Raw genomic sequence first — 144,179 nt, 5'->3', positions numbered from 1 at the left:
TCTACTTCACTCATGCAATCCCCTCTCCCAACTTCCCATGGTAGGATTGTGGCAGGCCTGGATCCTTAAGGCACAAAGGTAATATGGCTTCCAGGCATGACATTGTATTTATGATGATGCAGAGTTTTTGCTATCGTGTAATTGCAATTTGGAACCTTCTTGAACGACTTCCAAAAAGCAAAATCAATGGGGGAATCTATTTTCTTAATAACTGCAGTAAAAAATGGTTGTAAAATTAGGTCCAATTATGACATGACTTGCTTAATGATTACAGGGTTGTAAATTGAAGATTACCTCTGTTGGTTTGACATTTTACCCAATTCTAAATTAGGAAACTGTTTTCACTTGAAGCTGGTGTTTCATCAAAACAAAATCTATTGCAGAAATCCATACGTTAATTAAACTTAATTAAAATTTGAAATGTCCAAAGAAATAATTGAATTTTTATTATACTGTATATCCATGTTTTCTCTGCAAACAATTCATATGGACAACCAAATGTTCTTCTTCAAAAAGATGGGACTCTTCTTCTCATTGTGGACATTATATTCCAATTCCAATTTTGAGTTATAAAAATGCAAAATTTGATTTCATCAGTCATTATAAATTTCTTCCATTTTCTCCAGATCTCTTATGCTTTCATTTCTGATGATATGAACGATAAAACCCAGTTTTCTTTTTTCTATTGAATGCTCCCAAAAGAAGAAATCCAATATACAGGAATTGTTAAGGTGATCCATTATTTTAGATGGACCTCAGTGGCTCTTGTTGCTCCAGAAACTGATAATGGAGAAAGGTTCTTGAAAACTCTCGCAACTTTACTCTTGCAAAATAATATCTGTGCTGTTTTCTCACACAGTATATCAGGGTTCCATAGGAATACATTTGAAATACCCTCTAATTTATACGTGCAATGGAAACAAGTCAATGTATTTATTTACTATGCAGAGTCGACTTTGCAAAGTATTTATTTCTATGGGATGGAATTTATAGACCAAATATTGCAATTTTTGTTAAAACCCACCACTGGAAAAATTTGGATTGTCACAGCTATGTGGGATCTCACAATGGCTTTAAGAGACAACACTTTACAACACATTGTCAGCATTTTCTCCTTCTCTATCCAAGCAAAGAAAAAGATGAATTATGAAAATCTAGATCACCTTTTGTCTTCAATCACTGGCTTCGTTGACAATGCTTTTGTGTGTTCACTCAAAAAGCATCCCTTTCCTGTAAAACACTGGTTGAAATGCAAGGAAAAGGAACAGATGAGAACTCTAGCACAGGAGGAAATTGAAGGCACCCTTTCTCTTGACAGCCATCACATTTACAACACCATTTGGGCTGTGGTACGAGCTTTAAGTGAAGCCTGCACGTCCAGATCCAAGAGAAGGATTCTGAAAGAAGGTGGAAAGGTCTTTGAATTGGAAACGCTTTCACCTTGGCAGGTACTTCTTTCTCCATCAAGAACCTCTCCGCGGAATAGAACATTCACCTTATAATGTCACTTACAAAAATTCGTAAGAAAATACACAGCTTATAATGAAGGAAAAGTCAAGATCCTCTTGAGAAAAGGTTCCAAGCATCCAGAACAGATTATGAATTTTTCTCTTTTGCCTACCTTTACACATTTATATAGTAGGCCAAACAGTGGTATGGGGACTAGGCTCATAAAGGTTGAATGGAAAATGTTATCATTTGGATCTTCCAGATCTGGAATCTCAGGATAGGATTGTGTTTTGTGCTAGTTCTCCTCCTTCCTGTGACTGATTCCAGAATGTTGACAGAGAGAAAGAGATCTAGCCTGCAGCCCCTACTTTGTGGGATTCCTTAGGGCTCTGTTCTCTCTCCCCTTCTATTTAACATTTACATGAGCCCATTGGGTGAGCTGACCCATCAGTTTGGGGTGAGATATCATCAATACGCAGATGATACCCAGCTCTATATCTCTATCCCAGGCCCCTTGAGTGATGCCATTTATGTCCTATCCCAGTGTCTGGGGGCTGTTGGGGATTGAATGGGGTGAAATGGATTTTGATTCAACCCTTGCAAGATGAGGTGGTTGTGGGTATTTGGACTTCCTGCAGACAAGGATTTTCCATCTTTGGTCCTGGATAGGGTGGCACTGCCCCAAACAAATCCATTGCACAATGAGCCTCATAGGCTCAAGCTCCTGCTCAAAGAGCAGGTGGCAGCTGTTGCCAGGAGGGCCTTCACACACCTTTGGCTGGTGTGGCAGTTGCATCCCTATCTGGACTGGGAAGCTCTGCTCACAGTAACTGATGCCCTTATAACCTTCAGATTAGATTATTGTAATACATTCTACATGGGGCTGCCCTTGAAGATTATGTGGAAACTTCAACAACTAGTGGCAGAATGCAGCCATGTAGATAGTAAGTGGTGCCAGATGTATGGTACATATAACACTACCTCTGGTTGAGCTGCACTAGTTACCATTGTGTTTCCAGGTATAATTCAAGGTAATGTTGGTTCCTATAAAGCCCTACATAGCTTGGGATCAGGGTCCCTGAGAGATTGCCTTTTTTCTAGACTTTCTACCCTTCCAACAAGATCAAATAGAATGGCATGCTGCAAATTTCATCAGGCAAAGAATGTCAGCTGACAGGGACTAGGAAGTGAGATTTTTGCAGTACCCTTGCTCTGTGAAACTCTTCCCTTTATAGATTAGATTGGCTTCAATCTGTTAACCTTCCATAAAGCTTTAAAAATCTGGCTATGATCTCAAGCCTGGGGTGCTACCTGTGCCAAGCGCCCCACCTTCTGGCTATATTGCAAATGGCAGATATCTTGCTTTGTATATACTTCAAATAAATGTTTTATTTTATTTATTTATTTATTTATTGGTTCGATTTATATGCCGCCCTTCTCCGGAGACTCAGGGCGGCTTACAATGCATTAAGCAATAGCCTTCATACTTTTGTATATACCTGCTTAGTAGGGCTTTCGGCTTTCGAACACCCCCTAAGCGGTGTTCTTTTTTATACAAAGTCAGTTTATTGCCCCCACAACCTGGGTCCTCATTTTACCTACCTTGGAAGGATGGAAGGCTGAGTCAACCTTGAGCCTGGTGAGATTTGAACTCACAGTAATTGCAGGCAACTGGCAGCTAAGTGCTACTTAACAGACTTTAGTCCGCTGCGCCACCAAGGCTTTTAATGCTTTTTACTGTTTTAAAATATTTTTATGATTTTAATTCTAATATATGTTTTGAATTGTGAGCCGTCCAGAGTCCTTTGCTGAGATGGGTGGCTATGGAAATCAAATCATAAATCAATCAATATTGTGTAACAGAAGCAGCATTTTCAGCACCAATTAAGTTGAAGGACAAAATTAGTGAATCAAATATAAAAATCTTAAGAAAAAGCATATGGTCATAGTCCCATGTGAAAGAGAAAGAATTATGGAGCTATTGAGCTAATACAGTATCTAATTTGATCAAAAGCATACTACATTCCTAAAGCTAATTTTCACTGTTGTATATGGGACCCTCTATCAATAAAACCCATAGCCATAAAAATAAATTCATAAATTCATTGGATTCTTAGATTTCTGAGAATATTTACTTATTTAATGTATATATGCCACCTTTCTCACCCTCAATTGTCAGAAAAGTTATTAGTAATGAATTTTACCCAGTCCGATAATGGTTAAATGATTTTACTATGGAATTCTGTTTTAGGAAAATAAATAAATTGATAAAGATGCTTGACAAAAAGATAAACTATTAATTTGGAGGACAAAATTGTATTTTCTCAGGTTTTTTGCATATAAATGTAACTGCCAGTGCCTGAGGCAATAAGGGAGTTTTGGATTATTAACTAAAGATAAAATTAGAATGAGTATGAAAGGTAAATTCATGCTATACCAACTCCAATTCACCTCAATGGATTGAACATGGGTGGGTTAATTAATTTTCTGTTCACTCTGGCTTTTATACACTTGTCACCTACGTTAGACTTTAGTACTTTTGCCAAAAGAGAAAGCCCAGAGTGTATCATAATACATAAGACAGCCTTTCCTGGATTATGTTTTATATTCTACTCATATAATATGGATGCATGGCAGGAGTTACTCTTTCCATTTCTAATTAAATATCCAGGTCTAAATCTTACCTCTAACCATTTCTTTCAGGTCAGTCTGATTCAACTTCCCTGGAAGTTGCTCAGTGTCAACCCTTTGTTTTTAGAATAAAATGCTATCTATCTTAAAGTAGCTCTTAGGCAGGGGTGAAATCTAAAAATTTTCCCTACCAGTTCTCTGGGCGTGGCTTAATTGGTGGTGGTGGGGGGCCGGGACGGCCCAGCTCCCGAACAAAGAGAACGGGTTCGGTGATGTCATATCGTCACCGCTATCGGCTCAGCTGAACCAGGCCGAACCGGGAGGAACCCACCACTGGTGGGTGGGAGGGCCAGGGATTTTTCCTCCCAGTTCTCCAAACTACCCACCTCCATTGCTAACTGATCGGCCGATCCGGTCTGAACCGAAAGCATTTCACCCCTGCTCTTAGGTATTCCTTGTCTGGATGGGGAGGAACAGGCTCAAGCTCAACCCTTCCAAGACTGAGTGGCTGTGGCTCCCGGCATCCCGATATAGTCAGTCATCACTGACTATTGGGGGCGAGTCCTTGGCCCCCACAGAAAGGGCTCGCAATCTGGGAGTCCTCCTGGATATGCAGCTGTCCTTGGAGGAACATCTGACGGCTGTAACCAGGGGGACCTTTTATCAAGTTCGCCTGATTCGCCAGTTGCGGCCCTTTCTTGATTGGGATTCCCTGTGCACAGTCACTCATGCCCTCGTCACCCCTCGCCTTGACTACTGCAATGCTCTCTACATGGGGCTCCCCTTGAGGGGCACCCGGAGGCTCCAGCTGGTCCAGAACACAGCAGCGCGGGTAGTGATGGGAGCAGCATGGCGCTCCCATGTAACACCGCTCCTGCGCGAGCTGCACTGGCTCCCGGTGGTCTTCTGGGTGCGCTTCAAGGTGTTGGTTATCACCTTTAAAGCGCTCCATGGCATAGGGCCTAGCTATCTTCGAGACCGCCTGCTGCTACCGACGACCTCCCAGCGACCTGTGCGCTCCCACAGAGAGGGCCTCCTCAGGGTGCCATCAGCCAAACAATGTAGGCTGGTGACCCCCAGGGGGAGAGCCTTCTCTGTGGGGGCACCTACCCTCTGGAATCAGCTGCCCCCAGAGATAAGGAGAATCCAAGACCTCAGTGCCTTCCGCCGTGCCCTTAAAACCCACTTTTTCCAGCAAGCCGGGCTGGCTTAGGAAGAAATTTTTTAAAATTTTTAAATGTTTAATTGGTTTGTGGTTTTTTAAATTTTGGGCCAAATTTATATAGATTTTAATTGTTTTTAATATTTGTATTTCATGTTTTTAATTCTGGCTATGCACCGCCCTGAGTCCTCAGGGAGAAGGGCGGTATATAAATTGAAAAATAAATAAATAAATAAAATAAATTAAGTTGATTACCCATTTTAGCTGTAGTTCTTTACTTAGCTGACAATTTCTGCATTGGCATTATGTCTATATATATTTTATTGTTCTTCAACACCTTCCTTGAAACTGGGACAATTACTTTAATACTGTATTCTGTACCAGCCTTTTCCACTTGGTCCCCTTTAGATCTGTCCACTGGCAATTGAAGGAATCCCACAGAGAAAAACCAGTGCAAACCATTTCAATCTTCTGAGCAAGAAAATTGCAGAGATATCCAGGAATAGAACTAAACTTCAAAATATTAATTTCAATTTCAAATTTCAAATCTTTATTGTCTGTGCACCACATATGTACAATGAGATTGGTTGAGCTCCCTCAGTGCACGCCCCCAACACAATACAACTCAGTGAAGACAGAAAATACCTAACCCAATAAATCATATTAACAACCCCCAGTCCTAATGAACCAGTGTGAACATGTTACACGTTGCACCGGCCCTGCAAGTCCATTGTACTACGTAATTATGTTATTTCGCATTCAGCAGTTTGACAGCCCACGGATAAAAACTGTTTTTCAGGTGGAAACTAATCAAGGAGAGAAGCAATTTAGAACTAAGGAGAAATTTCCTGACAGTTAGAACAATTAATAAGTGGAACAATTCGCCTGCAGAAGTTGTGAATGCTCCAATACTGGAAGTTTTTAAGAAGATGTTGGATAACCATTTGTCTGAAGTGGTGTAGGGTTTCCTGCCTGGGCAGGGGGTTGGACTAGAAGACCTCCAAGGTCCCTTCCAACTCTGTTATTCTATTCTATTCTATTCTATTCTATTCTATTCTATTCTATTCTATTCTATTCTATTCTATTCTATTCTATTCTATTCGTGTGGCTGGCTATGCTTCTATATCTCCTTCCTGATGGTAGGAGGATGAAGAAGTGGTGACCAGTGTGAGAGTCATCCCTGAGGATTTTCCTCTCTTAATGTCTTAAGATCAGAAATCCTAAAATTTGAAAAATGGATGACTTGAGTCAAGCATTTTCATTTTAAAAACAACACCACTGTATTTTTCCCATCATGCTAGATTCATCCTTTCCTGCAAAGCCCCCATTTTTACAACAATTCCATGGATGGGGTATATTTGGACAATAACCAAGAGCTTGCAGCTGACTTCGATATTGTGAACTGGTTGAATTCTCCTAACATGTCTCTTGTCAGAGTGAAATTTGGGAGTTTTGCAAGAGGGAATTCCCAGGAACCCAAATTTGTTATCGACCAGAATGCAATTACTTGGCCCAAATGGTTTAATAAGGTATGAAAACCATTTGATTAATTTTAGTTCTGTTTTTTGTTCTAAGAAGTGCAACACATGCTCAGTGGAGCACTTGCAAAGAATCTAGGAAGTGTTGCAAAAATTCAGAATAGTTGCAAAGAATTTCTCTTAACCTATTTGCCTTACATGTTCTTCTGCTTGACTAAATCCTAAGATTCAAATGAAACTGATTATGAAGAGTAAAAAAAGGTGCACAGAGAGTTCATAGGAACACATAATTTGCTGTTTTGTTTATGTATTCAATTTTAGACCCCCACAATCATTCAATTCTTGATGGTTCATAAGTATAAACAATGCCAGATTAAAATAATAAAATCATAAAAATGTTTATAATTGTCTTCAAACAAGAATAAACAATTCCTAAGAAGCTACACTATGTAAAAATAATAGATAATAAAAAAGGGATTGTAGAGGAACTCTTTTTAGATAGCCAATAGGCTCAAAGAAATATGATTTCCCATATTCTATAGCATGGAGACAATAACAATGAAGAATCTCCTTCTGGGCTTGATCTCGTTGATCTCATAGCAAGAGATAAGTTCAAGCATATGTAGTTGTTGCAGTTAAATTGACTTAGTCTTGTTTACAGGCTCTAGGTTAAACCAAGACCAGCCTAAGGCCTTTCCCCCTTTTTTTCTTTGAGAAGTTAGCCCTAAGTTATATTCTTTTATGTTCCTCTTTTTTTGTGCTCAGAATCTGCCTTCCTCCAGGTGTGTGGAAAGTTGTCAGTCTGGATTTTTCAAGGTGCATCAGGAAGGGAAGCCCATTTGCTGCTATGACTGTGTTTTCTGTGCAAAGGGGACTTTCTCTAATCAGGAAGGTGGGTAACTCCAGAAGAAATGGGCAGCTCTTCAATAAGAACATTAATGCTTCTTTACAAATCTTGGCCTTGTGTCTAAGGTAAGTGTAGTATCTGTTCTTATCGGTAGCTTGTGTGAAGATTCCACTTCTGCCATCTACTCTTCTTGGTCAGTTTTTCAAACAAGCCAAACATTTTAAGATAAAGTATATAGAGGAGAAAGATCATGGTGGATGAACTAAGTCAATAAAACCTTCATTAGCCTATGTTCCTCGCTACTGTTTATAAGCATAAAAATGTCCTTGGTGTTTAATAAAAATGGACACAGTCTCAAACATCGTATCTTCTTTTGGCTTTTCTATAACTTTTGTGTATGGTTGTCAATCATTCCACTGCATTAAGCAGCAAAAAATCCCTCCTGGGACATTTTTTCTCCAAGAGTATAACTTTAATGAAAAGCCATATGAGTATAGAAGTAGAAAAGCCAGTTCTGACATTTTCGCGTGCAAACAGCATAGGAAAACTTTTCCTTTTTCCTACTGGACCTCCCATTGTCTATTGTCCACCATTCAGTTGCACTTGCTTTATTTTGGAAATGGCCTGTCTGCCTTGGATGCTCTCAGGTGATGTCCTTGGGGTTTGGGTCTCTCTCACACTTCCAGGAGGCACACTTGCATTACAGGATTCCCTTCCGAACCTCCCTTACATTTCAATGCTTTCCTCCCCCCACCCCCACTCCTGTTACTGTTGTCTGGTTGCGAGCAGGGTTGCAAAGTGAGTCAACCATGACACTGGTTTTATCTTGGGAAGTATAGCAAAAGATAATAGACATTACTATTTTAAATAATATCAAACCTTTGTTGTCAGTGTACATGTGTACAATGAAATTGAATGAGCCTCCCTTGATGCAGCCCCCCCCCAAGAACACAGAATATATCTCAATTAATGAATAATTAAAAAATCCCTAAACCCAAATAAGTAATAATTAGCACACATTCTCATATACGTATATGTTTATAACATTATATTGCACCATATATACATGTCGCATGTTACACTGGCCCTGCAAGTCTATCACATTAAGCCTGATTGTTATGTTGCATTTAGAAGCCTGACGGCCATGGATAAAATTTTTCAGCCTATTCGTTCGGCTGGCTATATCGCCTGCCCGATGGTAGGAGAGTAAACAAGTGCTGACCAGGGTGTGAATCATCCCTGTGGATTTTCCTCACTTTGCTGAGACAGCGAGTCCTGGCAATTTCATCCAGTAGGGTTAGGGGGCAACCCATGAATTTTTGTGCTGTGCTGATCATCCTCTGTAATGCCTTTCTGTCTGCGGCTGTCAAGCTAGCGTACCATACCGTGACACAATATGTGAGGATGCTTTCTATCATAGACCAATAGAAGGAAGTCACCAACTGTTGTTCCACTTGATTTTTCAGCAAGACCCTAAGGAAATGGAGTCTCTGTTGAGCCTTTCTGACCACCTGGAACATGCTATTTTTCCAGATGAGATCTTGGCTAAGGTGCATTCCCGGGAATTTGAAAGAGGAGACCCTCTCCACATAGCCCCCCTTGATGTAGTGGGGCATGTTCCTCTCTCTGCTTCCAGAAGTCCAGCACCATCTCCTTTGCCTTGCTGATGTTTAGATACAAGTTGTTTTCTGAGCACCATGTAAATAACTTCTGGACTTCTTCCCTGTATGCCAATTCAACTCCTCCTTTTTTCTCCTCAGATGCAGATCATTGCAAGAAATGTCCAGAAGATCAACATCCAAATAACTTGCGAAATAAATGTTGTCCTAAGGAAATAACTTTCCTGGCCTACAATGAATATCTGGGAACCATCTTGGCTTCAATTGCACTCTTCTTCTCTTTAATTACAGCCTTTGTGTTAGCAATCTTTGTGAAGCACACAAATACTCCCATTGTCAAAGCCAACAACCAGGCCCTGTCGTACATCCTCCTGGTTTCCCTCCTTCTTTCCTTCTTGACCTCTTTTCTGTTTATTGGCCAGCCAAGGAGAGCCACTTGCCTTCTCCAACAAACAGCCTTCAACATCATCTTCTCAATTGCTGTCTCTTCTGTTTTGGCCAAAACAATCACAGTTGTACTTGCTTTTCTGGCCACAAAGCCAGGGAACAGCATAAGGAGATGGCTAGGGAAAAGATTGCCCAATACTATAGTACTGTGTTCTTCCAGTATCCAGGTGGTAATCTGCAGCATCTGGCTGGGAGTCTCTCCCCCATTCCTTGAGTCTGACATGCACTCCCAGACAGAAGAGATTGTGCTTCAGTGTAATGAAGGGTCTGTTTCCATGTTTTATGGTGCCCTTGCCTATATGGCTTTCATGGCTGCCATTTCCCTGATGCTGGCTTATCTGGCCCGAAATCTCCCTGGGGCCTTCAATGAAGCTAAGCTGATCACCTTCAGCATGCTGGTCTTCTGCAGTGTCTGGGTGTCCTTTGTGCCCACCTACCTGAGCACCAAAGGGAAGTATATGGTGGCCGTACAGGTCTTTTCTATTTTGACTTCTAGTGCCAGTCTGCTGATCTGCATATTTATTCCCAAGTGTTATATTATTTTACTAAGACCAAACCTGAATGCAAAGGAACAGCTAATTGGAAAAACATAAATCAACTGACTTCTTTCCTTGTTTATTTTTAAAGATCATATTTTCATGTATATTCTCCTTGATCTCTAAAAACATATGTAAGACATCACACATTTGTAGATTCCATCTTCAAAACTTTTTCTGGTTATGCTTTAACTAATCAAGGAGAGAAGCAACCTAGAACTAAGGAGAAATTCCTGACAGGCCAATTAATCAGTGGAACAACTTGCCTTCAGAAGTTGTAAATGCTCCAACACTGGAAATTTTTAAGAAGATGTTGGATAACCATTTGTCTGAAGTGGTATAGGGTTTCCTGACTAAGCAGGGGGTTGGAGTAGAAGACCTCCAAGGTCCCTTCCAACTCTGTTATTCTATTCTTTTACCTTGGTTATTCTTCCAGCAGGACTGTGGATTCTATAGTTCACTATCTGGTTGAAACTGACTCTGGCTGAAAGCCCGTGTTGTATTTTCTTATCTGGGCAAATTGTGCTTCACAAATAACCTTTGTTGAGTTCAACAATTTAAAATTACATTACAAATGAGGAATACACCTAGGCCTGAGATAGATATGTTAGAAAGAATTCTCCTCTATGGGGAATGGAGGAAGTTTTTAAATATATGTCAACATTTTAATTTTTTTCATTTATATTAATTGTATGAGAAAGAATGATAATAGTAAGGGCCAAAATTAAGAAGTGACAAATAGTCCTTGTTTAGCAACCACAACTGGCTCCAGCAACTTGGTTATTAAATGAAGTGAAACTATGACTGTGCTTCGGTTCTTACTTCAGTTTTCCATGGTACATACTGCCTAATAAACACTGCAATGAACCTTGATTATTTGCTTTGGATCCTGAATTTGGATTCTGCAGAAATGGTATTAAAAGTGGGATTCATAATTTTTTAGCTGTGACCCAGGATGACAATAGGCCATCCTACTGTCCAGAAAGCAAGGTGGAATTTGGTTTTAGAGGGAGGGGAAGAGTATGATCCTTCTGTTTCAAACAGAAACTGATCCTAAGGTTCTGCTCAAACTCCCTTTCCTCTTGTTTCATTGAATTCTTTGAATGCTGCCCAGAATCACTGTTGTCAGACAGATGGCTTTACAAATTATTTAAACACACACACCACTCTGCAACTTTGGAATAGCTTTTCATCCATTATGTATTTCAATTGAGTCTTTTTTCCTGTTTTTTTTTTCTTTTAATTATAACAAATTTTCTCTCTCTTGATTTCACTCTCACCCCAAATTCAGTCTTTTCAACCCATGGAATGTTTTCTGTTTTCCAAAACTTTTATTTTTCTTTTTCTCTTGCGGCAGTTCATTTTCATTAAGATCTCAAGGTAGTTAGGCTGTCTTAGATTTCAGGGGATCCTTTAGTCTTATTACTACCATGGCTGATATTCTTCCTGTTGTTGGACAGAACTCCTATCTCTTTTGTTTAGGAATAATTGAATTTTTGGTTTAGGCATTATGTTGTTATCTGGACTCCCATTGTGTTATTTCCCTTACTTTATTTTTCTTTATTCTTTATTTATAAACACAGATTTGGCTCTGGAGTCAAGCAATGATAAAATCAAATAATAACTAAATACAATTCTATACAGTTACCGTTTCATAAATAGAAATATTATAATGCAATTTACAATAAAAACAGCAGCAAAACACACAATTAAACAATGCATCCTTTGCTATTTATATTTTTGAGACAAATTAAAATACTTCATTTAATTCATTTTCTTTTGTTAGCATTGCTTCATTAAATGAACTCTTACTTTAATCTTTCACTGTCACTTTTTTTGTCCTTTTTGCTCCTTTACAAAGTTTCCATTTTCCTGTCATTGTTCACTTAGAGATGACTATTGTAGCTTTAATTTTTCATATATCTATCTCATTTACACGCCCATCTCACAGGTAACTAAGTAATAATTTATTATTTAAGAGGTGGTCTGACTCTGGGAGGCATGTTACAAAGCAATAAAAAAATCAACTGATACAAGAACCATAACAAAACAAAACCCAGAAAATATTGCCACCATTGCACAATTCTGAGGTATTTTTTTTTAGAACTGTATTTCTGTAACGAATTTTGCCATTTATGGACATTATCTGACCTTCTCTTGCCCAGGGAATGTGAATTTATGTATTTCTTAAATCCCTACATCAGTGAATCTGTGCTAATTTAAGTGGAAGGGGTTGTATGACAGAGGCATACAATAAGTAAGTAGAATAAAGATTAGACCAAGTAAGCAGCTGATATCCATCCTCCAAAGTAAAATTAAAAAAAATCTAATTAAAATTACTGATAATTGGTAGGGGCCCTTCTGGAGAAATCCCCTCCTCAGGGTTTCTTTCAAGTCCCACCTAGTGCTTTACTCTTAAGGAGCACTTTCTTCCCACTCTCGTCATGTTTGACACTCCAAGCAATTAAAAAAAATCAACTAATTAAAATAACTGTTGGTGGGGGCACTTTGGGAGAAATCTTCTCCTCATGACCCCCTTCCTTTCCCCTCAAGGGGCGCTTTGCGAGAAATTTCCTCAAGATTTGCTTCCTTTCCCCTCATGAGGTGCTTTCTTCTCACTCCCATCATCCTTGACACTCCATAGAAAATTAAAAATATAAAAATTATAACTAATTAAAATAACTGATTGTTGGTGGGGGCACTTTGAGAGAAATCTTCTCCTCAGGATTTGCTTCCTCATAGGGTGTTTTCTTCCCACTCCCATCTTTACATTTACTTATTTATTTATTTTATTTATTTATTAAATTTATATACCGCCCTATTCCTAAGGGACTCAGGGCGGTGAACAGCGAACGATAAAAATACATGTAATACAAACGTTAATAATAAAAAACCAATTAAAATATACTAAACATTCTGGTCCTAGATAATTCAAGACATCCCAGTTTAAAATAAAATCAAAAAGCAATATAAAGGGAAAGTTAGGCCAGGCCGGCCTGCTGAAACAGGAATGTTTTGAGGGCACGGCGGAAAGTGCGCAGATCCGGAATCTTCTGTATCTCTGGGGGGAGCTCGTTCCAGATGGTGGGTGCCCTCACAGAAAAGGCTCTCCCCCTGGGGGCCGCCAGTCGACATTGTTTGGCTGACAGCACCCTGAGAAGCCCCTCTCTATGGGAGCGTACTGGGCGGTGAGAGGCTATTGGTGGCAGAAGGCGGTCTCGTAAGTACCCCGGTCCTAAGCCATGGAGCGCTCTAAAGGTGGTAACTAAGACCTTGAAGCGCACCCGGAAGACCACAGGGAGCCAGTGCAGCTCGCGCAGGAGGGGAGCCACATGGGAGCGCCATGCTGCTCCCATAACTACCCGCGCGGCCGCATTCTGGACCAGCTGGAGCCTCCGGGTGCTCCTCAAGGGGAGCCCCATGTAGAGAGCATTACAGTAGTCCAGGCGTGAAGTGACGAGGGCACTTCACTTTACTTTACTTTTACTTTTATTAGACTTCTATACCGCCCTTCTCCCAAAGGACTCAGGGCGGTGTACAGCCATATTAAAACACATAAAATTTACAAAATTTAAAAACCATTAAAATCAAATATACAAAAATCCCTGACACTCCGTGGAAAATAAGGGGAAAAAAATCCAACTAATTAAAATAATTTATTGTTGATGAGGACACTTTAGAGAAATCCCCTCCTCAGGGTTTGCTTCCTTTCTCCTCATGAGGTGTTTTCTTCCCACTCCCATCATCCTCGATACTCTATGCATTTAAAAAAAAACCCAACTAATTAAAATAACTGATTGAAGGTGGAGGCAGTTCAAGAGAAATCCCCTCCTCAGGGTTTGCTTCCTTTCCCCTCATGAGGTGCTTTCTTCTCACTCCCATCTTTCCTGACACTCCATCGAAAATAAGAATTAAAAAAAATCCAACTCATTAAAATAATTGGATTTTTGTTAGGGGCACTTTGGAAGAAATCCTCTCCTCAGGATTTGCTTCCTTTCCCCTCCTTTCCCCTCATGAGGTGCCATCTTTCCTGGCACTCCGTGGAAAATAATAAATAAATAAATAAAAGAGAGGTGTTTTCTTCCTTCACCCATCATTCTTGACGCTCCAGAGAAAATATTAAATAGAATAAAATACAACTAATTAAAATAACTGATTGTTGGTGAGGGCACTTAAGGAGAAATCTCCCCCTCAGTCCGCACATGCGGAATCCTGCTTGAGGATTCTGTCTCTGTTTTTCCCTCAAGAGGTGCTTTCTTCCCACTCCCGTCATCCCTGCCACTTCGATGGAAAATTCACCTCGTCTTCCATCCCATGCAAGGTCTCCTGACGTCGTGAGGAAGACTCCGGGCTTCTTCCAGAAAGAACTTCAACCGTCAAACTCAGGTGGGAAATGAAGCGAGCGCGCGCAAAATCCAAAATGTAAACTCATCAGAACACTCGGGAGGCCAACGGTCAGAGAAGTGAGCATGCGCAGAATCTTCAGCGTTCGCTCCTCCAGCAATATTGGCGGTCTCCGGACTTCAGGAGGGAAGTGAGCATGCGCGACATCCGCCAGGTAGGCTTCCTATGTAAAACATAGCAGGACTGACAGCCTCTGAGCCTCAGGAGAGAAATGCGTGGAATCCGCCAGGTAGTTCTCTTTGTAAAAATAGCAGGATTGGCAGCCTCCGAACCTCAGGAGAGAAGTGAGCATTCTCTACGGGGCTTCCTGTGTAAAAATAGCAGGACTGGCAACCTTTCAACTTCAGGAGAGAATGAGCACACCCAGAATCCGCCAGGGGGCTCCCTATGCAAAAATACCAGGGCTGGCAGCCTTCCAACTTCAGGAGAGAATGAGCACATGCAGAATCCACCAGGGGGCTCCCTATGCAAAAATATCAGGATTGGCAATCTCTGAACTTCAGGAGAGAATGAGCATATGCAAAATCTGCCAGGGGGCTCCCTATGCAGAAATACCAGGATTGGCAATCTCTGAACTTCAGGAGAGAAGTGAGCATGCGAAGAATCCTCCAGGGGACTCTCAATGCAAAAATACCAGAACTGGCAGCCTTTGAGTGTATAGTATCTTAATTTGGGATCTTTGGAGGGTAGAAGGAAGTGGCTGTCACTGCTGAAATTGCTGCCTTTTTGAAGGCTTTGCACTTGGTCCTTTTAACTCTTTGTTGGAATCTCCAAGAAGTCGAAGAGGCTGCATGAAACCCTTGCAAGATCGTGGTTCAGATATGACATAGGCTCTATGACCACGAAGCTCTGCTTGTGGAAAGCCCCAAGTGGTTTCATGTTGTGGAAGGAATGAAAAACATAATAATAAAAGCCCCAGGTTCAGTGTTTTGAGTCATGGGAAGGGGAGAGCCTGCGACATCTTTTGTCCCAGATGCCTTTTTTTTTTCATTACATGGGTCAGGCAAGTGGGAGAAGGAAAAACCCAACATTAATTATGTTGATTAGGAGGAGAAAGTGGAAAGAGGGGCACATAACTAGGGCAGAATATCAACAAATAGCCTGAGCCTGCAAAGATGAAGTGAGGAAAGCTAAGGCTTTAACGAGCCTTGGTGGCTCAGCAGACTAAAGCACTGTTAAATAACACCAGCTGCCTGCAATTACTGCAAGTTCAAATCTCACCAGGCTCAAGGTTGACTCAGCCTTCCATCCTTTCGAGGTAGGTAAAATGAGGACCCAGTTTGTGGGGGCAATAAGCTGACTTTGTATAAAAAAGAACACCGCTTGGGGGGGGCGAAAGCCCTACTAAGCAGGTATATACAAAAGTATGAAGGCTATTGCTTAATGCATTGTAAGCTGCCCTGAGTCTCCGGAAAAGGGCGGCATATAAATCGAACCAATAAATAAATAAATAAATAAGGCTCAAACTGAACTAAGGCTTGTGACAAAAGTCAAAAATAACAACAACAACAAAAAAAGCTTCTTTCAACATGTTAAAAATAAGAAAAAAGTCAAGGAAATGATTGGTTCACTGGTGGGAGAAAGTGGCAAGAAGATGACAAGCAACAGGGAGAAAGCAGAACTGTTTAAGTCATTTGTTTTGCATCTGTCTTTACACAAAGAGAAAAAACAGTCCAACCTATCAAAAACAGCACTGCAAAACACAGATTAGGAACATAAGTTAAAATAGGGAAGAAACTGGTACGTGAGCACCTGTCCACCCTAGATAAATTCAAATCACCAGGACTGGATGGACTACATTTATTTATTTATTTATTTATTTATTTATTTATTTATTTATTTATTTATTTATTTATTTATTTTTATTTATTTATTTATTTATTTATTTATTTATTTATTTATTTATTTATTTTTGCGATTTATATGCTGCCATTCTCCCGAAGGACTCAGGGTGGTTTACAACAACAATCAATAATACAAATCACAAATCACAAAATAAGTTAAAAACCCCTTAAAAACCATATTTAAAATTATTACAGTTTGTGCAACCCCTAGCAGATCAAGTTATTTGACGGAAGAACCACGTCTTCAATTCGCGGCGAAAGGAGAGGAGGTCCGAGGCTATCCTGAGCTTGGTGGGCAAATCATTCCAGAGGGTCGGCACTCCAACAGAGAATGCTCTCCCCCTGGGGGCCACCAGTCGACATTGTTTGGCCGACAGCACCCTGAGGAGGCCTGCTCTGTGGGAGCGCATGGAATGGTGGGAGGAAGGCAGAAGATGATCCTGCAAGTACCCTGGGCCTAAGCCATGTAGGGCTTTATAGGTAAGCACCAGCACCTTGAAACGGACCCGGAGAGCAACCGGCAGCCAGTGCAGCTCGCACAGGAGAGGTGTTGCACGGGAGTAACGAGGAATTCCCGTAACTACCCACACGGCCGCATTCTGGACCAGCTGGAGCCTCCGGATACATCCCAAGGGCAGCCCCATGTAGAGGGCATTGCAGTAATCCAACTGAGAAGTAACAACCGTTACTTGGTGACCATGACCGTGACCGTGGCGAGGGCATCTCGGTCTAGGAAAGGGCGTAACTGGCGCACAAGATTCTGAAAGAACCGGCAGATGTGATCTCAGAACCACTGAACTATATCTTTCAAAGAACCTAGAGCAGCAGGGAACTGCCAGAGGACTGGAAAAGAGCTGATGTAGTTCCCATCTTCAAAAAAGGGGGAAAAAATAGATCCAGGAAACTACAGACCTATCAACCTGACCACAATACCTAGGAAAATTCTGGAAAATTCATCAAGCAATGAATTAGTGGATACCTAGAACAGGGGTGTCACTCAATTTCATTGAAGACCACATCAGGGTCGTGTTTGACCTCGGAGGGCCGGGGTGGTTGTGGTTGGAGTGGTCGTCATGGTGGGCTCAAGATGCATTTTTCCCCTTTGCATTCAAAACAGCTATCCCAGACAAAGGAAGATTTACTTTCTGGCACAAATAGTCTCAATTCCATAATGTAGAGATTAAAGACATGTAGAATCCCCAGCTGCTATGGGGCTTGACTCTTCTGTATAGGAGCAGATCTGAATATGTGCATAATATTGTCAGAACAGAGATGTTCAAAAGTCTAATGTGAGTTCAGACAACCTAACAACATCCAGGCAGAGGTGAAATGCTCCCAGTTTGGACCGGATTGCCCGATCCGGTAGTGATGCAGAGACGGGTGGTTCAGAGAACCGGTAGCAAAAATCCCTGCCCCCCCCCCCACCCATGCCCAGCTGAGCCACACAATCATCAGAGGCTTTTTTTAAAAAAAAAAAACTTTTAAAAGCATTTTTTTTTGGCTGAAGAGGTTGTAGAAAAAATGCTTTTAAAAGTTTTTTTTTTAAAAAAAGCCTCTGATGATTGTGCTGCTCAGCTGGGATCGTCAAAGGCTTTTGAAGGAAAAAAAAACCTTTCTTTCTTTTAAATGCCTCTGACGATCCAAGCTGAGTTGCCTGATCGTCAGAGGTTTTTTAAAAAAGCCTCTGCTGATCAGGCAACTCAGCTTGGATCATCAGAGGCATTTAAAAGAAAAAAACCCTTTTTTCTTTTAAATGCCTCTGACGATCCAAGCTGAGTTGCCTGATCGTCAGAGGCTTTTTAAAAAAGCATCTGCTGAAAAAATGGTTTTAAAAGTAAAAAAAAAAAAATGGCCACGCCCACCCAGACACATTAACCCCCCCACCAAACCACGCCCACAGAACCGGTAGTAACAAATTTTAGATTTCACCACTGCATCCAGGGTATTATATTTATACTTACTGGGTTGAATGATAAATTAACATTTAGAACCTTAAAATACTTTTAAAGAAAACAATTCATTTCTCTTTAATTAATCCATATCTCCTTTTTTGTCTTCTTCATGTATTAATCCATCTGCCTTATTTAAGGCATTTCTCCATCCCCAAATAACAACATTGTATACTCTTTGTTATTGCTTGGGAAATATCAACTCAGGTTTTCCTTTTCCCTGTTGAATCTGTCCTTTGAAATATTAACTAACTCTACGTAGAATTCTTTAGCTGACCCTCCCATTTTTCATTTTTAATAGAGTTCTTTGAAAATATTAAAATTTTATTCCAGATATCCATTGTAACGAGGAACACTGTACAACACAACAAAATCATCACAATATATTGCTAAATGTCTAGAAAGATTCAGAAAATATGCATGCTGCGTGGAAACATTTTCAGGTCCATTTGGACTACAACTGGATACACAATTAAATCTCACTGACTTCTCTGAGTTTTATGCATACCTGACAAAAGCTGCCTTCTATCTGCCAGATTTGCACACTATCCAGTCATAATATGATTTGATTTTGTGTTCTGTAAATTCAGTCATTTGTGCTTTACACAGTAAATCACAATTTAGAAATAATCACTGGACGTTTTCACTTGACGTACTGCATTAAAAAAAAAATCTTATAGCTTGTCCATACTACCGTATCCTACATCCAATCATGTTCTGTATTTTAAGGTTTTAGACTCACTATATTGTTTACAAACCATTATAGGGGAGATAACACAATCCAGTTGTAAGTCAAAACCAAGCAAATTACATTACAGCCACACATAAGTGAGCAAACTCTTTGGATTGGGCCTGTTCCATATTTTTAAATGGGATGAAACCAGGAATCATGTGTAAACCAACACATGTGCAGCCAACAGGAAGGAAGATAGAGTGCATGGGTCTGAGAAACAAATATATAAAATGTGTGCGCCCCCCCCCCCCCCATTTTTGGCTGCCAGACCACTCTAGGAGGCTGTGGGGACCAAAAATGGGCTGAAAATGGGCTGAAAATTGATCGCCATGGCCTGTTTTCAGACACCGGACTGCTGTAGGAGGCTGTGGGGGCCAAAAATGGCCTATGCACACCTCCTCATGGCCCATTTTGGCCAGCAGAGGCACCTTGGACCAGTCCTTTGTTCTAGGCTGGCCCCATGGACCAGATTTAAGCACCCCCTGGGCCGCATCTGGCCCCCTGGCCTTGAGTTTGACACCCCTGACCTAGAGGCAAGCAAAGTAATAACCAAGAGCAACATGGGTTTGTCAAAAACAGATCATGCCAGACAAATCTTATTGCATGCTTTGAAAAAGTGACAAAATTAGTGGACCGGAGGAATGCTGTGGATATAATTTACTTGGACTTCAGTAAGGCATTTGATAAAGTAGACCATAACCTACTACTTGATAAGATAGAAAAATGTGGATTAGACAGCATCACCACCAGATGGATTCATAACTGGCTGACCGATCGCACTCAATGTGTAGTCTCCAATGGAACTGCATCTATAGGGAGGGAAGTATGCAGTGTGGTGCCCCAAGGCTCTATTTTAGAGCCAGTACTCTTCATCAATGATTTGGACAAGGGGATAGATGGGGAACTCATCAAATATGCAGATCACACCAAGACCTCGGTGCCTTCCGCCGTCCCCTTAAAACCTTCTTTTTCCTGCAAGCCGGGCTGGCTTAACACTTTTTAAAATGTTTTTAATTGTTTGTTATTGTTTTTAATCATGGGGCCAAATTTATATATATCTTTTTAATTGTATTTTAATGTTTGTAGTTTATGTTTTTATTTGGCTGTTCACCGCCCTGAGTCCTCAGGGAGAAGGGTGGTATACAAATTTAAAAATAAATAAATAGATAGATAGATAGATAGATAGATAGGTAGATAGATAGATAGCCAGCAGTGGAACAACTTGTCTCCAAATTGTAAATGCTCCAACACTGGAAGTTTTTAAGAAGAGATTGGTATAGGATTTCCTACCTAAGCAAGGATTTGGACTAGAAGACCTCCAAGATCCTTTCCAACTCTGTTGTTGTGTTGTGTTGTGTTGTGTTGTGTTGTGTTGTACTCTACATTACTCTATTCTACTCTACTCTACTCTACTTTCTATTCTTCCAAGAACGTGTCCTACACCAAGCTAGAGTTTGGAGTAGTTCATCACTGAGTTCCCATCCAACTCATCACTATGAGGTTCCTCCAATTGCAGCTTCTGGATAGTCTCCCAAAGCAGCTTCATATAGAATGCAATATAGTAGTTATTTCTACTGCATGTTGCATGAATTGGCTATGGTGAACTCTAAACCATAACCAGGAGCATGATCTGTGGGATGAACTCAGCCAATTGTGGTTCATTCAATCAGAGTTAGATGAGACCATGGGTTAGGGGTGTGCCATGTGTTAGGGATGTGCTTAGCTGTGGATGGGGATCACAAAACAGTGGCATCCATGTCTGTGTGTTTGTGGGGGAAGTGGGAATTTCAATATGGCAGACAGTGATATGATGCAAGTGTACCCACTTTGAATATGCATCAAGATATACTTTCAAAAGGGATGGGGCTCTCCCTTTGGAACCAACTTCCTTTGGAGCTTCGGATGGCCCCTGACCTTTGCTCGTTTCACCGTGATTTGAAGACCTGGTTATTTCGTAGCCTGGACTGATGGGGGGGGGGGGTTTCTTAATAGTTTTTAAACTGATTTTAAACTGTTTTAATTTGGACTTTTAATTTTATATTGCATTAATGTCATTGTGTATTTTACTGTTGTGAGCCGCCCTGAGTCCATTGGAGATAGGGCGGCATATAAATCGCATTAAACTTAAACTTAAACTATTATCACAGTACTCTCTCTGCCATCCTGACCCTCTGGCGGACACCACTGACATAAAACATAGTAGCTAAAATTCTGGTTGGCTAAATTTTGGTTGGATTATGGGTACTATAATCCAACTATGGATTATAAAAGTACCCATAGTTGAACCATTAAGTGATATCGTTCAAAGTACTAGTGAATGCATTTAGTGGTCATTCAAGAAACACTGTATCAAAAAAAGTTTCCCACTATTTTCAGGGAATATTTTTATTAGGAATACAGAGAATGGCAGCATTTATTAAAAGGCCTACAAAACTCTGAATCTGGCAAGCTTCCAAGAAAGCAGAAAAGAAGCAATGTATTTGGAAGCTAAATTTCTAAGTTCCTCCATAGCAACAAGACCAGTGGGACGTCTGAGACATTAAAATAATCATTTGATTGCTTTTTACGATGCTGCAAAACTTTTCATGTTCTTGTGAAACTTTGTCTTACAAAAACTCCACTGTCTCTTTACTGACTTGTTGCTAGCCTATTAAACCTCTTTAGGGAATTGGCATAAACATGTTTTTCTCTAGCTCTGCACCTGCCTTAGCAAGTAGGTTGAATTCTGCGCATTACAGACTTCGCCTCTTCTCCTGTAATTACCCAATTACAGTCATTTGTTTTGCTCGTTTCCAAAGGTCAAGCTGTTTTCCGCTCCTAACCCATGAGGATTGTAACCGAGGCCCATAAACAATAGGAAGCAACAAACGCAGAAAATATTTTGAATGTAGCTTGAAGAAGTTGGTGCAAAGTTATTACCAAAGTGTCTTCTGGGCTGCTGAGGCCCCCAGCTGGGACTTAGAGCAACTGGGGAGCTGAGATGAGAGTGAAACTCTGCTAACTTCTGAAACTTTACCTACAAGTGTAACTTCATGTGGAACACAGAGTCTATGGGATGAAGTTGATTCATGTTACACATTCCCAGAATCATATTTTTGAAAGATTGCGGCACTGATAGGCCCTGTGCAGTTTTGGCTGACCCCCTACAGCCCTCTTTAAGGTTCATCACAGAAAGTCAAGATCTACCTGAATGGTTTATGTACAGGTAGTCCTCGACTTATAACAGTTCATTTTAGTGACTGTTCAAAGTTACAACAGCCCCCCAAAAAGTGACTTATCTGTTCTGTCCCCGTCCCACACATGCACCCCCACAGATGGCCCGGAGTTAATAAGCCACACAACAAAATCTTTGAAGATAAAGCTGGCAGCAACCCAGTGGCTAGCTGCCAATTCAGACTTTACTCACACAAAACAAAGATTAGACTGCAAGCATTCCGATAAAGCAGGCAAAGTTTCCGCAATACATGGATTAGTCCAAATGCAGTCCGACAAGGCAGGCAGAAGTCCAGTAACGCAGAGATCATGGATTATTTCTAGTTTTTGCTCATCACAAACTGAACTGGCCACCACACCCACATTTATACCATGTGGGGTGTGGTCCAGTGACTCAGCTAATCTCTGGCACACCTTCCCCTCTGCTGTGCACGCTTCTCCCTGCGCCTCTGCTGAGGGTCCAGCCAGCACTTATCTCCTTTGTCGCTGTCCACCTGTGGCTGTGGGGACGTGCTTGGCTCTGAGCCTATCTTTTGGCCTTTGGTGTCCTCCAGAGGCATTGCCGGAGAGGAGGGTCCTGGAGAGGGAGGCCTTGCCAACTCCTCTCCCTCACTCTCAGAGTCTGCATCTGTCGATAGCCCAGGCTCAGGCAACAGAGCCACATCATTATCACCATTTTCACCCTTACAACCATTGCAGCATTCCCATGGTCACATGATTAAATTTCAGATGCTTGGCCACTAGTTCATGTTTATGACTGTTGCAGGATACTGGGGTCATGCGATCCTCTTTTGTGACCTTCTGACAAGCAGAGTTAATGGGGAACCCAGATTCACTTAACAAATGCAATGATTCACTTAACAAGTGTGGCAAGAAAAGTCGTAAAATGGAGCAAACTCACTTAACAAATGTTTCGCTTAGCAACATAAATTTGGTGGTATAACTCAATTGTGGTCGTAACTCAAGGACTGCCTGTAGTTGTCAGCTTTGGAAGCCATATTAGGCCGGAAGCTTTAATGCTGCCACCTTCTCATGTGTGGGAAAGTAGGAGGGGGGATTTAGGAGAGGGGGTTAGTAGACATAATAGCATTCTTCCTATCGGTCAAGGTCAGTGCGATCCAGCATCTGGAGAAGGAGCGGTCAGGGGACTGGATCGAGATGGAACGGACGTTGATTGGAGCATGTGATCGACTGGGGGAAAAGGGGATGGTTTTGGGAGCTTTGACTTACTGAAGGAAAACCCGGGCTTTTCAGATTCGAGTTTTCCCAGATGTGCCAGTTTGCCTATTCTAGTAAAGAGGACTTTGGAAAAATGTTTGCTTCCGCGTCTTTACTTGGAGTTGGGGTTTTTCTGGAACGCTGACAGTAGTCCTGTTGGAACACAAGTTAGAATGTATTTTGTATTGCAACAACTACAGAATTATTCAGCTAGTAGACAGCAGTGTTTAGTGTGCATCTATGATTGTAATCCATGGTTTCTTTATGTTCTGAGGAGAGTTTCTTATGACAGTTGAGGCAGTTGAAAAACCCATTAAACAGCAAGGCACAGGGTGACCCTTCACTGTACATTTTACAGAAATACAGGAGCTGAAGAAGCTTCTTGGATGAGAAGCAAAATGTCTTCAAAGAAAAACCAGAATGTCCAGTTGCCTCTTGAAAAAGCATCTTTGGGACAACCATGACGTCTCCATAGACAATATTTTTCATTTCATTTTCATTTTATTTAATTTGTATAACGCCCTACTCCCGAAGGACTCAGGGCGGTGAACAGGCATAGAATAAAACACATAGAATACAAAAATTAAGAGCAAAAGTAAAATTGAATTATTTAGCCCAAGACAAATTTAAAACCCCAGGTTAAGAATAAATTAAAATTTACGTTAAAATTTACATTAAAAAAAGAATGGGAAAGGTTAGGCCAGACCAGCCTGGTGAAATAAAAAGTCTTAAGAGCGCGGCGGAAGGTGCGTAGATCCAGGATCCTCCGTAATAGAAGAAATAGCATCCTCTGTAGAGCAATTTAGACAGTAAGCAAACTGAAGCAAGTCAAATGCTAGAGGGAGGCTAGATACAATAATGTCCTTTATCAGCCTCTCAAAACATTTTATAATGATGGATGTAAGTGCAACTGGATGGTAATCACTGAGACCTATGTTGGCAACTCTAGATAGATTTGGGCACATCTTCTCTCTTCCAGTCTTTTGACCGTTCCCCTTTCTCTATATTTAATCATCATCCTCATCCTCATCCTCCTCCTCCTCCTCCTCCTCACCTTTTTGGACTGTTGCCTTCTGGCAGAAGATACACAACAATTAAAACTCAGACCACACAGTTTCTGAATAGTGTTTAATCCTAGAGTTATAATTGCACTCAACAATGAACTAAAGGGCCACCATCAATGAGCTGTTGGACAGCATTACTTAGTCTGTTGTGTGGATGTTTCGGTGGTTTGGGGTGGGGAATTTGTGGTGGGTGGGTGTTTGGGGATTGTTATATGTGTTGGACCTGGTCTTTGGGTATTAAGTGAATTCCGTTGTATCGGTATACTGTGTATATACATACAATGACAATAAAGTTATTGTTGTTATTATTATTCTCTTTTATTCATTAAAAATGAAACTCAGTCAACTGGATAGTTAAAAATGTGTCACAGATACCATTGACTGGTGCTAATGGTTGATAAGGGTTGCTGCCAATGTCCTTGGTATCAACTAAGTACCTTCTTAAAATATATGATGTTCCGAGTAGCACAGTTTTTTGCAGTTCCGCTGGTGTTATTGCGGGAAGCTGCAATTTCTTGAAGTGTTTTGTGAAATTCTTGGACATGGAACCAAGTGCCCCCAGTTGGAAGGGATCCTGGAGGCCTTCCACTCCAACCCCCTGCTCAAGCAGGAAACTCTATACCATTTTAGCAGTGGTGAAATGTAAAATCTGTTACTACTGGTTCTGTGGGCGTGGCTTGGTGGTGGGGGAATATGACTGAGTGGGCGTGGCCAACCTTTTTTTTTAACTTTTAAAACCATTTTTTCTACAACCTCTTCGGCTGAAGAGGTTGTAAAAAAAATGCTTTAAAAGCCTCTGACGATCCCAGCTGACTTGCCTGATCGGCAGAGGCTTTCTTTTCTTTTTTAAAGCCTCTGACGATCCCAGCTGACTTGCCTGATCGGCAGAGGCTTTCTTTCTTTTTTGTAAAGCCTCTGACGATCCCAGCTGACTTGCCTGATCGGCAGAGGCTTTTTTTCCTTTTAAAAGCATTTTTTCTATAACCTCTTCAGTTGAAGAGGTTGTAGAAAAAAATGCTTTTAAAAGCCTCTGATGATCCCAGCTGAGCTGCGTGATCATCAAAGACTTTTTTTTTAACTTTTAAAAGCATTTTTTCAGCCAAAGAGATTGTAGAAAAAATGTTTTTAAAAATAAAAAAAAGCCTCTGATGATTGCATGGCTCAGCCGGGCAATGGGGAGGGGGGCAGGGATTTTTGCTACCGGTTCTCACATGCATGCATATATGTTGTGGTTTGCCAGCAGCCTGCGGAGCTGGCAGAGGAGTTGGACAGTGAGGAGGCTGGGGAGGAACATGGCCAGTCCTGGAGTCTGGGGAAGGCTCAGACGAGGGCTCTGTGTCAGAGGCACAGATGGGGCCAGGGCCATCTGGGAGTTATGCGTGGACTCCAGAGCCTCCAGAGTCGGACATCAGAGAGGCAAAGGAACAGGAGGAGCCTGTTCCTAGTACACGCATGTGCAGAGCTGCCAAAAGGCAAGAACAGTTAAAACAAAAGGGATAACTCGGGAGTAAGGCCTGGAGATGATTGGCCCCTCCCATAAGGCTTAAAAGAGGAGCAAAGGCATGTGGGCCCTTTGCAGGAAAGCAACGTTGTTAATTCTGTTCCCAGTCGGCATCTCTGTTTGATTCTGGACTCCGTGTGGCTTTGCCAAGTAGGCCTTTGGCAGCGTGTCAAGGGAGATCAAAGTGGGTGATTATTCCAAAGGACTTCTCCTGAAGCACTTTTTGCAACTAATTGGGACTCAGCTGTGAATGAACGTAATTCACAGCTGTTGCAATAAGAGGTTTTGGGGACTACTTGTGTGTTTTAATGACTCAGTAAGCCTAGGTCACAACAATATAGAATGAAGAAGGTGACAGAGTGAATCAGAACAAAGGAAAGTTTGCTGAGACTCAAACTAAATTTATAGATGACGTAATATTACATGACCATATAGAGCTATGAACTTAGCATGGGTTTAAGTAGCTGAGGTCTTTCATTGAAAAAATGGCTATGGTAGGTGGCTACAAAGCTCCAGCCCCTTTATGAACCTCCAACCTCTGTCCCTTTTGTTTGGAGTCATGCACAAACACAGGCCTTTGGGAAATTGAGGGTAGGCTTGCTTAAAAGGCTACTTCTGCAAAACCCACATGTTGAGATTTTTAAACCTCCCTTCAGAATCCAGAATCCAGAATTTCCTCCTTCCCATGACAGAGCATCAGGACTTCTTGTTTTTCATAATATCACGGAGTCTAGGGAGGATTTAAACAGAGAAACCAAAGTTTAATGCAGATGTTGAACTTAACTGTGATGGTTTCAGTTTAATAATAATAATAATAATAATAATAATAATAATAATAATAATAATAATAATAATAATAATAATTATTATTATTATTATTATTATTATTATTATTTTATTTCTATACCACCCTTCTCCCGAAGGACTCAGGGCGGTGTACAGCCAGTTTAAAAACACAAGACACAACAATGATTAAAAATTAAAATAATTAAATAAATTTGGCCGGATTAAAACCCCAAAAATTTAAAATGCCCCAATTAAAATTATTATGTTGATAGCCCGGCCTGGCGGAACAACAGGGTCTTCAATGCGCAACGAAACACCCGGAGGTCAGAGATCTTACGTATTTCTGGGGGCAGTTCATTCCACAGGGCTGGGGCTCCCACAGAGAAGGCCCTCCCCCTGGGTGTCGCCAGCCGACATAACTTGGCTGATGGCACCCTGAGGAGACCCTCTCTGTGGGAGCGGACTGGTCGGTGGGAGGCTATTGGTGGCAGAAGACGGTCTCGAAGGTACCCGGGTCCTATGCCATGGAGCGCTTTAAAGGTGGTAACCAACACCTTGAATCGCACCCGGAAGACCACTGGGAGCCAGTGAAGCTCGCGCAGGAGGGGTGTCACGCGGGCACAACGGGTTGCGCCCATAACCACCCGCGCGGCCACATTCTGGACCAGTTGGAGCCTCTGAGTGCTCTTCAAGGGGAGCCCCATGTAGAGAGCTTTACAATAGTCCAGCCGGGAGGTGACAGGGGCATGAGTGACTGTGCGCAAGGCGTCCCGGTCCAGAAAGGGCTGCAACTGGTGGATCAGGCGAACCTGATAAAAGGCCCCCCTGGCCACGGCCGTCATGTGCTCTTCTAAAGACAGCCGTGCGTCCAGGAGGACACCCAGATTACGAGCCCTCTCTGTGGGGGGCAAAGATTCACCCCCAATAGTCAGCGATGGCACCTGCTGACTATATCGGGACGGCGGCAGCCACTCGGTATTGGACAGGTTGAGTCTGAGCCTGTTCCTCCCCATCCAGACCCGCACGGCCTCCAGGCAGCGAAACATCACATCAAGGGCATCGTTGGGGTGGTCTGGGGTGGAGATGTACAGCTGAGTATCATCAGTGAGGGGGGACAGCACCCCCTCCCATTTCAGCAGAAGTGGTAGAACTGTAGCTTTGCATCAAACCTTAGCCTCTATAGGAACAAGAGCAGTAAATATTTATACAGGTCCAAGCTTGAGGAATTGCCTAAGATTGGCCAGCTATGAAAAAGGCAAACAAACAAACAAAGGATTCCTGACAAACAGGGTAGAGAATAAACATGGCCCATTAATCCATGCTACTTTAGATCTCATTCAGACTCCCAAAGTCTTGACAATAGTCAAGGTCAAAGAACATTCAGAAGCTAAAGTAAATGCACAGGTATATAATAGGTGGTACCTGGCTCAATAGTAATAACTGTGAGAGGGATCTTATAGTGGACAATCACTTAAATATGAGCCAGCAGTGGACTGCAGTTGCCAAAAAAGCCAACACAGTCATAAGCGGCATTAATAGAGCAGTGTGTTGATACCACTCTATAATTTTTTATTTATTTTTTATTTTATTTAAATTTGTATACCGCCCTTCTCCTGGTGGACTCAGGGTGCACAGCCAAGTAAAAAAACATCCAATACAAAAGTTAAAAATTTAAAAGAATTATATCCTTTGGCCGAAAAATTAAGAACCTTACGACTAAAACCCATTAAACAATTAAAAATCTAATATCTCAAAAACGGGCGGGGGGGGGTTCACGCCAGCCCTGCCTGATGGAAGAGAAAAGTTTTTAGGGCGCGGCGAAAAGCCCGGAGATCTGATATCCTCCGTATCTCCGGGGGCAAATCGTTCCAGAGGGCAGGTGCTGCCACAGAGAAGGCCCTCCCCCAAGGGGTCGCCAGCCGACACTGCCTAGCTGACGGCATCCTGAGGAGTCCCTCTCTGTGGGAGCGTACTGGCCGGTGGGAGGCTATTGGTGGCAGAAGGTGGTCCCGCAAATACCCAGGTCCGGGTATGCTTAGGTAAGGCCACACTTGCGGAATACTGCATCCAGTTTTGGTCACCATGATGTAAAAAAGATATTGAGACTCTAGAAAGAGTACAGAGAAGAGCCACAAAGAACCTGCTTCACCCCTGGGTCTGGTCTATTCCCAGGCCATTCCAGCAGTGAAATATGATTATCTTGAAACCCCCCCCCAAAAAAAATGGTGTTATTAGCCATCAAATCTCAAAAATATACTTTTCCCAAAAGGTTTCCACATTTTTGGCCACTACTGTACATGTTCATAAGCAATAATGTAAGAGATCCCAGGTTACTTCCTGCCCTCCTGCTATCTACAGAGAACAATGGTTGTAGTTAGAAGAAACATTTGTACCATGAGGTTCAGGGGTCACAGGGGAACGTTCTGATAAAACTTACTACCAGGCCTATGAGCTTACATCTCAATTTGCTTGTTAAACAGTCCCATTCAACTGAAACCGGATTTTAGCAACATTTCAGAAGTTCAGTTGCTGCAAAATGGACTGTCCAGTTGCATGGACAGTTATGTCTGCTCCTAAATCAATGTAATATGGGATGAACAGCACAAGAGTTTTTCAAAAACAGATAGAAGGATTTCCCTAGCTTTTACTGATAGATCAAAGGGACAACCAACATTTTGGAGGGGGAGGGAAAGGGGGAGAGAGGGGGAGATTCCTAAAACAGTTTTCTACATACTTAAGAACAAACAAAAAAGGTAAAATATATTTATTAACAACTAGTGGCTTGTTTCTATATTGTGGTATAAAACACAAATGGGGGCATATGGACACATGTGCGGGCATGCACGCATTAGAAACATTAAATAATATCTCTGAATGATTAACTGGCATTTTGGGGAAAGTAGTACCAAAAGTTAATTTCTACGTTGTTTTGACATCAGATATTCTTTTGTATTCAGGTCTGGTCTTAAAAAGATGATGTAACACTTGGGGATGAAGATACAGCATAGCAGACCAGTACTTGAAGCCAACATGGAGAAGATCTGCACAGCCACCATATACTTCCCTTTGGTGCTCAGGTAGGTTGGAACGAAGGATATCCAGACACTGCAGAAGACCAGCATGCTAAAGGTGATGAGCTTGGCTTCATTGAAGGCCCCAGGGAGATTCCTGGCTAGAAAAGCCACTGTGAAGCAGATGAGAGCCAGGAAACCCATGTAACCAAGGGCTAGGTAGAACATGGCAACAGAGCCTTGATTACATTGGAGGATGATCTCTGCTGATTGTGAGTACATGTCTGACTCTGGGAATGGGGGAGAAGTGCCCAGCCAGATACAGCAGAGGATAATTTGAAAACAAGAACATGAAAGGATGATAGAATTGGCCAAGGTCTTTCCTAGCCATCTCTGTACTTTATTCCCGGGTTTTGTGGCCAGGAACGCTAATACCACAGTGATTGTTTTGGCCAAGACTGTGGAAATGGCAACTGAGAAGATGTTGCTGAATGCTACTTGTTGGAGAAGGCAAGTGAAAGTCCTTGGCCGGCCAATGAATAGGAATGAAGTTGAGAAGGAAAGCAAGAGGGTGATGAGGAGGATGTAGGAGAGATCCCGATTGTTGGCTTTGACTATGGGAGTTTCTTGGAATTTAATGAAGCTTCCCAAGACGAAGCCTGTTATCAAAGACAGAAACAGGGCAAGTGAAGCTAGAATGATCCCCAAATTTTCTTGATAGGATAAGAAAGTATAAATCTTAGGTATACAGTCATCTCGGTTGATGTTTGGATGCTGATCTGCTGGACATTTGGTGCATTTTTCAGCATCTGAAAGAGAAAAAATAATATCTACTTTAAAGCATGCTTATATATCTTAAGCAGGGTAGCATTTAAGGACAGGGAAGAGTAGAAGCTTGAAGTCAAGGTCTCAGTGGCCCTTTCCTGCTCTTACTCATTTAAGAAGGAAGATATTTTTCTGATAAGCTCAGCTGCTGGTCTTCCTGTGTAAACTGACTGTTCGGGAAGCTCCTTTGTTAAATTCTCTTTTTCAAACATCAATACCTTCCTCCACCTAGACCCAGAAGATGGACAGGTTCTATGTCTGGGCAGTAGTTGCCCTATCTGGTTGGTTCCCTAATTCTTTCTTTTCTCGCCCATTCCTGGGAAGCAAGAACCAAGAACTTCCATCTCTTTGGGCATCTTTCTTGTTGACAGATTAAAAAAATAGCCTCAGTTTTACCTTTCTTCCTGTGACTTCAGCTAGCAGTGGAAACTCAGTTTCGCTCAACAAAAGCTATATGTCTCAGCCTGTGGTGAATGAAGCAATGTTGTGAACTCCCTCTTGCAGTGCCTGGAAGTTGTTAGGAGCTGGATGAGGAGCAATGGGTTGAAACTGAACCCTGGCAAAACTGAGTGGCTCTGGGTTTGGGGCAGGGATGAAATTCAGCCAGTTCTATCTGGCTCGGGCGAACCGGTAGTGGCGGATGCAGGAGGCTCTGCCCACCCATGCAGACATCATGACATCACTTTTTTGCAACATTTTAAGCCTCTCTGCATGCGCAGAAGGCTTTGCGCATGTCCAGATGACATTTGTGAACCAGTAGGGAAGGTCAGTGAATTTCACCCCTGGTTTGGGGGTTCTTTGGTCCCTGGAGAATTGCCATCTTTGGTTTTGGATGGGGTGGCACTGCCCCAAATAGACCCAGCATGTAATCAGAAGGTTCTCCTGGAGGAGGACCTTGACGCAACTGCGGGTTTTGTGCCAGTTGCCCCCTTTCCTGGACCAACAATCCCCATTCACGGTTACTCATGCCCTACTTATCTCTTGTCTTGACTATTGCAATGTTCTCTACATGGAGCTGCCCTTGAGAAGCATCCAGAAGCTCCAGTTGGTTCAAAATGCAGAGGCCCTCATGGTTTTGTGCAGACCTTGGTGTGCAGATATGTCATTTCTCCTGCAGGAGTTGCTTTGGTTACCAATTTGTTTCCAGGTTCAATTCCAGGTTCTGGTTGTCACCTTTAAAGCCATTCATAGCTTGGGACCATGTTTATCGGAGGGACCAATCTTGCTGGTCACATCCATCTGACCCCCTAGAGTGCAGAGGCAAGGCATCTTGCAGATCCCATTCCCTAAGTAGGTACATATGGTGGGACCTAGAAGAAGGGCCTTCGCTGTGATGGCTCCCTCCTTCTGGGACATCATCCCTGAAGAAATTAGACTGGGCCCGACTTTGACAATCTTTCATAGGTCCCTGAAGACTTGATTTTGCCAGTGGGCCTGGTCAACCCAGAGTGCGATGGAGCCATTAAATGGTTATTTAACTGTGTGTTGTTTGGAAGCTGGCTAGAGTTGCTGTGAGTGCGTAGGCAGCTATATAAATTTTCTAAAGAAATAGTATAAAACAGACAGTTTCTCTTTTCTTCATCAAGGAACTTGTGAAAGGGAAGGAAGGAGGGCAGGTGAGAGGGCAGAAGGAGGGAGGGACGGAGGGAGGAAGAAAGGACCTGTAGATGGTCATGCTAAACAAACAGGATTAAGCTTTCACTCAGGCATTAGTGAATCAAAGAAAGGAGAAAGGGGAAAGGAGAGGAGGAGAGGGGAGGGGAGGAGAGGAGAAGAGAGGAGAGGAGAGGGGAGGGGAGGGGAGGAGAGGAGAGGCTGAGATGTTTTCCATTTGTCCAGAGATGTCAAAAAAAAGAGGGGGGGAGATACTGGCTAGTAAAAATGCAGAGTTGCCCTCTCCCTTCTAATACCAAATCTGCATTAATCCCCTGTCTTTTAATGTGCTCCGGGATAAAGCCCAATATTATTTTTCTATCATGTAATAAATATTCAAAGAAATTGATTTGTTGAAAGCAAGTCTTTAATATGCCTATCAAAATGTCCTTTCCTGAAAAATGTCAGTGTCTAGGTAAATAGTTAAGGAAGGTATTTAAGAAGCACATCATAACAACTAATGGAAGACTTTTAACTATCCTGACATCACCTGGGAGAGAAACTCTGCTCCTGGTGGAAGATCAAATAGTTTCCTGACATTAAGCCATACTGGACTTAATTCTCACTAAAAGAGACCAAAAAGAATAGACGGAAGGCATTGAAATTACAGGAAACTGGGTGGGGAGGGGACCATCCAATATTGGTATTCAACATTATGCAAGCACAGCTGGCATCTTAGACTTTAAGTGAGATGATTTCAATACATTTAGGGCTTGGAAAGAATTCCATGGGTGAAAATCCTCCAGGGGAAAACAACCCAAGGAGTTTGGGAAACTTTGAAAGGTGAGATTACAAAAAACCCAGGCGAACATAATTCCAGTGAAGAAGAAAAATGAGAGATTTCAAAGGAAACCAGCATGGCTGCACAAAGGGCACTCTGATAAACAGGAACACAGAAAGGACATGTATAAAAAGTGGAAAGAGAGGAACACAACTAAAGCAGAATATCAACAAGTATGTCAGCATTCCAGAAAAAAACCCAACTTCAAGTAAAAACTCTGATGCGAGCAGAGTGAATAGAACTTTTCAAAGTTCTATTTACTAGAATAGGTAAACTGGCACATCTGGGAAAACCCGAATCTGAGAGGTCCAGGTTTTCCCTCAGTAATTCAAAACCCCCAAAACCATCCTCTCACTCATCAGTCGATCACATACTCCAATCACAATCCATCCCATCTCGAGACATCACTCTGACCACTCCTTCTCCAGATCCAGGATCATCCTGACCTTGACCGACAGGAAGAATGCTATTATGTCTAAAGACAACTCCTCTACTAAATCCCCCCTCCTACTTTCCCACACATGAGAAAGTGGCAGCATGGAAGCTTACGGCCTAATATGGCTTCCAAAGTTGACAAAGTAGCCTAAACTTGCAAAGACGAAGTCATGAAAGCTAAAGTTCAAAATGGATAAAGGCTTGCGACTAAAGGCAAAAATAACAAAAAGGTTTCTTTTAAAATCTTTCTCTAACGAAGAAGACAAACAACCTAGAACTAAGGAGAAATTTCCTGACAGTTAGAACAAATAATAAGTGGAACAGCTTGCCTTCAGAAGTCATACGTGCTCCAACAATGGAGGTCTTTAAGATGAGATTGGACAACCATTTGTCTGAAATGGTATAGGATTTTCTGCTTGAGCTGGGGGTTGAACACCTTCAAGCTCCCTTCCAACTCTGTCATTCTGTTATTCTATGACTTCCCCCCAAATGTGTCCTTTTTCTCTCGTGTCACCTACCTTCCACGGTGGAGATGGTTCCTTCTGCACAGCGACGACAATCGTAGCAGCAGATGATTTCCTCTTTCCGAGCTACCTTTGTGAATCCAGGATGGCAACTTTCCACACACCTGGAAGAAGGCAGGGGCTGAGGAGAGAAAGGAAAAGACCCAGAAAATGAATTTATTTTGAGAAAAATGGCAAAGGAAAAAAGGCAGGGGTGAAATGCTCCTGGTTCAGACCGGCTCGGATGAGTAGGTAGCGGAGATTGAGGCTAGTTCGCCAAACCGGGAGCAATGGCTGGCTGGTCACGCCCCTGAACCGATCCATGGCGCGCAGTCCTACTATGCTTGCCTGCCTTCCATGCTGCCTTCCTGGCGTCCTGGTGGCCAGCTTGCGAAGGTAGGCAAGCAGAAGTCCATGTGGAAGGCAGACAAGCATGGCAGGGCTGCGGGGAAGGAGCTAGCAGCTTACTTCCCCCCCCCTCTCAAGCAGTGGCTTCCCTGCTCAGCCCCGACAAGCTATGCATCCATAGCAATGAGGTTGTTTTGTTCGCCACGGTGGTGCATTGGGAGGGGCAGGTGGACATATTCATTATAGTTGTCAGCTGCAGACGTCTGCTTGCCCTCCCGAAGTACCACCTTGGGATGCTGGTGCGGGCACCATGGATGCATAGCTTGTTGGGGCCGAGCAGGGAAGCCGCTGTCAGCATTCTGATGCTGCCATAAAAAGGAGGGGACGAGGCTTGACTTTTCACCTACTTATTTTCTCTGTAGATAATATCCCCTAGGAGATGGGATGGGAGGGGGACATTCCTGTGGGCTGAGGTCAGAAGCTGGGGAGACTGACTTGGAAGATGGCCAATGAGAAGATGAGAATTGGGGAACAGAAAGGGAAGGGTTTGGGGGTCAGAGGGTTACTATTGGCTTCGACAAAGTCGGGGCCAGATCTGTCATACTCAATAAATGGAATATTTCAGCAAAGATTAATTGTTTGGGAGTGCAATTTATTTGAGATGACATTGAAACCTGACAGCCGCTGCTTGAGCTGTGGTGGGGGTTGGGCAGGAGAATGGCGAGACTCAGAGAGTAGGTCAGGTGGAGCTGGCTGCTCAGAAGCTGCCCCACCGCTGCCAGAAGTTTGGGTGCCTCGGCTTCAGATCACTCCCTCCCTCCCTCCCTCCCTCCTACACACAGACACACACACACACACACACAAACAGAGGTTGGAAAACTAGTTTGCTCGCTCTCTTTCCAAGCACCCCATGCACAGCAGAGTGACGTGAATGACGTCAAACTGTCCACGCCCACCCAGTCACATGACCACCAACCATGCCACACCAAGCCACGCCCACAGAACCGGTAGCAAAAAAATTTAGATTTCACCCCAAAGAAAGGGTTAGTGATGTCCAATTTAAGATTTAATTAGAAGCCAATAAGAAATGTGAGCTTCATCAAACAAACTTTATTTTCTGTTTTTTCCTTCCCTGTTAATGCTTAAGAAACAGTACATATTTAGGCTTTCATTTAAACTTTAGATATTAAATTGATCAGGGAAGTGATCGGTGGATTCTTTCCTTTGACTATGTATATGATGTTACCTGCTTAACTGATTCAATCTTCGTCCATACTCAATAAATTGTTTGGGTGAATTTTGAAGAGAATATTTTTTGAGGCCACCTAAATAACTGAAATCTGTATTCTTGAGAACCTGATCAACTGATATGAAAACTCAGGCATTGAAAGCAATTCCCCCCCACCCCCACAAAACCCCCTTTTTGTGCCACCTTCAGTGGAATAAAATAATTATTAATCCCACCCTGTTCAGCATTTCCACCTGTGCGATACTCTTCTGGTCAATGGTCAATTTCAAATCCTGGGATGCCTGTTTTTTTAGACCCCCAGATTTCACTCTCTTGATGGATCTGTTGGGGAAAACGATCCAATTCACAATATCCAGGTCAGCGGTCAGATCTCCTTTCTGATCCAAATACACTCCTTCGATGGAATTATTGTGAAACTGAGAGCTTTGAAGGAAGGGGTGAAGCTGGAAAGGACAGGAAAAGAAGGAGATTCAGTAGTTCTTTGAAAAGAGCCTTTGGACTATGCTGGGAAGGGTATGAAAATCTCTCTCTCTTCAACACCCAGCTCTATTTTGAGTTTCCAACTTGGTTAGGGGTTTTTGAATAGGAAAGGAACAATAATAGCTGTAAGCCTTGTATTTAAAAACAAACATTTCACTGTATTCCGTGTATTTCCGTGTATTTCGCTGTGCCCTCAAAACCTTGTTGTTCCGCCAGGCTGGGCTATCAATGTAAAGATTTTAATTGGTTTTAAATGGGATTTTAAATTTGGGGTTTTATAAATTGGGCCTATCATTTAATAATTTTAATTATTTTTAAATTTTGTCTGTCTTTGTGCTTTTAATCAGGCTGTACACCGCCCTGAGTCCTTCGGGAGAAGGGCGGTATAGAAATAAAATAAAATAAAATAAAATAAAATAAAATAAAAAATAAAATAAAATAAAATAAAATAAAATAAAATAAAATAAAATAAAATAAAATAATAAATAAAATAAAATAAAATAAAATAAAATAAAAAAATAAAATAAAATAAAATAATAAAATAATAAAATAAAATAAAATAAAATAATAAAATAAAATAAAATAAAATAAAATAAAATAAAATAAAATAAAATAAAATAAACAAACAAACATTTTCCTGTTCACATCTCTTTATCACACCAGGGCTGATAAACAATTCCTCTAATGGAAACATCCAATGATTTTTTTTCCTTAATAGAATAATTTTATTAACTTTAGAATAGAATAAAATATCTTTATTGTCATTTTGAATGTAAAGGGGTGATGCTGGAAAGAACAGGAAGAGAAGAGATTAGAAAGGGCACAGAAGAGTCCCCCTTGGTCCAGGGGTGTCAAACTTGATTTCATTGAGGGTCGCATCAGGGTTTGACCTTGGGGGCATGGGTGGTGCGGCCAGGGTGGGCCTAGCCAGCTCATCAGTTGTGTTGGGGGCGCCTGTGGCGGCTTGAGCGTTCTGCCAGCGAAAACAGGTTCCCGAGCTCCGTTTTCAGCTGTGATGGCCTCCTGCAACCGTCTACACATACAGCCCTCCCAAGCTCCGTTTTCGCTGGCAGGGGCCGGATCCAGCCTGCGGGCCAGATCTAAACACGCCGCAGACTGTATCTGGCCCCCGGGCCTTGAGTTTGACACCCTTGCCTTGGTCTATGCTGGAAGAGATATGAACATTTCTTGTTCTTCAAAAACCCAGTTCTATTTTGAGTTTCCAACTTGGTTAGGGATTTATGAATAAGAGTGGAATTTATTTATTTATTTATTTATTTATTTATTAGTTAGACTTCTATACCGCTTCGAAGTGCTTTACAGCCCTCTCTAAGCGGTTTACAAAGTTAGCATATAGCATATTGCATATTAACATTTTTTTTTTAATTTGATTTATATGCCGCCCTTCTCCGGAGACTCAGGGCGGCTTACAGTGCGTTAAGCAATAGCCTTCATACTATTGTATATTTTATACAAAGTCAGCTTATTGCCCCCACAAACTGGGTCCTCAATTTACCTACCTTAGAAAGGATGGAAGGCTGAGTCAACCTTGAGCCTGGCAAGATTCGAACTTACTTTAATTGCAGACAGCTGGTGCTAAATTACAGTGCTTTTGTCTGCAGAGCTATCCAATACACATTAGCATATTGCATTAGCATATTGCCCCCAACAATCTGGGTCCTCATTTTACCCACCTCAGAAGGATGGAAGGCTGAGTCAACCTTGAGCCGGTGAGATTTGATCTGCTGATCTGCTGAACTAGTAGTCAGCTGAAGTAGCTGCAGTACTGCATTCTAACCACTGTGCCACCTCGGCTCTTTATAATAACTGCTGCAATAAACCTTATATTTAAAAATGAAGATTAGAACCATGTTTGTAAAGAACAGGGATTTTGACATCTGATCATTTTGCTGCTCACATCCCTTTATCACAGCCGTATTGATAAATAATTTCTTTTAAGGAAACTGTCAGAATATTCATGACTGGGAAGACATAGTAACAAAGTCAGCCAATTGAGAGCTGAGAGAGACTGGAGCCAAGGCATGTCGTAGTCTGGAGCTCCTGAGTCTGTGCAGAACTAAGGTGAAAATAGTTCCCTCTACTGTACTCTGTGTGTGTGAACATGTCTGCTGATCTGAGCTGAAGGATCAACTGTTGGTATTGTAAATATACTTTATGTGTTACTATGAATATAAAGAAGTTAATGAATCCAGCTGATTCAGTTTATCTGTGTGTGCTTCTGGATTTGATTTTAGCAACAAACTCTGACAGAAACAACCAATTATTTTTCCTTAATATTTTATTAAACCACTTACAAAACTAAATGCCCATATTCAAGGAAAGATGTCTAATGGAAAAGAAATACCTGCCAAGCTTTCAGCCTCGGAGCTTCAAACTTGACGCCCCCGTTCCTCACGGATCTCTTAGATGTGGAGATATAAGCTGAATTTAAAGTCTTTCCCAAAGCCCAGATGGTATCATAAACAAGATAGCTGTCCAGAGCCAGGATTTGATCGATCACCTCTTTCCTCAGAGCCTCCACTTCTTCGGTCTGTCTGCACCGTCTCCAGACTTTCACAGAAAAGGCATCCTTAGTGGATGAACATCTAAAGGTTTTCTTTAAAAACTTAGACATGATTTCATTCAAGGTAACAAAGACATCATAGTTTCCCCATTTCTTTTTCTGTATCAGAAAAGAAAAAATGCCACCAACCTGTTTCAGGTACATCGTAATAAACTCCAAATCGAGACTGAGATCCCATTGAGCTGTGGTGATCCACACTTTAGCTGTAAAATCTAGAAAGTATTTAAGTACTGCGTGTATAATTTTCATTCCAACTGAGAACGAACTAGTCTCTGAGCCATAAACAAAGACATTGACTTTTGTGAATTTGTAATAGTGTTTTAGGTTGACCATCGTTTTAACAACATTTAGTGGAAATCTTTGATGTGCAATTGCACAAATGCCATTCCTTAACATCAAAGAAGACATTGTCCTGATGAACCTCTCTCCCTGGTCAGTTTCTGGAGCAACAAGAGCAACCAAGGTCCACCTGAAATGGAGGAGAAGCTTGATCATCCCTGGGTATTGGACACCTTCAGCAGGCAGCATCGGGTAGAAGAAAGGAAAATGAGTTTTATCCCCCAGAATCTTGGAAACAAAACTATAACTGATCTGAAAGGAATGGAAGATGGTTTTTTTAAATGTAACAAGCTACATGGGGCTCCCCCTGGGGTGCACCCGGAGGCTCCAGCTGGTCCAGAACGCGGCCGCGCGGGGGATCATGGGGGCGACGAGGCGCTCCCACGTGACACCTCTCCTGCGCGAGCTGCACTGGCTCCCGGTGGTCTTCCGGGTGCGCTTCAAGGTGTTGGTGACCACCTTTAAAGCGCTCCATGGCTTAGGGCCGGGGTACTTACGAGACCGCCTTCTGCCACCAATAGCCTCCCACCGGCCAGTACGCTCACACAGAGTGGGCCTCCTCAGGGTGCCGTCCGCCAGGCAATGTCGGCTGGCGACCCCCAGGGGGAGAGCCTTCTCTGTGGTGGCGCCTACCCTCTGGAACACCCTCCCCCCAGAATTACGCATAATAACAGACCTCCGGATTTTTCGTCGGGCCCTAAAAACCTATTTGTTCCAACAAGCTGGGCTGGCTTGACCAAATTTTTTAATTTTTAAATTGATTTTAAATTGGAAATGGTTTTAATTCGGCCAAAACATTTAATTATTTTAAATAGTTTTTTAGATTCACTATGTTTGTATATATGTCTTGTTTTTACCTTGGCTGTGCACCGCCCTGAGTCCTATTTTGGAGAAGGGCGGTATAAAAATTTAATTAAATAAATAAAATAAATAAATAAAATGCAAATGCTATCATTTACATTACAAAGCTTTGCTTTTCACTTACATAGGACCTCTGATTCAAACTTCAGTGAGTGAAAACTGTCTCCACAAGAAAGACACACCTGTGGGATTTTGTAGGTGCCCAACATGGTCGAAATCTGAATGGAGCTGCCAGTCTCGGCCTCTTCCAGAATAGCTACTGTGTTTCTCTGCCTTCCACACCTGTAGTTGGGCACATTGGCCTCCCCATCTGAAAGCAGGTCCAGCAAAGGATCTGTAGTCATCTCTACCTTGAAGAAATTTTCATAGATATCATAACCCAGGGTGATGTTGGGTAAGAGCTGGTCATTCCGGTTGATGTCCTCAATAGCAAAAAGGAAGGGTATAAATTTCCAAAAAAAATTGGATGATTTTCTGCAGGTGTGAAGATATAAATAAAAAATAAAATTTAACTTTTCTTTCACAATACAATTTTTAATCCTCATGATAACAATTATTCTTTGAAGCACTTTGTAACATTTCCAATTGTTACCATAGAAAAAGAATGACAACAATAGAACATTCTTAAATCATTGTGTGCTTCCAAGGCATTCTCCCAATTGGTTTACAGTAATACAACTTCAATTTCCTGTGTTGATCTTCAAATAACTTTTTTGAGGGGCTGCCACAGAGAGGAAGGGGTCAAGCTATTTTCCAAAGCACCCGAAGGCTGGAAAAGGAATAATGGATGGAAACTGAACAAGGAGAGATTCAGCCTAGAACTAAGGAGAAATTTTCTGACAGTGAGAACAATCAATCAATGGAACAGAAGTTGCTTTCAGAAATTGTGGGAGCTTCATCACTGAAAGCTTTCCAGAAGAGACTGGACTGCCATTTGTCAGAAATGGTGCAGGGTCTCCTGCTTAAGTGGGGGTTGGACTACATCCCAACTCTGTTAAATCCCATATTTGATTGTTTGTTTCCTCTCTCTTAATAATACCCAGATGGCTAAAAAGACCCTATTTATTATTACTTCTTTTATATTCTAGATATTTTTGGAGTAGGAGTTCAGAATGACTGAAAATGGTTCCCACTGAGATGACATTGAAAAGAAGTTAAAGACCTTTGAGTGACGGTTCAACCACTGTTGGATGGACCATTGCTGGATTTTTTGTTTGTTCTTGTTTCTTTTCCTGTTTTCTTCTTTCCTTTAACTTGTAATTGGAAGCCACCCAGTGTCAAAAAGCCAATGAATTACACAAATAAATAAACAAATAAGCAATCAACTGCTATAGTAAAAACAATATTTTATTTAAAAATATCTGTTAAAAATGTCCGTTAATGTCCTGGCATGGATTTGTGAATAAGAATTAGAGAAAATTTCAAACTTCAGAATGTTTTGCTCTTAACTGTGGCTTTCTCATCCCAGAAGTAAATATGGTGTGCGGGGGAGAAAATGGTAGAATTATCTCATCTCCAATGCAGAGTGAAAATAGCAGAAAATAACAGAATAGCATAGTTAGAAAGGATCTGATAGGTTATCTAGTCCAACCCCTTACTCAAGCAGGAGACCGTATACCATTTCAGACAAATGGTTGCCCAATCTCTTCCTAAAATCTTCCAGTGATGGAACATCATAACTTCTGAAGGCTAGTCATTCAACTGATTAATTGTTCTAACTGTCAGGAAATTTCTCCTTAGTTCTAGCTTGGATCTCTCCTTGATTAGTTTCCGTCCATTGCTTCCTGTTCTACATTTAGAGGCTTTGGAGAACAAGTTGACTCCCTCCTCTTTGTGGCAGCCCCTTAAATATGCGACCATTGTATCATGTCACCCGTAGTCCTTCTTTTCACTAGACTAGACATCACAATTCCTGCAACTATTCCTCATGTTTCAGCCTCCAGTCCTCTAATCACTTTTGTTGCTCTTCTCTGCACTCTTACACCATCCCTCTTTGCTTGGATCAGGAATCTCCCAGAATCCAGCTCAGCTCAGAGATGAGGTGGACGGAAGAGGTCATTTTGTTCTTCTGTTTCTGCACCCTAGCTCTGCTCATAGGATGGGAAGGAAAGTGGCTGGGGAAAATATTTGATTTGATTTTTATACTTTCAAGCTCAAATGAGCTTTGTTACCTGCAGGGTCCGAGAGACTGCAAAGCCAAATCAGGTAATAAGTTGGGAAAAGGAGCAGATTAAGAGGAGAGCACCTTATATTCTCAGAGGGCTGGAATAGTAAACATACATTGGAAATGCAGTGGCAGAAATGAACAGATCAATGCTAAGAATAAAAGATAAAGAGGAATCGGTGTATTTCAAGGCATGGGAAAGATTTTATGTATGAATAGAAAAGAAATATGAATAAAAGTTGATAGATAAATGATATAGATAATAGAAAGTTAAACGAGGGATAAGACAAAAAAGAAATAGAAGCTCAAATGACACCAGAGTAAATGGAAAAGGGGGAGGGGGGGGAAAGAAGGAAGATTATAAATATAAATGTACAATTATGAAATGATTGATTGGGTAAAATAAGAAAAAAAATGAAAAGAAAGTATACATTATTAGAAAATTGGAGCTGCTCGGATACCAAATAAGGGAAGTATTGCACAACAAAGGAGAAAGAAAGGAGAGAGGAGGAGAGGGAGAGAGGAGGAGAGGAAGAGAGGAATGGAAGAAAGGGGAAGTAGAGGAAGAAAGGATAGGGGACAAGAGCAGGAGAGAAGATGAGAAAGGGGGAAAAGAGGGGAGGAGTGGGGGAGAGGAAGGGGAAGTAGGGAAGAGGAGAGGAGGAGGAAGAAAGTAGAAGAGAAGAGGAGGGAGGGAGGGGAAAGAAAGAAGGAGAAGAAAGCTTGTTGTGAAAAGAAGGAAAAGAGAGGGTAGAACAGCAGCCCCAAATATAATTAAAATGTCTTATTTTTCTGCTTTCACTAGAAAAAATATGTATATATATATATATATATATATATACATATAGTCTATACATAGTCTCCCAAATTGCAGCACAGAGTTGTTGCTTTTCAGCAGGATACAAAAAGCCCAGAAACTTGTGAATGAGATTTCACAGAACTAGGGCTGTGGAATAACTTAGCTTACGTAGGTGGAACCTGGCTAGAAAGAATATGCATATATATATATGTTTTCGCGGGTGTGCATATGCAAAAAATTAAAATCTTGGGTGTTTTCCCGCGTCATTATAAATAAGTTGGTTAAAATATTTAAAATCCTGGTTAAAATCCCAGCTTAAAATCTTCTAAAAATCCTTACAGAGCACTCTGCAAGGTCCTTTAAAACCTCAGCTAAAATCCTACCAGTGACTTTAAAAGTTTTTCTTAAAGCAGCGTTTCGACAGGCTCACAACCCTGTCATCTTCAGGCTCTGTTTCATGTAGAAGGTAAGGGTTCTCTGTTGCGGGGCCAGAGCTGTCGCTTATCTATATTTGATGCTGCTGACGTATGCTGATTTTAGCTGAGGTTTTAAAGGACCTTGCAGAGTGCTCTGTAAGGATTTTAATTTTTTGCATAGATAGATAGATAGATAGATAGATAGATAGATAGATAGATAGATAGATAGATAGATAGATAGATATAGATATATATACACACATGTGATCAATTATGGATAAGAGAATGAACATTTACAATCTGTGTATAAGAAATAAAACTAAAAAACTTTTTTCAAAAAAAAAAAAAGGAAATGCAGTGGCTCTAATAAAGTGCAGGATGACTGACATACGTGAAGAACTTTGCTGAAGGACTTTGGTTGAAGGTTAACAATTGAAACCAAGCAATCCTTGCAGAGACGATGCCACTAACGAAATAATCTCCTGACTTGTAATGATGCTCTGGGTCCACTTCACCCTGCTCCAGAGTCAGAAGACATTTGGCTTTGCATATCCCACAAGTTCCTGGTGGCCACGTAAGCAGGACTAGAAGCATCAGCAACATGTCTGAGTTGCTGATTGAGACTTCTCTGTGGCACCTTCATTTTAACGACGAATGAGATGAAGAGGTGGATAAAAACCAAAACCTCTTCCCGGACAGAGGCTACAGATCCAGTCTGAGTCCACCCAAGGGACAGAAACACAGTCCCTGCTTTTCATGAAACCTCCCCCAAATCCTCTTTCAGTCTCCAGAGCCACCGATGCACTCAGCATTTCTGAAATAGACTCCACCCTATTGTGCTTTTGAGTTTGATATTCACCTCAAAGCATCCTCTGACATGCTTTCATCTTCAGAAAGATTGCAAAAAGCTCTCTGGGTACCGTTTATAATGTCAGGAAATAAATGAGTATGATTTTGATAATTGGAAGGATGAAAACTACGTAACCTCTTAACGTATCTACAGGCTGGTGTCTAAAGGGAGAACTCACAGATGTGGCTCCAAGCTTTGACGATGGGGCAGTGATGGAAACTAGAGAATTTGGCACCCTAACTCTAACCAATAAAACACTTTTAGAGAACCATACCCTCTTTGATTTCTGATGGGGTAGTATTGCCCCTGAAAATCCAATACATATAATCTGAGGTTCTTATTTATTTTATTTTATTTTTTATTTTTATTTTATTTCCAATTTCTATACCGCCCTTCTCCCTGAGGACTCAGGGCGGTGTACAGCCAAAATTAAGAACATAAAATACAAATATTAAAAACAATTAAAATATATATAAATTTGGCTCAAAAATTAAAAATCACAAAATCTTGCCGGAGTAGTAGTCATGGCTAGGAAGGTCTTTGCTCAATTTATGTATGTATGTATGTATGTATGTATTTATGTATTTTATTTATTTATTTATTTATTTATTTATTTATTTATTTATTTATTTATTATTTCAATTTATATGCCGTCCTCCGAAGACTCAGGGCGGTTTACAATGCAGGTTGTAATTCCAGGTTGTGTATCAGTTATACCTTTTCCTGGATCGAGAAGATGTTCTTTTAGTCACATACCCCTTGATCATCTCCTAGTTGTAACTACTACAATATGCTTTATACCAGGGCTGTCAAACTCCCGGCCCATGGGCTGGATCATCATGTGCTGGCCATGCCCACGCCTGGTTTAGCGAAGGGGGGAAAAGTCCCAATATATCCCAATCGTGTTGCCGCTATGAGAATGTGAGTTTGATATCCCTGCTTTATACCGAGCTGCCCTTGAAGAATACCCAGAAACTATAACTGGCACAGAATGCAGATCTGCATGCCTTTTTGGGTGCTCCTAGGGTGATGAATGTAATACCTATGTGAGCTGCATTGGGTGCCAGTTTTCTTCTGGGTCCAATTTAAGGTGTTGCTTTAAAATCCTTCATGGCGTGAAACCAGGATACCTGAGGAACAATCTCATTCCAATTACATCAATGCATCCCACCTGGTCAAAGCACGGAGAATGTATGGGACTAGGAAAACTCACTGCACTCAACTCGCCATGGCCAATTTACTATGGGACAACTTGCTGTGGCCAGTTTGCCACAGGACAGCCCCTCATGGGACAATTCAACATGGGATTAGTTCAGTGGTGAAATCTGGCCGGATGTACCCACCTCACACGAACCAATAGGGCTGGTGACGGGAGGCTCCGCCCACCCACCAGAACATCATTACGTCCCATTTTTGGCCCTCTGTGCATGCGCAGAAGACTCTGCGCATGCACAGAAGAGGCGTGCATGCTCACATTTCCGAACCAGTAGCGAAGGTAAGTGCATTTCACCTCTGGATTAGTTCCTTTTATTATTCCCCAAAGTATTACAAAAGTTGGTAGTCATAGGAATGATTTCCTTTGATACAAGAGATAAAATAATTTTAATGAAAACGTGGTCAACAAAAATAAAAGAAGCTCAGTTAATCTTCCCTGTGCACAGTCACTCACGCCCTCGTCACCTCTCGCCTTGACTACTGCAATGCTCTCTACATGGGGCACCCGGAGGCTCCAGCTGGTCCAGAACGCAGCAGCGCGGGTAGTGATGGGAGCAGCATGGCGCTCCCATGTAACACCACTCCTGCGCGAGCTGCACTGGCTCCCGGTGGTCTTCCAGGTGCGCTTCAAGGAGTTGGTTATCACCTTTAAAGCGCTCCATGGCATAGGGCCTAGCTATTTTCGAGACTGCCTGCTGCTACCGACGACCTCCCAGCGATCCGTGCGCTCCCACAGAGAGGGCCTCCTCAGGGTGCCATCAGCCAAACAATGTAGGCTGGTGACCCCCAGGGGGAGAGCCTTCTCTGTGGGGGCACCTACCCTCTGGAATCAGTTGCCCCCAGAGATAAGGAGAATCCAAGACCTCAGTGCCTTCCGTCGTGCCCTTAAAACCCACTTTTTCCAGCAAGCCGGGCTGGCTTAGGAAGAAATTTTTCAATGTTTTAATTGGTTTGTGATTTTTAATTTTTGGGCCAAATTTATATATATATTAATTGTTTTTAATATTTGTATTTCATGTTTTTAATTCTGGCTGTGCACCGCCCTGAGTCCTCAGGGAGAAGGGCGGTATATAAATTGAAAAATAAATAAATAAATCTTGTGGCGAACTGTTCCACAGCGAGTTGTCCTGCAGCGAGTGTGGAGAGTGTTGGCTGCAGGGAATTGGTCATGGCAAGTTGTCCTGTTCTGGGATATATTGGAATAGCAATAGCACTTAGGCTTACCATATTTTTCGGAGAATAAGACGCACCTTAATTTTTGGGGAGGAAAACAAGAAAACAAGAATTCTGCCTCTGCCTACCAGCAAGATCAGCTGCGCCCTCACTTCCACTTATCACTCGATTTTGATAACGAGCAGCACAGATCTTTTTATCCGTTTAAAACAAACCCTATGACTCTATGAGCATTTAACTGGAAAGAGCGGGGTGGGGGATGATTTTCATGGGGGCAGAAGAAGGACTTGGCACCGAAGACTCCGCTTCCGAAATGCCCCCGTCTTCCTACCTATAGCCGTAGGTATTGAAGCCTGGCTTTCTTCCTTCTTTGGCCTGGATTATGGTACCTTTCTATTTTGTAGGAAGCACAGTTTTCTTTCCCAGTTACTCTGAGGCTTTGGTTTAAGGTGGCACTGCTTTACGCTGTCCTCCTCCTCCTCCTCCTGCAAGCGATAGGTGCTTCAGAGACTCAGCTGGGGAAAGAGGGCATTGGTTACTGGTACTGAGAAGTTCTTTTCCAGAAAACTTATCGGGGTGCTCCTACGATCCGCAGGGACTACTCGCTTTCCCCCAAAGAGACCCCTCGCATGCCCTGGGGGAAGGGTTGGAGCACAGCCTGAGGAACAAACCTCTTTGGGACAGTCTTATTTTATTTTATTTATTTATTTTATTTCCAGTTTATATACCGCCCTTCTCCCTGAGGACTCAGGGCGGTGTACAGCCAGAATTAAAAACATGAAATACAAATATTAAAAAACAATTAATATATATATAAATTTGGCCCAAAAATTAAAAATCACAAACCAACTAAAACATTTAAAAATTTCTTCTTAAGCCAGCTCGGCTTGCTGGAAAAAGTGGGTTTTAAGGGCACGGCGGAAGGCACTGAGGTCTTGGATTCTCCTTATCTCTGGGGGCAGCTGATTACATAGGTAGGTGCCCCCACAGAGAAAGCCCTCCCCCTGGGGGTCACCAGCCTACATTGTTTGGCTGATGGCATCCTGAGGAGGCCCTCTCTGTGGGAGTGCACGGGTTGATGGGAGGTCATCGGTAGCAGCAGGCGGTCTCGAAGATAGCTAGGTCTGGGGGGGAATCTGCCCAATGGCTTCAGCGAACAAGGCGGGCCCCACGGTTTGTGGCTGGTTACCCCTCTGGCCGCCCAGCGGGCATCTCAGGACAGACAATGGTCATGATGACTTCATTCCCCAGCAATGTGAGGAGCCGCTGCTGCCACCACTGCTGCCTAAGCCCTCTCCATGCCCAGGAGCTGAGCCGAGTGGGAGCCCCTAAAGTGAAACGTCCCTCCTTTCCATCCACCACTGCCCATTGGCTGGATTCCCCAATGCAATTCTCAGAGCCGCATTTCAGGCTGCGGCTAGTTCCCCTGCAATGTGCAGCGAGGAACCGGGAACCTTTTGGATTTGGGGAGGGGATTTCAGCGCTGCCACCTGAAAATGCTGTCCTTCCCGTTGCACATTGCAGAGCCGTGCGCCCTCATCCTCCTTCTCAGCAGACTCACCTTCTCTTTCCTCCTGGCCAGATCCGCCGCCTGAAATGCGATGCACTTTTTTAGCCTCTGCACACCCCATTTTTGGAATAGGAAAGGGGATTGCAGGTCTGCCACCCGAAAACGCTTTCCTTTGGAATCGGGAAGGAAAGCTGTCTTTGGAATCTATCCTCCTGGTGGCAGATCTGGCCAGGAGGAAAGAGAAGGTGAGTCTTCTGAGAAGGAAGACGAGGGCATGCGGCTCTGCATTGTGCAATGGGAAGGAAAACATTTTCAGGTGGCAGCACTGCGATCCCCTCCCCAAATCCAAAACGGTTCCCGGTTCCCTGCTGCGAGAAGAATTGCTCTGAGAATTGCATTGGGGAATCCAGCCAACAGGCAGTGGTGGCTGGAAAGGAGGGACATTTCACTTTAGGGGCTCCCACTCAGCTCGGCTCCTGGGCGTGGAGAGGGCTTAGGTGGTGGCGGCAGCAGCGGCTTCTCACATTGCTGGGGAGTGAAGTCATTGTGAACGTTGTCTGCCCTGAGCTGCCCGCTGGGCAGCCAGAGGAGTGACAAGCCGTGAACCATGGGGCCTGCCTTGTTCACCAAAGCCGCTGGGCAGATTCCCTGCCCCAGACTGTCCCGAAGAGGTTTGTTCCTCAGGCTGTGCCCCAACCCAGATCCCCGCCTCCTGGAATTGCCCAAAAATCTCCAAAGGGTGGGGGCCAGAGGGTGGGCGGGGCTATATTCAGACTATAAAACGCACCCAGATTTTCATCCTCTTTTTTGGGGTAAAAAGATGCATCTTGTACTCTGAAAAATACGGTATATACAGCTTCACAGTACTTTACAGCCCTCTCTAAGCAGTTTTACAGAGTCAGCATATTGCCCCCAACAATCTGGATCCTCATTTTACTGATCTTGGAAGGATGGAAAGATGAGTCAGCATTGAGCTGGTGAGACTCGAACTGCCAAATTGCTGGTAGTCAGCAGATTGTATCTCAGCAGAATTTGGAGCAGGTTATTCTATAAAGTATCCATTCTTAACATCAACAAACAACATTTGACACTTAAAAAGACCTCACTTCAAATCCATCATTTATTTTTGTTTGTCTTTTCCCCTTTCTTTTATCTGTTATTATTTTATTATAAGACCTAGGTAATAGATTATATAATTTTGATACATTGGTAATTATATAGTATTTACTAGGTACAATAGGTGCTCTCTTTAGATGACTTAAACCTTTAAACATAGAGAAAAAGAAGACATTTATATCAACATTTCACTATGTTTCCCAATGTGATGGCTCCCTTGGATGCTGGCTTGGATGAAGAGAAGGAGCCAGTTTTGGGATTATCCAAAGGGAACAATGTTGGAGCCAGGGGTGAAATTCAGAAGGTTCTGACAGATTCTGGAGAACCGGTAGAGGAAATTTTGAGTAGTTCAGAGAACCGGCACATATCACCTCTGGCTGGCCCCAGAGTGGGGTGGGAATGGAGATTTTGCAATATCCTTCCCCTGCCATGCCCACCAAGCCACGCCGTCCAAGATACACCACGCCCACCAAGCCACGCCCACAGAACTGGTAGTAAAAATAATTGAATTTCACCATTGCTTGGAGCCCGATATTCGCTTCTGTGGACAATTTGGGGGAAGCCAAGTTTAGAAATAGTTGAAAGGGGCATTCAAGGAAAAGCAGCTCAGGAGGCACAAGGACAACCAGGTTAGAGCCACCAGACAAATGGCAGGCTGTGCAGACTGGGCAGGAGGCACAGTTGCAACCAGTCAATTCCAACAAAGAGGAGTTGCCACCACTGCCTGATACAAGGACATGGAGGGTTGAGCTGAGAGAGACTCAACAGAGATCAGCAAAGTACTCAGGAGGAGGCAGACTCAACCTTGCATAACATTCTCAAGATACACACCTGAGAATGTGTGGTGCCTATTGAACCAGGCATTAAAACTTGGTTTTAATTAAAGACAACTGTCTTTAAAGACAACCAAAACCAAGACAACAACCATTAAAGACAACTGTCCGGAATCCAACTTGTTGTGTGTATCTTGAAGACCTCGTTCTGATTTGTTGTGTCCTGAATCTTGTGATATGGCTATTGTCTTTGCCATGTCATTGTCATGCCTTCATCTTGCCTGACTGTGGCTCTGTATCTAGCCCTGATGTCTTGTCTCCCCTCCTCTCTTGCCATGCAACTCTTGGACCAGAAGGAACGGCACCTGGCCTTGCTTGAACTTCGCTATGGTTGGCCTGAGGCTCTTGATGAATTTTTGCCACGCTGCCTTGAAACTGATCTTTTAAAATCAGATTTGATCCTTTCAGAAATTGGTCCATACATCAGGTGTCTTCTGGCCTTCTCTAAGTGGTTGTTGCATGTCTTAAATTTGTTCATTAAATCTGAGAATGATCATTAAATCTTGAGCAGGGGGTTGGACCAGGAGACCTCTAAGTCCCTTCCAACCTTTTCTCTTCTCTTCTCTTCTCTTCTCTTCTCTTCTCTTCTCTTCTCTTCTCTTCTCTTCTCTTCTCTTCTCTTCTCTTCTCTTCTCTTCTCTTCTCCTCTCCTCTCCTCTCCTCTCCTCTCCTATTCTTCTCTTCTCTTCTCTTCTCTTCTCTTCTCTTCTCTTCTCTTCTCTTCTCTTCTCTTCTCTTCTCTTCTCTTCTCTTCTCGTACTTTTACTCTATATGCTAGCCCTTCAGATTAAAGGAAGACACACTGTTTTGAAGTTCATCTATGGATACAGAGTTGGCAATGCAGCAGGTCTGGAGACACAATGAGGACACTGAAAATGCATAGTTGTAGTAGATGTGCGGATTATTCCGTGACACCACTTACAGTTTTCTATCAGTTTTTGTTGACCCCTGTCTTCAAAGCACATGGAGGCTGCCCAGCACAGGGTGTCAACTTGCAAAGCTTTCAAGTTGCCATGAGCAGGAGGGAGGGAGAACTGAAGTGAATTCCATACATTCTTCCTGACCGCAATCAGAAGGAGGGTGTTAGGTTTCACAGCCAGCCAAAGTGGTTAATTGGAGAATGTGATTTATGACATGGCCAGAGAGGAGGGGAGAGACAGGGTCATAGGGGAACGTAAATCTACGTGGGATCAGTCCTAACTGCATCCGAGTATTGCCGGAATGTTGCTCCTAATAAATGACTGTATTTCCTTTGAAGTTTGGATCATGGCTCATGAATTAATTAGGGCATCTTTTGGAAACTTGACACAGGGTTTACCAGAGGTTCAGTCAGCATCTGCAACTTCTCATTCTCTTGCCTGGATGTCGCAGCATCTTCATAACCCTTGTGTGATCAACTCTGAGGGTTGTTCCCAGGCTACAGTACAGTCAGTACCTGTTCCTACACAGACTGGTGAACCTCAGAATTGAAGGAATTCAGATGAGGGGCAGGTTCGAACCTGAGGGCATCTTTTCCTTCTTACATATATAAAGTTTATTGTCATTGTACATATATACACAGTATACCTATACAACGAAATTCACATAACACCCAGAGACCAAGCCCAACACATATGACAATCCCCTGACACATATGACAATCCCCTGACACACCCCCACCCACCAAACTTCCCCACCTCTAAACTACCCAAACATCCACACAACAGACCACGTAATACTGTCCAACAGCTCACTGATGGTGGCCCTTTAGTTCATTGCTGAGTGCAATTATAGCTCTGGGATAAAAACTATTCAGAAGATGTGTGGTCTGAGTTTTAATTGTTCTGTATCTTCTGCCAGAAGGCAACAGTCCAAAAAGATGGGAGGAGGAGGATGGGAAGAGTCTCTGAGAATGTTGTGCAACTTCCTCAAACAGCGAGATTCGAAGATGTCATCCAGGGCTGGTAGCTGGAGCCCGATGATATTCTGGGCAGTTTTAATAATTCTCTGTAGAGCTTTTATGTCTGCTGCAGAGCTGCTCCCATACCATGCAAGAATGCCGTATGTCAGGACACTCCCAATGGTGCTGTGATAGTAGGACAGAAATAGATGCTGAGATAGATTTATCTTCCTGAGCATTCTCAGGAAGTACAGCCTCTTCTGTGCCTTCTTCACAAGCATGTTAGCATTCATAGTCCATGAGAGGTCCTCCGAGATACAAATGCCCAGAAATTTAAAACTACCCACCCTCTCCACCTCCTCACCATTTATGTACAATGATAAATGTACATCTTTCTTCCTCCTGAAGTGAATTATAAGTTCTTTAGTTTTTTTTTTTTTGGTGTTAAGTGTAAGTTACATGGTGGTAGTACTGTAATATTGAACATTAGGGGACACCAGGGAGTCAAGGGATTTTCTCTCTCCTTAAAAACAAAAATCCTTTCCTCTATGAAACTACCCAGAAGACACACACCCGCCACTAGAAACTAGCGGTTTACCTAGAAATTAGGAACACAGATAGGGTAGGTCAGGGGTCTCCAACCTTGGCAACTTTAAGACTTGTGGACTTCAACTCCCAGAATTCCTCAGCCAAGCATTGAAAAGATCAATCAATCAGAATAGAGTTCAAAGGTAACCTTGGAGTCCAACCCATTGCTCAAGCAGGAGACCTTATACCAGTGGTTCTCAACCTTCCTAATGTCGCGACCCATTAATACAGTTCCTCATGTTGTGACCCCCCAACCAGGGGGGTCTGTGGGCGTGGCTTATTTTGTGGGCGTGGCTTGGAGGTCATGTGACTGGGTGGGCATGGCTAGCTGGTCATGTGACCGGGTGGCCATGGCTATGTGTATAGGGACTACTCAGAGGGCTGAAAAAAGTCACTTCTGACAGATCCTTGCACTTTTGACTGGTCCTCACACTTATGACCATCTTCACATTTATGCCCATGCAGCATTCTTAACAACCGTGTCACTCATTTCACAACTGCTTCTCTTCACCATGGTGACAAGCTAGGGCAAAAACGTAAAATGTGAGGACAGTCGTAAGTTCGAGGACTGGTCAAAAGTGCGAGGACCAGTCAGAAATAACTTTTTCAGCCCTCTGAGTAGTCCATATGCATAAAAGGATACAGCAATAGAGAGGGATGAAGGAAGGGAAGGGAAATTAGAATAGGAGTGAAGGTAAGAGAGGGAGGAAGAGAGGAGGAGAAGGAGAAAGAGGAAGTAGGGAGAAGAAGAAGAGGGGGGGAAGAGAAAGTAAGTAAGAAAGAAAAGACAAAGGTGGTAGGTTTGAGGAGAAAGATTGCTGTACAATAAAAAAGATGAAAGGGAAGAAAGCCAACCCCAAACAAATATAAAGATATTAAGATAAAGAATGAATTGTTAAACTTTAAAGAATAAAAGAGAACAAATATGAATAAATAACAATAATTAGAAACACACATACAAACATACAATGTATTTTCTTTGAACAGAGTATTTGGCCGGTTCACAAATTTAAACAGTGTTTAGTCATTTCAATTAAATTTACAATTTCTATATTTCCTTTTTGCCATATTTATTCCTCATCTATTTTTGTAAAAAACCAATATTACCCTTCGTCCTCATCTCTAATCTTAATCAAATTCAATTTTTCCCTTCTATTCTATATTATACCCCTTCCCATTGTCATCTATTTTTATATCCATCCTCACATTGGTTAATTATGTAATATTACAGTTGTTTAATATAAATTCAACATTTTAATATAAATCAATTAGTTATATAACTACCTTTTTTGTATATTAATCAATATGAACATGAATATTCCAATTATTTCCATGCAATCCAATTTCTTACAAATCAATTAATTATATTTACCAATAATAATAAACCAAATAATTTCCCCCATATATTCCTCCAAACCACAACTTAACCATTTCTGCTTTCAGAAATATACAATTAATAGTATCTCAATTATTACAATTCCCTAGTTAAATAGAGCTTTTTTTCTTTTGTGTTTTAAAATCTTGAACTCTCCTCTTTTTCCCTAAATTTCCCATTGTTTGCACCTACCTTTTTTGGTGAGGAAAAAGAAAAGAAATCTGCCTGCCTAATTTTCCAACCTTGCAGCAACAGCAAAGCAGTTTCAGTTTTGTTTTTCAGCATAGCTAGGGGAAAAAAATCTGCTCCAGGACTCTTTCCAAGGAAGCAGCAGAGCCCTGAGCAAAACAGCTGAGACAAATCATCTGAGAGTTGGGAGCCGATCTAATCAAGGGCTAATTAGCCTATGCTGAAGCTCTGCGGGCCAATAAAATTACAAAAAAACACCGAACCATTTGTTAAATTGCTGGCTCGCCCGCCCCTCGCCCACCACTATTTATTGGCAATAAATAGTGGTGCGGAGGGGCGGGGCAAGCCAGCAATTTAACAAATGGTTCCGGCAGAATCCCACCACTGGCTATAGGGTGGCCCTTTGAAGCCCCGCGGCAAGAATTTAAACAGTTTTTTTTCCTCTAGTCATCAGCTGGGACTCAGGAAGCAGCAATAGATTGGGGGTGGGCGGGGTAAGCGAATGGCCGGCGATCCAACAGAGCAGAGAGTGAGGGTGAGTGAAGGCGTGGGGGGGGGCGAGAGAGGGCTTTGGCGACCCCTGTGAAATGGCCATTCGACCCCCAAAGGGGTCGCGACCCCCAGGTTGAGAACCGCTGCCTTATACCATTTCAGACAAGTGACTGTCCAGTCTCTTCTTTTTTTTTTTGAATTTTATTTTTATTTATTTTTTTTTAGACAAAAACAACATAAAAACATCATCCTTCCCAACAATTACAGACAGTGTTTTGATCGGTTAAAATCATTTCGTGCTCTCAAAAATTTTCAAAGTCTCATCATATGACAAATGTTCTTTCCTCTAACAAAAAATAAATATTTAAACATTTTATCCAAATTTCATTTCATATATAATATCTCATCTCCATACTTTATTATCTATCCACTGATATAATATCTCCCATATCAAATAATATGGTTTATCTTCCTGTTCTCTTATTTCAAATGTCAGTCTACTCATTTCAGTACAGTCCAACATTTTCTTAATAATTTCTTCATCAGTAATTATCTTCTCTCCTTTCCAATTTTTTGCAAATACAATTCTAGCCTCTGTTAAAATATTCACAATTAAATATTGCAATTCTTTATTAAACATCTCTGGTAAGATCCCTAATAAAAATATCTCTGGTTTAAAGTCAATATGTCTCTTTGTCATTTTTTCCAACCACGTGTGTATCTTAGTCCAATATCTCTTAGCTTCTACGCATGTCCACCACATATGGTAGTATGATCTTGGAGTCTGATGACACTTCCAACATTTTTCCGATTTATTCTTGAACATTCTGGCTATCCTCGTCGGGGGTAGATGCCACCTGTAAAACATCTTATACAAATTCTCCTTATATGCTGTAGACATTGTCATTTTATAATTATGTGACCACAATTTTTGCCATTTCTCTAACTTAATACCATAACCAAAATTTTTCCGAATGCTATCATTAATTCTTCTGGTCCAACTCACTGCTCAAGCAGGAGATCCTATACCATTTCAGACAAGTGACTGTCTAGTCTCTTCTTAAAAACCTCCAGTGATGGAGCACCTACAACTTCTGAAGGCAAGCTGTTCCACTGATTAATTGTTCTCACTGTTAGGAAGTTTCTCCTTAATTCCAGGTTGCTTCTCTCCTTCATTAGTTTCCATCCATTGTTTCTTGTCCTGCCTTCTGATGCTTTGGAAAATAAGTTGACCGCCTCTTCTTTATAGCAGCCCCTCAAATAGTCTTACACTCTTCATAGTTTTATTTGTTTTTGTTTTAAGTAACCTGAATTTTCAAATGGACGCAAGGGAAGCATACAAACAAAATGATAATGAATAATTAAATGTTATGAGCCTGAAACAATTTCACTATCACTGCTCTACTTTCATCATGAGATGTTCCTTAGTGTTTAGATGTGGTCTCAGGAGGATAATGTAGCACTTGGGGAAGAAGATGCAGCCCAGAAGCCCAGCACCAGAGGCCAAGATGGAAAAAATCTGCACAGCCACCATGGACTTCCCCTTGGTACTGAGATAGGTGGGCAGAAAGGAGACCCAGACACTGCAGAAGACCAGCATGCTAAAGGTGATCAGCTTAGCTTCATTGAAGGCCCCAGGCAGATTCCTGGCCAGGAAAGCCACTGTGAAGCAGATGGTAGCCAAGAAACCCATGTAACTGAGAGTGATGTAGAACATGGTAACAGAGCCTTCATTACATTGAAGGATGATCTCCCCAGGCTGGGAGTGCAGGTCAGACTCAGGGAATGGGGGAGATACTCCCAGCCACGTGGCACAGATGAAAATTTGGCCAGCAGAACCAGAAAGGATGATGGAGTTGGCCAAGCTCTTCCTCAACCATCTTCTCACCCTGCTCCCTGGTTTTGAGGCTAGGAAGGCCAGCACCACCATGACTGTTTTGGCCAAAACAGAAGACACAGCTACTGAAAAGACAATACTGAAAACTGTTTGTCGGAGAAGACAGGTGACTTTCCTTGGTTGTCCAATGAAGAAAAAGGAGGACAGAAAGCAAAGCAGGAGGGAAACGAGGAGGATATAGGAAAGGTCCCTGTTGTTGGCTTTGACAATGGGAGTTTCTAAGTATTTAAGGAATGTGATTAAAATGAAGCCCGTAGTTAAGAATAAAAGTAAGGTAAAGGAGACTATCAAGATACCCAGATGTTCCTCATAGGATATGAAAGTTATTCTTTTGGAGATACATTGGACTCGGTTCTCCATTGGATATTGATCATCTGGGCATTTGATGCATTTTTCAGTATCTGAGAAAACAGAAAAGAATATTCTTTTATATCTCTTTTCACATTTCAAGAAATATTTTCTTTGTTGTTATTGTTAGTTGCGAAGTCATGTCCGACCCATCACAACTCCATGGACAACATTCCTCCAGGCCTTCCTGTCCTCTACCATCCTCTGGAGTAAAAATCAGGGGTGGGCTTCAAAAATTTTAGTAAGGGGTTCTCTGTCTGATTGCTGAGTGGACATAGCCATGGTGGGTGTGTCCTAGTCGGTGTCCTGCACCATGGGGGGAGGGGTATTTTTGCCCTTCCTGGGCCCCGGAGAATTTCCTTGAGACTCCGGGAGGATGAAAATGGCTCAGGCTCTGGAGGCTCTCTGGAGGCCGTAAACAGGCCCATTTCCGGCCTTCCTGAACTTCTGGTAGGCCTGTTTTTCACCCTCCCAGAGCCTCCATGTACACCCTGCACTTACCTGCATCCAAAACGGGCTGCATGGGGACTCCTGGGAGGGGTGGGGCAGGGTGGACGGGGCCAGCCAGGAGTGGGATTTGGGGGTTCTCTGAACTGCACAAAATCTTAGCTAGAGGTTCTCCTGAACCCTTGCGAACCCTCAGTAGCCCACATCTGGTAAAAATATATGTGGGTAGTCTTAGAGATTCTTTGGTTAGGATTAGGGTAGTTAGGGAATGAAACATCTACAAGAAAACAAGCAAGCTCAGGGAGCACCAAGAACCCCTCATTTCAACCCTGAGCTACAAATATTCTCCTTGGTTGATATTTTTTTTATTAGACAAATTTGTTATAGAAGTAGCTAGAATTCTAAGTATGCAAAAGTAAAAACTTGAGGCTGCGATGTTATATTCCCATTGTTGAAAATAAAGAACAATAAAATAATCAATCATAGATGTATCTTTAACATGCACCTTGATCAAGATCTCTGCCCTCCAGAGTCACCCACCTTCCTGAGTGGAGATGGTCCCCTCTGGACAAGGAATGCAGTCATAGCAACAAACTGGTTCTCCTTCTCGAGCCCGCTTGACAAATCCAGGACGACAATTTGCCACACATTTGGACTGAGGCAGAGCCTACAAAAAAAACAAGGGATGCCAAAGAAAATAAGTTAGGACCAAACATCCAGGGGAAGTTAAGGTTAACATGAACTTTAGTGAAGTAATTTCTTGGTTTCTTATTTAAATATGAAATATCTAAGTAGTTCCAAATCATTACAAGAGATGCAACTACTTGCATGTTCTTCATTTAGTTCCTCATGTTTGCTTCTGGCAGATCACATTGCAATACTTTTCTACTTAATAAAGACTGGAAGGATTTAAACTGAGAGAAGGTTTAAGCCCTGTGTTGGTAAGAGATATTTACTGAATAAGGCCCAGGTATGTATCCAAGACATGGTCCTTTCTGTTGAAGAACCACAATTAGGTGATACCACCTGGCATGGAAAGATAGAATCACATTTATTATTAGTTGGATTTGGAGCCTCCTTTTTTGCCCAGAGAGGTTCAAAGTAGGTAATAATCAAGATGTCTAATGTCTATGTATAGCGGGGAGATTGCTTGACAAAGAACGGGGAAAAAACCCAAGATGCCGTTGCTTTAAATTGACAAGCCAAGAAGCAGCTACTGGAAGGAGGTTTTTACTTGCAGAAGCGAAGTGACATTCAGCAGTTCATTTTTGGGTCAGCTGAACAACAAACTAGATAAGAGGAGGAATTCTTATATGATTCTATGTTTTTGAAGTTTTGGGTTTGTGCGACATGGGCTTTGTGTTTCTAAAAAGGTTTGGGCGATTCCCATTGTGAAATATCCTGTCTTGAATGAGTTTTCTGCCTGCCTGTAAATGGAACCGAACTTCTGGCTTCCACTTTCTATTTATCTCTAAGTACCGGTAGCTGTTTTCTTCTTACAAAGTTTCTTTTATGCAGCTGGCAGGAATGTGGAATGAGCCTCAGGCAGGTTCCTTTGTTAGCAGCTTGATTTTTCCTTGCTTTTCTGGAAGCCTTTTCTTATGAGTAATATTTTATTTGGGTGAAATGAAGGGGGGGGGTTGATTCCTTCCCAGAGCAGGTTAGTGGGATGGGGAGGGAATAGAGACTTTGAAGTAACCTTCCCCAGGAGTGGGGAGGGAATGGGGATTTTGCAGTATCCTTCCCCTGTCACGCCCACCAAGCCATATCCACCAAGCCATGCAATGCCCACCAAGCCATGCCCACAGAACAGGTAGTAAAATTTTTTTGAATCCCACCACTGGACAAATTCCTAGTGTGTCTAATCACACTTGGCCAAATAATGTATTCAGCTTCAGATAGCAATAATTCATTCAGCGGGTTTTCAGATGAAGTACCCTCTTACCAGCCAAAGGGCAAATTGTTTCATGAAGGACTTTTCTTTGGGTCAAAGTCATGCTTCAGTGTTTCAGCTTTCTGGATCAGGGCATCGTAACATTCACATTCACATCGGATCAGCCACTATGATTTTATGTGAACTGAAAGCCTTCCTTCCTTCCTTCCTTCCTTCCTTCCTTCCTTCCTTCCTTCCTTCCTTCCTTCCTTCCTTCCTTCCTTCCTTCCTTCCTTCCTAGGGAGCATATTGTACTATCCCAGCAGGCTAAATCTGATTAGGTCTGGGCTGCTTACAACATCACAGTCTATGGTTCTTCCAGGTCCCCAATCAGATCAAGCTGCATCCTAATTCCAAAACTTATTTTATTTATTTAAAAATAAATAAATGATTTTATTATTTATTTTTAGAAGACCTCCCAAGATCCATTCCAACTCTATTATTCTATGTTTTATGTTTCCACTGGAACTAACAGGCATTCCATTTGGTCTTGATTCAGTTTTGTCACATGTAGTCCAACATCAAATTGAGGAATTGCTTAACAAAATTGCTTTCTCCTTTGCCTATTTGAGAACAAGGAAGATGCGAGGCTATCAGCACCACAATATCAACCCCGGAGGGTGAAATGCTCCCGGTTCGGACTGGATCACCCGATCCGGTAGTAATGGCAGTGGGTGGTTCGGAGAACCGGTAGCAAAAATCCCTGTCCCCCCCCCCACAACTCCCAGCTGAGCCACACGATCATCAGAGGCTTTTCTTTTTTTTTAACTTTTAAAAGCATTTTTTCTTTGGCCGAAAAAATACTTTTAAAAGTTTTTTAAAAAAAGCCTCTGATGATTGCGCGGCTCATCTGGGATCGTCAGAGCCTTTTAAAAGCATTTTTTCTACAACCTCTTCGGCTGAAGAGGTTGTTTTAAAAAATGCTTTTAAAAGGCTCTGATGATCCCAGCAGAGCTGCCTGATCATCAGAGGCTTTTTTTTCTTTTAAAAGCAAAAAGAAAATATGCTTTTAAAAGAAAATAAAAGCCTCTGATGATCAGGCAACTCAGCTGGGATCATCAGAGCATTTTAAAAGCACTTTTTTACAATCTCTTCAGCCGAAGAGGTTGTAGAAAAAATGCTTTTAAAAGTAAAAATGCTTTTAAAAGTAAAACAAACAAACAACTGGCCACGCCCACCCAGTCACATTACCCCCCCAAGCCACGCCCACAGAACCGGTAGTAACAAATTTTACATTTCACCACTGCCTGGATGGTTTCCCTCACCAGTTTCCCAGGGCTTCACAACTTCAACATTAAATAATGATGACCATACTTAGCTTACTTGAAATGGGTCTCATGGCTTAGGACAACCGAGAAAGAGGCAACAATATTTCTCCTACCTTGTTGAGCAGCTTCAGTCGTGAAAGAGCATCTTGGTTGATAACAATATTTTGTTTTTTAAAAATGCCCAGTCGCTGTTTGATGGAATGCTCCATGGGAAGAACCACCCAGCTTATGATGTCCAGATCAGCTGTTACATCTCCATTTTGGTCCAAGTAGAGTTTTTTCTGAGAAAGATTGTAAAACTCATTCTTCTCCAGAAAGGGATGAAACTAGAATGGAAACATCCAGGAATTTTAAAATTAAAATTTTAAAATTAAAAAATTTATATGGTCTCTGCACATTTTAATCTTTTTTCTACAGGTGTCTAACTTGAAGATAAGCTTAGTTGGGAGAACAAGTGTCATCACTATCTGGAAAAGTGAAAAACAAAATTTCAGTAAAATGTATCAATCATAAATCGGTAAAATATAATTGACAAAACGGAACATTCTAGAACAGGTCATTCTAGAGCAGGATTTAGTTAAGTGAGGTGGTGTGAAAATTAAGTGGATAAAAGCTGCCTTAAAAATTGTTCTTAAATAAGTTTCAATATTTCTCAGAAAACTGGGGAGTTGTGAATAATAATTAGCCCTTTCCCCTGTATTCTTTTGTATTTTTATTAATATAGGAAGGAAATGTTTATGAGTCACAATTTTGTGATGCAAGATTTATACCAACTATTTTGATCTCTTTGCAAAAAATACCCAGTTTCCAGAAAATTATTTATAATTTCCTGATAGTCCATATGTAAAATCCAATTTAAAAAAATCTTAGCAACTAGGCCTTGACAAAGTATGGTATCATATAGTAGCAAACAAATTGTGAGCAGTGTAACGCTAAAATTTCATTACATATTAAATATGTACACTGGTCATTGATTATAATAAATTAGTAATAGGACTATTTTAATGATTTTGATAATATTATTAATGATTTGGATGAAAGGGAATTCAATAGCTATCAATTGGCAGATGATATAAAATTGGAAGACTAAATGTATAACTCAATTCAAAGAGAGATGCTAAAATAAATCTAATGAATAAATTAGATAAATTAGATAAATAAATAAATAAATACATTAGAATCAGATACAAAATTCAAAGCATATCTTGAGGTTTTAACAAAATGGGCTGAAAAAAAAGAGCTTTATATGGAATTCCTGCAGAGACATGTTGGGCTAGATGTTCTCAGAGTCTCCTTCATATTAAGTAATGTAAGATTCTACATGCTAATCAAAAATCCATATATAGAGGACATAATTAAAAGTGCACATCTCCTTTAAAAAAAAACAGCAATGTGCAATATCAAACTATATTTCCATAAAGCCCAATCTTTGAAATATTAGGCCATGAGTGGTCAAACTGACGTTTTGTAGTACAGATAGATTGAGAGGGTTCTCCTCAGGTGGGATTCAAAAATTTTAGCAACTGGTTCTCTTCCCAGTTGCTGGGTGGGTGTGGCCATGGTGGGTGTGGCCTACTCGGCATCCTGCACATGGTGGGGGGGGCATTTATGCCCTCCTCAAGCTTCGGAGGCTTTGTTCGAGCCTCCGGGAGGGCAAAAACAGGCTCCCTGAGCTCCAGAGGCCCTCCGGAGACCAGAAATGGGCCCGTTTCCGGACTTCCGGAACTTCCAGGAGGCCCGTTTTTCATCCTCCCCAAGCTTTGGAGGCTTTCCTCGAGCCTCCAGGAGGGTGAAAACAGCCTCCCTGGGCCCCGGAGGCCCTCCGAAGGCAAGAAACGGATCCATTTCCAGGCTTCCAGAACTTCCTGGAGGCTTGTTTTTCACCCTCCCAAGGCCTCTGCATGGGCGCTGCACTTACCTGGCATCCAAAATGGGCCAAGTGGAGACTTCTGGGAGGGGTGGGGTAGGGTGGGGTGGGTGGGGCCAGCCAGTCCTTGCAACTACTGGTTCGGTGAACCAGATTTAAAGTTAGCATCCGATTTGCCCGAACCGGTACTAACTGGCTGAATCCCACCCCTGGTTCTCCTCCTTCTCCTTTGGATTCCTCCTCAAAAGGAGCTAAGATTAATGTATTGTTGGGACACCATACCTGCCATGGCTGTAGCTTTGGAGTCTCCAACTTATCTTCGCCCACCTTCCTTCTCCTTCTGGTTCTGGAGGAATATGCAGAGTTCAAGACCCTAGCAAGAGTCTTAATGACACTGTAAATACGGTGCTTATTTGAAATCCGTGTCCTGCGTCTTTTTGCTTGGATCTCCACTGCTGCTGTCTGGTAGCATCTTCTCTGGCCATTGACAGAAAAGACATGCTTCGAAAAAGAACAGTGAAAACACTTCTCTTTAAACTGGGGGTCTACAAATATATCAATTTCAAAGGCATCATCCTCTGACTGTTCTTTTTCCTGAAAGGCAAGGGTCCAAACACTATGAATATATCTGAAAAGTCTGTGCTTTCCCATGAAATATTCCCCCAAAACTGTGATGATCCAGACTTTCCCTTCAATAGGTTCTGGCAAACGTATAAGCGTTACATGGAAAGGGAAAATTCTCTCCAAAAGGGGAACATGTTCTATGAAGTGAACAAAGACGTTGACTTGTCTCCACTTTGTGAAGGCCTCCCTGAGGGGTCTTACATGCCCAGTCCTTGAGAATCGTTGTGATATAACAACACAGATTCCATTCCTGAGAAGCATAGGAGTAAAAGTCCGCAAGAAATGTTCTCCATTCTCTGTGTTGGAAACGAAGAGGCCAATCAAGGTCCATCTGAAATGAAGGAGCACTTGGATAATTTGTGGGTAGTGGAAGCCTTCTTTTGGGAGCATCGGATGGAAAAAAGGGAATTGACTTTTATCACTCAGAGCCTCTGAAGCAATTTTATCACTGATCTGAAAAAGCAACAAGAATGCTGTGTTATCTTTAGGGTCAAATTACTATGCTTTTCAAAGTATAAGATGCACTCCCCCCCCCCCCTAAAAGAGGGTGGAAATGTTGGTGCGTCTTATACACCGAATACGGCTATTTTTTGCCTCCTGAAACACCGCCCTGCATGTCCCGTTTTTGCAAAAAAATGGGCCTGTTTTTTACAAAAACGGGACATGCAGAGGGTTTGAGAGGCCTGAAGAGTTCTCCTGGGGGCTGGGGAGGGCAAAAACTGGATGTCCGGAGGCCCAAAACAATTTTTTTTCTTGTTTTCCTCTTCGAAACCTTGGTGCGTCTTATACTCCAGTGCTTCTTATAGTCTGAAAAATACGGTAAGTCCAAAATACGAGATTGTAATAAATCCAATTTGGTTCTCATTCACATCTTAGAATAGTTTATTGTTGATTATTTTTGAGGCCATAACAAGACACAGAATATAAAACACAGGACATTAATAAGACCTTGTATAATATAAACTATACCAGTAAATTAAGCAAGCAAAGAATAAGAATAAAGAATGCAAATCATTTCTGTATCACCCCTACAATTTATAGAAATCATACCCAGATATGGAGATATGAACTGAACTGCTTTGTTCAAATAACGAGCCACATCATGTGCACATTTCGATTTCTCATCACACAGGAAATACGTTGTTTTAATCTTAAAATATCAATAGGTCATCACATTAATGTGTGATCCAAGATACTGATCTCTCTTATATAATTGAAATTTAAATAATAGATGTATTATGTCTTCTATTTATGGAGTTTTGCATATAAAAGCAATTGTAAGGACTTGGTTATATCTTCCATACTTAAACCATTGTGCCCAGCTGCTGAGATTTTGCTCAAACATAAGTTTTATCAGTTGTAGATGCGCTAATCCATTTGGGATTTTTTTCACAAATCTATGCTTTATTCACTTTTGAAAATATCATTATTTTGGCCAAGATTGTAAATTTTAATCTGTTTTTAAATTATTGGGGTATTTTAATTTGTCTGGGCCAAAAAGTTTAATTTGATTTTATCGGGTTTTTAAATTTTGTGTATTTATGTATTTTATTGTTGGCTGTTCACCGCCCTGAGTCCTTCGGGAGTAGGGCGGTATACAAATCAAATAAATAAAATAAAATAAAATAAAATAAAGATCATGTACAAAATGTAAACTTCCATCACTGATTCATCTGCCTTTTGTACAGAACAGTTTTTTTTTTATTGAACACAGAGTCTTTCTTCACCTTCATTGTTTCCAGATGCTAGCTTTTCTCGCACGCACATACACTCTTCTGTGCCTGGGCAGAAGCGTTCTGATGATGTTGGGGTCGGTGGGCGGAGTCTCCCACCAGTTTTACTACTGGTTCTATAGAACCAGTGCAAACTGAGGGCAACCCACCACTGATGGAAACTAATCAACAAGAGAAACAACCTGGAATTAAGGAGAAACTTCCTAACAGCGAGAACAATTAACCAGTGGAACATGTTGCCTTCAAAATTTTAGGTGCCTCATCAATGGAGGTTTTTAAGAAGACTGGGTAGCCACCTGTCTGAAATGGCATAGGTTCTCCTGCTTGAGCAGGGGGCTAGACTAGAAGACCTCCAAGGTCCCTCCCAGCTCTATTCTTTTTTTTTCATATTTTTTTATTATTAACATATAAAAAAGAAATTAACATACATAACATACATGAATCATAATATATAACATATAACAATATACACAATACAAACAATCAACGAGTGCTCCCCCACCCCTCGGGATCATTCCTGCTTCCAAAATCTTAAAGCTTCTTCTGGTGGTGGTATCCCCCTTCCTCCAGACAACACATATATTAGGAACGGTTTCCAGATTCCATTGAATTCATTTACTTTCATTACGCCCCTCCTTACTTTAATATTATCATTTATGGCAATATCCCATTCTTCCTTATACCATTCTTCCAAACAATAATCACCTTGTGTTTTCCAGTTCCTAGAAATCATTAACCTTGCTGCGGTCAACAAATTTATTATCAATTCTTTAGTCTCTTTTTTACATTTTATATCTTCCAATAGTGAGAGTACTCCAATAAAGCTGGGAGTAATAGAGCATTACTCCCAGCTCTATTCTGATTGATTGTTTGACCTTCAAAAATGGGCATCAGAATCCCCCAAAGCGGGTATGAGGGTATGTCTGCTTTGATCCTGGCCCCCTCCCCACTGTGGATCCCAATCCTCAACAATGACACCTACAGTGACCACTGTTAATAGTAGCTCTTGAATTCCATAGCAACAATATGATTGGATCTATCACTCACTCACGCCCACCACTCACTTTACAAGATAGAGAAGCACACACACAAACCTGTGGGACTTTGTAGGTGCCAAGTAACACTGACATCTGCATGGAGATATCTCTGAGAGCACCATCGAGAGTAGCCAAAAGGTTGTCCTCCCTTCCACAGCTGTAGTTGGGGACGTTGGCTTCTCCGGTGGAGAGCATGTCCAGCAAGGCATGTGAAGTGCCAAGGGTGTTCAAATAGTTGTCATGGATGTCGTAGCCCAGTGTGAGGTTGTCAAGGAGTTGGGGATTCTCGTTGACCAATTGAATGGCGAAGATGTAGCGGAAGAGATTTGATTGTTCCAAAGGTAAACGTCTGGAAAAAACATTCATGTTATTCGCATCATCAAAAGCACCAATAACAAAATACTTTTGCCCCCTAATTTTATCTGCACAGGTCTATTGCCTCTTATGTTTACAGTGTATAACACTGATCCAAAATCCATGACCAGGATTCAAAATATTTCAATCATTCAAAGAGAACCATCATAAAAGGATGAGAATGTTTCAAAAGTGGCCCAGAAAAACAATTCTACAATTGTAGGATTATTCTCTATCCTCTATTTTCTATTCCTACAAATATCAGGAACGGAATATCAATGAGGAGTTATACAAATATGGAAAAGGGATGGGAGAGGCAACTACAATCCTTTCACTCACTAACAGAATAACAGAGTTGGAAGGGACATGGGGGGGTCTTCTAGTCCAACCTCCCACTCAAGCAGGAGACTCTATACCATTCCAGACAAGTGGCTGTCCAGTCTCTTCTTAAATGCCTCCAGTTATGGAGCGTCCACAACTTCTAGAGCAGTGTTTCTCAACCTTGGAAGCTTGAAGATGGGTGGACTTCAACTCCCAGAATCCCCCAGCCAGCAGCACCAAGGACCCCTCAAGTCAACCCTGAGTAACAAATATTCTCCTTTATTAGTAAGAAGGAATAAGGTAAAGGTTCCCCTTGCACATACGTGCTAGTCGTTCCCGACTCTAGAGGGCGGTGCTCATCTCCGTTTCAAAGCCGAAGAGCCAGCGCTGTCCAAAGACATCTCTGTGGTCATGTGGCCAGCATGACTAAACGCCAAAGGCGCATGGAACGCTGTTACATTCCCACCAAAGGTGGTCCCTATTTTTCTTCTTGCATTTTTTATGTGCTTTCGAGCTGCTAGGTTGGCAGAAGCTGGGACAAGTAACGGGAGCTCACCCCATTACATGGTACTAGGAATTCGAACTGCTGAACTGCTGACCTTTCGATCGACAAGCTCAGCATCTTAGTCACTGAGCTACCGTGTCCCCTCCTTTATTAGTACCATGGGTTAATTGTTTTAACTGTCAGGAAGTTTTTCTTTCCATCCGTTGTTGCTTGTCCTGCCTTCTGGTGCTTTGGAGAAGAAGTTGACCCCCTCTTCTTTGTGACAGCTCCTTAGATATTGGAACACTGCTATCATGTCTCCCCTAGTCCTTCTTTTCACTGGATTAGACAAATCCAATTCCTGCAACCATTCTACATATGTTTTCACCTCCAGTCTCCTAATCATCTTTGTTGCTCTTCTCTGCACCCTTTCTGAGATATTGGAACACTGTCATGTCACCCCAGTCCTTCTCTTCACTACTTTTAACAAAAGTCAGTATTCACATAATGAAGTCAGGATTGGATGGGGGGAGGAAAATAATATGAACTTTTTTCAGGATTTTTTTTTCTGCCCCATCTTTGGATTTGAGTCCCTTCCGCAAAATAAGACAAAAGAGAGAAGCCATGAAAATCAAAGCAATTCAAGGAACCAGGGAGACACTGCAGAATAAGGATTGAGTGAATTAATAAGAACAGTGTTATATCTGCTAATGGAGGGAATGCAATTCCATCACAATGAATGACTTACGAGTGAGACTGACTAGAAGGAACCATATTGAAAGACAATGTTGCGTGTGGTATTTTTGTTTCAGTGACAACTATACTAATAAGATGGTCTCCTGGCGTGTAATAGCTCCATGGCTTTTTTTCATCTCGGTTCTCTAAATTCAGAGGACACTTCATTCTAAGCTTCCCAGAGAGTGGCTGGAATATCAACAGCATCAGAATCAGAAGCAGGAGGTCCATAATTCAGAGGGCTGAATCCATCCAATTCCTGTTTCTAAGCACGGAGAAGGTGAATCGGAAGACTTCAAAGCAATCGCACAAGATGGTAATGCCAATGGCTTTCCTGATTCGGTTATAGGCAAACCTGGCAAGAAGAGAAATGCACATTCAAGAGCACAGACCCTTCCTATCCCAAAATTTGTGCCACACAGAGCGTAGCCTGGGGCATTTATCCTTTTCTGATGTAAGATACCTTCCATGTTGCTTCAGTCTAATGTTTACATCCAAGACAGTCACTGTAGAAGTAGTAAATGACATCTCAAAGACCAGGATAATGATAATTACAGTGAGAAACAACCTCTCCTCTGGGGATCCTAAAGTTCTTCCTGGGCTCCATGTGCAGAGGGATAGTTGGAGAAGTGCATGTTAATGAAAATGTGGCTGTGGTCCTTCCTGTTGGGACATGTCCAGAAAGTTATGCTGGAGGAAGATCCTTAAACACCCAGCAAATTGAGTCCTTCAGTCCTTCAGTGTGGTATCTTCCCTCCAGAGATTGGTGGGAATGTAACCCAGAGCTATGGAGTTTGGTGACCCTCTAGGCTGGTGACACTTAACTTTATTTATTTATTTATTTATTTATTTATTTATTTATTTATTTATTTATTGTTTATATTTATATACTGCCCTTCTCCCGAAGGACTCAGGGCGGTGAACAGCCAACAGATAAAACACAGAAGTACAAAATTTAAAAAACAATATTAAAATCCGATTAAATTAATTTGGCCCACCTCCCACCGGCCAACACGCTCCCACAGAGAGGGTCTCCTCAGGGTGCCGTCTGTCAGGCAATGTCGGCTGGCGACCCCCCGGGGAAGAGCCTTCTCTGTGGGGGCACCCGCCCTCTGGAATGAGCTGCCCCCAGGGATACGACTAATCCCGGATCTCCGGACCTTCCGCCGGGCCCTGAAGACGTTTTTATTTCAGCAAGCCGGGCTGGGTTAAAAAATTTTTTAATTGGTGAATTTTATGGGTAATGGGGTTTTAAATTGGAGAAGCCTAAGATAATTTAATTCTGTTTTAATGTATTTTAATATTTGTATTGTGTGTTTTTAATTTTGGCTGTTCACCGCCCCGAGTCCTTCGGGAGAGGGGGCGGTATAAAAATTTAATAAATAAATAAATAAATAAATAAATTAAAAACATCCCTGTATTAAAACCCATAATTAAACAGTTTAAAGATTAAAACAATTTAAAAGAGTTAGGCCAGCCCGGCTTGTTGGAATAAAAACGTCTTTAGGGCATGACAAAAGGTGCGTAGATCTGGGATCCGCCGTATCTCCAGGGGCAGCACATTCCAGAGGGTAGGTGCCTCCACAGAGAAGGCTCTCCCCCTGGGGGCCGCCAGTCAGCATTGTTTGACTGACGGCACCCTGAGGAGCCCCTCTCTGTGGGAGCGTACTGGTCGGTGGGAGGCTATCAGTGGCAGAAGGCGGTCTCGTAAATACCCGGATCCTAAGCCATGGAGCGCTCTAAAGGTGGTAACCAATACCTTGAAGCGCACCCAGAAGACCACTGGGAGCCGGTGCAGCTCGCACAGGAGAGGTGTTACATGGGAGCGCCGAGTCGCCCCCATAACCACCTGCACGGCCGCATTCTGGACTAGTTGGAGCCACCGGGTGCTCTTCAAAGGGAGCCCCATGTAGAGAGCATTGCAGTAGTCCAAGCGGGACGTGACGAGAGCATGAGTGACTGTGTGTAAGGCATCCCGATCCAGAAAGGGACGCAACTGGCAGATCAGGCGAACCTGATAAAAAGCCCCCCTGGCCACAGCCATCATATGCTCTTCTAAAGACAGCTGTGTATCCAGTAAGATGCCCAAGTTGTGAGCCCTCTCTGTGGGGGCCAACGACTCGCCCCCAATAGTCAGCGATGGCACCAACTGACTATATCGGGATGGCGGAAGCCACAGCCATTCAGTCTTGGACGGGTTGAGCCCGAGCCTGTTTCTCCCAATCCAGATCTGCATGGCCTCTGGGAAGAACTCTAATTCTTCCTGACTTCTAAGACCAATGGAAGAAATCAGTATCCTTGAATTTTGAAGAGGGCCTGTTCATTATCCCTCCATGCATCAGTCCTAATTTGGAACTGATTTTATAGTTGCTCATTTCAACCCTGAAGCTGATCTGGTTAAAGCCATCTTGGAGCTTCAGTGCCGCCATACTGGAGTGAGGGATAGGGAGAGGGGATTAGCGATAGCTGGGGTTGTGTAGTCAAAATAAAATTCTTTCTCCTGGGAACCAAGGACGTTCTCACACCTGGCCAGAGGAAGGAGGAGTGATATCACCACACCAGCAGATGCTGCATTGACTGAGCCATGTGACTGTTTGGGGTTGGGGGGAAAAACTTTTACTTTTAATTAGGTGAAAACCAAGGGGCCCCTCAGAGTTGGTTTTCACCAGATATGTGCCAATTTGATATTTCCAATAAAGCTATTCTTTGAGAAATCCACCTTCCTCGGAGTTTTTGCTTGCGATGGATCTATTACTTGGAACCTGACAGCTCAACTTGAAATGAAAATTCATTTCCCATTAATTCTAGCGATATCAATTTTTGGATTAGAGTTGACTAGAGATAGGAAAGTGACAGCCTGTGGACTGTAGCATTGGATAAACAGGGAGGAATTTATAGAGTAGAGGAAACTTTTATTTTTTTATTTTCCTTGACAATTTTTCTGTTGTCCTGCCGTATTCATATAATATACTGAGATCCTTTGAATTTTGAAATTTCTTAGTTTATTAAATAAACAGTAGGCTATGATGTCTTCAGCTAAGATACTGGCAGTGCCCACAGCATGGGGGTGGATGATGCAATCTGATTTTTTGAGACATGAACCCAGAAAAATGGTTTGGGGGAACCCTGTTGTGGTCCCTCTTTCATTTGTGTGGATGCAATTGGTGGGGTGGGGTCACTCAAATTACAAAAAACCAATAGGAGAAGATAGTAGGAGAGACATGATGATGAGAAAAGATGAGAAATGAGACAGTGGTGTGGGAATCAAGTGTTTGGTAGAATAATGGCAGAATGATATTTGTATCTAGTACTTTCAGGGGTGAAATACTCCCAGTTCGGACCGGATTGGGTGATCCGGTAGCGATTGTGGCGGGTGGTTCGGTGATCCAGTAGCAATGGCGGAGCAAAGCTCCGCCCACCTGCCTGGGTGCGCGGCGTGTGCACTTCTGAACCGGTAAGGAAGGTAAGTAGATTTCGCCTCTGAGCACTTTTGGCATTCAATGCCCTATGGTGGCATCCTGAGTGGAGAAGGTGAGTACTATATTGCAGTAGTCCAATTTGGAGGGGACCTGGGTATGAGTGACTGTGAGATGTGAACCTTGATCCAACAATGGTTGCAAATAGAAAACATGAAGCTCTGCAAAGGTCCTCTTAGTCACAACCACAAATGGGTTCTCAAACCTGAGTTGTGAGTCCAGGAGGACCACCAGATTACTCACCAGGTGTATTGAGGACAGTGCAACCCCATCTAGCACCAAAGATGGCATACTTCTGTAAACCTTCTGTAAAACTTTTTAATAATAATAATAATAATAATAATAATAATAATAATAATAATAATAATAAAGTTTTCACAGAGGGTTTTGAGACTTCCAGGTGCTGCTTGGTATTGGGGTCAGTCCTTTTGGCATACATCCAGAAAGAGTGTTGGGAGAGTGATGAAGACCAAATATGCCTCATGTCTCAGTATTTCTATTTACCAATGAGACAGTCTGAGACAGGAAGATCATTTTATTCGGTTTATTACAATAGTGTACTTAAAAAGATTCCTCTCAAAGAGGGAACTTAGCTTACATTCCATTTTTTAGGAGCCATGGTGGTGCAGTGGTTAGAGTGCAGTATTGCAGGCTACTTCTGCTGATCACTGGCTGCCAGCAGTTTTAGCAGATCAAATCTCACCAGGCTCAAGATTGACTCAGCCTCCCATCCTTTTGAGGTGGGTAAAATGAGGACCCAGATTGTTGGGGGTAATATGCTGACTCTGTAAACTATTTAGAGAAGGCTGTAAAGCACTGTAAAGCAGTATATAAGTCTAAGTGCTATTGTGAAGTGCTATTGCTATTTTTTAGCTAACACATCAAAGAAAATGCAAGAGAACAGTTGATTGGGCAGGATAAAAGTAACCTCCCCTTTGCATAGGAAATCACTTACATGTAGTCAAACATGTCACATATATGACCCTTTAAATGGTCAGAAGGAGTATCAAATTTAAGATATTAACAAGGAAAAGGTTGTTTGAAGAGAGGCAAACCAGACACCAATTAGCACTAACAAATTTTGTCTTATCAGGAGATATTCTCCAATCATCCCTTTTATAATTTGTCTTTTCAGTTTAAGAATGTTAGAGGCTATCAATCAATCCATACCAGCAATAGGATAATTTTTTCCCCTACATTCCAGTCCGTGATGGTTTGATAAATGCTTATCGTCATTTTAAAAGCGAGAAGAAATAAGTTAAATTAATAGAAAAGATAACTGTCAGTTAACAAGTTACAAAATCCATATCATGTGCCCCTTGGAGATGAGTCAAGACTGAAGTCAAGGAATTTATTTATTTATAATTAAATTTATATACCGCTCTACTCCCGAAGGACTCAGAGTGGTGAACAGCCAAAAGGTAAAATACACATAGTACAAACGTTAAAAACCATTTAAAATACATTAAATACTTTGGGCCAACAAATTTAAAACACCCCAATTTATAAAACAAATTTAAAAGCAATTAAAAGGGAGGTTAGGCCAGACCAGCATGCTGGAATAAGAATGTTTTGAGGGCACGGCGGAAAGTGCGCAAATCTGGGATCCTCCGTATCTCCAGGGGGAGCTCGTTCCAGATGGCAGGTGCCCCCACAGAAAAGGCTCTCCCCCTGGGGGCCACCAGTTGACATTGTTTGACTGATGGCACCCTGAGAAGACCCTCTCTATGGGAGTGTACTGGTCGGTGAGAGGCTACTGGTGGCAGAAGGCGGTCTTGTAGGTACCCTGGTCCTAAGCCATTCTGAATTCTGAAGCGCCACAAGAATTATGATGTCCCCTAATAACTGCAGTAGTAACTGGGGAAGGTCATCCAGAGTGTTGCCACTGGGGGTCATTTGCATTTTCTTGATATCTACTTTCAAGAACAAGTCATAGAGAGAAAGAGAGCAGGTTCATATTCATCCCACCTAAGGAAAAAGACTAATCCCCCCTGTTTTGGGGGTCTTCTCCAGGGGTGGGTTCTACTTATTACCAGTTCGCAATGGGGCCTGCTTTGCATGCTTTGCTCGCATGCACTCTTCTGAGCATGCGCAGAAGCGTTCTGATGACGTCGGGGTCAGTGGGCGGAGTCTCCCACTGGTTTTACTACCGAGAACCAGTGCGAACTGGGGGCAACCCACCACTGGTCTTTTCCCTTCTGCAGCTGTCTTATGTTAATATAACTACCTCATTTCTTATCCTGTCCTTCACTAGCTGCATGACAATTTTAATCATTAATTTGTTTATTTTAATGTTTGATGATTATGTTGGAATTTAATGTTATTAGTTTTACACTCTTCATAAGTTTATTTGCTTTGGTTTTAAGTACTTTTAATGGTCAAACTGATACAAAGGAAGCGTACAAGCCCAATAATAACTGCAACGAAAAAACAAATGTCATGAACCTTAAAAACTTTTTTTAATATCAGTGCTGTACTTTCTTCATGAGATGTTCCTTAGTGTTTAGATCTGGCCTCAGGATGATAATGTAGCACTTGGGGAAGAAGATGCATCCCAACAGCCCAGGCCAAGATGGAGAAGACCTGAACAGTCACCATGAATTTCCCTTTGGTGCTCAGGTAGGTGGGCAGGAAGGAGATCCTGACACTGCTAAAGACCAGCATGCTGAAGGTGATCAGCTTGGCTTTGTTGAAGGCTCCAGGCAGGTTCCTGACCAGGAAAGCTACAATAAAGCAAATGGCTGCTAGGAGACACATATAGCTGAGGACAATATAAAACATGGTAACAGAGCCTTCATTGCATTGAAGGATAATGTCTCCAGGCTGGGAGTGCAGGTCAGAGTCAGGGAAAGGATGGAGCAGATGAAAATTTGTACACCAGAACAAGAAATGATGATGGAGTTGGCCAAGCTCTTCCCCAACCATCTCTTCACTCTGTTCCCTGGTTTTGTGGCAAGGAAGGCTAATACCACTGTGATTGTTTTGGCCAACACAGAAAACATGGCTACTGAGAACACAATGCTGAACACAGTTTGTCTGAGAAGACAGGTGGTTTTCCTTGGTTGTCCAATGAAGAGAAATGAGGACAAAAAGCAAAGCAGGAGGGAAACCAGGAGGATGTAGGAGAGATCCCGATTGTTGGCTTTGACAATGGGAGTTTCTAGGTATTTAATGAATATGGTTAAAGTGAAGTCTGCAGTTAGGAACAAGAGTAGGGCAAAAGAGATCAGGATGATACCTAGACGTTCTTCATAAGACAGGAAGGTTATTCTTTTAGGGATACATTGGATTCGGTTCTCAGTTGGATATTGGTTATCTTGGCACCTGGTGCACTTTTGAGCATCTGAAAAAATAAAGCAGTCTTTATTTTATAGTCTCTCTTTTTGCATTTCAAGAAAGACCATAGTAAATGGTAAATAGGCACCTACATACATACATACATACATACATACATACATACATACTTTATATTTTGCTGATAAAGAAATAAAGGGAGACTAGTATAGATCTATTTCAAGCTATTTAGTTCTCATCAGCTAACCATACCCTTACTCAGATTCGAACTTCGACTGCCTGCATATTAGGCAGTTGTATTAACCTCTGAGCCACAAGTTCTCCTCTCTTCATCAGCTTGAGCCAGGGGAGAGATTGAGTGTTTTTCTACACACACACATAGCAATAGCACTTAGACTTATATACCACTTCACAGTCCTTTACAACCCTCTCTAAGCAGTTTATAGAGTGAACATATTGCCTCGAAGAATATGGGTTACCTATCTCGGAAGGATGGAAGGCTGAGTCAACCTTGAGCTGGTGAGAATTGAATCGCTGAACTGCTGGCAGTCAGCAGAAGTAGCTTGCAGTACTGCATTCTAACCACTGCATCGCTTTGGCTCATTTAGGCTGATTGCCTTAAACCAATCTTACAGCCAACCCAAAGCACCCAATGTGTACAAGTTTATCAATAACAAGCACAAAAAAATAAAACACAAAGGTGAATTACTTGGTGTAACAACAACCTTTTTCTTCTACATCCCAGCACATTCTCATCCTGCATCAACCCTATCCGATCCAAACAGTAGGGAGAAGAATCATCCTTCCGGAATTTTGGAGGAGTAGAGGCCTTTTGGAATTCAAGGAGGGTGTTGATCAATCTATGTCTTCAAGAGAATCAAATATACAGCACAGTGCAATAATTTAATCAGAAAGTGAACAAGACATGATCAAGGCCTTTGGTCTGGGAAAAGGCACAGTTGGTGCACAATAAGAATCATGGTGAAGGCCCCTTTAGGTAAGACCTCAGACTCGGAGCCAAACCAAAGCCCAGGATGTTGCATCACAGCCATCTGCTCAAGACAATACATCACAGAACTCAGGATGTTACAACACTAAAGCTCAGGATGTTACAACACAGCCAACTACCCAGGATGTTGCAGCATAGGACTCAGGAGGTCAGAACACTAGAGCTCAGGATGCTACCACACAACCCATTACCCAGGTCGTTACAACACAAAAGGCTAATGGGCACACATCTAGGACCTCGGCCACACAGAATGTTATGAAATAGCCGACTAATCTGCAAACATCAACTCCATCTACCAATCAAGATGTAACAACACAGCCAACCAACCCGCTTACAACAACAAAGCCAGCACTCCCCACCTCCCCATCAGTATTTATAGAGAGACGGCATCTCCGATCACGATTTGCTCGCACAAGCATGAAGCCGAAGATACCAGCCTGAAGATGACGAGTGAGACCTCGTCGAAACATCGCCAAGATACTCTCAATCTTACACAGGAAAAGACCCGAATACACCAAAACTTGCATACCTCTACCCGTGAAAATCTACGAAAACAACTTGCCCTCCTGTAATCTACAAAGAAAAATGGTTTTAATTAGAAGAAACATTTGCATCTTCAGATTCAGGGGTTGCTTTTTGCAACATTCTGATAAAATTTACCACAGGTCACTATGAGCTGCAAGGCCATATGCCTTATATCTTAACTGGCCTGCTAAACAATCCAATTCATCTGGAAACTGATTTTACCCACATTAGTGTGACTAAAAATAAGATGTGGTGCATTGCTATTGGTTTCTTTTAAAATATGGAAGAAAAGAAATAGGAGGAATTGCATAAATAGGAGGAATACCTCTTCTACATGTGCCTCTTGCACCCTTCCTTCCCATCTTTGTCAAGTTTAGAACAATGTAGTGATACTATTTATTCTTTTAATGTTTTAAAGTTTCACCTTGTTTTTCTTGATTGCAAGTCACCTAGAGTCTCCTCTAGATGAGCGGGGCAGCATATATACAGTAGTGGGTTTCAAATTCAGTTGCTACCAGTTCGCTTGTGGTCACATGTGTGTGTGTGTGTGTGTGTGTGTGTGTGTGTGTGTACGATGCTTCTGTGCAGGCACAGAAGCTTCTACGCATCCGCAGAGACATCCAGGTGGGTGGGCGGAGCCTCCCGCCGCCGCCGCTACCAGTTTCCCCAAACCGGGGTGAACTGGTAGCAACCCACCACTGCAGTAGGTTTAATAAATAATTATTAAATGGGCAAAAACAGTTCATTGAGGCTATTAAATGACATTTCTGGAAAATAACAGATTTGTTAAAGTTTTCTTTATTATTTTATTTTGACATCAAATGTTCCTTGGTATTCAGATCTGGCCTAAAAATAATAATATAGCACTTTGGGCTGAAAATGCAACTCAGCAAACCAGCATTGGAGGCCAAGATGGAAAACACCTGCACGGCCACCATGTATTTCCCTTTAGTGCTCAGGTAGGTTGGTAGAAAAGTCACCCAGACACTGCAGAAAACCAGCATGCTGAAAGTGATCAGCTTGGCTTCATTGAAGGCCCCAGGGAGATTCCTGGCCAGGAAAGCCACTGTGAAGCAAACAGCAGACAGGAAGCCCATGTACCCAAGGGCGACATTAAACATGGTGACAGAGCATTCATTGCATTGTAGGATGATCTCTCTAGAATGAGATTGCATGTCAGAGTCAGGGAATGGGGGGAAAGTGCCCAACCAGATGCTGCAGATGACAACTTGAATACCAGAACAGGAAAGTACAATGGAGTTGGCCAAGAGCTTCCCCAACCATCTCTGCACTTTATTCCCTGGTTTGGTGGCCAAGAAGGCTAACACCACTGTGATGGTTTTGGCCAAGATTGAAGAAATGGCAATGGAGAAGATGATGCTGAAGGCCATTTGTCGGAGGAGGCAGGTGACTCTAGTTGGCCGGCCAATGAACAGGAAGGAGGTCAAGGTGGAAACGAGGAGAGAGACCAGGAGGATGTAGGAGAGGTCCCGGTTGTTGGCTTTGACAATTGGTGTTTCCAGGAATTTAATGAAGATCCCCAAGACAAAGCCTGTGCTTACAGAGAGGAACAAGGCAATGGAAGTCAGGATGATCCCCAGATTTTCCTTATAAGAAAGATAGTTTATAATTTTTGGAATACAGTGATCCCGGTTGCTGTTTGGATGTTGATCTTCTGGACATTTGGCACATTTTTCTGCATCTGAAAAAAAGAACAAGAGTAGGTTTTTCTTTTAACATGTCTTTTTAATAAAATGCATTTTTTTTTTGGCTAGAATTGTGGTTAGTGTGAATGTTTGTGTGTAGATGAAGTCAATATGTTTCTTTCTTTCCCTCCAGCAAGAATATCTTAATATTTCCTTTCTTTTTTAATGTCACCATTTCATCAATGAATGTTTTGAGAGAGAAGTGAAAAAGAAAAGATGAAGGGAAGGAGGGAGGGAGGGAGGGAGGAAGGAAGGAAGGAAGGAAGTTCCATCATTTTATATTTCCACTGCTGAATCTGTTGAAAATTGAAGCCCAGACTTTTCTCAGTGCTTTAAGGTGTCAATGAGATCCAGCCTACAATGGAATGAAGTACATGTGAAGAATCACTTAGCATAATTTATGTCAGCTAGATAAACTTTTGCCATGGAAAAAGAAATGTTAGGTTGAATTGGCCATAAAAATGTGTTGGATATGAATTGAGGACATCAAAATGCATTCTTCTGTTTTGTATAATAGTAATGAGTCATCTTTCCACAAGGTCAAGAAGGAAGTTTAACTCAACCTCAACTTTTGATTCTCCTCTCCTCATTGTGGGCCAGGACTCATACAATGACTTTAAAGAAGAGCCTCTAGCAGAACCTGTGTAATGTCAGCCTCAGGAGACACCTGAGACTGTCCAAAAAATGGTACCACCGGAACAGATGGATCAGTTAGAGCAGTGGTTCTCAACCTGTGGGTTGGGACCCCTTTGGGGGTCGAACGACCTTTTCACAGGGGTCGCCTAAGACCATCCGAAAACACATATTTTCAGTGGTTTTAGGAATAATTTTATGGTTGGGGGTCACCACAACATGAGGAACTGTATTAAAGGGTCACGGCATTAGGAAGGTTGAGACCCACTGAGTTAGAGGATTATACCTAAGGTTGTTCAGTCCCCATGAATAGCCGATAGAATGAAGAGGATAGCAAAGATACTCAATGACTGTGATGGCGAACCTTTTTCTCGTGTGTCAAAAGCGTGTGTGTGAGCGAACGACAGCACTCATGCATGCCAGCACCCATAATGCAATGCACCCCCCTGTGCATGCATGCCTGACCCCCTGCAACTCCTGTCCCCCTCATGTGACCCCCTGCTATCCCATTTTGGGCCTAGTAGGCCTCCCTTCAGCCTCCTGGGCCCAAAAATGGGCCACGGAGGTATGTGCACAGCTCCTCCCACTCCTCCTGCCCCCCGCACATGCACGCACAACCTCCACCCCCTCACGCATGTGCACGTGACCCCCATGCACGTGCACATGTCTCCTGCATGTGCCCTCCCCCCCACGCATCCCCAAATTCAGTAGAGCTGAACTGGGTGACGGCTTGCATGCCCACAGAAAGGGCTCTGTGTGCCAGCTGTGGCACACTTGCCATAGGTTCGCCATCACAGCTCTATGAGATTCATTTAGCAAAGGAATAAATCCTTTGGCCTTGTCAGGGTGGCAATTAATCCCATTCTGGTTTTGGGTAATTGCACCTTGATTAGAGAATGGATCGTGACCTTCCCTTGAAGTATACTTTAAGAAAAAGGAGCCTTGGTAGTACAGTGGTCTAAGGCACCCTGTTATTAAGCTGGTTATTAAGACCAGATGCCTGCAATTACTTCAGGTTCGAATCTCGCCAAGGCTCAAGGTTGACTCAGCCTGCCATCCTTTCTAAGGTAGGTAAATTGAGGACCCAGTTGTGGGGGCAATAAGGTGAATTTGTATAAATATACAAAAGGATGAAGGCTATTGCTGAGCACATTGTAAACCGCCTTGAGTCTCCGGAGAAGGGCTGCATATAAATCAAATTAAAAAATAAATAAATAAATAAATAAATCCGAAGATATATTTTCTAAGAAAAACTCATTTATTTGTTATAAAGAAAATAAAACATCTTACTGATCTAATTACATCTAGTTACATCTAGTTACATCTTGGCAAAGCTTTCCCGGCCACCTCTCTTGGCTAGAGAACAAAGAAAAGTTTTTTTTAGAGAAGAAGAAAAGAATGTAGACATGCGCAGTAGTTACTGATAAGAACTTGGCAAGCTACGGTAAGTCTGAAAGTTCAAAAATAAGAGCTCATCTGGCAAATACAAAAACGCAGTGACAGGCCTGACTTAAAAAGTAACCCTGACACATGATTTTCCTTTTAATTGGAATCAAGCTTGTACATGACGTTTTCCTGTTGTTACCTCCTCGATCTTAAATAAACTGTTAATTTTCTCAGCAACCAGGTTGATGACTGTATAATTGAAATCAGAAGCAGAACACTCTTCTCCTTTTAATAATTTACGAGTTAATCAAGGAGTTAAAATGTCAATTTAGTTCATCAGGCCTACCTCCCTGTTCAGTATAGGGACTGAAATTTGGAAGTACTCTAATCCGGATTGTGAACATAGCAAGAAGGATTAGGGAATGGAAGAGGAACAGAGAAAAGTCCTGGAGTTCTGGAAGCATCAAAGACAGTTTCCAGAATCTTGGGTTCTGAGGTAATCTGAAACTGTGAACTGTGACTGTCTGAAGAAATGGTTCCCATCAGAGATGGAGACTTGCAAGAATCTGATCAATCCTCTTCCAAAGATCCAGTCAAGGTTCAAATCGTTATATTCCGGAATCTGAAATTGCTCACTATTTAGAGCAATGAGGTAAATATTAATCTGAAGCATCAAAGATGTGTTGTAAAAGATAAAGAACAAGATATGTCATCTTTCTCATAATACTCAATCCTGATTTATCCTATATTTTTATCCATGATCGGTATCCCTGTTTGCTTGATTATATGTCAGATTAGCCTCCAAGGTAATTTTTTATAATTCACTATGAAATAAATGTATATCTCAATCAATTCTCCAAAGGATCAGGCCCACTCTGGCTAATCTTTTCAAATTGCACTTTCTTTGAAAATGTAAGTTTCTACCCAAAGTCCGCCCATTTCTCCTGCTGTCACCCACCTTCCTCGGTGGAGATGGTTCCTTCAGGACAAGGATGACAATCGTAGCAGCAGATGGGCCTCCCTTCCTGAGCCACCTTCATGAATCCAGGAGGACAGCTTTCCACACACCTGGAAGGAGGCAGGGGCTGGGCAAAGAGAAAGAAAGAAATAAAGTCCCCAAAATGAATTAGATATCCTAAATGTAATAAAAGGAAAAATTTCAGGACTTTCAGATCAAGACTTAGCTTTGTTACATTAGTAGCCTACCCAATGGTGCAATCCAACATTTTTTTACTACTGGTTCTGTGGATGTGGCTTGGTGGGCATGGCAGGGGAAGGATACTGCAAAATCCCCATTCCTGCCCCACTCCTGGGGGAAAGATATTGCAAAATCTCCATTCCCACCCCACTCTGGGGCCAGCCAGAGGTAGTATTTTTTTTTTATTTGATTTATATCAAATCAAGTATTTGTCGAACTACTCAAAATTTCCAGAACCTGGAAAACTACTGGTTCTCAGAAACTGCTGGATTTCACCCCTGAACCAGTGGTGAAATGTAAAATTTGTTACTACCAGTTCTGTGGGCAAGGCTTGGTGGTGGTGGGTAATATGACTGAGTGGGCGTGGCCAACTTTTTTTTTTTTTTTTTTTACTTTTAAAACCATTTTTTCTACAATCTCTTCGGCTGAAGAGGTTGTAAAAAAAAATGCTTTTAAAGCCTCTGATGATCCCAGCTGACTTGCCTGATCGGCAGAGGCTTTTTTTTCCTTTTAAAAACATTTTTTCTATAACCTCTTCGGCCGAAGAGGTTGTAGAAAAAATGCTTTTAAAAGCTTCTGATGATCCCAGCTGAGCCACGTGATCATCAGAGGCTTTTTTTTTTTTTTACTTTTAAAACCATTTTTTCGGCCGAAGAGGTTATAGAAAAAAATTTTTCGGCCAAAGAGGTTATAGAAAAAATGCTTTTAAAAATAAAAAAAAAGTCTCCGATGATTGCACGGCTCAGCTGGGCAATGGGGGGGAGGGCGCAGGGATTTTTGCTACCGGTTCTCTGAACCACCCACCTCCATCGCTACTGGATCGGGCGATCCGGTCCATACCGGGAGCATTTCACCCCTGCCCTGAACCTACCACTTGAAGCTCATCAAACGGATTGTTGTTTGCCTATTTATTTTCTAATGTTTCTCACACTACAACGTTTAGTTTAATTTCTCGGTGTATGTATTTGACGGAAAGTTGAATGTATTCTTGGCTTTGGTGAAACGAATCATGTTTCTCCATGATCTAAAAGTTATTCCCTTGCAAGACACCTATAAACACTTAACTGGAATAGTTATGAATATATTTCTTCTAGACACTTGAACATCTAATCAAAGAGGATGTTTCGTCTCTGGAAAACTGAAATGACATCCCAAGCTTGTTTCTGCTGAATTCTACAATCCTCTTGGTGAGACGTTCAAAAAAGCAGTATAAAGTCTTTTCTCCACCTTGTTCAATGTTTCCATCTCTGTGATAGAATTCTGGTTGATTCTCAAGCTGAAATCCAAGGATCCTTGTCTTTCTAGACTTCCAAATGTCACTTTGCTAAAAGACTTATTGGAGAAAAAGACCCAGTTCACAATGTCCAGCTCTGCTATCAGCTCTACATTCTCATCCAAATATACCCCATCAATGCAATTATTGTAAAACTGAGAGTTTTGAAGGAAGGAATGAAGCTGGAATGGGAGAGAAAATGGGCAACGTTACACAAGATATAGAAAATTCTAAGGCAAGTCTCCTCCATTTGGGCTGGAATGAAGGATCTGTATTGAGGAATATACAAAAAAAGTCTTATTAAAAGGAAGAAGTGTTAAGGATATTGTTGTGTTACCAAACAGCAGAGTAAGTGTACAGAGAAACGGTACTGAGAGCAATGAATACAATACATACAAACTGGTTTAACAAGGCTTTTACTTTGTAGTGAAAAACAATTGCATAGTCTTTTTATCAATCCAAGTCTTTAGCCATTCAAATCAGTCCGAAGTTACAGATATCTTCTTACCAAACAGCAGTAGGTAATAAACAGCAATTCAACACTGGTAACAAATCACGATGGTAGCAGATCCATCCACTTCTTCACACGACTACAGTAACAGTTCCAACCAACAAGTCAAGCAGTAAGTCAAGCAATGATGAGAGCAGGTCCAACAATGACTATAGCTCGGCTCCTTTCTTATATACAGTTTACACTAGTAATTATCCACTTAAGTGTAGTCAGCAGTGCAATGACTCAACAGTACAATTAGGATAATTGCAGTCAGCAGTCAGTCAGCAGTCAGTTACAATGACTCATCAGTACAATTACTCAGCATTACATCTTAAAGTTACAGAATACATTTAAAGTTATAGAACACATATATTGCCTGGACAACTTGTTAGGCTTATACCATATCCTAACAAGAAGAATGAAAAAAATGGTGATCAGATGTTCTTATCTCTTCCCACACATAGTTGTCACTGCAGAGTCTGGAAAACCAATGAGAAGTATAGCAAATAATACATGTGAAGTGAATTAAAGAAAAAAAAAGACATTTCCCCTTTACACTTATTTAGACTGGGTGGGTAGTGTAAAGAAAAGAGTCAAAGAAGAAAGAGATAGAGGAAAACTGAAATATTTACCAAGAAGCTGTTAAAAATAATATGCATAAGAAATCAGCAGGGTGAACGAAATACAATAGGGAAAGCAATAGAAAGTTGGAATTCAAATTAATTTTTTTATATTTGGAACAAATTATGACTATTGTCAGAATACACAGTTTTTACAATTGTACAATTGATTCTCAACCACAATGGAAAGCTGTGCAATAGAAAAGAAATACCTGCCATGCCTTTAGCACAGGAGTTTTCATGTTTTGACCTTCTTTACGTGTTGTCCTTCTGGATCTGGATAAATAGGCAGCAATAATGGCCCGTGCCACAGCCCAGATTATGTTGTAAATGAAATAAGTGTCCAGAGTCAGGATTGGATCTATCTTCTCTTTCTTGGGAGCCTCCAGCTCTTCTCTCTGCCTGAACCTTCTCCAGCCTTTCACTGAAAAGGCATCCTTGGTGTAGGAACACAGGAAGGAGTTCCTTGCAAAGCGTCTCATGAAATAAAAGAACTTCGCATACCCACCATACTTTGCTCTTTGATTTTTCTTCATAAGAAAGGAAAAAATACTATGCATGTATTCAGTGGGAAAGTAATTATTTGTCAAATAAATAGAGAAGTCCCAGCGGACTGTGGTGATCAAGACTTTTCCTCTAAGATGTTTGGTAAGCTCTTTAAATATTTGATGCATAATTATAACGCCTTTGTGAAATGTATTCATGTCTGCACCATACATAAAGACATTTACCTTTCTCCAACTGAGGTATAAACGCAAGTCTACAAACGGTTCCTGAAGTGTTGTGGGAAAGGTTTGTGATAAAACTGGACAAATACCATTCTTTATCAGCATGGAAGTCAATGTCTCCATGAACCAGTGTCCATTCTCAGTGTCTGGAGCAAGGAGACCCACCAAATTCCATCTGAAATGGAGGACCAGCTTCAACATCCCTGCGTACTGGACTCCTTCAGCAGGGAGCATTGGGTAGAAGAAAGGAAAGTGTGTTTTGTCACTCAGAATCTGTGAAATAAAACTGTAACTGATCTGCAAAGAAAACAAGAGGAATCACTGTTTTATTGTGATTCCCCAATAAGCCATCCCATAAACCCCAAAACTTAGACCTAATGGAGGAATTGTTCCACTTCTAGCAATGAAGAACCTTCTGTAGGGACATCTCTGGTCATTCTGCTCATACATTGCTTCTCTTCTCACTTCAGTGCAGCATTTTGTCCTTGAAAATAGCTACCCAAGATGCACAATCAGCATTAGGAATGTGCCAAGGAGGAGATGGATCTGCTCATTCACTCCTCTCCCTTCATTTTTTAATTTTTATTTTTTATTATATATTTTCCTTTGTTATACATCACATTTCCATTTCTGCAATGACAGTGTACTGTCTGTATCAAATCTCTTTTGAATACACATAATATTATACACCATAATTATAGCCATAATATATTCTCATAATATATACAATAATAATATAATCTTCACTTCTAGTCACTCTATACAATTTAATCTGTAGTAAAATGTAATCCAATGCTAATATTAGCAATAGCAGACTTATATACCGCTTCACAGTGCTTTCCATCCCTCTCTAAGTGGTTTATAGAGCATGTTGCCCCCAGCAATCTAGGTCCTCATTTTACCCACCTCGGAAGGAAGGAAGGCTGAGTCAACCTTGAGCCTGGTGAGATTCGAACTGCCAAACTGCTGGCAACCGATGATCAGCAGAAGTAGCCTGCAGTACTGCACTCTAACCACTGCGCCACTGCAGCTCTAATATTGCTTATAGTATTATGCTTATATATATCTATATATACATTTACCTCTATTTCATTAATCATCCTTTATTATAAATTTACTAACTTCTGTTTCTACTTTCTAACCATTTATAAAATAAGTCCCATGTTAAATAGTACTCTGTTTCCTCTTTATCCTTAATTTTCATCGTTAACCTGTCCATTTCGAGGCAGTCTAGTATTTTTTTTAATACATTTTCATCTATAGGTATACTTTTGTTTTTCCAGTTTTGTGCATACATAATTCTCACTGCAGTTATTACATGTAATTTTAAATATATAATTCTTTTGTTGTATTTCCCCGGTAGTATACCTAGTAAGAACAATTCTGGTTTTAAATCTATTTGCTGTGCTATTATTTCTTCTAACCACCTTTTTATCTTTAACCAATATTTTTTTGCCATTGGACAAGTCCACCACATATGGTGATAGGACCCCAGTTTCTGTTTACATTTCCAGCACTCTGGCGATATATTATTTATTTATTATTTATTTATTAATTAAATTTCTATACCGCCCTTCTCCAAATAGGACTCAGGGCGGTGCACAGCCAAGATAAAAACAAAGCATACAAAATTTAAGAACAGTATTAAAATAATTAAATATTTTGGCCGAAATTAAGATAACCCAATTTAAAATCAATTTAAAATTTAACTCAGGCCAGCCCAGCTTGTTGAAATAAATAGGTTTTCAGGGCCCGACGAAAAATCCGGAGGTCTGTTATTATACGTAACTCTGGGGGAAGGTTGTTCCAGAGGGTGGGCGCCGTCACAGAGAAGGCTCTCCCCCTGGGGGTCACCAGCCGACATTGTCTGGCGGAGGGCACCCTGAGGAGGCCCACTCTGTGCGAGCATACTGGCCGGTGGGAGGCTATTGGTGGCAGAAGGTGGTCTCGTAAATACCCCGGCCCTAAGCCATGGAGCGCTTTAAAGGTGGTCACCAACACCTTGAAGCGCACCCGGAAGACCACTGGGAGCCAGTGCAGCTCGCGCAGGAGAGGTGTCACATGGGAGCGCCTCGTTGCCCCCATAATCCCCCGCGCGGCCGCGTTCTGGACCAGCTGGAGCCTCCGGGTGCACCCCAGGGGGAGCCCCATGTAGAGAGCGTTGCAGTAGTCCAGGCGGGAAATGACTAGTGCCTGAGTGACTGTGCGTAGAGAGTCCCGATCTAGAAAGGGGCGCAGCTGGCGTATCAGGCGAACCTGATAAAAAGCCCCCCTGGCCACGGCCGTCAAATGATCTTCTAAAGACAGCCGTGCGTCCAGGAGGACGCCCAAGTTGCGAGCCCTCTCCGTGGGGGCGAGTGATTCGCCCCAATAGCCAGCGATGGCGTCAGCTGGCTATATCGGGACGCTGGAAGCCACAGCCACTCGGTCTTGGAGGGGTTGAGTCGGAGCCTGTTTCTCCCCATCCAGGCCCGCACGGCCTCCAGGCACTGGGACATCACTTCAAGGGCATCGTTGGGGTGGCCTGGGGTGGAGATGTACAGCTGGGTGTCATCAGCGTACTGATGGAACTCCACCCCAAAGCCACGGATGATCTCACCCAGCGGCTTTACATAAATGTTGAACAGAAGGGGCGAGAGGACCAACCCTTGTGGCACCCCACAAGCAAGGTGCCTCGGGGTCGACCGCTGCCCCCCCGTCAACACAGATTGCGACCGGTCAGAGAGGTAGGAGGAGAACCACCGCAGAACGGTGCCCCCCACCCCCAACCCCGCCAACCGGTGCAACATGATACCATGGTCGATGGTATCAAAAGCCGCTGAGAGGTCTAACAGGACCAGGATAGAGGAGCAACCCCTATCCTGAGCCCTCCAGAGATCATCCACCAACGCGACCAATGCCGTTTCCGTGCTGTGCCCAGGCCGGAAGCCGGACTGGAGCGGGTCTAGATAGACAGCTTCATCCAGGTACCGGGGGAGCTGTTGCGCCACCACACTCTCAACAACCTTCGCAACAAAGCAAAGGTTGGAGACTGGACGATAGTTAGCCAAAACAGCCGGATCCAGAGAGGGCTTCTTGAGGAGGGGCTTCACAACCGCTTCTTTCAAAGCGGCCGGCAGGACCCCCTCACTCAAAGAAGCGTTAACAATCTTCTGGAGCCAGCCTCGTGTCACCTCCCGGGAAGCCAGTACCAACCAGGAGGGACACGGGTCCAATAAACATGTGGTCGCGTTCAGCCGTCCCAGGACCCTGTCCATGTCCTCGGGAGCCACAGGATCGAACTCCCCCCAGATAACACTCTCAAGACCTGCCTCAGTCATCCCGTCCGGACATACCCAGTCAGAGGCCAGTCCTTCCCGAATCTGAGCGATTTTGTCATACAGATACTGCACAAAGTCCTTGGCTCGGCCCTGCAAGGGGTCATCCCGCGCTTCCAGATGGAGGAGGGAGCGGGTCACCCTAAACAGGGCGGCCGGGCGATTATCTGATGATGCGATAAGAGCAGCAAAATAACTAGATTTTGCCGCTTTTATCGCCACTAGGTAGGTCTTAATATGAGACCTCACCAGTGTTCGGTCGGATTCGGAGCGACTGGTCCTCCAACTACTCTCCAGGCGTCTTTTCCGGCGCTTCATCTCCCTGAGCTCCTCGGAGAACCAAGGAGCTAGGTAAGTTCGGTGCCGGGTCAGAGGCCGCAAAGGCACGACACGGTCCAAGGCCCCGGCAGCCGCACTATCCCAGGCGGCCACCAGGTCCTCAGTCGAGTCATGAGCCAGAGTCTCAGGAAATGGCCCAAGCTCCATCTGGAACCTATCAGGGTCCATCAGGCGCCTGGGGCGGAACCACCTGGTCGGTCCCGCCTCCCTGCGGCGGGGTGCAGCGGTTAGAAAGTCCAGTCGAAGGAGCGAGTGGTCAGACCATGACAAGGGTTCGATGACTATATCCCCTGTATCAAGGCCACTCAACCACTGACCAGAGACAAAAACTAAGTCCAGAGTGTGTCCACCCGTGTGAGTGGGGTCATGAATTAACTGAGTAAGGTCCATGGCCGTCATGGAAGCCATGAACTCTCGAGCCACCTCAGATGTTTCGCCGACAGATGGCAGGTTGAAATCCCCCATGACTAGAAGTCTGGGGGTACCAACCGCCACCTCAGCTATGACGTTGAGCAGCTCGAGCAGGGCCGTTGCCACGCGGCAGGGAGCCAGGTACGTGATCAACAAGCCCATCTGTACTCCACGACCCCACCTCACAAAAAGGGACTCACATCCGGCTATCTGTGGAACAGTGGTCTCCCTCGGATCAAGACTTTCCTTTATAATAACCGCCACCCCCCCCGCCCCTGCCCTGAGCTCTCGGCTGATGGAATGCTCAGAAACCTGGTGGGCACATATCCACGAGGGGAACCCCCCCCTCATGGCCCAACCAGGTCTCCGTAATACCTGCCAGGTCCGCTCCCCCCTCCTGAATAAGATCGCAAATGAGGGGGGCTTTATTTACCACGGACCTGGCATTGCACGACAGCAGCCGAAGGCTCGGGCCCTGAGAGTCTGAACAGCCTGGGATACGAGAAGGGCTATGGGGACCGGGGCGTGCCACCGCTCGAAGATAGCGAGTGCGCACCCCCACTACATGATGCGGCCCCCTGCTCCCACCATATCTGCCCCTCCCACTCAACACATTGATAGAAAAGCCCTCGACAGAATGGACTCTGATGTCCCCCTTACCCCCGGAATCTGCACCCTCCGTGGCCCCACTAACAGCTGGGCCGGACCCCTCCCCCCGTGGGTTAACCCCCAAACCCACACAACCCTCCCGCCCCTTAAAATCCCTTAAAAATCTATCAAAAAGTTTCCCTAAAAAACCCCTTAATCCCCTTTTTGCAGCATGCCACCTCTCGGGGTGCCAAAGCCCGTCATAAAGGTAGGCCCTTGATAAAGTGGAGGGCCACACCTGCGAGAGGGGGGAGTCTCGCAGAATAAGAAGTTCTGTTGGCGAATACATCTAATCAATCAATTAATTAATCAATCAATCAATCAATCGGGGGAAAATCAACGGCCTGGGGGTAATCAAGATAGTCCAAAGTCTGGAAAGGGATATTCAATCAATTCCAAGTCAGTAAACTCCACTGCTCTCTCACAGCAGTGGATGGAGTCTTAGGCCGCTTCGAGGCCAGATGTTAACACCAGCTGCCCTCTCACGAAAGCTGGGAAGGGCCAGAAACCGCAGTCATCGACCGGCACCATGAAAGACTTGAAATCCGAATATTTCCCTCTTACAATTGGGGGCATTGATGACAAACCACCAATCTACAGGTTCACGGGCCCAGAGAAGACTCCGATAACTCTAGCGGCTGCACCTTAGGCGAGTAGGGAGGCGAATCGGGAGGCTATAGATGTCCATGTCCATGGGAGGCAGGTATCATAACAAGTATCGTATCATATTATTCAGAGGCATCTCCAGATGATAAGTGGCCTCCTGGAGGCTGATAGACCACGTAAGGCATAAAAGCCTGGCCCAAGGTCTTTTGTGACCATCAAACAGCAATGTTTCTAGCTCACCCCCATCCAAATGAGGGAGGGGGGGAGCCTCTGGAAGGACCAGGAGTGGGCCCCCTCCAAGTGGGCCTCCCATCCATAGCTGTAACCGGCAGTTCCAAGAAACAAACATTGATGGTCTGATTCAAATCATGGTCAGGATGCCCCTCGCTCTCCCTATTCAGGCTCCTGTCCCTTTCCGGCCTCTCTGATGTTATCTCTCCCAGCCGCTCGTCCCAGTGTTAAAGCGAGTGCCAATCCCGACGATGCCAGCTCTTAAAACATCCCCGTCCACCGTTGGGTCTAACAGGAAGCCCCTGTCATCCCCTCGGAGTCCCTGAAGCTCCAGGGAGGGGCTGCATCGCCGACGCCGCCACCGCCCGTTCCACTAGCTCGGCAGCTGCGGGGAGATGCCGAGGACGCTGAGGGCGCTCTCCCCGCTCATAGAGCCGCAGCGCAGCCGTCTCCGTCTCGTTCCTGGCCATCGTGTCCTGGAGAGCTACCAGCTCTCAAGAAGATGACACAGACTGGTGAGAAGCTCCCCTCACCAGACATGGGGGTCAATTAGCTGGTCGAGCCCCCGGAACCCCCAAAACCCGGGGGATATCCCCCGAGTATCGCCGCCGCTCAGCTGGGAGCGGCCATCTTGGACATGCGCAGAGGATATATTTTGGAACATGTTTGCCATTTTTGCTGGTGGCAAATGCCATCTGTAGAACATTTTGTAAAGGATTTTTTTTGTATTTTTTTTTTAATTTGATTTATATGCCGCCCTTCTCTGGAGACTCAGGGCGGCTTACAATGCGTTAAGCAATAGCCTTCATACTTTTGTATATTCATACGAAGTCAGCTTATTGCCCCCACAAACTGGATCCTCATTTAACCTTAGAAAGGATGGAAGGCTGAGTCAACCTTGAGCCTGGTAAGATTCGAACCTGCAGTAATTGCAGGCAGCTGTGTTAATAACAGGGTGCTTTAGACCACTGTACTACCAAGGTATGCTGTTGACATCGTTAGTTTGTAATTTCTTTCCCAAAGTTTTTGCCAATTGTCTAGTTCTATATTATATCCAAGATTTTTGGCCCCTACTATCATAGTTTCATTTATTTATTTATTATTTATTAATTTATGTAATTAATTTATGTAATTAATTTATGTAATTTATTTATTTATTTATGTAATTTATTTATGTAATTTATATGCCGCCCTTCTCCCAAAGGACTCAGAAAAGAAAACATTCAACAATTCAAAAATTACATAAAAATTAAAATCCAATTAAAATTAATTAAAATTATTTCAATGTAGAAATCCCCCAATGGATCAGCCCATTTGATAAAAGAGCCACGTCTTCAGTTCGCGGCGGAAGGAGAGGAGGTCAGGGACTGTCCTAAGCCTGGTGGGCAAACCGTTCCAGAGGGGCGGCGCTCCCACAGAGAATGCTCTCCCCCTGGGGGCTGCCAGCCGACATTGTCTGGCTGACGGCACCCTGAGGAGGCCCGCTATGTGAGAGCACATGGGACGATGGGAGGATGGCAGGAGATGATCCTGCAAGTACCCCGGGCCTAAGCCATGTAGGGCTTTATAGGTGAGCACCAGCACCTTGAAACGGACCCGGAGGACCACTGGCAGCCAGTGCAGCTTGCACAGGAGAGGTGTCACATGGGAGTAACAAGAAGCCCTCGTAACAACCCGCGCGACCGCATTCTGGACTAGCTGTAGCCTCCGGGTGCATCCCAAGGGCAGCCCCATGTAGAGTGCGTTACAGTAGTCCAATCGAGAAGTAACAAGGGCGTGAGTGACCGTGGTGAGGGCATCCCATGTTCTTCCATTTTAAAATTCAATAGGTAGTTATAATTTTTCTCTATTAATTTGCCATCTGTCCCTAACAATATCTGATCGAATTCTAGAGGTTCCTTGTAAAATCCATATATTTCTGCATCTTTCTTGTATCTCGTTTGTATTTAAATATGTGGTCACCAGGTGAAGTCGATTCCTTGATTGTTTAGTTCCTGTTTTGATTTTAAGTCCCTTCTTCATTTAGGATGACTTTGTACATTACAATTTTTTCCAGATCTAGAACATTAGGATGTATTAGTGCTTCCATCGTGGATAGCCAGACCGGTATTTTCATATAATGATTCTGTTTGATTTTTTCCCCATAATGAAAGCAGAGTATTCCTGATAGAGTGCCTTCAGAAGTATCTATGTATTTTACTTTTCCCATACCGTACAAATGCATGCCACCCCAATTGTAAGTCGTGTCCTTCTAACGTCAATATTCTTTTGTTCTTCAAATTTCTTCACTCCTTCACCCATGTGAGCGCTGAGGCCTGGTAATGCAGCTCCTAGTCTGGTAGCCCAACCCCCCACCCCCTATTTTTGGTGTCTTGTAGCATTTCCAATTTGATTCTTGGTGGGGTTTTTTTGCCTTGCCAGATGAACTTTAGAATCAATTTGTATAAGTCCTCAAGGAACTTTTCCCCTAGTTTTATCGGAGGTGCTTGAAATAAAAATAGCAATTTCGGTAGGATATTCATTTTTGTGGTGCCTATCCTTCAGACAAATGTAGGTTTCTCCCTTTTTCCAAGTCTGTTTTTATTTTTTGTAATAATTTAATGTAGTTAAATCTAATAATTTAATGTAGTTGTCTTCTATGATGGTTGTACATCTTGGTGTTAGCCAAATTCCCAAGTATTTAATTTTTTAAATTATCTGCATGTCCATCTTTTCCGCCACTTCATTTTTCTGTTTGTTTGTAAGATTCTTTGCCAACATCTTGGTCTTTTCCTTGTTTATTTTGAGTCCTGCCACCTCACCAAACTCTTCTATGCTTTTTATTAATTTGGGTCCAATTTCTCCCTTCGTTTTTACTTAATATAATTCCCATAATAGAACTTTGCTCTTCATTTACAACCCAGGATGTCTAATTGAAGGTTGGATGAACTAAAAATTCTCTTCTCAGCAAAGACACACCTGTGGGATTTTGTAGGTAACCAACATGGTCAAAATCTGGATGGAGATGTCAGTATCAGCCTCTTCAAGAACAGCCACTGTGTTTCTCTGCCTTCCACAGCTATAGTTGGGAACATTGGCCTCCCCACCAGAAAGCAAGTCCAGCAAAGCCTCTGAAGTCATTTGTTGACTGAAATAATTTTCATAGATGTTGTAACCCAGGGTGACATTGGATGAAATTTTGGGATTCTGGTTGATCTCCTGGATGGCAAAAAGGAAGGATAGCATTTTCCAGTACTCTGTTGCTTTTTTCCTGAATATATGAATATATTAGAACATAACCAGTGGAAAGAAGATATTATTAACCTTTTTTGGCAGGAAAAAAACCCCTAAAGTTTACAAATATATGAATGACCTCCAATGACCTCCTTTTCAACCGATAATTTGGCAGTTCTATAAATTCTGACGTTTTTATAATTCAGTATGGAAATTTAATTAGCCTTCCATTGTGGTGAATGCAATGATCTTGTTGCATTTACCATGTTAAAAAATCCATATACTACGTGTCTTTTCTAATTCATTGTTCAGAAGTTGCAATAAAAGCAATTCTAGTTTCTTCACAATTTCAGTCTTTCAAATTCTTTGTATTTTTGTGTGAAGCTGCATCTAAATTTCTTAGCTTCCTCACAAGTCCGCCCTGTATAATAAAATATTCCCTCATGATTTTCATAATTTGTGCTCTGGTTTGAAATAGTTGCATATTTTTAATAATTTCTCTGGTGTCATATACTAACACCACATCAATTTATTTTAAAAAATCTCTAAATTATGACACAGTATAAAGTTAATTATCAGTTACCCAAATTGTCTTTTACTCAATGTTATATCCAAATTTTCAATTTTTAACCTGTTCATCTTCTGTTTCATATCTTTAAAACTTTATACATTTTTGCTATTACATGTTCATCATTTGTACACAATTCAGTTTCAAATTCTGTTTTTTGGTTCCAATTGACCTTAATCCATATTAATTTTTTCTTTAACCTGTGCAGATGGAAACCAGTGCAAACTGTGGCTTTCTGCAGTCAATTATTCTCTTGATTTCATCTCAATTTGTCTATCATCCAGTATTAATAACTTTTGATATATTAACCATTTCTCCCTATCTGCTGTTTCTCTTCCATTAAATACTTCTTGTGCTGAGACCCATAAAGGTATCAGTTGTTCTATTTATTCCATGCTCTCAATGTAGCTGTTTTCACATAATGGTTTTCACATAATGTCCATATTAATTTTAAGTTTATTCTACCAAAAGGTTTGCCTTATTTTTCACATTGTTATTATTTCTGCAGTTTGATGAAGATTTCAGTTTCTCTGTCTGTCTGTCTGTCTGTCTGTCTGTCTGTCTGTCTGTCTGTCTCTCTCACACACACACACACATAAAAGTGTTAACCAAAAGAAAGAGTTATTAATTTCAGGAGATGAGTATACTGTCTATAATTCTAAAGTAGAAACTTAACTGAAGTTTAACTGATTAACATTTAATCCACCCACTCAAATGGGTTTCATGCTAGTAAGGAAAGTCCACTCTTTTAATTAGTGAATTTTGGTAAGAAATCAAAAAATAAAAATAAAAATTGAGGTTTTCTCATTTTTACTGCAGAGAAATATTACAACATTCCTGCATTTTTTTTATGTTGACCACTTTATTGGACGAGGGAAGAGTAGAAGAGAAGAACCTCTTCTCCTTCCACAAGCCTGCTCTACTCAGGATGTCAAGAAAAGTGGATACTTCTTAAAACAACAACAACAACAACAACAACAACAACAACAACAACAACAACAACAAATTTCAAATCAAGCTCATCAGCTGCAGGCTGGAAAATGGTTCCTCAAGGCCAAATAAGACAGAAAGAAGAACTGGCAGATCAAGGGGACCATTCATTGTAAGATATGAGACTGGAACTTTGGAAATCAGAATGGAATGGAATGGTATAGGAACTTTGATTTACCCATAAAGTTGAGTCAAAGGAGATTTGTTGAAGCTTAGTGGCTGAAACTTAGCTTTTGTTGCAGAGACAATGCCACCAATGAGGAACTCTCCTGGCCTGTAATGGTTCCGTGGTTGCACCTCATCTCTCTTCAGAGTCAGGAAGCATTTGGCTTTGAGACTTGCCAAGACTGTCTGGGGCAACAGAAGCAGCAGAAGCAGCAACATAACTTGTGTTCCTGATGATGGCTGGAGTTTTGGGTCTGCTTTGAAGGAGCAATGATACGAAGTGGTGGAAGTTAACCAAAGCCTTCTCCCATCAAGCTTGAAAGTTTCCCTAATGCAGACAGAATCCAGCAAAGGCTTCACAACTGAAAGAGAGGAGAGCAAACACAGCCCCTGCTTAGCCCAAAAGCTTCCCAGATTTTCTCTTTGTACAGAGAACCTTTCTGTTCGAAAGATTGTCCAGTGCAAAGACATTTGCCAACAAGGCTTTGATGCGATATCAAAGCGAAAGGATATTATGGCTGTGTTTGTTGATATCTGTCAGTTTGTCAAAACATCTTTAGAGATTTAGCCTCAAGACAGCAAATAAATTACTATGATTTGTCTAATGGCAACAAAGAGAGACTCACCTCTCTAAAGACTGAGTGAGTCAACAGGCAGGTGCCCAATGGGACTGATCTGTCCCCGTCCCCACACACACACACAACACAGCCAGCCGAGGGTTAAGGAAACACTTTGGAACGCACCCAGTTCTTATCTCCCTCTTGGCAGCGATAGACACACCGTCTGCCAAGGGACTTTATTTTCACAAACAGACAGATAAGATACGAACGTTCAAGAAAGTCCAAACAGAAATAATATTCCTCCCAGCAGTTCCGGACGAGGCTTTAGTGACTATCCAAGGTTTTGCTTTGTTCGTCACAAAAGATCCTTGACCACTACCCTCTATTATATAATCTCTGGGGTGTGGTCCAGTGACTCAGTTCTAATCCCTAGCATGCCTCCCAAGCTGCTGCAAACGTTTATCATGCCTTCGGAGGCGTGCGTCCAGGAATGATGTTTCATTATCACTTGATTCGAATCAGCTGTCTCCTCTCCCTCGACCGGCACTTGAGACAATGCCAGAGGGGAGGGGCCTGGAGAGGGAGGCCTGGCTGACTCCTCTTCCTCATGCTCAGAGCTTTCTTCCTCCGATGGGACAGGCTCAGAGGGCGGGGCCACAACACTATCCCCCACCGCAGGGCCCTTCCCCCGGGTCTGACGGTCGGGATGGGGTCGGGACGGGAACTGTTCGTGGAAAGCCCGCACCAGGTCAGGGGCCTGAACGGCAGACGCGTCCACCCAGGTGAAATCCTCGGGCCCGTACCCCTTCCAGGCGATGAGGTATTGGAAGCGCCCCTTCAGCCAACGGGAGTCCCGGATACTGTCCACCTCGTATGTCGAGGCGTCGTCCTCGTCGGCTGCGGCTGGGGGGGCAGGCGTCGGCGGGCGGCGGAGATGGCTCGCGGGGGCCTCAGGGACCAGGAGGGACCGATGAAAAACAGGGTGGAGCCGCATGGAGCGGGGTAGAGTCAATCGGTAGGCCACCGGATTGATGACCGCCTCGATAGGGAAGGGACCGATAAAGCGGTGGGCCAGTTTCCTCACCGGCCGGTCCGTGGGGAGGTGTTTCGTGGACAACCACACCCGATCTCCTACTTCCAGCGGTGGCGTCGCCTGGTGGGCGCGATCGGCGAACCGTTTATAATCCTCTTTCACCCGGATCAGCTGCCGCCGCACCAGTTGCTGCACCGCCTGCAGCTCTGAGAGGAAGTCCCGGGTCTCGGGAACAGGGGAGTCCATGATGGTCAACGGGAAAAGCCGTGGATGGTATCCGACGTTGGCATGGAACGGGGTCATCTGGGTGGAGGTGTGTTGGGAGTTATTAAAAGTGAACTCCGCCAGGGGAAGGTACTCGGCCCAGTTGTCCTGCTGCTGGTTGACAAAGCAGCGGAGGTACTGCTCCAGTATGCCGATGACCTTCTCCGTGCCCCCGTCAGTCTCCGGATGGTGCGACAACGACAGGCACACCTGCACCTCCAGCGCGGCCATCAGGCTTTTCCAGAAGCGGGCCGTGAACTGGGCCCCGCGGTCCGAAACCACCCGGTCCGGCAGGCCGTGGAGGCGGAAGATATGTTGCAGGAACAAGCGAGCCGTGGTGCGGGCCGAGGGCAGGCCGCGGCACGGGATGAAATGTGCCATCTTCGTGAGCGCATCCACCACCACGAGGACGGTCGTGTACGTAGCAGACAGGGGCAGGTCTGTCAGGAAGTCCATGGAGATGGCTCCCCATGGTCTCTCCGGTGTCGGCAGCGGCTGGAGGAGTCCAGGAGGGGGCCGGACGTGGCTTTGGCCTGTCGGCATGTCACACAGGACATCACGTAGGCATGCACGTCGTGCCATACCCGAGGCCACCAAAAAGTCCGCGTCACCAAGTTCAAAGTCTTAAAGAAGCCGAAGTGCCCCGCCGCGGGATTGTCATGGCACTGGTTCATGACGAGGGCTCGGAGCGGACTCGTGGGCACGTACAGCCGACCCCAGTGTCTGAGCAAGCCCTCCTCCACAGTCCATGGGGACGCGGGGCCGACGTCCACTCTCCGCTGCTGCGACCAGTCATCCCGTCGCTGCGCTTCCAGCACCTGAGTCCGCAGGTCCACCGGTTCCTGGACCGCGGCCAAGGAGTCCGCTGGCAGCACCGTCCGGGGGGGAAGGGAGTCCTTGGGGCAAAAGTATTCCGGCTTACGGGATAGTGCGTCCGCCCTCTGGTTGAGGTTGCTCAGAATGTATGTGATGTGGAAGTTGAACCAGGCGAAAAACAACGACCACCGGATCTGCCGCTGGTTCAACTTCCTGGCCATGGTGAGGTGCTCCAGGTTCCGGTGGTCCGTCCGCACCTCCACCTGGTGTCGGGCCCCCTCGAGGTGATGTCGCCAAGCCTCGAACGCGGCCTTGATGGCCAGCAACTCCTTTTCCCAGATGGTGTAGTTGCGCTCGGAAGGGTTGAGTTTCCGGGAGTAGTATGCGCAGGGAAAAAGAGTGCCGCCATCCACCGGAGCCTGTAGCAGCACCGCCCCAATCGCCACGTTGGACGCGTCCGTCTCCACCACGAACGGACGGTGTGGATTGGGGTGCCTCAGGACTGGCTCCGTGAGGAAGGCCTGCTTGAGGACCTCGAAGGCCTGCTGCTGCGGGGGCCCCCACTGGAACGGGACCTTCTTCCGAAGGAGCTGGGTCAACGGCAAGGTCAGGGTGGTGAAGCCCGGGATGAAGGTCCGATAGTAGTTGGCGAATCCCAACAGACGCTGGACGTCCTTCACCCGACGTGGGGATTCCCAACTGCGCAAGGCCTCCACCTTGCGCGGGTCCATCGCGATGCCCTCGGGGGTGATGATGTGCCCGAGGAACTCTATGGAAGTCTGGAAGAAGTAGCATTTCTCCAACTTCGCATAGAGCTGGTGCTCCCGCAGGCGCTGCAGGACCTGGCGGACATGCTGGAGGTGACTTTCCGGGGTCCGGGAATAGATCAAAATGTCATCCAAGTAGATCACCACGAACCGATCCAGCATGTCCCGGAACACATCGTTCATCAAGTGCTGGAAGACCGCGGGGGCGTTGGTCAATCCGAACGGCATGACGGTATACTCGAAGTGTCCGTACCGAGTGCCGAACACCGTCTTCCACTCGTCCCCCTCTCTCACGCGCACCAGGTTGTAGGCCCCTCGGAGATCGAGCTTAGTGAAGATCGAGGCCTCCCGCAACCTCTCCATGAGCTCCGGGATCAGCGGCAGGGGGTAGCGATTTCGCACTGTGATGGCGTTCAAGCGCCGGTAGTCGCAACACAGGCGCAAGTCCCCCGTCTTCTTTTTAACGAAGAGGACCGGGGCCGAGAGCGGGGAGGTCGAAGGCCGGATGAACCCACGGGCCAGGTTCTTTTCCAGAAAGTCCCGTAAGGCGGCCAGCTCAGGCTCCGACATGGAGTACAGACGTCCTGAGGGCAGGGGCACGTTGGGCATTAGGTCCACCGCACAGTCGTAGGGTCGGTGCGGGGGCAAGCGGTCCGCCTCCTTCTCGCTGAACACGTCGGCGAAGGGCGTCAGCTCCGGAGACAAGGAGACGTTTGGGGCAGAGACGTCCTGGCCGGCGCAGGTGTGGCGAAGGTGGTCGACACACTGCAGGCTCGGGAACGAGATGGCGTTTCTCGACCACGCCACCTGAGGGTCGTGCGCCCGAAGCCAGGCCATCCCCAGGACCAAGGGAAAGTGCAGATCCGCCGTTACGTAAAACTGGATCGCCTCCTCGTGGTTTCCAATGGCGAGGCGCAAGGGCTGGGTAGCGGTTTTGATGGGCCCCGCCACGAGTTCCCGCCCATCTATAGTTTCAACCCTCAACGGAGGGTCCACTGGAACCAAGGGGACTTTGTAATGGGCCACAAAGGCCTGGTCCATAAAGTTCATGGTGGCCCCCGAGTCCACCAGCGCGTGCGCTTGGAGCCCCTCCGACCGGATAGCCAACAACACCCGGGTGTTCAAAATCAGGTGCCGAGGGGGCTCACAGTCCACAGCCGCCGACTCTGGCGGGGCATGGTCACGTGCCTGACCCAGAGTTTCCCCTAGGCCAGGCCTGGCCCGTTTCCCGGCTGGTCACGCCGAGACTCCGGAACAGGCATGAGCGGTCCACTCCGCTTCCAGGGACATGAGGCGGCAAAATGTCCCGCCTCGCCGCAATAGAGGCACAACCCCCCTTGACGTCTCCGCATCCGCTCCTGGGCCGTCAGTTGAGGTCTGGCTGCTCCGAGCTCCATGGGCTCCTCAGCCGTCGCCACAAAACGCTGTGCGGTCCGGAGCGCTGTCGGTGCGAAACGCGGGGGTGCCGACGCTGTCGATGGTTCCGGAAGAGCCCGACGGGGCCGTCGCCGTTGCAGGCGGGCGTCGATGCACAGGCATTGGGTCACCAGCACGTCGAGGGTCGGTGGCGCCTCCACACGAACCAGCTCATCCTGCATCTCATCGGAAAGGCCATCCTGGAAGGCGTCCATCAGCGCCACCTCATTCCAAGCCGAATCCTGGCCTAGCAGTCGGAACTCTGCAATATAGTCCTGCAGGGGGCGCTTGCCTTGGCGGAGGTCCTTGATGCGCCTCGCTGCCGTCTGCACCCGGAGGGGATCCTCAAACATGGTGCGCAGGTGTTGTAAAAAGCCCTGAAAGTCCAGGAGCAAGGGGCTATCTTGCAACAACAGGGGCGTGGCCCATCGGGCGGCAGTGCCAGAGAGGGAGCTGATAACAAATGCCACCCGAGCCCGGTCATCCGGAAAATCCTCCGGCCTCATCGCCATAAACAGTTGGCATTGTCCCAAGAAGGCCGGAAACATCTCCTGCTGCCCAGAAAACCGATCTGGCACGTTCACTGGGCATCTCGGACGGGGAGGGGGAGGAGGTGGAGCTGCAGGAGCATTTCCCAAAGCAAGTTGGGCAGTTAGCTGTGCTACTTGCTGTTGCAGAAGCTGATTGGCCTCCAGCATCTGCTGTATCTGCTGCTGCAGCTGTTGGTGCATCGTGGGTTAACGATGGAGTATGGGGTGACGAACAAGATGATCTGTCCCCGTCCCCACACACACACAACACAGCCAGCCGAGGGTTAAGGAAACACTTTGGAACGCACCCAGTTCTTATCTCCCTCTTGGCAGCGATAGACACACCGTCTGCCAAGGGACTTTATTTTCACAAACAGACAGATAAGATACGAACGTTCAAGAAAGTCCAAACAGAAATAATATTCCTCCCAGCAGTTCCGGACGAGGCTTTAGTGACTATCCAAGGTTTTGCTTTGTTCGTCACAAAAGATCCTTGACCACTACCCTCTATTATATAGTCTCTGGGGTGTGGTCCAGTGACTCAGTTCTAATCCCTAGCACGCCTCCCAAGCTGCTGCAAACGTTTATCACGCCTTCGGAGGCGTGCGTCCAGGAATGATGTTTCATTATCACTTGATTCGAATCAGCTGTCTCCTCTCCCTCGACCGGCACTTGAGACAATGCCAGAGGGGAGGGGCCTGGAGAGGGAGGCCTGGCTGACTCCTCTTCCTCATGCTCGGAGCTTTCTTCCTCCGATGGGACAGGCTCAGAGGGCGGGGCCACAACAGGGACATGTGTGTCCCAGTTGGGCCGAAACTCTAAAGACAAGTCAAGGAGTGAGACTGGGGAACTTTCAGCCAAACATCCCTTAGAAAATTTCCTGATACGATTCAAGAGAGAATTTCAGCATGTCTGTGGACTGTCAGTCCTCAATATGGATACAGTTGATCGTGATGTGTGGTGGTCTTTGGCTGCCTTTGTTAAGAAAGGGGTTACTGCTCTTATTCATATGACTACTATGTCTGTCTTATAATGTACCCAATATAATGTACCCAGTGGTGGGATTCAAGTAATTTAACAACTGGTTCTTTGCCCTAATGATTTCTTCCAACAACCAGTTTGCCAAACTGCTCAGCAAGTTAACAACCAGTTCTCCCGAAGTGGTGCGAACTGGCTGAATCCCACCACTGAATGTACCCAATAATGACAGAATCCCTGAAAATTACATTTATTACATTTATTCATTATATTCCTCAAATATAATGTATTCATTATATTCCTCGAAGTCTAGCTACTTCTCCGCTCTTATTGCATCTGCAGAGAACCGCCCAGCTGCACTGTTTAGGGTGACCCGCTCCCTACTTCAGGTGGGGGTACGGGAAGATCCCTTAAAGGGTTTTGTACAATTCTTGCATGATAAAGTCGCTCAGATTCGGGAAGGCCTGGACTCCGATTGGGTAGATCCAGGGGAGGAGCCGGGGGCAGATCTTGAGAGCGTTATCTGGGAAGAGTTTGACTCTGTGGCTCCTGAGGACGTGGACAGGATTCTGGGCAAGCTTAATGCTGCCACATGTTTATTGGACCCGTGTCCCTCCTGGTTGGTACTGGCCTCCCGGGAGGTTACATGAGGCTGGCTCCAGGGGATTATAAATGCTTCTCTGAGTGAGGGTGTCTTTCCCGCCGCCTTGAAAGAGGCGGTTGTGAAGCCCCTCCTCAAGAAGCCTTCCCTGGACCCGGCTATATTATCAAATTATCGTCCAGTCTCCAATCTTCGCTTTGTTGCAAAGGTTGTTGAGAGTGTGGTGGCGCGACAACTACCCCGATACCTGGATGAAGTTGTCTATCTGGATCCGTTCCAGTCAGGCTTCAGGTCACGATACAGCACGGAAATGGCATTGGTCGTGTTGGTGGATGATCTCTGGAGGGCTCGGGACAGAGGTTGCTCCTCTATCCTGGTCCTATTAGATCTCTCAGCAGCTTTTGATACCATCGACCATGGTATCTTACTGCACCGGCTGGAGGGGTTAGGAATAGGGGGCACCATGCTTTGGTGGTTCTCCTCCTTCCTCTCTGACCGTTCGCAGTTTGTGTTGGCAGGGGGGCAGAGGTCGACCTCGAGGCACCTTATTTGTGGGGTGCTGCAAGGGTCAGTCCTCTCACCCCTTCTGTTCAACATTTATGTAAAACCGCTAGGTGAGATCATCTGTGGTTTTGGGGTGAGTGTTCATCAGTATGCTGATGACACACAGCTATACATCTCCACCCCAGACCACCCCGATGATGCCCTTGCTGTGATGTCCCGTTGCCTGGAGGCCGTGCGGATCTGGATGGGGAGAAACAAGCTCAGACTCAACCCCTCCAAGACCGAGTGGCTGTGGCTTCCGGCGTCCCAGTATAGTCAGCTGCTACCATCACTGACAATAGGGGATGAGATCTTGCTCCCCACAGAGAGGGCCCGCAACTTGGGTGTCCTCCTGGATTTACGGTTATCTTTAGAAGATCATTTGATGGCCGTGACCAGGGGTGCCTTTTATCAGGTTCGCCTGATCCGCCAGTTGCGTCCCTTTCTGGATCGGGACGCCTTGCGCACGGTCACTCATGCCCTAGTTACCTCCCGTATGGACTACTGTAATGGTCTCTACATGGGGCTCCCCTTGAAAAGCACCTGGAGGCTCCAACTGGTCCAGAACGTAGCCGCGCGGGTGATTATGGGCGCAGCTCGTTACGCCCATGTAACACCTCTCCTACGCAAGCTGCACTGGCTCCCGGTGGTCTTCCGGGTGCAATTCAAGGTGTTAGTTATCACCTTTAAAGCGCTCCATGGCTTAGGACCTGGGTACCTACGAGACCGTCTTTTGCCACCAATAGCCTCCCACCGACCAGTTCGTTCTCACAGGGAGGGACTACTCAGGGTACCGTCAGTCAAATTATGTCGACTGGTGACTCCCAGGATGAGGGCCTTCTCTGTGGGGGCTCCAACCCTTTGGAATGAACTGCCCCCGGAGATACGGAATATCCCTGATCTCCGTGCTTTCCGCCGTGCCCTCAAGACCCTGATGTTCCAACAGGCGGGGCTAAACATACGAACATGTGAATGATTTTTTAAATGTTATCTAATTCTGGGTTTTATTTAATTGACCAAACTAAGTAATAATTTTAATTTTAATTAGCAATTTTATGATGTTTGTGTGTCTATATTTTTCTTGACTGTACACCGCCTTGAGTCCTACGGGAGAAAGGTGGTATAGAAATATAATAAATAAATAAATAAATAAATAAATAAATAAATAAATAAATAAATAAATAAATAAATAAATAAATAAATAAATGTTTGACTTCAGGTTACACTATTGGGATAATTAAAAAAATAATTTGTTATTTTTGAAAAATAAATCTGCCCTTTTTTGTGTGAAAGTGGAACTAAATCCCAAAAAGCAAAATAGAACATGATTATGGTCAGGGACCAGTGCAAAAAGAGAAAATAGAACAAAAATATACATATGCCAAGAGATAAATTAACAAAAAAGGTAAAATTAGTACACCATATTTTTTTTAAAAAAATTGTAAATCTATAAAACCCATCAAGCTGATCTAGGCAACTAAACTTAATAAAATCTACTGTCTGTAAAACTTGTCTACTTTACTTGCTAATCTAGAGTCCTTGATTAAGTGCATATACAGAATTGCTTTATAGAGATGTGCAGCATAATAAGCTATCTATCTATCTGATAGATAAAATCAATAAATGAAATAATATAGAACAATTCCACGATACAGTAAATCTAAATTCACAGCTATGCCATGTATCCAAGAGAGAGACACCAAGCCAGTTGATATTTCCTTGATTGCTTATTTTTGTCCTCATCCACTTCATACTAAAATAGGCTAATTTTGGCATCAATCCACAGTTTTGATGGACGTACTGGCTGCTTAAGATGTTTTCTGTTGTTTCAAAATAAGCATTTCTGAAAAGCTTGTCCGAGGTTATTATATAATTAATGGAGGTCATCGGTTGAATCAGACGTAATAAAAAGAGTGTACCTCTCTTGAGAGTATAGTAGCTAGTGTCAGGGTTCCAAGTAACACTTCCAATGAAGTAAGACTCTGAGGCAGGCATTTCTTCAAAGTTCCATTTTATTAGAGATGACATCTGGGAAAACCCGAATCTGAAAGTCTCCCAGGTTTTCCCTACCTAAAGGAAAATCAAAGTCCCTTCCCCTGCACCCACATGTCCATTACAGGGCCCAATCAGGTCATCATCCTAACTGGAGTTATTTCCCAGTCATGCCTCTCCGGGTGCAGGCTGAACATCCTTGACTCCCAGTGAAAGAGTGTTGTTTTGGCTATACTTCTCCTCCCGTTGTCAACCAACCCCCCTCCCAGTTCCCACATTTGCCCATCTACCAAGTGTGGCAGCCCTGAAGATCCAAAGAAAAAGATGGTCTCCAGGGCTGACAGCTAGTTGTTCAGCTATTGACTTATCTAGTTGTGTGGTGTGATGACCCAGGGTGTGACATGAAGGCAACACAGCCAAAGAACCGATATGAGTCCTTTTATTGGCACCAACTTTGCCCCCAATGTCCCGTTTACTCTCCGGCCTGGAGAAAAGCTCTCCCACAAACCTGCAGCAGCTTCTTGCTGCAGATACTCCAGTCCAAACATTGTAAGCAGAATGACTGCAAATCAATCACTCCAGCAGGGTAAGATAATGAGTTCCAGAAATGAAAAATTCATGGCAGTAATTCCAGCAAGACAAGATAAGCACACAGAAGCACGACTATAATTCAAACAGTCAGGAGGAATGCCAGGAATGCATGCCCCACTCTCAATACTAGATGAATTCAGCATTTGTTCCTGACAAACATCCCTCCCAACTGCCTCTCCCTTAAACTCCATCCCCAGGTGTGCCTTGTGAAGGGAATCAGGGCCCTTTCCTTCCTCATAAGCCACACAACCCACGTTGCTCTCTTCTGCATTCTTCCTTGCGCGCCCTAGGATGAGGAGGGGCTGGGACTTGGTCTTCATGTGAACCCTCTCTCCCTTGTTCTACCTGTCCCCTGCCTGACTTTGCCCTTCCCCAGTTTCCTCCACAGCCAATGGAGCCACTCTCCCGCTCTCTCTCAGCTGTTCATCTTCCGTCTCAGATTCAGACTCTGACAGGGGCATTTACTCTGCAGAATATTCTAATTGGATAAGCATTGCACTCATCCATTAATTTGGTGGAGGTCTATCCAGGTAAGGTTAATAAACAGAATAAGTGGAAAATAATCGCTATCAACTTGGAAGGAAACTTTAAAAGAGTCAAGAAACTGTAAACAATTTCCAGATACAATTACATAGTCTATAACAACTGGTGTCAAACTTGCAGCGCACGGTGGTGTCACATGATGTATTGTGACCTTTTCCCCTTTGCTAAACTGGATGTGGGTGTGGCCAGTGCATGACACATCCAGCCCACAGGCCCCCAGTTTGACACCCCTGGTCTATAAAGTTATACTTGGACCCATTCCAATATGTAAGCTCTTTATATTAGTATCGGTCCAAAAGTAAAATGGAAAAAGACATTGTGGATTAACTTTTCAAATTGAAATAGAAAGTATTTATTGGAGTTATTTCATGGAACCTATGGGCAGCCTATAGGAACAGTGGACATCAAAGATTGTCATTGGCTGTAAACTGAGGCTATATATCAGTCCAGTATCTGATTTTTTTTTTAAATGATGCAGTGCTTCAATGTTTAGATGACCTAGACCTGAGGTGTCAAATTCAAGGCCCACGAGCCAGAGCTGGCCTGAAGAGTGTTTAGATCTGGCCTGCAGCGCCACCCTGGAAACAGTGGATTGGCCCACAGTGCCTCTGCCAGAAAAAATGGGCTCCTGACCTCCATTTTTGGCTGCGATGGCCTCCTGCAACCTTCTGCCAGCAAAAATGGATTGGCCCTGCCAAGCTCTATTTTCACTAGCAGAGGGTAGCAGAGGGTAGCAGAGGGTTGCAGGAGGCTGTTGCAGCCAAAAATGAAGCTTGGGAGCTCGTTTTCGCTGGCAGAGCTCTCGGGCCACTAGCACAGGCATCCCCGACACGAGTAATGTCAAGCTGGCCCCTCCCACCCTGGCCACACCCACCCCAGGCCCCCAAGGTCAAACACAATCCTGATGAAGAAAAGAGCCTTGGTGGCACAGCAGACTAAAGTGCTGTTAAATAGCACCAGCTGCCTGCAATTACTGCAATTACTGCAAGTTCGAATCTCACCAGGCTCAAGGTTGACTCAGCCTTCCATCCTTCCGAGATAGGTAAAATGAGGACCCAGATTGTGGGGGCAATAAGCTGACTTTGTATAAAAAAGAACACCGTTTTTTGGGGGGGGCAAAAGCCTTACTAAGCAGGTATATACAAAAGTATGAAGGCTATTGCTTAACACATTGTAAGCTGCCCTGAGTCTCCGGAGAAGGTTAAATTGAACCAATAAATAAATAAATAAATAAATGTGGCCCTCAAAGGAGCCTTGGTAGTACAGTGGTTTAAAGCACCCTGTTATTAACACAGCTGCCTGCAATTACTGCAGGTTCGAATCTCCCCAGGCTCAAGGTTGACTCAGCCTTCCATCCTTTCTAAGGTAGGTTAAATGAGGACCCAGTTTGTGGGGGCAATAAGCTGACTTTGTATAAATATACAAAAGTATGAAGGCTATTGCTTAACGCATTGTAAGCTGCCCTGAGTCTCCGGAGAAGGGCGGCATATAAATCAAATTAAAAAAAAAAATCAAGTTTGACACCCCTGGCCTAAACATTGGTATTTGAACATAGATCTTTTTAACATTTATATTTTATTGTGTTAATAATCTAAATGAAATGTTAATCTAGATTGCTAGTCCATGTATTATATGCCATGTGCTAAATAAATAAATAAATAAATAAATAAATAAATAAATAAATAAATAAATAAATATAGGCAGCCTTGAATGATGACAAGAATTTCAAGAGAAGGAGAAAAGATGATCTGATTGTGGTTAAATAATGAGTACTTTTTTCTGGTGATGAATTATTATCTGCATTGAATGGAGATTAATTTGGAAATGTCTAATGAAGTAATGGGTTTGATTTTTGATATCTAAATCCAGGGTGAGAAGTCAGCCTTCTCAGAGAAATACCTTGATTTTTCCCTTGAGGAAAAAAAGAATCAAGAAACGTACCCAAAAATTATGTTAAATTAGGGCAAGCGATGAAAAGATGAAAGATGGAGAAAACTAAAGTTATCTTAGTTAGCCTCAATTGCAATAATCAAAAGGAATGCTCTATGCATGACACTTTAGTTTAAATGGCAGCAATCAGAATCTCAGAGAGAACTTTATAAGAACAAACAGGGGAAGGAGCCATCATTTAATTTATACAAAGTGGGGAAAAAATCCATGGGGAACAAAAACATCATACAAGATTCCAAACAGAGAGGTAGTCTTCCCTCTCACTCAAATGTGAGAAAAACCCACTTCCTACTACCACTGTCACTTAGTTTCATTCCACACATTGTGGAATGTGTGCAAGAAAACAAACAGTTTCAATTCTGAGCTACAAATATTCTCTTCTATCAGTACATTTGTTTGTCCCCAAACAGACAGTAATTGCAGAGGTGGGCTTCAAAAATTTTAGCAAGGAGTTCTCTGCCTGGTTGCTGGGTGGGAGTGGCCAGGGTGGGCATGGCCTAGTCAGCCTCCTGCACCACAGGGGGGATGTTTTTGCCTCCCCAGGCTCTGGAGGCTTTTGTCGACTACGGAGGGCGAAAACAGCCTCCCCAGGCTCCGGAGGCCCCCCTGGAGGCCAGAAATGGGCCCATTTCCAGCCTTCCTGAAGTAGGCCCATTTTCACCCTCCGCCAGCCTCCATGCGTACCCTGCATTTACCTGCATCCAAAACGGGCCACGTGGGGACTCATGTGAAAGGCGGGGCAGGGTGGGCGGGGCCAGCCAGGAGTGGGATTTGGGGGATTTGGGGGTTCTCCAAACTGCACAGAATCTCCTGAACCCCTGGCAACCCCCAGCAGCCCACCCCTGAGTAATTGCCTTACTCTAAATAGGATTCTACCTACAGGCCTATTAGAAAATTTCTCATAATATATATACATAATATACGACTTAAATGATATGAGAACACAATTCTCCACTTTTTCTTTATTTACTGCTATGCACTACTATGTATCTGGGCTGAAAAAATCACTTACTTATGTTCAATATGTAATTTGCATTTATTTCTTTTTCCATACTATGTAACCGGATGGAGAAAAAATTGTATTATTATAACTTCTTACAATAAAACACTTAAAAAAAAAAAAAGAAAAAGAAAATTTCCCTAGAAAAAGTGTCTATTGAATCACATATTAAGATGCCACTTTTCTTGATCATGTTACAACTCTCTCTCTCCTGCCCTGAGTCTTCGGAGAGGGGCAGCATACAAATTGAATTAATAAATAAATAATAAATAATACAAGATTTGGGGCCAAATTTTTCAGTCTCCCTCAATGGCCAATCTTCAAAGTTTAGAGCCTCATCTATGAGTTCTCCCTTTGGGCACCTCTTTGTTGACTTGTTCAAGATTCAGAGAATTGATGGTTCTGTTCCTTGCAGTTATCCAAATCACTGTGATTTATTTCCTGACTTTATGTTAAGACCCGAGAGGCCTTTCTGCAAACTTTCAGCAATTTGACACAAACATGTCAGAACATGTTTTGATGTCAATATCAGATTCAAAAGCAAAGTTCAGTGGAATCTTATGTCTGGACTTCTGGGTGTATAAATGATTCTGGAGACAGAAAGAGAATTGGGGGTGAGAGAGGGTTAAGGACAGGCAGGGGCTTTGTGTATTTTTCTTGAGGACTCTGGAACTTCTGTCCTGGAAGTTGTTTTGTTTTCTGCCAACTCTTCATCTCATTCTTTGTAACCATAGAGAAGGTACCAACAGAGATACCAGAGGTATCACAGAGAAGGATCAGTCAGGAACAGAAGTGATGTTGTTGCTTCTTCTAGTTGTGCAGCTTCTATGGCCACGGGGAGCCTGTGGGATGCTCAAAGCCAAATGCCTCCTAACTCTGAAGCAGAGTGAAATAGACCCAAGCAATCATTACAAACCAGGAGATTATTTCATTAGTGGCATAATCTCTGAAAAAAGGGGTACTTTTCAAACAGTGAGCTTCTATAGAAGTCCTTCAACAAAATTTTACTCGTAAGTCTATCTTCCTGCACTGCATTAGAGCCTCTCCATATCCAGTGAACGTCCAGTGAATGCCTCCAAAACACAAGTCCATGAAGCAACAAAACCACCATTGAAGCAGTGGTGAAATCCAAATTTTTTACTACTGGTTCTGTGGGCGTGGTTTGGTGGGCATGGTGTGGCTTGGTGGGCATGGCTTGGTGGGCATGGCAGGGGAAACGATACTGCAAAATCCCCATTCCCTCCCCACTCTGGAGCCAGCCAGAGGTAATATTTGCTGGTTCTCCAAACTGCTTAAAATTTCCGCTACCGGTTCTCCAGAACCTGTCAGAACCTGCTGGATTTCACCCCTGATTTAAAGTACTGTTAGGGAAGAAAAGTGAAATATTATTTTAATTGATATGTTCATTATTGCAGACTATCACACCCGTATTTTTGGAAAAGTCTGCCCTTCCTTTTCACCATGGAGGACATCAATCAGAATAGTCATATCTTACCCAACATCACTCTGGGTTATAATATCTATGACAATTTCTTCAGGGTAGAAATGACTACAGATCCTTTGCTGGATCTCCTTTCAGACGGGGAGGCCAATGTGCCCAACTACAGGTGTGGAAGACAGAGAAACACAGTGGCTGTTCTGGAAGAGGCCGAGACTGGCATCTCCATCCAGATTTCGACCATGTTGGGCCCCTACAAAATCCCTCAGGTGTGTCTTTCTTGTGGAGACAGTTTTCAGTCATGGAGCTTTCAATCACAGGCCCTCTGCTGCAAATGAAAAGCAGAGTTTGATTATGAAAATGAGACGATTTATATTTTGCATGTTAAATTTAAATTACCACCATCTTCCATTATTTTCAGGTCGGTTACAGTTTTGCTTCCCAAATTCTGAGGGATAAAACTCATTTTCCCTTCTTCTACCCAAGGCTCCCAGCTAAAGATGTCCAATACCAAGGGATGGTCAAGCTGCTCCTCCATTTCAGGTGGACCTTGGTTGGCCTTATTACTTCAGAAACTGACCAAGAGGAAAGGTTCATAAGGACAATGTCCTCTTTGATGTTAAGAAATGGCATTTGTACAGTTATATATCAAAGCTTTCCACTAAATATGCATCAGATAGTTGTAGAACATGAACAATATATCAAGTGGAGAAAAGTCAATGTGTTTGTTTATGGTTCGGGGATTAATTCATTCTGGAACGGAATGGTGATTTTACAAACAATACTTCAAGATTTTCAGCAACATGTTCTAGATAAAGTCTGGATCACTACAGCTCACTGGGACCTTAATTCTGATTTCATGTTTGATATACGTTCCCTTAAGCATATTTGGGGCATTTTTTCCTTTTTGGTATCGAAAAGGAAATGGGCAAATCATGATTCTTTTGATCTCTTTCTCCAATCCAAATTTAATTTTTTAAGAAAATCTTTTAGATGTTCATCCACTAAGGATGCCTTTTCGGTGAAAGTTTGGTGGCGGTGCAGACAGAGAAAAGATCTGAAGGCTCTGAAAAAAGAGGAGATTGACCGGTTCCTGGCTGTGGACAGCTATCTCACTTACAAGACCATCTGGGCTCTGGCAAGGGCCTTACATTCAGCAGATGAACATGCATCCAAGCAATCAGGGAGGAATGTCTTTACGAAAATGGAAGCTCCAAGGATGAAAGCTTGGCAGGTATTTCTTTCCCACCAGAGATAATTCTCCCGCAGATGGGAATGATTTTAAAGTGGCTATTTTAGTTATTGATTCTGAAAAGATACGTCATCCTGAAACTTAAATCCAACTCAGTTGCAAATTGTTTGCAAACCAAAATGAATTGTTCTCTATATTTTCCTTTCAATTGCCCTGATGCTTCTTTTTGCAACATTATCATTTTGTTTTTATTTCAAAGAGAATGCTTTTATATCTCATCACTTCAGCCATTATTCTCTTTCAATCAAAGAATATATGATATGATATGATATGATATAATATAATATAATATAATATAATATAATATAATATAATATAATATAATATAATATAATATAATAATATAACATAACATAACATAACATAACATAACATAACATAACATAACATAACATAACATAACATAACATAACATAACATAACATAACATAACATAACATAATATAATATCTGAGTTGGAAGGGACCTTGGAGATCTTCTAGTCCAACCCCCTGCTTAGGCAGGAAACCCTACACCACTTCAGACAAATGGTTATCCAACATCTTCTTAAAAACTTCCAGTGTTGGAGCATTCACAACTTCTGGAGGCAAGTTGTTCTACTGATTAATTGTTCTAACTGTCCGTAAATTTCTCCTTAGTTCTAGGTTGTTTCTCTCCTTGATTAGTTTCCACCCATTGCCTCTTGTCCTACCCTCAGGTGCTTTGGAGAATAGCTTGACTCCCTCTTCTTTGTGGCAACCCCTGAGATATTGGAACACTGCTATCATGTCTTCCCTAGTCCTTCTTTTCATTAAACTAGACATACCCAGTTCCTGCAACTGTTCTTCATATGTTTTAGCCTCCAGTCCCCTAATCATCTTTGAAGCTCTTCTCTGCACTCTTTCTAGAGTCTCCACATCTTTTTTTACATCGTGGCAACCAAAACTGAATGCAGTATTCCAAGTGTGGCCTTACCAAGGCATTATAAAGTGGTATTAACACTTCACGTGATCTTGATTCTTTCCCTCTTATTCTAGTAACTATTCCCTTGGCCAAGATATTATACTGTGTCCATGTCTCAATACTTTGTCCTTTTTCTCTGGAAATTGGAGTACTGCTGTGTCCTAGAGAACCTACTGAATCCCACCTGATAAGTTGGAACAGTCTAACACCTCTTACCCGCGAACCCTAATGGACTGCCCTTCTGTTCAAGAGCCTTCTCTCCATTCCTTGGCTACAACCAGCTTTATATTCTTTTGCCTCAGTATGGCTGTAGAAAGCAATGGATGGAGAAAGAAAGAAGTATTTTGAAAGGATCCCTGGGAGGAATCTTAACATTATTTGAACACAGAGAGAATAATGTTCAAATTCCTCCCAGTGTAGATCAAGGGATCTTTTCAAAATACTTCTGATGTGCTTTCTGAACTCTTCATTTCCTTTCCAGCTGCATCCCTTCCTTCAAAGTTCTCAGTTCCACAATAATTCCATAGATGGAGTACATTTGGATGAGAAAGGAGATCTGACAGCTGACCTGGACATTGTGAAGTGGGTCATTTTTCCAAACAGATCTCTCAAGGGAGTGAAATCTGGGACTCTAGAAAAAAGGGGATTGCAGGATTTTAAAGTTACCATCGATCAGACGAGTATCACAAAGATGGAGATGTTGAACAAGGTGAGACTAATATTTATTTTATTCCACTCAAGGTGGAAAAAAGAGCACTGTAACTTTTAGATGGAGTGGGGGCTTGCTTTCAATGCCCCCACCCCATCAGTGTGAGTTTTCGTTGATTTGGCTCTGAAGATTGTGAATGTCTTCATAATCTGTAAATGGTGTTACTTCATAATCTTTAAACTAAAATTGAGGGTGGAGGGGGGCCAATTTTCATGACCTTTAGAACCTAACTCCAAGCAAAAAACATTAGATAACTGTTAGAAATTCTGTTTATATATAGCACCACAGAGCAAACAAAGAGTACAGTCACCATGTGCTTTACTGTTCAACTGTTTAACTGTAACAGGAAACTCTTTTTAGAACCAAAGAGCATAGAGAAAAAAAAAAGAAAAAAAAAACACAATGAGGTATTATATCTCTGTTTCCTCAGCCCCTGCCTCTTTCAAGGTGTGTGGAAAGCTGTCATCCTGGATTCAGGAAGGTTGCTCAGGAAGGGAAGCCCATCTGCTGCTACAAGTGTCTTCCTTGCGCAGAAAGAACCATCTCCATTAAGGAAGGTGGGTGATAACAGAAAAGGGGCAGGTATATTTCATGAAAAGCTATCTTGATAGGCATTTTTAATCCTAGCTTTAAAAAAAAATCTTGTAATACATATAATTTACTGCATAGATAGTGATAAAAGTAATCCTGTAACTGAAATCAGAAACAGGCTATTAAAAGGAAGGGTATCGGTGAGAGCTTGGCATTGGAAGGGAGAGCCAGTTTTGTCTAGTGGTTAAGCCGTCAGGTTAGAAAGCAGGAGACAGTGAGTTCTAGTCTCACTTTAGCTATGAAAGCCAGATGGGTGATTTAGGGTCACTCTATCTCAGCCCAACTCACTTCACCAGGTTCTTCTTCTTTTTCTTTATCAAAAATTTTTATTTTTATTTTTCATAAACATTTTAAATGTACAGTGTCTTATCCATCATTAATCATTAATCTTATCTTTTAACTTCTATTTTTCAATTATTCGGGACTGCTCTTTTACCATTTCCTCTCCTTTATTTTACCACAATCTTTCCTCTTACTCTTCCCTTCTCTTCCTTTTTCTGACTCTTTCTACTTTCTTCGTTCTTCCTCTCCTTCCCTTTCCTACTTCCTCTCCCCTTCCCCCACTCCTCTCTTCTTCCCTTTCTAACCCTCTTTCCTACTCTTCTTTCCCCTCCCTTTTCCTTCTCTCCTTTTCCCTCTCTTCTATCCCTCTCTCTCCTTTCCTCCCTTCTCCCCTCCTCCCCTCCCTCTACTCCTCTCTCCTTTTCCACTCCCTTGTTGTTTCCATTTTCAATTCAATCTAGAATGGAATTCGAGCAACCCCGATTTTCTATTTGCATGCATCTTCATTTCAAGTACTTTTTTGCTTTGTGATTACATCTATTTTATCATTCCTGTACATCATTAATCAATCCATGTATCATCTGGGTACAACATTTTGTGTCATCATCTTCAACATTTATCGTCATTTTTAAAATGTATACATTTATCTTTCCTCTTTCACTTAACTTTAAAGTATTACAACATATTCTTCCCAAAATTCTTTTACATTGTTTATTGTCTATTCTCACTCTCTATCCATTGATAAAATTGTCCCCATATATTGTAATACTCCAACTCTTCTTCTCTTTACTTGCCAATGTCAATCTATTCATTTCTGCACATTCCAGTATTTTCTTAATTACCTCTCCCTTTGTAGGAATTTTTTCTGGTTTCCAATTTTATGCAAACACTATTCTTGCCACCATTATTACATGTATAATCAAGTATATATTTTCTTTACTATACTTCTCTGGTAAGATACCCAACAGGAACAGCTCTGTTTTTAAATCAATATGTTGCTGTATCATTTTTTCTAACCATATTTGAATTTTTTCCCAATAGTTTCTCCCCTCTGGACATGTCCACCACATGTGATAATCTGATTTCGGTATCTAATGACATTTCCAACATTTAGCTGATTTATCATTAAACATTTTTGCCAATCTTTCTGGTGACATGTGCCATCTATAGAACATTTTGTATAATTCTCTTTGTATGCTCTGGCCACTGTTAATTTATAATTTCTTTCCTATAATTGTTGCCATTTATCTAACTCAATTGTATATCCAAAATTTTTTGCCCATGCTATCATTGTTTCTTTAACTTGTTCTTCTTCTAACTTAACCCCAAGTAAATAACTATACAATCTCTTAATTATTTTCTCTTCTGTTCCTGTGAGTATCTCATCCAATACTGTCATTTCCAGATAAAAACCATATAACTTTGCATCTTTTTCATATCTCGATTGTATTTGCAGTTGAGTATACCATTCCATTTCAATCCCTTGTTCTGCTAATTCTTGTTTTGTTTTCAATTCCCCTGTTGCTGATAAAATATATTTATATCTTATAATATTTCCCATATTAATAATATTTGGATGTACTAATGCTTCCATTGTTGAAAGCCATGTTGATATTTTCAAGTAATGCTTTTCTCTAACCTTCTCCCATACTAATAATAGCACATTTCTTACATAATGTCTTTGAGAATAACTGCGCATCTTATTTTTCCCATACCATAAAAAAGCATGCCAACCCAATTGTAAATTGTGCTCCTCCAAAGTCAGTAATCTCGTGTTTCTTAATACAATCCATTCTTTCATCCAAGATAGTGCTGCTGCTTGACAGTATAATTCCCAGTTTGGTAGGTCAAATCCTCCCTTAGTTTTGCATCCTGTAACATTTTCATATTGATTCTTGCCTTTTTTTCCCTGCCATATAAATTTTGATAGCGTTCTGTTCAAATCTTCAAAATATTTCAAAGTATTGTTTGAAATAAAAACAACAATCTAGGTAATATATTCATCTTGATTACTGTTACTCTTCCCATTAATGATAATTGCAATTTTCCCCACCTCTCCAGGTTCATTTCAATTTGTCCTTTCAATTTATAATAATTGTTGTCTTTAATCATTGCACACCTTGCTGTTAGTTCTATTCCTAAATATTTTACCTTTTTGGTAATCTGAATATGTAGTTTCTCCATTAAATCTCTTTTCTGTTTCTCTGTAATATTTTTTCACCAGTATCTTTGTTTTATCTTTATGAATTTTCAATACTGCCACCTCTCCATATTCTTCTATTTGTTCTACCAGGTTCTTCTTGTGGGAAAATAGGAGAAGGATAGAATATAACAAAATAACTGAGTTGGAAGGGATCTTGGAGGTCTTCTAGTCCAACCCCCTTGCTACCCTGGTTGTTAGTAAAAAGAATATAAATCAATAAAATAATATTATGGCATTTCTTGCTCTTCAATCTTGTATAATGGTGAACCTCTGCCAATTTTTTCTGGGCATCTGTGGACAAATTGTGAAATTTGGATCCTTGCCTTGCTTTGCCTTGCCTATGCATGAATGTAACATGTATAACATGCCAAGCAAGACATCCAACACTGTACCCTCCCTCCCTCCCTCCCTCCCTCCCTCCCTCCCTCCCTCCCTCCCTCCCTTCCTTCCTTCCTTCCTTCCTTCCTTCCTTCCTTCCTTCCTTGCTTCCTTTTGGTTCTTTTTTTAACACTCTTCCATATGACAAATGTGGGACATTTTCTTTTTGGAGTCACAGAAAGGACTGTAAAATAGAGGTTGGGTTTTTTCCCCATCCATCCTCAAAAGAGATGTCCAAGTAGATGGAAACCATTGCTGCTTGCTTTTCTGGCATGGTTGGGAGCATAAAGAAACTGGAATCCAAGAGCCAGGGGAGTTACTATACAGACAGGAGATCTGGCCATTTCCTTGATTAAGCTGGAAGTTGGCCTTGACATTTCCAAAGGATCTTTTAATAAAACAGCTTCCTTACCCATTGGTTTACACATGAACACCAGCAGCTGAGTTCATTGGAGAAATATCTTCCATCTTAAAAAAATCAGAGATGAAATGGGCCACCCACTTGAGTCTTGAATCCAGCCATTTATTCCTTCATCTGTTTGAACTAGTCTAGTCAATGACCATCCCTTCATTAATCATTGCTGGGAGGGCTGTGAAGTACTTTGTATTTCATTTCAAAAATGCGGTTCATGGAATCTGGAATTCAAATAGTGCAGCTTAAATGCAACCACAGCTCATCCTGGGAATGTGTGGGGGAGAGTCTTGTTTTCCTCGGGCTCTTGTCCTTTGGGTTGCACTACTTAAATTTCCAAAACATTGCTGCATACTACCTTTCTCCAAACACATTCATCCACACATCACCAGTTTCACTCCAATGATGCATGTGATGGAAAAAAACTTTATGTAGATGTTAATCTTTCTCTTTTCAGATGCTGAGAAATGTACCGAATGTCCAGCAGATCATTATCCAAACATCAACCAAGATGGCTGTATACCTAAGATTGAAACTTTCCTATCCTATCAAGAAAATTTGGGGATCATCCTAATTTCCCTTGCCTTGTTCTTATCTTTGGTAACAGGCTTAGTCTTGGGAATCTTCATTAAATTCCAAGAGACTCCCATAGTCAAAGCCAACAATCGGGATCTCTCCTACATCCTCCTCATCACCCTCTTGCTTTCCTTTTTGACTTCTTTTCTATTCATTGGCCAGCCAAAGATTGCCATTTGCCTTCTGCAACAAGTGGCATTCAGCAATATCTTTTCAGTTGCCATTTCTACTGTCTTGGCCAAAACTGTCATGGTGGTGTTAGCATTCTTGGCCACAAAACCAGGGAATAAAGTGCAGAGATGGCTGGGAAAGACCTTGTCCAATTGTATCATCCTTTCTTGTACTGGTGTTCAAGTTGTCCTCTGCAGCATCTGGCTGGGCACTTCTCCCCCATTTCCTGAATCAGATATGTACTCACAATCTGCAGAGATCATCCTGCAATGTAATCAAGGCTCTGTTGCTATGTTCTACTTTGCCCTTGGCTACATGGGTTTCCTGGCTCTCATCTGCTTCACGGTGGCTGTTCTGGCCAGGAATCTGCCTGGGGCCTTCAATGAAGCCAAGCTGATCACCTTCAGCATGCTGGTCTTTTGCAGTGTCTGGGTGTCTTTTGTACCCACCTATTTGAGCACCAAGGGGAAGTACATGGTGGCCGTGCAGGTCTTCTCCATATTGGCTTCCAGTGCTAGCCTGTTGTTATTAATTTTCCTACCCAAATGTTATATTATTATTTTAAGACCAAATTTGAATACAAAAGAATATTTGATGTCAAAATAAAGTAGCATGTTTATGTGGACCTCAGAAATGTCAGTTGTTAGGAAATGGTTATTTGTCTAACTAGTTGGTCAGGCAATATATAAACCAACAATGTATGTTTGCTACAGATTTAACCACACGTAAATCCACATCAGGTATTGCAATAATGTTAGGGAATTCATTAATAAGATGGAAATCGATCAGGCAAAAGCACATAAATTTATCAACAATGGAAGCAGAATTTTCTTGTCTGTCTTTAATGTGCACAGAATTAGTTTATTATAAACAACTGTTACTTGATATAGGCTTAAATGTAAATGATCCATTTGTAATATTTGAGGATAATCAAGCTGCAATTAAGATGGCAACGAATTTGGCTGTAAAAACAAGATCTAAGCATACTGATATTAGGTACTTGAATGTAAGACAATGTGTACAGAGTAAAATGATATAATTAGTATGACTGAAAATAATATTGCTGATAATTTTACTAAAGTTCAGGGTGCAATTAAACATAGAACATGTGTCAGCATTCCAAATTAGGCTTTCTTCCAGCGCTGACATAACAAGATGAACTTTTACTTAGTTTTGTATGTTACAGATAGTGTTTCCTGGGAGACGAGGATGGGGGCTACATTCCTGTGAAAAGAACATGCCGGGATGTAGAGATGGATCTGTATGATGGCCAATGGGACATTGGGGTTGGAGAACGGAAGAGGAGGGGGTTGGAAGGAGGGGCCAGTTTGGCTGCAATTTGAATCAGAAATGTCGGATATTGCTATTCTTAAAATAAAAATGATTCATTAGACAGCTTGCGCTTGAGAATGAAGTTTATTCAAGATAGCACCGAAACCTGACAGACAGCCAAACTCTCCTCCAAATCCAGGCTGGCTGAGTTTAAATCATCCCGTTCCCTCCCAGACATCTGGTCGGACGGACTATGGCTGAAGCCAAGCTCTCGGAGGAAAGCCTGCTTCAAGAAACGGGAGGAGCAGAAGCGGTCGTGATTCCAGCCAACTTGGAAAATACAAAGATTCAACTTTCTCCGCCTTACCTCCCCGCAGAACTTCAAGCAAAGAAACGTGAGGCAGATAAGTACCCGGGGACTGTGCCAAAAGCCTTAGAGGCGGAATTTCCTTTTGCAGATGTAAAAGATAAAGGAAAACCCCTAAGTGAATTGGGAAGGGCGAGCTGGGGATGGGAATGGCAGCGAAGCCCAGACAAGGCAGCACCTCCCCACCCCAGGATGAGAGACAAGGCAGAGGACTATCAACACCAAGGCTGGCCCTCCAGAGCTCAGCACAGAGAGGAGAGGGCAGAGAGGGAGGAGCCACCCCAGTTCAGAGGGAAGTTCGATGGTGACCCAGACAACCTCGCCCAATTCCTCGATTCAGCTGAGATATACATAGAGCGGTTCGGACACCTCTACCCTTTCCCCAGAGCCCTAGTGAATGCTATCTCGGAAGGGCTGGAGGGAGAAGCAAAGAGGTGGTCAGCATCTTTGGGAGGAGTTTGATCCTGTGGCTCCCGAGGATGTGGACAGGGTTCTGGGTAGGATTAGTGCCGCCACATGTTTATTGGACCCGTGTCCCTCCTGGTTGGTACTGGCCTCCCGGGAGGTTATACGAGGCTGGCTCCAGGGGATTATAACTGCTTCTCTGAGTGAGGGTGCCTTTCCCGCCGCCTTGAAAGAGGCGGTGGTGAGGCCCCTCCTCAAGAAGCCTTCCCTGGACCCGGCTGAATTAGTTAACTACCGTCCGGTCTCCAACCTTCGTTTTGTGGCGAAGGTTGTTGAGAGTGTGGTGGCACGACAGCTGCCCAGGCACCTGGATGAAGCTATCTATCTAGACCCGTACCAGTCGGGCTTCAGGCAGGGGCACAGCACAGAAACGGCATTGGTCGCGTTGGTGGATGATCTCTGGAGGCTCGGGACAGGGGTTGCTCCTCTGTCCTAGTCCTATTAGATCTCTCAGCGGCTTTTGATACCATCGACCATGGTATCATGCTGCAGCGGTTGAGAGGGTTAGGAGTAGGGGGCACCGTTTTGCGGTGGTTCTCTTCCTTCCTCTCCGGCCGCTCGCAGTTTGTGTTGGCAGGGGGGCAGAGGTCGACCTCGAGGCATCTCGCATGGGGAGTGCCACAAGGGTCGGTCCTCTCGCCTCTTCTGTTCAACATTTATGTGAAGCCGCTGGGTGAGATCATCCGTGGTTTTGGGGTGAAGTGTCACCTGTACGCTGATGATACTCAGCTGTACATCTCCACCCCAGACCACCCCAACGATGCCCTTGATGTGATGTCTCGCTGCCTGGAGGCCGTACGGGCCTGGATGGGGAGGAACAGGCTCAGACTCAACCCATCCAAGACCGAGTGGCTGTGGTTGCCGGCATCCCGATATAGTCAGCAGGTGCCATCGCTGACTATTGGGGGTGAATCTCTGCCCCCCACAGAGAGGGCTCGCAATCTGGGTGTCCTCCTGGACGCACGGCTGTCTTTAGAAGAGCATATGACGGCCGTGGCCAGGGGGGCCTTTTATCAGGTTCGCCTGATCCGCCATTTGCAGCCCTTTCTGGACCGGGATGCCTTGCGCACGGTCACTCATGCCCTTGTCACCTCCCGGCTGGACTATTGTAATGCTCTCTACATGGGGCTCCCCTTGAAGAGCACTCGGAGGCTCCAACTGGTCCAGAATGCGGCCGCACGGGTGGTTATGGGCGCAACCCGCTGTGCCCGCGTGACACCCCTCCTGCGCGAGCTGCACTGGCTTCCGGTGGTCTTCCGGGTGCGATTCAAGGTGTTGGTTACCACCTTTAAAGCGCTCCATGGCACAGGACCCGGGTACCTTCAAGACCGTCTTCTGCCACCAATAGCCTCCCACCGACCAGTCCGTTCCCACAGAGAGGGTCTCCTCAGGGTGCCATCAGCCAAGTTATGTCGGCTGGCGACACCCAGGGGGAGGGCCTTCTCTGTGAGAGCCCCAGCCCTGTGGAATGAACTGCCCCCGGAAATACGCAAGATCTCTGACCTCCGGGTGTTCCGCTGCGCATTGAAGACCTTGTTGTTCCGCCAGGCAGGGCTGTCAATATAATAATTTTAAATTGGGGTATTTTAAATTTTAGAGTTTTTAAAGCAGCCAAATCTATTTAATTATTTTAATTTTTAATTATTGTTGTGTCTTGTGTTTTAAACTGGCTGTACACCGCCCTGAGTCCTTCGGGAGAAGGGCGGTATAGAAATAAAATTATTATTATTATTATTATTATTATTATTATTATTATTATTATTATTATTATTATTATTATTATTATTATCACTCTACAAATACAGGCCCCCCCAGCTACAAGATGCGGATGGGTTCTTGCAACTATTGAGAGCCCGTTATGAGGAGGAGGAGGAGGACCCCTATGTGGAAGACGAGCTCAGAAACCTAATGCAGAGGGGGAAGCCTATCAGAGAGCATATCCGTGAATTCAGGAGAGTCATTGGGACACTGCCTCCCCTACCAGAGCGATTGCTGGTGTATTTTTTTAGAACAAGCCTACATAAAAGAATTTCCCAAGTGACTGCCTATCGTGACATCCCAAACCGACTCGCTGAATGGTTCCGGGTAGCGATAAAAGTCGACAGAGGGCTGCGGGCGAGTGACACATCAAAACCACCAGAGGAAAAGGAGAGAGGCCGACCAGACCAGGGGCCACTCAACAGACGAGAAACCCCAACATCACAGCCCTCCTACAGACCAACTGCCCCACGGAGCCCACTGAAATGCTACAGATGTGGAGGAAGCGGCCACATAGCAGCAAGATGTGGAACGCCTAGACCGGGACCAGCTCCACCGCCCAAAGCACGACCGGAACGAGGGCCCAAGCGCGTCACCCACGTACCGCGGGAAGCTCCCCAAATCCCTGAGTTTTTCGCTCATCTGACTGAAACCAGAGGAATCCCAGTGGAGGGAGATCAGTCCCCCGAACCTATGACACGGAAGACGAAGGCGAGGATGACCCGATGGTGAGTGGACCCGTCCATCCTTTTCTTTTCCCCATACGCCTAACAGCCCCCAAAACAGGGGCCCAAGAGACTTTCCAAGCCCTAATAGACTCAGGTAGCACACGGTGCCTAATCAACCTACCCACAGTTCTAAAATTGGGAATCCAAGCTAAACAGCTCAAACAACCAATTCGCTTCGAGCAAGTTGATGGGTCCCTAGTGGGAGGAACGTACGCCACACACTTGACTGAACCCGTGAGACTAGAACTCGCAGATCACTGGGAGACGATCCGCTTCATAATAGCCCCCAAGATGACAGAACCAGTCATATTGGGACTCTCATGGCTCGACAAATGGGGCCCAATCATTTGGTGGCAAGAGGGAACCCGCAGGCTGAGAATAGCAAAGGGGCCCCAACCCCTGCCACCCCGACCAGAAGAATTCCCTCCCACACTGAAACCCCAAAGCAGCCCTCCACTACAGAAGAAAACACCACCAACACAAGGGTCCCTCCCAGAAGGTGCAGCAAAGCAATTGGCAGCCGCACCCACCACCGCTTGTAACGCAAACCAGATCCCAAGGGAGTACCAAGACCTTGCGGGGGTATTCAGCGAGGCCGAGTGTGACATTCTGCCCCCCCACCGCGAGACCGATTGTGCCATCGAGATTATCCCAGGAGCGAAACTACCCAAACCTAAAATGTATGCCATGACGCCCCGAGAAATGCAGGAAATGCGGGACTACATAGACAAAAACTTACAAAGGGGATTTATTGAGCCAGTGAAACCAAGGGTAGTGGCGCCGGTCATGTTTAAAGAGAAAAAGGACTGCTCCATGAGACTGGTGGTCGACTTTCGAAGTTTCAACGCTGTTTGCATACACAACTTGTACCCCCTCCCCCTCATGAAAGACATGTTAGCCCACCTAGCTAAAGGGAAGGTTTTCACCAAACTAGACCTTTGAGAAGCTTATTACCGAGTATGCATAAAGGCAGGAGATGAATGGAAAACAGCATTCAACTGCCCCCTGGGTAGTTTCTAGTTTAAAGTAATGCCTTTTGGATTGCAAGGAGCCCCGGCAGTATTCATGCAGTTAATAAATGAAGTCTTACATGAACACCTTTACAAAGGGGTCCTCGTCTACCTGGATGATATTCTTATCTACACGGAGACCATAGACGAACATATACCCCTCGTCCGCCAAGTACTGAAAAAACTGCTACGGGCAAACCTATATGTCAAACTGCCAAAATGCGATTTCCACCAATCACGGCTAGACTACCTGGGCTACCGAGTATCAAATGAGGGGATAGAGATGGACCCAGCCAAGGTCCAATCAGTTCTACAATGGCAGCCCCCTCGCACCTGCAGACAACTGCAAAGTTTTCTAGGCTTTGCGAATTTCTACAGACAATTCATCCCCTCGTTCGCGAAGATTGCCAAACCTTTGACGGACCTCCTAAAGACAGGAAGCCCAGCGATGAAACCTCGCCCGGGACAACCCCTACAGTGGGACCTGACCTGCCAACAGGCATTTGAGATGCTAAAAGGACTGTTCGCGAAAGAACCTGTCTTAAAACACCCGGATCCGGAACAGCCTTTTGTCATCCAAGCAGACGCAAGTGATGTGGCAGTAGGAGCCGTGTTACTCCAAAAGAACAACCAAGGTGATCTACAACCCTGCGCCTACACTTCCCGCAAACTCACCGATACGGAGAGGCGATGGGCGGCGTAGGAGAAGGAAGCGTTTGCAGTAAGGTGGGCCTTGTTGACCTGGCGGCACCTTCTAGAGGGAGGCCAGAAACCATTTGAAGTCTGGACTGATCATAAAAACCTAGAGGCTCTAAAAACCCCACGAAAACTGTCGCCCAGGCAAGTGCAGTGGGCACAATACTTCAATCGTTTCAATTTCGAGCTTAAGCACATCCCAGGAGGGAGAAATTTCCTGGCTGATGCCCTCTCCCGGATGCCCCAATACAACAGTGAGCGGGAGCAGGTAGTGAATGCCATCATCCCCTCCACCCAAGCTGCGGCCCAAGTGATCACCAGACGGCAACGACGTGACCAGCAAGGCCAACTTGCAAGTGACTTAACTGCAAAATTAAAAAATGAAACGCTGACCGACCCCTGGTATCGGGACAATCAACATCTCTTGACAAAAAGAGATGAACTAGCATGGAGGGGGACAAAGCTCTATGTCCCACAGAGTTTACGCATCCTGATTCTCAAGAGGAGCCACAACGTTAAACCAGCAGGACACTTCGGGTTCCTAAAGACTCTGCACCTAGTACGAAGGCAGTTCTGGTGGCCACACATGAGAAAGGCGTAGACAGTTATGTAAAAAGCTGCACCATTTGTGCCACGATGAAGACAAGGCCAGGGTGCCTGCCTGGATTGTTGCAACCAGTAGCTGAGCCAACAAGACCATGGGAGGAGATTGCAATGGACTTTATAGTAGACCTACCGAGGAGCAGTGGAAATACAGTGATCTGGACTGTAATAGACTTATTCTCCAAACAGGCACACTTCATTCCTTGTAGTGGACTGCCTTCAGCCCGTCAGTTATCCAAACTGTTCCTGAAACACATTTACCGCCTACATGGAGTCCCCAGGAGAATCATTTCCGACAGAGGGGTCCAGTTCACAGCAAAGTTCTGGAGGGAGTTCCTACGATCCATAGGTTCATCCCAAGGGCTCAGCTCAGCATTTCACCCGAGCACCAATGGGGGGGGGCAGAAAGACTGAACACTATGATAGAACAGTATTTAAGATGCTACGTCGACTACCAGCAGTCCAATTGGGCAGACCTCCTATCTTTTGCGGAGGTTGCATATAATAATGCTGTCCACAGCAGCACGGGGCTAACCCTGTTCAAAATAGTGAGTGGCATGGATTTTGTTCCCATGCCAGAATACCCGAGGGAGCCCCCTTCCTCAGTTAGTTTGACCGACTGGATGGCAATGTTGAGACAAACTTGGGAGAATGTTAAGAGGGCGCTGGCAAAGGCGGCTCAATCTTATAAGGAACAAGCAGACAAGCACCGAACTCCCCAAAGACCATTTCAGCTGGGAGAGAAAGTTTACCTCTCCACCAAGTACTTGAGACTTAGACTCCCGAGCAGGAAATTGGGCCCAAAATTTATAGGACCATTTCCTATAATAAAAATAATCAACCCCGTTACAGTGCAATTGCAGTTGCCACGGCTTTTGGGGAAAATTCACCCCGTTTTTCACAGTAGCCTTCTAAAACCTGTAGTAGGGTCTACTTTAAGGCCAACGCCACGTGAACCCCCTGGGCCCCTGGTTGTTGGGGGCCAAATGCACTACGAAGTGCAGCGGATTCTTGATTCAAGATGGCACAGGGGGCGCCTTCAGTACTTAATTAAATGGAAGGGTTACCCATTGTCAGAGGCTTCCTGGGTGAAGAGCGCAAACATTCAAGCTGATCGCCTTATAGCAAAATTCCATGCAGACCACCTGGGAAAGCTGGGGGGGTGCACAGCCAGGGAGGGGCTGATGAGACTAATCTTGTTGTGTTTTCCCTATGGGATAGGTGATGTCGCAGAAGTGAAGGGAGAGGGGCTGGATGTCAGCGTTCCAAATTAGGCTTTCTTCCAGCACTGACATAACAAGATGAACTTTTACCTAGTTTTGTATGTTACAGATAGTGTTTCCTGGGAGACGAGGATGGGGGCTACATTCCTGTGAAAAGAACGTGCCGGGATGTAGAGATGGATCTGTATGATGGCCAATGGGACATTGGGGTTGGAGAACGGAAGAGGAGGGGGTTGGAAGGAGGGGCCAGTTTGGCTGCAATTTGAATCAGAAATGTCGGATATTGCTATTCTTAAAATAAAAATGATTCATTAGACAGTTTGCACTTGAGAATGAAGTTTATTCAAGATAGCACCGAAACCTGACAACATGTTGTGAATGTTATGGTTTAAGAATGTAAGCTATTATATATTGTCCTGTCCAAAGGGGAGAATGTTAGGAAATGGTTATTTGTCTAACTAGTTGGTCAGGCAATATATAAACCAACAATGTATGTTTGCAGTCAGAAAGGTATTATATTGCTTTAAGACTGTATTGCATCATCCTGTATCCTGATTGGCTAAGCTCTGTAGCCAATGTACTTAAGGGAAGTCAGGATCATGGCTTGTGTGGATACTACACCATTTTACCTGCTTATTTGCTGTAACTCTCTACCTGATCTCTCTGCATGATCACTGTTTGATCATAGCTACATGTTGCTTTCTACTATTTATTGAATGTTTTGATATTGAACTTGTTCCTGTTTTGAAACTCAAGAAGAACTGTTTTATGGTGTATGACTACAACTGGTAAGAAGATTTTGTACTTGAAATATCCCTGGATTGATCTTTTAACTCTCGTCTTATCTGTGTATGACTTGGATTGTTTTCGGACTTTGATTTACTTTTTTCTAAAAGTAAAAGACTACAACAACTCAGTGTGTTTGTATGTTAACTGTGATTTTGTTTCTTGTTAATCTACTGAAGCTGAATATGCTTGTGTTTCAGATGCATGTAATTCCCTAACTTGGTTTGTTGCTTTAGTCACAGATATCTGGACACACCCGATCCGACCGATCACCGTGATGGAAGACAATGAATCGGTGGTTTATATTTCTGAATCTCATTTTACAGGTTCTAGGTCCAGACACATTGACATTCGTTACCAAAACATAAAGCATTTAGTGAAAAAAGGTTTTGTCAAAATGCAATATGTATCTACACATGATCAAATTGCTGATATGCTCAACAAACCACTTCCAGCAGCTCAACACGAGTATCTGCGTAAGAAGATGTGCCTTATTTGATGATGTACTGATATTCGCTCAACTGGCAAAGAAGGGGAATGTCACTGCGTTATTTTATTTACCAGCTGAGCTTCTCATTTCTGGACTATCTGACTTTCCGTACCTTGCCAAGAATTGTTATCAGAAGCTACTACGCATGTCCATCCACCCACATTCCTTCACACACTCTTTCCTTTGTTCTCCTGCCAGCAAGATCCGGCTTGGACCGGCAGGAGACCTTGCTTGCCAAAATGTAACAATTAACTTTTCTTAGTTAGTGAGGTGTTTTATTTTCTTTATAACAAATAAATGAGTTTTATTAGAAACCTTTCTCGCGTTTCTTTTCAGAATATTGCAACTTGGAATAAGCCTCGATTCATCTCCTCTAATCTAAACCAGGGTAATTAGTCCCAGAGCCAAACATGGGATTAATAAATGCCCTGACATCTGCTAGCACGAGGACGGTTGATTTATGGTTTTTTTCCTTGTTTTGTTATTTCTGATAAGAGCGCATAGGCAATTAGTTTTTAGCTACTGAGGTACGCTAATTATATTGCTTAGATGCCGAAACAGAAGAAAAAAGGCAAAGTGAAACCAAGACCACTCTTCGTAAATGATTTGATTGATCTTTCCAACGAAGAGGTGGTAGACAGGAGATTTCCAGATTTCCAGCCCCTTACTACAGCCACACGCCTGGAACAAGAAGAAGCCGTGGGAACAGAAATGGAGGGAGATAAGACAGAAGCTGTTTTTGAAGATGATGATTTACGACTGAGGTCAGTAACATTTTCTTCTGATCTTCCAAGCTCTGAAAAAGTCTTCCCAGAACCTTCTGAATTTGTAATGCTCGATGCAAGGCTAAAGCACACTGCCGAGCAAAATTCCTCCCACGCAGAGAGAGAAACAATTCATTATTCTCCTCGAAGCTCTAAGCTCACCCTGGATGAGCTGGCTATGAAAGCCTTTCGTGACCATATAAAACTCTATGAACAGCAGCTATCCCAGGCAAAAATGGCTATATCTATGCTTGAGCAAGATAAGGGAGATAACTTAAATTTTTCAAAAAGCGCCATATTGCCTTCTTCTCCGGAGCCAAAGACACTCCCCCTGGTGGATTTTGTGTCAGGCCAATTAAGACAGAGGGCACTGCATACGTCACATGAAAGTCTCCCTGATTAAGTTACACATGTCTTACATAACCACTCCTACTCTAAAGCATACAATGCCACGTATGCAAAGCTGCCCGAAGCTAAAGGTGCAGCACCATCTGCTGGCAAAAGTAATTTACTACAGGAAGCTGAAATGCCACAAGTGTTTCCACAGGCCCAAACTCAAACACCCCCTGGTGGTGTTGGTGTCCTTTTAGATGGAACACAGCAAAGGCAAATGACTGCATCTCCAGCAGGTCATGCCAATATTGTAGATCAAGCACAAATGGCAACTGGAATACAGCAGATTCCAGTGCATCAGCCACAGCAACTACAAATGCCTGCATATGTGCCCCAGCCACAAGTGCAAATAGGGCCACCTCCTGGCCCACCTCCAATGGCACAACCAAGACCATTTTTAGGTCCACAACAGGCACAGCAAATACCACAGGCATTCCTGCCAGCACAGCCAGCATACCAAGTGCAGGCTCCTTACCAGGCATTTTCTGTCTCTCCACTAACTGGTGAGTCAAAACTAAAAATGTCAGGACACAATTACAAAGCCTGGGTCAGTGAGATTACACTATTGCTTCTTAGAGAAGGTACTCACTGTATGGTATTTAACCCACCTGCTCAACCTTGGACTTATGCAATAAGAGATTTAGAGATAAGAGCTCGTACAACATTATTGATGTCCATGGATACTGAACTGCAGGTCACTTTTCCACCAAATACAACAGCCCGTCAAATTTGGGCTGAATTGGAAAATTGCTACAGGCCTGTCTCAATTGAATCTTCATGTTTACTCATGTCTGAACTCCACGGTTCGAGATTGAAACCTGGTGAACAAATTGGAGGACATTTGACCAAACTGAAAGGTCTGAGAACAGAATTGAGAGAAAGAGGCCATAACATTGAAGATATTCAAATGATCAGCATCATTATTAACTCTTTGAATTATGAATGGAAAGATGCTGTTACAAAAATTAACCAAGTCCCTATTGCTCAACGCACAGTGGACAATGTCTGTAGACTTTTAATTGAAGAAGAGGCATTCATGTTGGCCACGCCACACTTGAGAGGACCACCCGCATCAAAAGCTCCAGCTAGACGCCCTTTCCGAGGAAGGACCTATGCTCCAAGGACGCCAAGATGCTACACCTGCAATCGTGTGGGACATGCCACCCGGGATTGTCCCCAACGAGTTCCAGCTCCTGTCACGTACCAGCCCAGAGGGACAGACTCCAGAGGCAGAGGCAGAGGCGGAAGACAAGGTCGTCGTGGTCCCCGGCGTGATCCACAAACTCCACTCGCCACATTGGCTTTAACCAATGATCCACAACCTCAACCAGAGTACGACAGAAGACTCCTGTGGACTTTGGACAGTGGTGCAGCATTGCATGTTACCTACAGAAAGGAACTTTTCACAGAGATGCACGAGCCTGAACCAGAACTACGTGAACTTTATTCTTTTTCAAATCATCCTTGTCAGGTCAAAGGAAAAGGAACTGTTTATGTTGAAGAGCTCGATGCATTCATTCCTGATGTTTATTACATACCAACAGCAACCTGTAATTTGCTTAGTCAGTGTCACTTGTCTAGAATGTTAAAATTCCAAGTTCACCACCTTGAAAAAGCAAGTTACATAGTTAAAAATGGAGATATTGTTGCTGAAACCATATTAATTGGTGGTGTTTATTACTTAAAGCCAAAGCCTAAAACACAAACACAGGCAAGTATGCAAACTCCAAAAAGGGAGAGCACAGGCCCAGAGAGAGATGCTCCAGTGAGAGATCCTGTTGCTATTCCAAAGGGTCCTAAAGCCAACAAAAAGAGAATTGGTAAACAGGTTGCTCAGAGCAAGCCTGAGGTTCCGCATAAAAATGTCAATGTTGAGAATTCACTAACAGGTAAACCTTTGCATTCCAGGTGTATCCACAAATGGCATAGAAGATTGGGGCATGCCAGTTTCCGTGTTCTTAGGAAGATGCCGGAGTTCGCAAAAGGTTTGGATCTAAAGGGGTGTAAGGTGTTTTTGGATTGTGCTGTATGCAAGAAGGCCAAATCCAAAGCAGCAGCCATTCCCAAACACGCTACATGCCTGTCAACACGCATTTTTGATTTGGTTCACATTGACATAGTTGGTCCTTTCCCGCCATCATTTGGTGGTAGAAAATATTTTCTAACAATTGTTGATAATTACTCTAGATATGGATATGTATATCCTATGAAAGAAAAATCAGAGACTTTTCAGATCTTTAAAGACTTTGCAACCCTTGTTTCTACCCAACACCAAGTTCGCATCGCCAGAATCCAGAGTGATCGTGGTGCCGAGTTCATGTCTCAGCGTTTCCAGGACTGGATGCGTAAGAATGGAATTGTTCATCAGACGTCGGCGCCTGACACATCGGCTCACAACGGAGAGGTACTGCAAACCATGATGCGTTGTCTCCTAGAAGACGCCAACCTTGATATGATATACTGGGGTGAAGCTATCAAGTATGCAAATTACATTGTCAATCGTACTTGGAGCAGTGTAACAAATCAGACTCCTTTCTTCATGTTGTATGGCTACAAGCCTGATCTTAAAAACATCCATATTTTTGGTTCATACGCTATGGTGAACATTCCCTTAGCTCAAAGAAGAAAAGGAGGTCCAACAGCAAAGAGACTGAGATTTATGGGTATTGATGATAACTCAAAATGGAGCAGATTTATTGACTCTAAACATGCTATTGTGATTTCCCAATCTGCTAATTTTGAAGAAGATATTGACTGGTCCAGGATTCATTCCAATGATCCTGGAGTTTATTTTCCTAGAGATGATATTGCTGATGCTACGCAGATTGATGATCAAGATTCCACTGATTCTTCTCAACCCGATGTTCCGTCTTCGCAAGCCGCGGATGCTGACGCTAGCGATGAAAATGAGGATGAGGACGAAGCAGAAGAAGACTGGACAGTTGTTCCGAGACGTTCCACGAGGGCCACAAAAGGAATCCCTCCACAACGATATTCTTGGCAACTGACAAAAGCACCCTTGCCTTTGATTTGCAATGTTACACTTCCACCTGATAATTTCACACAAATCAAGCAGCTCCCTGATTCAGAGCAAGACAAATGGTATGAAGCAATGCAGGTTGAAATGGACAGTCTAAAGAAACTTAAAGTATTTACACCTGCAAAACCTCCAGCAAACAAAAAGGTCATTGGCACTTGATGAGTCTACAGAATCAAAAAGAAACCAAATGGTGAGTCATTGTACAAGGCCAGACTTGTAGCTCAGGGTTTCGCTCAACGTTATCCTGAGGACTACACAAATACTTACTCACCGACAGTTAGAACTGAGAGTGTAAAAATTGCTTTAGCAACTGCAACTATCCTTGGTTTGGAAGTTTTCCAGTTTGATGTTGACACGGCTTATCTACATGCAGACCTAGACGAAGAGATCTATGTGAGAAGTCCTCCAGGATTCCGACAGCAAGAAGGGGATACCTGGTTCCTAAACAAAAGTCTCTATGGTCTGAAACAATCTGGTTTAATGTGGTATTTATGTCTTACTGACAAACTAAATTCAATGGGCTTTATTAAGTCCGAAACTGATGAGTGCGTGTTCACAAAAAGATCTAACAATGCATATGAGATAGTTCTTGTTTATGTTGATGATATTGTTTATATTGGTCCAAATAAGCAAATGAGTGAAATTTTTGCCAAAGCTTTGCAGAGATACTTCACATTGAAATCATTAGGTCACATTAGCACTTATTTAGGTGTTCAGATTGAAAAAACACAGAAGGGGTTTAGTCTTTCACAAGAAGATAAAATTGAACAAATTTTGCATCATTGCAACATGAAGGATGCTAACACAACAAAGACACCCATGCAAACAGATTTTCACAACTTGACACAAGAAGATAGTCCTGAGTTCGAGGATCAAACACTTTATCGTTCAGTTATTGGGTCACTGTTATACATTAGTAGTTGGACCAGACCCGACATTGCACTTAGTGTTAATCTCTTATCTCGACACGTAGGTAAGGCAAAACAGTTTCATTGGACATGCATTAAGAAATTACTGAGATACCTAAAATACACCAAACACATGAAATTATTGTTAGAACCAACACATACTGATTATGCAGAATTATGTTGTTATGCAGATTCTGATTGGGCAAGTGATAAGAAATCACGTAAAAGTACTTCAGGTTATATGATGTTCTTAAATGGATGTCCTGTTTATTGGCAAGTACGTAAACAGAATTTTGTTTCTTGTTCATCTACTGAAGCTGAATATGCTTGTGTTTCAGATGCATGTAATTCTCTAACTTGGTTTGATGCTTTAGTCACAGATATTTGGACACACCCGATCCGACCGATCACCGTGATGGAAGACAATGAATCGGTGGTTTATATTTCTGAATCTCATTTCACAGGTTCTAGGTCCAGACACATTGACATTCGTTATCAAAAGATAAAGCATTTAGTGAAAAAAGGTTTTGTCAAAATGCAATATGTATCTACAAATGATCAAATTGCTGATATGCTCAACAAACCACTTCCAGCAGCTCAACACGAGTATCTGCGTAAGAAGATGTGCCTTATTTGATGATGAACTGATATTCGCTCAACTGGCAAAGAAGGGGAATGTCACTGCGTTATTTTATTTACCAGCTGAGCTCATCATTTCTGGACTATCTGACTTTCCGTACCTTGCCAAGAATTGTTATCAGAAGCTACTACGCATGTCCATCCACCCACATTCCTTCACACACTCTTTCCTTTGTTCTCCTGCCAGCAAGGTCCGGCTTGGACCAGCAGGAGACCTTGCTTGCCAAAATGTAACAATTAACTTTTCTTAGTTAGTGAGGTGTTTTATTTTCTTTATAACAAATAAATGAGTTTTATTAGAAACCTTTCTCGCGTTTCTTTTCAGAATATTGCAACTTGGAATAAGCCTCGATTCATCTCCTCTAATCTAAACCAGGGTAATTAGTCCCAGAGCCAAACATGGGATTAATAAATGCCCTGACAGTTCACAACCACTCCCAGTCGCTTTTCATGCGTTTACTCAAAGGGTACTCTGCTCAATAACCCACAACATCGGTTTTGAGCCAAGAATATCCTTAACATCAGTTAATAATTGTAACAAACAATAAAAAATCTCACTAAGTACATGGTCTCAATCATTTCTTCAAGTGATAGAAATGTACTACAGTGATTTACATTGTACACTACGAGTGTCAAACTTGATCGCGTCACATGAGGTATCATGACCTATCATGACTTTTTTCCTTTGCGGAGCCAGGATGGGTGTGGCCTGCTCATGACACATCCGGCCAGTGGTGAAATGTAAAATTTGTTACTACCAATTCTGTGGGCATGGCTTGGTGGGGAAGGGTAATGTGACTGGGTGGGCATGGCCAACTTTTTTTTTTTTACTTTTAAAAGCATTTTTTCTACAACCTTAAGAGGTTGCAAAAAAAATGCTTTTAAAAGCCTCTGATGATCCCAGCTGAGCTGCACGATCATCAAAGGCTTTTAAAAGCATTTTTTTTTTGCAACCTCTTAAGGTTGTAGAAAAAAATGCTTTTAAAAGTAAAAAAAAAAGGCTCTGATGATTGCGCGGCTCAACTGAGCATGGGGGGGGATTTTTGCTACCGGTTCTCTGAACCACCCACCGCCATCGCTACCGGATGCATTTCACCCCTGCATCCGGCCCACCAGCTGCTGGTTTGAAACCCCTGCTGTACACTCTAATGATATTACAGTGTTTTTGCCTTTTCTCTTTGTTGTTGAGCATATGAGAAAGTATGCAGATATGTATGGATGCTTTCACTGAGTGTAGAGAATTTCCCAAAAGTACATATTACTAGAGATCAGGACATGATTCTCTTGAAGTACAAATTTGTTTATTTTTTCCAATTAAAACTTACATCTCCTTTCCTAATGGGGAAAGGATAGGGTTAGGGATAGGACATAGGATAGGATAGGATAGGATAGGATAGGACATAATAGAATAGAATAGAATAGAATAGAATAGAATAGAATAGAATAGAATAGAATAGAATAGAATGGGAATGGGAATGGGAATGGGAATGGGAATGGGGATGGGAATGGGATGGGATGGGATGGGACATAGAATAGAATAGAATAGAATAGAATAGAATAGAATAGAATAGAATAGAATAGAATAGAATAGAATAGAATAGAATAGAATATTCTTTATTTGCCAAGTGTTATTAGACCCACTATGTCACTAATTCTGGCTATGCTAAATGTCCTTCTTATTTCTGTCTTTTCTAAAAGTGTTTTATTAGAACAATTTGGAGCTAAATTCTCCAATATCCTTCAACATTTGGAGTGACCTCTGTGAGTTCTCCCACTGGGCATCTGCCTGTTGACTGGTTCAAGATTCAGAGAGGTTTGTGCTCTCTTCCTTGCAATTATCAAAATCTCAGTGATTTATTTACCCATTTATTTGCTGCCTTCACATTAAGTCCCTAGAGAGGTTTCTGCAAACTTCCAGAGAAATTAAGAATAACACATCGGAATGTCTTGGTGTCAATATCAATCTCAAAAGCAAGGTTGGGTGTAGTCTATGTCAGAAATGGTGTATCAGTGGCTCATGTGACAGAGAGGGAATCTGTTTTCAGGACAAGTGCGGGCTGTGTTTATGTCCTTTGGTTAGACGCTGTCTGGATGTAAAACTTCAGTCTTGGGAGAGGCTTTAGTTTCTTCCACCCCTTCTTCTCATTCTTTGTCCAAAAGCAGGTGCAACATAGAAGGCTCAGTCAGGAATAGAAACCATGGTGCTGATGTTTATATTTATGCTGATTCTGTGGCCTTGGGGATCTGGTGTGATTCTGAAAGCCAAATGCCTTCTGACTCTGGAGCAGGGTAAAGTGGACCCAGATCATCATTTCAACCCAGGAGATTATTATATTAGTGGCATAGTCTCTTCAACGGAGGCTCGGTTTCAATTATTAAGCTTTGATAGAAGTCCTTCAACAGAATTCTCAGCGTAAGTTAATCTTCCTGCACTGCACTGGAGCCTCTCCATTTAAAGTTACTGTCTACTGTTCCAGCCCTCTGTAAATACAGGCTGCTCTCCCTTAATCTGAACCAGAAGGCAAGACAAGAAGCAATGGATAGAAGCTAACCAGGGCGAGAACCAACCTAGAACTAAGGAGAAAATTCCTGACAGTTAGGACAATCAACCAGTGGAATAGCTTGGCTTCAGAAGTTGTGGTTGCTCTTAAGAAGAGACTGAATAGTCATTTCTCTGAAATGGTATAGGATCTCCTGCTTGAGCAGTGGGTTGAATCTGTTGTTGTTTTTGTGTTGTTTCTCCAGCAGTATATTATTCTTTTCCTGTTTTCTAGTTTCTTTACTTAAATATATAATATTGAAGTAAATATGTAATATTTAATATAATATTTTCATTTTTTTAAAGAAAAAATTGTGAATGCTCCAACACTGGAAGTTTTTATGAAGAGGTTGGACAACCGTATGTCTGAAATGCTTTAGGGTTTCCTGCCTAATCATGGGGTTGGACTAGAAGACCTCCAAAGTCCCTTCCAACCCAGAAGGGACTTTGGAGGTAGAAGTCCCTTCTACAGTCTATGTTCTTTTCTTATTTTACCATTCTAACATGGGGTCCTTATTGCACACTGCAGATGATGATGCTCACTTCCAGCTGCCAAGTATCAGAACAAAACCAGACATTTTGCCCCCATCCTCTTTAGTTCCTGTCCTATCAACAGAACTAGAGTATGCAAACAGAGGGACATGATGATCTCTCTCACCACCTCACCCCTGAGCTGAGCTGGGGGATGCCAATCCAATAACAGAGGGTTGATGCATTTTCTCTCTCCATTGGAGATGAGATAAACTCACCTTTGTTTTTTTTCACACCAAAATTTACGACTGTGAAGAAGGACTCTCAATAAACAATACGGGCATTCACTGAGTTTGCAACAATCTCTCGTTCTCATTCGTGAGTGCATGCCAGGGTCCTAAGAGAACAACAGAATAACTGAGTTGGAAAGAACATTGGAAGTCTTCTAGTCCAATCCTTGCTCAAGCAGGAGACCCTATATCATTTCAAACAAATGGCTGTCCTGTCCCTTCTTAAAAACCTCCAATGTTGGAGCACCCACAATTTTTTTTTTAAAAAAAATGAAAATATTATATCTATTATCCTGGTTAGTTTACTTACTTATTTACAGATTTCATAGGCTTTGCATGGCTTACAATTAAAAAAATAAAGGAACTAGAAAACAGGAAAAGAATAATAAACTGCTGGAGAAACAATACAAAAACAGCAAAGATCCCTCTAAAAGATCCCACTCTTTTTCAAAGCAGAGAAGGACAGCAAAGTCTTCAAAGCTTCAATGTCATCCATGCAGGAGCCATTTTCGATAAGTCTAAACTCTTGCTCCAATTCCAAAAAACCTTTATAATATCTGGAATATCATCATCATTTCATCATAGTAGCCATTGTCTATCCACTGCACAATGAAGGACTCTTCCCACGTGTTTCCATCTTATGTGGTTCTGAACTTTCTTTTGCCAATTGGACATCCAATACTTGTTGATGTCAATATTCCATCTTGTTTTAAGTCTCTTTTGTGGACGCTTTTTAACCAAGTGGGATCCATTCTATGACTATCTTGGTCCACCTCAGAGGTGAAATGCTCCCGGTTCGGACCGGTTCAGCTGAACCGGTGGCGATGGTGGCCGGTGGTTTGGAGAACCGGTAGCGATGGAGGCGCGAGGCTCCGCCCACCCACCCGGTCATCATTACTTCCTGGTTTTAACCAGGAAGTAACCTGTTTTTTACCCTCTGCGAATACGCAGAAGGTTTTGCACATGCACAGATGGTCTGCGCGCGCACGTGATGGCGTGTGCACTTCCGAACTGGTTGGGAAGGTAAGTAGATTTTACCCCTGGTCCACCTGCCATCAGTTCTTCTTGCTATGTGACCAGCCAATTTCCATTTCAATTCTTTTACTCTCTTGATGATATCATATACTTCCGTTTGTTCTTTAATTTGTGTGCTGGTCTTTCTATCTTGCCTTGTAATGCCAAGCGTGTATCTTTCCATGGCTCTTTGCACCAGTCGTAGCTTTTGTATCAATTGCATCTGAAATATACAAGTGTGAAAGTAACTAGTTTCTTTTAGCTATCTGCATATATCACCCACCCTTATTAAGGGAAAGAAAATTCTTGATAAAATTCTTGAAGACCAACACATGAAATTGAAATTATATTAGTTTAAACAACTGGGATAGTGCCTTTAAAAAACCATGATCCAAAAATTTTCCACTGATTTTATTCTTTTTATATGGTAATGTTTTAGAATGTTACTAACTGTTTAAAGGAAAATTGTTAGAGAGCAGATTAAAAGTATTATTGGGGAAGAAAAGTTAACTGTGATTTTCTTCAATATGTTCGTACCTGCAGAAAATCATCCAAATTTTATTGGAAATTGATGCCCTTCCTTTTTGCTATCGATGACATCAACCAGAATGGCCATCTCTTACCCAACATCACCCTGGGTTATAATATCTATGAAAACTTTTTCAAGGTAGAGATGACTACAGATCTTTTGCTGGATCTCCTTTCAGACGGGGAGGCCAATGTGCCCAACTTCAGGTGTGGAAGACAGAGAAACACGGTGGCTGTTCTGGAAGGGGCTGAGACTGGCATCTCCATCCAGATTTCGACCATGTTGGGCCCCTACAAAATCCCTCAGGTGTGTGTTTCTTGGGGAGAAAGTTTTCTGTCATACACCTTTGAATCAGGGGTCCTCTGCTGGAAACGAAACCCAGAGTTTCATTACAAAGATGGAAGCAAGAGCATTTTGCTTCTTAAATATAAAATATTACCATCTCTCATTCCTTTCAGATTAGTTACGGTTTGGCTACCCACCTTCTGAGGGATAAAACTCATGTTCCGTTCTTCTACCCAATGCTCCCTGCTGAAGGAGTCCAGTACCCAGGAATGGTTAAGCTTCTCCTCCATTTCAGGTGGACCTTTGTTGGGCTTGTTGCTCCAGAAACTGACCAAGGGGAAAGGTTCATGAGAACAATGTCTTCATTGATGTTGAAGAATGGCATTTGTGTAGTTATATATCAAACCTTTCCACTAAATGAGGATGACATGGATATAATATTTACACCACATTTCAAGTGGAGAGAAGTTAATGTCTTTGTTTATGGATCAGAGAGTAGTTCATTTCGGATAGGAATAACGATTATACAAGGACTACTTCAAAATGTTTTGGAACCTACTCTGGAAAAAGTCTGGATCACCACAGCTAATTGGGATCTCAGTTTCGATTTGAAGTTTAATATGTTTTCCTTTGAATACATTGGTCCCATTTTTTCCTTTCTGATACAGAAAAGGAAATGGGCAAACTATGATGCTTTTGTTGTCTTTGCCAAAGCCATAGTTAACTTTATGAAGAAAATCTTTATATGTTCACCTACTAAGGATGCCTTTTCGGTGAAAGTCTGGAGACGGTGCAGACAGGGAGAACTGTGGACTTTGAAAAAACAGGTGATTGATTGGGTCCTGGCTGCAGATGGCTATCTCATTTACAACACTATCTGGGCTGTAGCAAGGGCCTTAAATTCAGCTTATGTCTCTAGATCCAAGAGATCTGTGAGGAAGAGGGGCATCAAGATGGAAGTTCCAAGGCTGAAAGGTTGGCAGGTATTTCTTTTATGTGTTTCCCCTTGTTAGAATTTTTTTATATATATAGCATCACAGAACAAACAAAGAGTACAGTCACCATGTGCTTTACTGCTCAACTGTTTTAACTGTTAACAATATTTTTTCTGTTCTTAATATTTAAACAAGATATCCACTGTGATTATGCCTGTGCTTACTGATACTTTCATAACCAAGTTGAAAGTTGAAACTTTTTTAAAAAAATGATATTTCGATCTCTACAATGGATGAATGGTTGCAAAGTTGATGGAGTTAGCAGAGATGGCTAAATTGACTGCCTTGATAAAATAAAATAAAAAACATAGTTACTTTTGTTTCTACTTGGAAACCGCTTCTGGACTTTGTGTGTGAGGTGGAAAAAAACTTAAACTTTGATTTTGGGTTTTAATGATTGGATAGATTTTTTGATGTAGAAATAGCTAGTTTATACTATTATGTAAAAGTAAAAAGTTGAAATTTGGTGTTACTATCTTATTCTAGTGCACCAAAGGGAGTTGGAAGTCAACGGCTTTTCTTCCTTTTTTCCTTCCCCTTTTCCGCCCCTATTTTTCCTATTATTTGTTTTTGTATTTTGTATTAAAAACTAAAGAAAATGAAAAAAAATGTAAAAGAATATTAAAAACAGAGCCTGATACACACACACACACATACACACACAGAAATGTTCAGATCCCCTCCCCCAGTCTGGGTGGAAACTAATCAATGAGAGAAGCAACTTAGAACTAAGGAGAAATTTCCTGACACTTAAAACAATTAATGAGTGGACTAACTTTCCTCCAGAAGTTGTAAATGCTCCAACACTAGAAGTTTTTAAGAAGAGTTTGGATAACCATTTGTCTGAAGTGATGTAGGGTTTTCTACCTAAGCAGGGGGTTGGATTAGAAGATCTCAATAGTCCCTTCAAACTCTGTTATTCTATTATTCTATTCTATTCTATTTTCCATTTCAGCTTCACTCCTTCCTTCAAAGCTCCCAGTTTCACAATAATTCCATGGATGGGGTATATTTGGATGAAAAAGGAGATCTGACAGCTGACCTGGACATTGTGAACTGGGTCATTTTCCCCAACAGATCTGTCAAGAGAGTGAAATCTGGAAGCCTAGAAAAAGGTGCATCCCAAGGTTTTAAAGTCATCATTGACCAGAAGAGTATCACACAGGTGGAAATGCTGAGCAAGGTGGGACTAATATTTATTTTATTTCACTGAAAGTGGCAAAAACATGGTTCCAGTTTTGGGATTGGTGAGTGTTTGCTTTCAATGCCTTTGAGTTTTCAAGTCAACTGACCAGAATCTAAGGAGTATGAACTTCTTCTTTATCAGTTATTCAGGTGACCTTGAAAAATAGAGTTTACAATTTTCACACATTGTACATATTCGTTGACTCTATGGAAAGGAAAGTAGATTGAGCCACTCGTGTCGATAACATCATTTACATAACCAAAGAATCCAGTGAATAGTTCCCTAATAAATTTCATTTTGTTGTTGTTAGTTGCGAAGTCATGTCCGACCCATCATGACCCCATGGACACTGTTCCTCCAGGCCTTCCTGTCCTCTACCATCCTCTGGAGTCCATTTAAGCTCATGCCAACTGCTTCAGTGACTCCATCCAGCCACCTTGTTCTCTGTCGTCCCCTTCTTCTTTTGCCCTCAAGCATAAATTTCATAACAAAATTTAAAATCAAAGTCTAAAAATTGTAGTGCATATGAAACATCAAGAGGAAGGACAAAAACAGAGAAAGAGTATCAGATCAATTTGTTTGATAAACCTTGTATTTCAATGAGCCTTTACTCCTTTAATATTTTTTTGGGGTGTGTGGAAAGTTGATATTCTGGATATTTTTCCACTCTCTCTTCAGCCCCTGCCTCCATCCAGGTGTGTGGAGAGTTGTCTTCCTGGCTTCAAGAAGGTAGCTCAAGAAGGGGAGCCCATCTGCTGCTATGACTGTTTTCCATGTGCAGAAGGAACCATCTCCACCATGGAAGGTGAGTGACCCCAGAAAATGGGATAGACTTTTGGGAAGTCTATAGAAGCCAACACAGCTCATGAATGGTTGTTTTGACTGGTATGGCTTTTAAAATATATATATATATATCCATAATAAATGAAAAGAAATAAGCTTTGAGATTAAATCAGGGGAAGGATATAAAAAGACAGGTGATCAAAGAAACCTTGACATTAGAAGAGAGCATTTCTGGTTCTTCATCTTGTCTACTGGTTGACTTCAACCATTTTTCTTGGTCTTTCTGAAAAGGTTCTCCTTTCCTTGAATCCAGTAATAAAGGCTGTACTTGTATATTTAACAATCCCAGTAAGAATACGAGCCCTGGATTGATCCTTCCTTCCTTCCTTCCTTCCTTCCTTCCTTCCTTCCTTCCTTCCTTCCTTCCTTCCTTCCTTCCTTCCTTCCTTCCTTCCCCTTGATGAGAAATGTCAGACTGTCTCTAAGTGGCTGAAACAGACAAAAGTTTCCTCTTCTAGCTGGATTCACAGGAAGAATTTTAAAACTGAGGCTGGTCTTTTTCTTCACCCTTCAAAAGAGATCTCCATGGAGACAGGAACCACTGGTGCTTCCTTTCCTGGAATAGTTGGGAAGATAAAGAAACAGAGGAACGAAGGCAAACATATGGTCCCTGGATAAAGTTGCATGAAGCAATCTGACTCAGTCACTGGGAACAGAGTTGAGTCTTCCAAGCTTTCAAATTCATGATGGATCCCATGAGGAAGGATTGACTCAGATTGGCTCCTGAACAGGGGAATACACCAGCCAGAGTAACTACTGTTCAGTTTCCTTGATCACAGCTCAAATCTCAACCAACAAATGCTCTGTCTTGCACATTGGCAAAAAATAAAATAAAATCAGAACATAAAATACAAATTAGATGGACATGACCTTGTAGATGACCGTCACTGTGTCAAGGACCTTGGAGTACTCATTTCTAAAGATCTAAGCGCCAGAGGCCACTATAACAACATGTGTTAACCTAATCTTATGTAGCTTCTTCTCTGGTAATATTGTACTACTAACTACAGCATACAAAACAGATCAATTCTTGAATACAGCTTATCTGTCTGGAACTCACACTGCATATCGGACATTAATACAATTGAGAGAGTCCAGAGATATTTCACAAGAAGAATCTTCCACTCCTCCGCTCACAATAAAATACCTTATGCCACCAGACTTCAAATTTTGGGCTTAGACAACTTAGAACTACACCAACTTTGGTCTGACCTAAACGTAGTACAGTATATAAAATCCAAACTTGATTGCAGAAAATACGACTTCAGCAACAGAGTGGTCAATGCCTGGAATGCACTACCTGACTCTGTGGTTTCTTCCCCAAACCCTCAAAACTTTAACTTTAGACTGTCTACTGTTGACCTCACCCCATTCCTAAGAGGTCTGTAAAGGGCGTGCATAAATGCACCAGCGTGCCTACCGTCCTTGTCCTAATGTTCCCTTTTTATTCATTTCCATTTCCTGTATTCATGTTCATGTTTATACTTTGATCTCTTAATTTATATATGCTTGGCAAATAAAATAAATAAATAAATAAATTATAAATAAATAAATAATGAATAAATGAATAAACAGCAGTGGGGGGAAATTGACATTTGCAAAATGGGATTTGATAGAAGAGTTTTCCTAACCTCCAGTTTATTCATACAGGTGAGCAGATGAATCAGACCTGGAATGGGTTACAGAGACCTTGAGTCTAACATTCTCCTCCTTCCTAGGCTTGAAATAATCCAGTTTGGAGGTCCAAGAAACTATTTCTCCATGGACTGCAGAGTGCTTTGGTTTTCACTGCTGAAGGGTGGTTAATGAATTCTGGGATTCAAACAATGCATAACACATTGGAACCAATGCAAAACATTCATGCACACCATCGACAGTTTCACTCCAACTATGCACCTGAAGGAACAACCTGATTTAATTGGTACATTTTAATCTTTCTCTTTTCAGATGCTGAAAAATGCACCAAATGTCCAGCAGATCAGCATCCAAACATCAAGCGAGATGACTGTATACCTAAGACTGAAACTTTCCTATCCTATCGAGAAAATTTGGGGATCATCCTAGCTTCCCTTGCAATGTTCCTGTGTTTAGTAACAGGTTTTGTCTTGGGAATCTTCATTAAATTCCGAGATACTCCCATAGTCAAAGCCAATAATCGGGACCTTTCCTACATCCTCCTCATCTCCCTCCTGCTTTCCTTCTTGACGTCGTTCTTATTCATTGGCCAGCCGAGGAGAGCCACTTGCCTTCTCCAACAAACAGCCTTCAGCAACATCTTCACAGTTCCCATTTCTACAGTCTTGGCCAAAACAGTCACTGTAGTATTAGCATTCTTTGCCACAAAACCAGGGAATAAAGCACAAAGATGGCTAGGGAAGACCTTGGCCAATTCTATCATCCTTTCATGTTCTGGCTTCCAAGTTGTCCTCTGCAGCATCTGGTTGGGCACTTCTCCCCCATTCCTTGAGTCAGACATGTATTCACAATCTGAGGAAATCATCCTGCAATGTAATCAAAGCTTTGTTGCTATGTTCTACCTTGCCCTTGGCTACATGGGCTTCCTGGCTGCCATCTGCTTCATGGTGGCTTTCCTGGCCAGGAATCTTCCTGGGGCCTTCAATGAAGCCAAGCTGATCACATTCAGCATGCTGGTCTTCTGCAGTGTCTGGATATCTTTTGTTCCCACCTACCTGAGCACCAAGGGGAAGTATATGGTGGCTGTGCAGGTCTTCTCCATCTTGGCTTCAAGTACTGGCTTGCTATGCTGCATCTTCATCCCCAAGTGCTATATTATCTTTTTAAGACCATCATTGAATACAAAAGAACATTTGATGTCAAAATAAAATAGTAATTAACTTTTTGTATGACTTTTCTTCTTATGCCAGTTATTAATGGAAATATATTAATTTGTCCTTTAAACTTCAAAAAAACCCAAACAAACATGAGTCCACACACACACACACACATGCAATTTGTTCTGCATCATAATAGAAACCAATCTATAAACCATGAATATATTTCACCTTTTTTCCCTTTTTAAAGTATTTAGAAAACCACTAGGAATCTGTCTCTCTCCAAACCAGGGAGGGTTATTTATTCATTCATTCATTCATTCATTCATTCATGCATGCATGCATGTACGGCCAGCATGAACTGCCACTACAAACTTTCCTCAACCAAAAAAAATCTTCTTCTTCTTCTTCTTCTTCTTCTTCTTCTTCTTCTTCTTCTTCTTCTTCTTCTTCTTCTTCTTCTTCTTCTTCTTCTTCTTCTTCTTCTTCTTCTTCTTCAACATTTCTCAATGCTTCTAACTATTCTTCTGCGAAGTCTTTTTAATATTGAGTTATCAGTGCAGAGGTGGGTTTCAGCAGGTTCTGACCAGTTCTGGAAAACCAGTAGCGGAAATTTGGAGTAGTTCGGAGAAACGGTAGTAAAAATTCTGACTGGCCCCGCCCCCATCTATTCTCTGCCTACCAAGTCCCAGCTGATCAGGAGGAAATGGATATTTATGGAAACCTTCCCCTGAAGTGGGGTGGGAATGGAGATTTTACAGTATCCTTTCCTTCCCACGCACACCAAGCCACACCCACAGAACCAGTAGTAAAAAATTTTGAAACCCACCACTGGTCCAGTGCATATCTGAATTTAATTTATTGTATTGCTTTTTTCACGTCTTGAATATTTAAAGGTATACTTAGACTACGTTGATCATTAAACCCCATTACATTAGCTTTTTAATTAGATAAATGTAGTCTCGAAAAAATTAAGTGGTCCTGATATGGGAGGAAGAAAGTTCTTTATTTAAGTGAATTTCAAACTCTTTCCAGCATAAAGAGAATTGCAACCCAAATAAAACAGGCTCTATTGTAGGGTAGATGCCAACCCAAATTAATGCTAATTCCATTGGAGAGCTTGGACTGA

General features: G+C 42.9%; 3 protein-coding genes and 2 pseudogenes across 3 annotated transcripts in view; 2 read left to right on the top strand and 3 right to left on the bottom strand.

The window, feature by feature from the left end:
* Nucleotides 1-10,226, top strand: part of LOC139309866 (vomeronasal type-2 receptor 26-like) — a 17,584-nt gene extending 7,358 nt beyond the window's left edge. Inside the window, exons 3-5 of the mRNA XM_070934063.1 lie at nucleotides 1,221-1,448; nucleotides 7,486-7,612; nucleotides 9,328-10,226. Of these exons, the coding sequence (XP_070790164.1) occupies nucleotides 1,221-1,448; nucleotides 7,486-7,612; nucleotides 9,328-10,226 (1,254 nt within the window). The remainder of the gene's footprint in view (nucleotides 1-1,220; nucleotides 1,449-7,485; nucleotides 7,613-9,327) is intronic.
* A 19,567-nt stretch (nucleotides 10,227-29,793) lies between these two features.
* Nucleotides 29,794-40,294, bottom strand: LOC139309865 (vomeronasal type-2 receptor 26-like). Its single transcript, XM_070934062.1, has 5 exons — nucleotides 40,133-40,294; nucleotides 38,532-39,341; nucleotides 35,920-36,129; nucleotides 34,105-34,231; nucleotides 29,794-30,701 (listed from the first exon to the last, which is right to left on the bottom strand). The coding sequence occupies exons 1-5, from the start codon at nucleotides 40,292-40,294 to the stop codon at nucleotides 29,794-29,796; spliced, it is 2,217 nt and encodes a 738-aa protein (XP_070790163.1).
* Nucleotides 40,295-55,942: 15,648 nt separating this feature from the next.
* On the bottom strand, nucleotides 55,943-67,828 carry LOC139309864 (vomeronasal type-2 receptor 26-like; annotated as a pseudogene).
* A 5,741-nt stretch (nucleotides 67,829-73,569) lies between these two features.
* On the bottom strand, nucleotides 73,570-99,497 carry LOC139309863 (vomeronasal type-2 receptor 26-like; annotated as a pseudogene).
* Nucleotides 99,498-109,555: 10,058 nt separating this feature from the next.
* LOC139310192 (vomeronasal type-2 receptor 26-like) lies at nucleotides 109,556-117,570 on the top strand. Its single transcript, XM_070934356.1, has 5 exons — nucleotides 109,556-109,717; nucleotides 109,870-110,682; nucleotides 112,124-112,322; nucleotides 112,759-112,908; nucleotides 116,675-117,570. The coding sequence occupies exons 1-5, from the start codon at nucleotides 109,556-109,558 to the stop codon at nucleotides 117,568-117,570; spliced, it is 2,220 nt and encodes a 739-aa protein (XP_070790457.1).
* Nucleotides 117,571-144,179: the final 26,609 nt, after the last annotated feature.

This window comes from Pituophis catenifer, unplaced genomic scaffold (genome assembly GCF_029215685.1).
Source record: "Pituophis catenifer annectens isolate HBS135680 unplaced genomic scaffold, rPitCat1.0.hap2 SCAF_2, whole genome shotgun sequence".
NCBI lineage: Eukaryota > Metazoa > Chordata > Lepidosauria > Squamata > Colubridae > Pituophis > Pituophis catenifer.
This window is presented reverse-complemented; position numbering and strand designations above follow the sequence as displayed.

Bases quoted from the DNA above. Each gene is read 5' to 3' on its own strand.
- LOC139309865 (XM_070934062.1), bottom strand. From the start codon at position 40,294: ATGACTACAGATCCTTTGCTGGACCTGCTTTCAGATGGGGAGGCCAAT. The intron at 39,342-40,132 runs GTGTGTCTTTCT...CATTCCTTTCAG, and splicing joins GCACCTACAAAATCCCACAG to ATCAGTTATAGTTTTGTTTC. The intron at 30,702-34,104 runs GTAGGTGACACG...TTTCTCTTTCAG, and splicing joins AACCATCTCCACCGTGGAAG to ATGCTGAAAAATGCACCAAA.
- LOC139310192 (XM_070934356.1), top strand. From the start codon at position 109,556: ATGACTACAGATCCTTTGCTGGATCTCCTTTCAGACGGGGAGGCCAAT. The intron at 110,683-112,123 runs GTATTTCTTTCC...TTTCCTTTCCAG, and splicing joins CAAGGATGAAAGCTTGGCAG to CTGCATCCCTTCCTTCAAAG. The intron at 112,323-112,758 runs GTATCACAAAGA...AAACACAATGAG, and splicing joins AGTTACCATCGATCAGACGA to GTATTATATCTCTGTTTCCT.